Source organism: Rana temporaria, chromosome 6 (genome assembly GCF_905171775.1).
Source record: "Rana temporaria chromosome 6, aRanTem1.1, whole genome shotgun sequence".
Taxonomy (NCBI): Eukaryota; Metazoa; Chordata; class Amphibia; order Anura; family Ranidae; genus Rana; species Rana temporaria.
The window spans coordinates 52941988-53086166 of NC_053494.1; the positions used below are offsets into that span (position 1 = coordinate 52941988).

The 144179-nt window shown below is 43.0% G+C and overlaps 2 protein-coding genes across 2 annotated transcripts in view; both read right to left on the reverse strand.

Moving 5' to 3' along the window:
- Window positions 1-1735: 1735 nt before the first annotated feature.
- On the reverse strand, window positions 1736-68333 carry BHLHA15 (basic helix-loop-helix family member a15). Its single transcript, XM_040356797.1, has 2 exons — window positions 68161-68333; window positions 1736-2769 (listed from the first exon to the last, which is right to left on the reverse strand). The coding sequence occupies exon 2, from the start codon at window positions 2692-2694 to the stop codon at window positions 2158-2160; it is 537 nt and encodes a 178-aa protein (XP_040212731.1). The 5' UTR covers window positions 2695-2769; window positions 68161-68333; the 3' UTR covers window positions 1736-2157.
- A 55586-nt stretch (window positions 68334-123919) lies between these two features.
- LMTK2 (lemur tyrosine kinase 2) overlaps window positions 123920-144179 on the reverse strand; it is a 150071-nt gene continuing 129811 nt past the window's right edge. Inside the window, exons 13-14 of the mRNA XM_040356798.1 lie at window positions 143766-144014; window positions 123920-124408 (exon numbers count right to left, since the gene is read on the reverse strand). Coding sequence (XP_040212732.1) covers window positions 124380-124408; window positions 143766-144014 — 278 coding nt within the window. The 3' untranslated portion in view covers window positions 123920-124379. The remainder of the gene's footprint in view (window positions 124409-143765; window positions 144015-144179) is intronic.

Sequence of the window (144179 nt, forward strand, 5' to 3'; positions counted from 1 at the left end):
TTGTTAGATTTACTAATAGATATAGCATTGTGATGTTTTAAAGTATGATACATTCACTAATAATGCACCAAGTATAGCATAGTGGTGTCTCTGGTAATTGTTACATTCACAATAAACACACTGAAAATAGCAGTGATGGCGAATGTTGGCACCCCAGATGTTTTGGAACTACATTTCATATGATGCTCAACTACACCGAAGAGTGCATGAGCATTATGGGAAATGCAGTTCCAAAACATCTGGGGTGCCAAGGTTCGCCATCACTGGAATATAGCATTGTGATGTTTTGGTGCTTGTCAGATTCACTAATAATGTATTCAGTGACTGCAATATTTCTAATGATTGTCAGATTCACTATTAAAGAGACACTGTCATCTTTCCCATGCAGGACAAAGTGACAGTGTCTCTGCAAAGAGCCCCCATGCCCTTAAACTCACCTTACTAGCACTTCCCGATGCTTATTCCTCCATTGGAACACTAAAGCCTCGTACACACGATCAGTCCATCCGATGAGAGCGGTCTGAAGGACCGTTGTCATCGGTTAACCGATGAAGCTGACTGATGGTCCGTCGTGCCTACACACCATCGGTTAAAAACTGATCGTGTCAGAACGCGGTGACGTAAAACACAACGACGTGCTGAAAAAAAACGAAGTTCAATGCTTCCAAGCATGCGTCGACTTGATTCTGAGCATGCGTGGATTTTTAACCAATGGTTGTGCCTATTAACGATCGGTTTTGACCTATCGGTTAAATTTAAAGCAAGTTGGCTTTTTTTTTAACCAATGGTTAAATAACCTATGGGGCCCACACACGATCGGTTTTGACCGATGAAAACAGTCCATCAGACCGTTGTCCTCTGGTTAACATACCGTGTGTACGAGGCCTTATAGATGCTTCCAAGGATGAGGGAGCTTGTGACCTCCTCCCTACAGCAATACTTGGGCCTAGCAGTCAATTGCATCGCTTGAGCACTTTCACATGGCTAAAGTAGTAGTCTCACCACTCCCTGTGGTCAAACTAGGAATTTCAGTGCTGGCTGGGACGGAGGAAGAAGCAATGAGGGAGTGCAGGCATGATGAGTATAAAAATATTTTGGGAATTCCTTTGCAGAAACACTGTGACATTGCCCTGCCTGGAAAAGGTTACAGGGCCTCTTTAATACGCTCACTAAAGCACTGAGTAAAGCACTGTGACGTCAGACTTACTAAAAATGCACTTAGTCATTGTGATGTCTGTAGTAAATGTCCAATGCACTCATTTCAGCATTGTCTGTGGTGTTTGTGAGATTTCTATTAATGCACTCATTACAAATTTGATGTCTTTGTTTAAATTTACCATAAATGCACTCATTACATCATTGTGATGTTGTGCTTCGCGATCACCATACGTGACATAAATGTTGTTCATAATATCCGAAATTAATTTACATCAACTAAAATAATTTCATAACAACAGTGATGATGATAATAAAAAAAAGTAAAAAAGTGGGAGTATGGCCTCAAATAAGAAGTTATAATAAAAATATTAAGGTACCATCATCCGGGTATTGATGAACAAATAAAGAGGGAGGGCGGGAATGGGGGAATAGTTGCTGAGGCTAAACCCAGAACAAACCTGCCCAACGGTGATGATGACCTTTAATCCAAGGCAACCATATCTTTTGGGGATTCTGCATTTAATAGCTAGACTCTAGTGAGTTAGTTACTAAAATTATTGGTTTACATAAAAGATGGAAAACAAAAATATGAAACTGGTTTCATTTGCAAATCAGATGCTACATCTATTTTGAAAAGATACCTCTACTGCTAATTTATATATTTACTATTGTATATATCAGTTTTTACATTTATATCAAATAAAAATAAAATCACCAACCACCCTATCCTTAAAAGTCTAAAAAATTATATTACATTTTACCTGCCACGATACCAAGATATACATCCATGTAATGTTAATATCCAAAAATCATATTTAAATTCAACTATCTGGAATGAAAATCTGAACTGATTTCTTGAACGGCGGTGTAAAGTGCAGATGAGTGGACAAACAGTAATTCCATATAAATTGTACATTGTAGTAGCAAAATATATTTTTAAATCTATAGTATTTCTGAGAATGTACCTAGTATCAAAGTAGAAAAAGTATACCGGATATATCAACTGCCCTGCCTAAAGCTGTGGATTTGTGTAGAGTATTTTTTTAAGTGTTCATCATTGTCCTCTTCTCCGTGTTGTTGCTGGTAATGCTGGTAAAACTTACTGCCACTGCCATCAGAGCCAGCGTCCTGGCCAGCGGGTAAGCCTCTGCTGGACATGTTTAGTATGGTAGAAGTTAATGTGTTGATATAATTTTTAGCTAAAGTTAGAGTCTCAATTTTGGAGAGTTTCTTTTCTGCTCTGACGTGTGGAATGACCTCTCTGAGTGCCTGAAATGCGTTGTTTAGTTTATGCATCCTTTGTCTTTCCCGTTCATTGCTCTCCAGTCTCCGGGTGCTATGTTCCTTCCCTTGTGACATCTGCCTTCTTTTCCTTGTGCTCTTCCCGGACTCCGGACTCTTCCCTTTACTCCTCTCTTTATACACAAAACACTTATCATTATCATCCTCACTTGACGTCTCCTGTGTCACACTTTCATCGTCATCTTCCAGGTCAATCTCCAGCCTTCTTCTTGTTGCTCTTGCCTTTGTCTTCATATTGCTGTAGAAGCAGGGGCAAAATTGATTGAAGCCTTTCTTAGAATTTTTCTGCCGGCTCTATGCATTAAAATTCTGTGGAAAGTATGAGAGAATTAGAAACAGTCTCTTGAAACTTAGTAGATCTTGTGAAAATCGCTGCACCTGTTTCAAGATGACAGCTCAGTTTCACAATTCAGTACCACAAAATAAAATTCTGGAACTAAAAGTTATACATATGTGTGCTTTACTGGTTCTGTAACCCCTTCATGACCTGAGCTGTTTTATTATTTCATAATCGGGCCAATTTTGCAGTTTGTAGGATAGATTCAACTCCTAATCTGTAATTCCTTTGTGTTTTTACAAAAATGTTTTACGTTTTCTGGAGACTTATTTGGTTTTCTTTTGACAGCATTGTAATGATGTTTACTATTCACAAAAAGAATGATATAAAACTGAAACATTTTCATAAAATCTGCCCCTTTAAAGCAGTGACCGGGCCATTTAATGGCTCACATACTATCTGCCGACTAGATTGCAGGGAGAAATATCAACAACCTGAGATATTCAGATGATACCACACTAATGGCAGAAAGTGAAGAAGAACTAAAGAGTCTCTTAAAGGGGTGGTTCCCCCTAAAACACATTTCTAACAATAGATTCGTAATACCCGTTACACTGCGGGTAGGCTGGCTTTTTTTTTTTTTAGTACATACCTCGATCTCGGCGTTTCGTCCCTTGTCAGTGGGCGTTCCTAGTTGATTGACGTTCCTCGGACGGGCGCATACGTGACGTCACGACTTTCCGAAAGAAGCCGAACGTCGCTGCGCAGGCGCTGTATAGAGCCGACTCTATACGGCGCCTGCGCAATGACGTTCGGCTTCTGTCGGAAAGTCGTGACGTCACGTATGCGCCCGTCCGAGGAACGTCAATCAACTAGGAACGCCCACCGCCAAGGGACGAGACGGCGAGATCTCGGTATGTACGGAAAAAAAAAGCCAGCCTACCCGCAGTGTAACGGGTCTTACGAATCTATTGTTAGAAATGTGTTTTAGGGGGAACCACCGCTTTAATGAAGGTGAAATAGGAGAGTGCAAAACCTGGCCTGAAATTGAACATTAAGAAAACTAAGATCATGGCAACCGGTCCCATCACTCCTTGGCACATAGAAGGAGAAGAAATAGAAACAGTGACAGATTTTATCTTCCTAGGCTCCAAGATCACGGTAGGCGGTGACTGTAAAGCAGGAACAAAGATTGTCTCTGGACAGATTTTAGCCTTTTATTAAAAGAAGGACAGCACTACAAGTCACAGCAAAATAAAACCTGACTGTTGACGTGTTTCGCACTGAAACTAGTGCTTAGTCATAGCTAACATTTATCTATGACTAAGCACTAGTCAGGTTTTATTTTATTTTGCTGCGACTTGTAGTGCTGTCCTTTTAATAAAAGGCTACAATTTGTTCAGAGTGCGGCTGTCCAGAGACAATCGTTGTTCCTGCTTTGTTAAGTGCATTGCCTGCACCTGAGTCGTCAGCAACGAAGTATATTTATCTGGGTTCCCACCTGGAGCGGCTACTCCCTTTCCCCAGGCGGTGACTGTAGCCATGAAATTAGGAGACGCTTGCTTCTTGGGAGGAGAGCAATGGCAAATCTAGACAATATTATAAAAAGTAGACATCACCCTACCGATAAAGTGCCGTATAGTCAAAGCTATGGTATTTCAAGTAGTAACCTATGGCTATAAAAGTTGGACCATAAGAACGGCTGAACGCCAAAGAATTGATGCTTTTGAACTATGGTGTTGGAGAAGGCTCTTGAAAGTCCCTTGGATGGCAAGAAGATCAAACCAGTCAACCCTGAAGGAAATCAACCCTGAAAATTCACTTGAAAGACAGATCCTGAAGCTAAAACCCGAATACTTTGGCCACCTAATGCAAAGAGAGGACTCATTGGAAAAGACCTTGATGCTGGGAAACATGGAAGGAAAAAAACATTAAAGGGTTTGTAAAGGTAAATTTTTTCCCCCTAAATAGCTTCATTTAACTTAGTGCAGTCCTCCTTCACTTACCTCATCTTTCGATTTTGCTTTTAAATGTCCTTATTTTTCCTAAGAAATCCACTTCTTGTTCTTCTGTCTGTAACTCCACACAGCTATGCAAGGCTTTTCTCCCTGGTGTGGAGTGTCATGCTCGCCCTCTCCCTTGAGGGGGAAGGGGGCGAGCAGGAGAGTCAGGACGCCCACTAACACACAGCTCCTTTCTCTATCTGCAACGTAGAAAGCGTCCTGACCATCCTGATCGCCCCCTCAAGGGAGGGGGCGGGCATGAGACTCCACACCAGGGAGAAAGCCTAGCATTACTATGTTGAGTTACAGTCAGAAGGAATGTAAGAAATCGAAGGATGAGGTAAGTGAAGGAGGACTGCACTAAGGTAAAGGAAGCTATTTAGGAAAAAAAATTGTACCTTTACAACCCCTTTAATTTAAGCAAGCTTCAGGACACAGTGGAGGACATTTAAGCCTGGCACGCTATGGTCCATGAGGTCACGAAGAGCTGGACACGACTAAACAACTGAACAACAACTACCTACTGGGAAGGCATATGTACTGATCTGTGCTGCATTGCTCTGAGTGGGGCGTTTCCGGGTATAGAGAAGCATGTGACCTCCTCTATGTGACAGTGTTTGGGTCAGAGTGGTCAATCACCAGGCCTGAACCCTATCATGTGGAGGAAGGAACACCCACCTAAGCTCTAACACCATCCCATACAGGAGATTGACAAAAACAGTGCCAGACACACATGTATTGTGACTAAAAATGCTCCTTTTTTAATACAGAACACTTTTCAGAAGCTTTTATAGTCCTATAGACTCTAGCTTTTCTACAGTATATCTTGACTCTCTTGTAAATTTATTGTGGATTTCTCATTGAAGACCTTCTTTCATTTTTTTTGGGGGGGGGTGTCTTTGTAGTAAAGCTGTCTAGATTTAACGATCTAACTCAACTAATGCCCCCTGATTGATGGACGAATAAGTCCTGCACTTCGATACCACCATTTTTGGACTATCGCACACAGGAGTTTACTTAGGATCAACTCCTGTAGCATGTAGGTTAAGGTGACCAGATTTTTTTAATGAAATCCGTGGACATTTTTTTTTACTAGTAATGGCAGCAATCAGCGACTCAAACTGAAGAAATATTCCCTCCACTCCGACCAGCACATGATCATCAGAAACGGGTACAGATAATGAAAAAAAATACACCCCCTAAGCTAGTAGGAGCGGTGGAGCAGGGTGTGTAATTCAGATTTATTTTTTATTCTGCACTGACTGTCTTTGAAATTGCCCCAGCCAATGTTCAAATCCAATCCGGGGACAAAACCGGGGACAAACTTGGTCCGGAGACAGTGTCCTCAATCTGGGGACTGTCCCCTGAAACCGGGGATGTCTGGTCACCCTAATGTAGGTGGTAAGGAAGTAAGAATCTGTGATTATACCTATCTGAGAGGTGGGCTATCAGGAGGCACTGTCACTTTGCCCTGAATAGGAAGGTAACATTGATGGCATTATCAGGTAGTGGGAGCACCGGAGCTTTTGAGAACAGTGAAGATCAAAGTCACTGCTACTGGGAAAATAACAATTTGAAAGGTGTTTGAGTTTTGGACAGAATAGAGAAGGGATAAATAAAAAATTTCCTTCCGGTTATGAACAAAAATAAATAAATTATAATCATAATAAAATAATCAATTAACCCCCCCCCCCCCCCCCAAAAAAAAATGTAAAAGGGACACATCTGCTGTTGGTATATAACCAGCCCACAACGTGAATATCAAATACACAAAATACAGCACTAAAAACAAGTACCATATTTTTCGCTCCATAAGACGCTCTTACGTTTAGAGGAGGAAAACAAGAAAAAAAATATTCTGAACAAAATGGTGTATTCGCTCCATAAGACACACCGACATTCCCCCCCCCCCTTGTTTTTTTGGGAGAAAAAAAAGTGTGTCTTATGAAGCAAAAAATGCGGTAGTTAATAAATAAATTACTGCTGACATAATCCACTCTTAAAATGAATGTGCATATCAAAATGACAAAAGAATCTACCATGAAAAGATGGATTAAAAAAAAATCAACAAATGTATTTAATATTCACTTTGTAAAATAGAGAAGGGTTAAACCCCTATTGTTTTTTTCACAGTCTTAGTCCTGGTAGTTGGATTTCCCTTCACTCTCTATTCTGAAGGCCCAACGTAAAGTTAAAGGGAATTTCGGGATCAGAGGATCAGACTTTGGATCTTGGCACAGAGCACGGGTGTACAGCATCCACTGATATAGCATTTATGGACTAGATTTAATACTACATTATTCATATATACTGATTTTATGTCTAATTTGTTTTTTGCAACATATTACTTTTGACACATGTTCACTGTTTTTTGTATGTGAGTTTTTTATGGTAACTTATGTTCTCTATTGATATTTATTCATTAATAGTGAGACACTGGACACTTGACATCATAAGCCATTGGTTACATTTTTATACATCACTGATATTGTTTCTTTGGCATTCTTAATTTGGTGATTTATTTTTCAGTTTTCACTTGGTTAAGGGGTAGCGCGATTTTTTATTTTCTTCTAATCTGGAAGCCTATTGGAGCATCTCGCTCTAATCAGGCACTTCCAAAACACACCCACCGCTGTTATTCAGGGGGCCGGACACCTGAATAGTGGGCGGCAGCGGCGACAATATATAGATTCATGCAATGCATGAATCTATGTATTGCTGATTGATGGGTGCAGGAGAGAGGGGGCATCGCTCCTGCGCCCACTATGGATGCACCACCACTGTCACAAAGTGTTCTGTAGCCCCAATTCCATTTCTGTCTTAGGGTGACAATGCTGCTCCTCTGTAGATACAAAATAGCGAGTGAGCGTTGTCACCCTTGAACAGGAAGTGTGATACTGGCAGGATCAGCAGGTGAAAATAAAAGATGAAAAATTTAACTAATGCAGCCACCATTTCTAATGACTGTGAAGCAGCAATACAATTACATTTTTGTTTTTGGGTTTAGATACACTTTAATTTAACACAACGTATTAACATTGCTGCAAACTACACAGCAATTTTATGTGAGGTTATGGTAATACAAAGTAAGCACAGCGCTGTCACATAGTCTATTTGGAACTTTAGATCCTTAATAGGACCAAAAGCTACTCGAGAGCCTTAAGAAAATACACACACAGAACAAACAGTACAATGGATGAAAGGCAACTGCTGTAAAACAAGAAAGGTGAGAAAACGTTATTATAATTATTATTAGGCACAATGGTATCTAAGTAGGATGCATTACAAATGTGATAATTCCCCTCTAGTGAAAAGCTGTAAATATATGTTTAGGTTTTCTGGCTTTTACGGTGTTGTATAATATTGATTCTTAATCTGCAGACTGTATATTCAGCACTGGAGCCTCAGGACTTTAAATAAGAAACAAGAGATCCATTGTGACAAATAAAGTGCAAATATTCATCAGTGAGCGTCACTAAGCTTCCATGATACTTAACAAAGAGAGAGTGTTAAGACTTGATTCACACCTATGCATTTTTAGTGCTTTTTGCATTTTGCACTACAGAACGTGTTCCATATGAAAAGCATTAGTTACATGGGTACACAGGTACAGGCTATAGGTTGACGCGTTTCAGCTAAGAGGCCTTCATCAAAGCAAGCTTCTTAGTCAAAACGCATCAACGTATAGTTTGTACCCATGTAACCAATAAGGCCAGGTTCACACCTATGCGAATTGAGTGCGGCTTAAACCGCATCTAATTCGCAGGACATTTCAAAATACATTGTTTTCAATGAGGCTGGTTCACATATGTGCGATGCATCCGCACTGCGTATTGCCTCCAAACCGCGTGCGGTTTTTATGTCTTGCGGTGCGGTTCAGGTGCGAATTCAGTCCCATTATCTTCTATGGGTACGCAGCTGAATTCGCAGATGTGTTCATTTCACTTCAGTATTTGTCTCATTCAGTTCAATACACTTCCCCCCTCCCCCTCCCCTCTCCCAGGTCTCCAAATTCGCACCTGATCTGCAACTAAAATGCAGTTGATCTGCAGAACACCTTATAGAGAAATTCGCAAAGACAACAGAGCTCCAAAACGCAACGCACTAGTGTGAACCTGGCCTAAAGGACTTTTATTTAAGAGCATCTGAGTTGCCAGCCCTTTCAAGTATTGTATTTATGGGGCCTGAACGTCCTGGCTAGAGCACCGGATCACAGTTCGTGGACTTCTATATTGGCAGTGGAGCTGGGGTAACATTTTGTTTCTCTTACATTTCACATAATGCTCAACTACACTGCAGAGTGCATGAGCATCATGGGAAATGTAGTTCCAAAACACCTGGGGTGCCAAGGGTCACCATCACTGCACTAGAAGAATGTCCTTCAAAAATGTTTGTTTCCTACCCCACCTTCCCTTACTTTTTGGAAACATTTGGTCAATATCAATTTGCCTTTGTATAAAGATACCCATGTTAACAGGGGCTGTCCAAAGAAGTATGATAAAGTTTGGTCTAAATGGTTGGCTGATCCAACAACAGCCTCTATGTTAGATAAATCATAACATTTCTGTTATTTTCTATTTTGGACCCAAGAATAAGTCACGTGACGTGTGACGTATCGCGTAGGGGGAGGAGCCGAGTGACGCTACCAACAGTGTTCTGTGTCTATCAGAAACCGAGTGAGGAGATCGTTCCACTGAGCTGAGTATACGTGCCGCTGTTCCATGGGGTTATGCAAGTGCATTACCGTGTTCTGACCTATTGCATATGGTCTCCCTACACTGCACAATGATCGCTTCTCTATCTGTGTTTTTTTGCATATGAGCACACTATCAAGGCACAATACCGGAGAGTGTCACTTCCCAGTCTGGGGGACGGAGACTTTATTGGCTGGATGGATTGTTTTTGACAGTGCTCAGTAATTAGTAATACAGATCACCCTTTCTCTTCTTAGGACCTAGGAGTGATTTATTGTATTAACAGACTTTTATATTGGTGCACAAAGCCTACATTTATTTATTCATGTATCAAATTATTCACTATTTATTGCATGGATTTGCACATCGGGACTAGGGAGTACTATATATATTTTTATTTGATTGAATCTACTGTATTATTCACAGAGGGTTGGTTTTAGCGCATCATTATATATGTTATTGTTCTATTTTGGATGTATACAATGGAGATATGAGTTGATACTGGAGACTAGACATGTGCACACTGAAATATTTTGTTTCAGAATTTTTTTTCGCCCGAAAAATACATTTATTTAGTTACTCCCGAAATTCGTTTTTATTTATTTTGTTTTGTTAAAAAATGCATTCGTCCAAAATTCCGAATTAATTTAGGTTGAATCTGTCAATTGAAGGCTTATGGTGTCTGTCGAATGTTCTAAGAAGATTAGACGAAGCAGCTAAACTGTACGACACCACGATCGTACATTTCCCGTCGAATGTTCCGCCTACAAGCTATAGTAGAATTCTAATGTTGTATGACTAGAAATAATTATATGCATTCATTATTATTACTAGTCGACCAACATTAGAATTATTCTTTAGCCTATGGGCGGAGCATTTGACCAGAAATGTCCGCTTTGCGGCGATCGTATGTTTATAACCAATTTGTCGAATCTTCATGTCTTTATAATGTCGAATCTTTTCTCTCTATGTCGATTAATATTGGACTAATAGAGTTAAAGTTAGGCACATTCAACCGCAGGTTCGATAGACACAGATCGCTATTGTCAGCATCATGTCGAATTTTCTATCCATATTGAACTGTTGTTGCAACAAAACGAAAATAAAGCATTTTTTTATGCAGATCTTTCGGATTCTGCACGTTCGTTATCGTTTGTTAAATCAACACGAAAATCCCAGAAATTCGGACGAAAATGCATTCAAACGAAAACAAATGCACATGTCTACTGGAGACATTCCCCTCATATTAGCATCACTCGTTTTCACGAGAAGTTACATTTTCAGGAGCCATACATAGACCCTTCATGGTCGCCTAGATCCTGGAGTTCTTCTGCTGTTTTTCACAACCCCTGCGTGGGCCATTGTGTCTTTTATTGAGACCTTTTGTTTTTGTTTTGTTGTTTTGTTGTATTGTGTTGTATGATTGTACACCTGATATATATTAAAAAAAAAAAAACATTTCAGGAACTTATGTTAAATTTTCAAAGCATGACTTTTTTTTTGCCCATAGTGACTGAAAATGTTTCTTGAACTAATATAGGAAATACCTAATTTAAGAAATTCCTTTATTCCAAAATGTAAATTCAAAGCAATCCAAAATTGTAAGTGTTTTCCAAGGACGTTCCTCACATCATCTAATGCACTGATAAGAATTTTTGCACGAACATTCATCCGTAAATCTTCAAGTGTTTGGCCAGCTTTAAAAAAGAACCAGTGCTAATACATGTATACTACAGGTTACATGGCTTGAACACGAGAAGATCAATTCAATCCCCCCCCCCCCTTCTACACTAAACTGCATGGAAGGAGTAATCTGCACTGCTGGCTTTTGTAAGTAGGCAGCTATGACACCCACAGCTGTCTGAATACAGTGGTGCTGCTAAAGAGTGAATGCAACTTGTGGTAAAGTGATGCATGGCTCTGAAGTAAGCCTAAAGCATCTTCCATGGCACAGTTAGGCTTCTTACACACAGACAGCAAAGGAGTTATAAAAACAGGTGATTGATCCACATCTTTACTGCCCTCTGACCACCCACCTACAAGCAATCATGGTGATCAGTTGGTGAAAACACATTGCTGCAGCAAATGTGGGACCCCCCCCCAAGCAATGAACCTTGTTCTAATGTGGACAAGGGCCTCTTCCCCACAACCCTGGCCCAATGGTTGTGGGGGTCTGTGGGTGGGGAGGAGGATGAGGAGGTGGGTGGTTAATGATTCTTACTCTGAATGGTCCAATGTTATCAGTGGTGTACCCCAAGGTTCAGTGCTGGGACCCTTACTTTTCAATATATTTATAAATGATATTGGGTCTGGGATCAAAAGTAACATTTCTGTCTTTGCAGATGACACCAAGCTATGCAGTGGAATAACGTCCTTGCAGGATGTCTCCAATTTACAAGCCGACCTCAATGCTCTGTCTAATTGGGCGACTGAGTGGCAGATGAGGTTTAATGTTGATAAATGTAAAGTTATGCACTTGGGGGCTAAGAATATGCATGCATCATACATACTAGGGGGAGTACAACTGGGGGGATCTGTAGTGGAGAAGGATCTGGGGGTTTTAGTTGATCATAAGCTCAATAATGGCATGCAATGCCAAGCTGCAGTTTCCAAAGCAAGCAAAGCCCTTTCTTGTATTAAGAGAGGTATGGACTCCAGAGACAGAGATATAATTTTGCCCCTTTACAAATCATTAGTAAGACCTCATCTGGAATATGCAGTTCAGTTTTGGGCACCAGTTCTCAAAAAGGATATCGGAGAACTGGACAAAGTGCAGAGAAGAGCAACCAAACTAATAAGAGGCATGGATGAGCTCAGCTATGAGGAAAGATTAGAAGAACTAAATCTATTCACTCTTGAGAAGAGGAGAATTAGGGGGGATATGATCAACATGTACAAATATATAAGAGGTCCATACAGTGTACTTGGTGTTGAGTTATTCACTTTACGGTCAACACTGAGGACAAGGGGGCACTCTTTACGTCTAGAGGAAAAGAGATTTCACCTCCAAATACGGAAAGGTTTTTTCACAGTAAGAGCTGTGAAAATGTGGAACAGACTCCCTCCAGAGGTGGTTCTGGCCAGCTCAGTAGATTGCTTTAAGAAGGGCCTGGATTCTTTCCTAAATGTACATAAAATAACTGAGTACTAAGATTTGTAGGTAAAGTTGATCCAGGGTAAATCCGATTGCCTCTCGGGGGATCAGGAATGAATTTTTTCCCCTGCTGTAGCAAATTGGATCATGCTCTGCTGGGGTTTTTTGCCTTCCTCTGGATCAACTGTGGGTATGGAGTTGGGTGTATGGGATTGTACTGTGTTTTTTATTTTGTTTGTTTATTTTTTTGTGGTTGAACTGGATGGACTTGTGTCTTTTCAACCTGACTAACTATGTAACTATGTAAGTATCAGAATCTGGAAGCCCCAGAGGAGTCTCCAGATACTGCCTCCACCCCAATGTTAATGGTATATAATATTTCCACTCTGTGCTCTGTTCCCAGTAAAGCTGTGTCTAGAGATCCCAGCATCATCCTCCTTTGTGTTACTGTGCATGCGCTTTAATTTAAGAAAGATCTTACTGAGCATTTTGCAAGTGAGCAATTCCTGCATAATAAGGGGCGGGCTGGCCTGAAAAATGGGAGTGATTTTGTTAGGACTGCCCAGAGGGAGGTGTGATATGTGTGACCAAGGGTCATTTTCTTCTGCCTAGAGTGAGGCTTTAAAGTCTCTCTAAAGCTGTTTTTCTTTTTTTAGTTTTGGATAGACCATTAAAGTGCTGGAATGACTGTGAGGTTTTTATTGCCATTTCCACACACTGGAGATTTACCCTTCTTGCTTGTTCTTGTGCCTACTGTTAGGAAGGCAGAAAATGATGAGAAATCCAAAATGTTACAGTTGCCATCCGAACACGAGGTGAAGGGAAATAGTGAGTGAGACAGCTCACTTTAGAGACATTTTCTATTTTTCTTTCCCTTCCTTTGTGTCTCCGTAACAGGAATTAAACATAATTTCTCAATCAGGACACAGACAGCAAAATAGAAAAGCAGACATGGATTTTACACTTCTCAAGGTCTAGTTCACACCTATGCATTTTTCAGTTTGGCACAAAACCAGTACAGTCCAGTCAGGGCTGGTGCAAGGATTTTTGACACCCTAGGCGAAACCTAATTTTTAAGCCCCCATTGGCTTCACCCCTGACACCCCTTTGCCCTGCCCATGTTACAGGAGGCGGCGCTATACAGGAAGCATCGGCTCTCTTACCTCTAGCTCTAGTTCCAAGGCTGCGCTGTTCCTCTAATTACACTACCGGTCAGACAGAGCAGTTGCCTGAGACTTAGTTAGTTACATGCTGCAGCCTGCAGAGCATACAGATGCGGAGGGAAACCAGTGGCCGGGCGCCCTACGTGGCTGCCTAGTGGTAGCACCGGCCCTGAGTCCAGTGACTGCCGGGTGTAATTTTTTTTGGGGGGGCGGCAAACAGTAACACCTGCCCACCCCGGTCAGTCGGGTGGGTCTGGTGCACTTACCCTATCTATGGTGGGCAGCGCTTCACCCAGGCTTCACCAGCAACTTTCCCTATCCCTGCTCTCCATGGGCATTGTGGCGGCTTCCATTTTCTCTCTCCTCGTCAGTTGCCAATTGGGACTCTCTTTATTCCAATCAGAAAACGGGTCTCAGACCTGCTTCTGATTGACGAGCTTGAGGATCAGTGTTTCAGTAGTTTATATTAATTTGCCGTTGCAACACCTGGGTGGGCTCCTCGCGCAAAGCTCTGCGCCATGAGCCTACCCTATTTTGAAGTATATTAGAACCTCTGGCTCTAACCAGGTGTTTCAAAAAAACACCCCACCACTGTAATTCATGTGCCCAGGCATCCTGAAAGGGGCCGGACGCACGAATACAGGGTGGCGGGATTCTGTCAAAATAGCAGTCGTGGATAGCGCATGGGGGTGGCGGCCTTGGATAGAGGGGGTCGTGTTCGGGCACCCCTACCGGACGGGCCGCCACTGCTACAGTCCATTTGACATGGTTTCCTATGGGTCACATTCACATCTCTGCATTTTCCACTGGTGCGTTTTCTGGAATGGGTCAGGGACTTTTTTCCAATAGCAGGTTGCGTTTAGTTTTTGGTTCCATAGACTTCAATTAAAAATGGGTTTCTGCAGCATTTTTGCGGGTTTCTCTGTTTTTTGCTGGTTTCTCCCAACAGACACCTCGGATTAACACAAAATGTAAAACGCATCAAAAACACATGTGAAAAATGCACCAGGAAAATGCATCAACCACAACCTGCACAGGTGTCAACCAGATCTTACTCTGTCCAAAACTAATGAAAAAGGTTTGGCTACATACTTTAAGAAAAAAGATTGTTTTGAATTGGCAAGATGAAGACCTGATCACAATCGCATCCCAATGAGATCTGAAGCAAGTAGTTCAAGCAACATGAATGAATCAATGCTGCTTTATATACCAGAATGCATAGGTGTGCGCAGCCTATTGCATTAGGGTGTGCACCCCAAAGCTCAAACACATTTGCATGTGTATATACAGTATACTGATGGTGTCAGCAGAGCGGTGGACGGTGTCAGTAGGGCAGTGGACAGTGTTGGTAGTTTTTTATTTTTATTATATATTTATTCTATTTTAGGAGCCCCATTAGGGTGCTTTGGTGAAATATCAGGGGTCTATTTCTGTGCGTTACTGCACACTTAATACAGTATATTTCTGTGCATTACTGCATGTTTAACGCAGTATATTCCAGTGTGTTGCTGCACATTTAATGCAGCATATTTCTGTGCATTAGTGCACGTTTAACGTTGTATATTTCGGTGTGTTATGTGCCGTTTAATGCTGTATTTTCCTGTGCATTAGTGCATGTTTAACGCAGTATATTTCAATGCAATCTGCACCACACAGGGTGATAAGGGTGTGCCCAGGCACACCTGGCACACGCCTATGCCAGAATGTCTTCTAAACACTGTAAGTATGATCAGTAGCTACACATAGGGGTCTATTCATAAAACGATAGCCTAAGAACATTCAACTAAAAGAAAAAAAAACAATCCCTAAAACAATTCCCTGGGAATATTTGACCAAAACAAGCCTATAACAATAGCCTAACAACATTCAACCAGAACAAACAATAGCCTAAAACAATTACTCAAGAACATTCAACCCACAACGATAATACCTTAAGAACATTCAATTTTGCCCCATTGACAAAACAGCCACAGCTTTGTACATTGGGAGAAAACACCTAACACTAATGAGCAAATTCTGGTTAATTCACACAGAACTATACATGCAGATTGACTGGACAAATAGCTATGCACCTTTTTTTATAAATAGACCCAAAAGTGTTGAAGGTATTGTCAATAAAAAGGGGTTCTACTAGTTACCAAATAAAAGACAACATACATGCTTTGTCTAAGGGTCTGGTTTGGGTTGGGGGGGGGGGGGGTGTAATGAGCCCACGCTGTTTTTTTGGTGTTCAAAACTGATCAGCTGTGCAATTCAGAAGGCAATGACCTGGATTTTGCATTTGAACTGCACTGCAGTGTTCAGAAAACGCACAGGACTCTTTAAATTTTCAGCAAATTCGCACTGCCGCTGCACTGCATGTATGTTACATAGTAGGCGAGGTTAAAAAAAACTCAAGTCCAACCTATGTGTATGATTATATGTCAGTATTACATTGTATATCCCTTTACGTTGTGGTCATTTAGGTGCTTATCTAATCATTTTTTTTAAACCATTGATGCCCCTTGCTGAGATCACTGCCTGTGGAAGGGAATTCCACATGCTGGCCACTCTTACAGTAAAGAACCCTCTACGTAGTTTAAGGTTAAACCTCTTTTACACTACACTACCGTCTCCATAGAAAGCCGGTCATGCGAATTGGATGTGGTTCAAAAGGCATCCAGTTTGCATAATGTATATATGAATGGAGCCTAAAGGTATCGCAATGTAAAATGTTGTGTGTGTGTACTATTTGCATTTCAAACTTTTTTTATTACTGTATTTATTGGCGTATAACACTCACTTTTTTACCCTGAAAATAGAGGGTAAACTGTGCCTGCGTGTTATACGCAGGGGGCCGGGGAATGTTTTTTTCCTGAAACTTCCCTCTAAAAGTTAGGGTGCGTGTTGTACGACAAAATAATACGGTATGTATTTTATTTTATCTTTTATATGGAGAGTTAGGAGAAATTCGGTGGAGCCATCCCTACAGAAATAAAGGCATTTTAATGGGTCTACTCAAACTTGTGCATTGCAGTAAAACTTGGGAAAATGCTAATTTTAACATGCATTACTGCAACGCACAGGTAGATGAATGTCGTGGTGCGTTTTGAATAGCATTCCAATGCATACTGTATCAGCAAGCAAATGTGCACCTATGCTATAGCATGCCATAACACAAAGCTGTCCCTGTTCTGTGCGTTGTGGTGCAATGCGTTGTCAAAATAGTACAGGTGTATTTTTTATGCGCTCAGGGGCATCGAGAACCCAATTAAATATGAATTACCACAACATACAAGTGTGAGTGGGCTCTATGAGTTTGGAAACTCCTCACAACTGTACATGAAAATAATTGAATTACATTAGTTCCCTTGTTTGATTGAGAAATGTGCATGAGAAATGTCTAAGAACCTTTGAATAAAGCTTCTTTCAGGAAATATGAGTCACTGGGCTGATAACAACAACACAAAGCTTCTCTGATATGGTACGAGATTGATAAGCTTAACTGCTCTTACGGAGACAAGAGACATATACTGTAAAAAAAAAAAAAAAACAGTTCCTGTGAAATATGGCAGTTATTTGTTTTTAGTTTCAAAACTGCATTAGAAATCCAAACTGACTAATTGTTATTGGTGACATCAGTTTATATGATGGTTACTGGCAACAGATTATATTGAAGCTGAACTTTACCCAAAACTTCTTGCAAAATATTTATTTAGACCCCTTTCACACTGGGGCGTTTTTCGGGCGTTTTTTAAGCGCTTTGGCGTTTAAAAAAAGCCTGTAAAGCGCCTGAAAGAAGCCTCATCTGCAATCCCAATGTGAAAGCCCAAGTGCTTTCAGAGGCCTTTCACACTGCCAGCGCCCGAAAAACGCTGGTAAAGCGCTGCTAAGACCCCTTTCACACTGAGGCGCTTTTCAGGCGCTTTGGCGTTAAAAAAAGCTTCCTCAATGGGAAGGGGGCTTTAGGAGCGGTGTATTAACCGCTCCTAAGGGCCCTTTCACACTGGGGCATTTTTCAAGCGCTTTAGCGTTAAAAAAAGCGCCTGTAAAACGCCTGAAAGAAGCTGCATCTGCAATCCCAATGTGAAAGCTCGAGTGCTTTCACACTAAAGCGCCTGAAAAACACCCCAGTGTGAAAGTGGTCTTAGCGTTAAAAAAAAAGCGCCTGAAAGAAGCTGCATCTGCAATCCCAATGTGAAAGCCTGAGTGCTTTGACACTGAGGCGCTGAGCTGGCAGGGCGTCAAAAAAAGTCCTGCATGCAGCTTCTTTGCAGCGCTTTAGGAGCGGTTAAATACACCGCTCCTAAAGCCCCCTTCCCATTGAGGAAGCTTTTTTTAACGCCAAAGCGCCTGAAAAGCGCCTCAGTGTGAAAGGGGTCTTAGCAGTGCTTTACCAGCGTTTTTCGGGCGCTGGCAGTGTGAAAGGCCTCTGAAAGCACTTGGGCTTTCACATTGGAAATGCAGATGAGGCTTCTTTCAGGCGCTTTACAGGCTTTTTTTAAACGCCAAAGCGCCTAAAAAACGCCCGAAAAACGCCCCAGTGTGAAAGGGGTCTAAAGCGCTGCAAAGAAGCTGCATGCAGGACTTTTTTTGACGCCCTGCCAGCTCAGCGCCTCAGTGTGAAAGCACTCAGGCTTTCACATTGGGATTGCAGATGCAGCTTCTTTCAGGCGCTTTTTTTTAACGCTAAGACCATTTTCACACTGGGGTGTTTTTCAGGCGCTTTAGTGTGAAAGCACTCGAGCTTTCACATTGGGATTGCAGATGCAGCTTCTTTCAGGCGTTTTACAGGCGCTTTTTTTAACGCTAAAGCGCTTGAAAAATGCCCCAGTGTGAAAGGGCCCTTACTGATAAAAAATGAGTTTCCAGGGTGGGTTGTCACATACCCAGAGGGTCATCAATGGGCTCAATAAAATGGAAAGACAAGGAGAAACTCCTTGAGGAGATTTACTAAAACTGGTGCACACATAATCTGGTGCAGCTCTGCATAATAACCAATCAGCTTCCATGTTTTATGGTCGAAGCTTAATTGAACAAGATAAAGTTGGAAGCTGATTGGTTACCATGCACAGCTGCACCAGATTCTGATTGTACCAGTTTTAGTAAATCCACCCTATAGTGTAGTAATTCAGGCTATATCAGTTTACAGCAGTTTGCGCATCCATCTTCAGTTCAGTTTATATCAGTTTGCAGTTCTGTTCGGTGTAATTTAAATCAGTTTTTTCCAGTTGTTTAAATTAGTTGTAAACTCTTACATTTACACACTGATGTGACAAGCTTCAGGTGATACACAGAGGTGAAACAAATCTTCTTGCGTAAGTTGTACTTGTGCTGTTTAGCTGCAGCCATGTCCTCGCTACAGCCTTTAAAACACAGATAAAAGGCTTAGGCATGTGCAAAAGGGAAAAATTTGTTTTGTTTCGTTTTAATTCGTTATTTAATTAATTTCGTTAAGTTCGATTCGTTACATGTGTTAAATTCGTTTTCGGAATTTGTTCGTTTTCGACTGAATTTAGAAAAATCCAGTCGAATTTGAAAATATTTCGACCGGATTCGAAAACAAATAGTCTCTTTTCGAATAGAATTTGTTTTCGAATTCGATTCGAATTTTTTTTTTTTTTTCGAATTCCGATCGAATTTAGTCCGCGGGTTTTCGATTTGGAATCGAAAACGTTCGTTCGGATTCAGTAAATTCATTAATATTGCAATTTGGGAATTCGTATGCATCCGAATGTCCGAGTAATGAAAAATTCGTCCAAATTTCGATTCGGAACTAAACAAAATGCACATGCCTAAAAAGGCTATTTCTCAGCTCCAACAGGCAGGAGGCGGGGATCTGACATCACAAACTGCATAGCAGGGAGCCTAATGTAATCTCAGACCTGACTGATGAGAAAGGACACGCCCTCTCTACACAGTCTCTTAGGGAAACATGCACAGCTGAGGCTGCCTATTCCCTTCTCTGTACTGGAGGGAGGCATTTCCCAACATTCTGCAATGTTGGCATAGACTGCCAGAAGTGACTGATACAAACAGAAATCAACCATGGGTGACAAGAATAAACAAAATATATAAACTGAGCGGGTGTAAATGAACAACATCCATTTACATACGCTCAGATCCATGTTAGGGATCATTTAGATGGGCGATTGTGCTTGTCCTTGCAGAGCTGCTGAGAGATGCATGTGCATCCACCTCAGAGCCGCACGCAAGCAGCCCATAGAAGTGAATGCAAATGCAGTGGCTGCATGAACACAACCACATATCAATGTGTGACATGGGGGCAGGAGCGGGTGCACGGTCCCTAATGCAGAGCCTCAGATCCATGCACCCACTCATGCCCGCATGTTAAAGATTGTGTCCAGGCAGCCGCTGTTTATGCACACCTATCTGTCAATGGCTCTGCATAAAGGAAAGGTTTAGTCACCTGTTTAAATGAGCCCTAAAGGGAAAAGGGTCCAGCAGACACAGATATAGGCACATGTAACCAAATGATCATTAATTTACATCCACAAGCTCCTAGGAATGAATTTCTGTCCGTTTTTCATCCGAAGAAACAAAACTGAAATGCCTAAAATTTGACTTGTGCAGATTTCTATGAAAATCAACGAGCCAATCACACAGGCAGGAAATTACATTTTTAGAGGTGTTCGTACAGAACACCTCTGGGCTGCCATATTGCATTGAATTTTGCAGAAATTTAGATCTTCTGCCGATTGAAATGGAAAGCTAATTTTAATAATATTAAATCTGAACTCTACAAATTGATCTACTTCGTAAAATGTACTGGATTAATAGGGGTTAAGTCCAATGAAGTGCACACCACCTTGTGGACATATCTCTTTAATTTTCAGTTTACATTTTTTTCCTGAGTGCCAAAGGTACAACTATTACGATGCTTCTGGCACTCCAACCCTGGACCATCTGGTCTCAGCTCCTAAGGCTGCAGATTCACATACAGCTGCTGTGTCGGCCCATCCCCTCCTCCTGCCAAATCACAAAGCGCTTTTCAATAAGTGAACCCATTCACAGAATACAAAGCCTTCTGTGAATGGACATCAGATGGGAGGGGTGGCCAGAAACACTGTGTGCGTCTCCCCTATCAGAATCCCAGAAGTGTAATGATAGTTGCACTGCCGGAGCTCTGTAAAACTGTCAGATGTAAATTAAAGAGATAAGTGTTAATTAGTTGAGAGGGGGACTTTATGAAAGAGAGCTCAAGAAAATACCATGACACTTTGAAAACTTCTCCAGGCTGATTAGTGGGAGAGTTCTGCTTTAGGAAAAAAAACTGAAATTGTCAGTTTCTCTAGTGCAAGACTTAAATATACACTATATTACCAAAAGTATTGTGATGCCTGCCATTACATGCACGTGAACTTTAATGTCATCCCAGTCTTAGTCCGTAGGGTTTAATATTGAGTTGGCCCACCCTTTGTAGCCATAACAGCTTCAGCTCTTCTGGGAAGGCTGTCCACAAGGTTTAGGAGTGTGTCTATTGGAATGTTTGATCATTCTTCCAGAAGTGCATTTGTGAGGTCAGGCACTAATGTGGACGAGAAGGCCTGGCTCACAGTCTCCACTCTTATTCACCCAAAAGTGTTCTATTGGTTTGAAGTCAGAATAGTGCAGGGAAGTTAAGTTCCTCCACCTCAAACTCGCTCATCCATGTCTTTTTCAGACCTTGCTTTGCGCACTGGTCCAAATCATTTAGTGGGGGGATTATGGTGTGAGGTTCTTTTTCAGGGGTTGGGCTTGGCCGCTTAGTTCCTGTGAAGGGAACTCTTAAGGCGTCAGTATACCAAGACATTTTGGACAATTTCATGCTCCCAACTTTGTAGGAACAGTTTGGGGATGGCCCCTTCCTGTTCCAACATGACTGCACAAAACAATCTCCATAAAGACATGGATGAGTGTGTTTTGGGTAGAGGAACTTGACTGGCCTGCACATGGTCAAACATTCCCATAGACACACTCCTAAACCTTGTGGACAGCCTTCCCCGAAGAGTTGAAGCTGTTATAGTTGCAAGGGGTGGGCCTACTCAATATTGAACCCTACAGACTAAGACTGAGATGCCATTAAAGCTCATGTGCGTGTAAAGACAGGCAGGTGTCCCAATACTTTTGGTAAATAAGTGAATCATCATATGGTTTTTAGCCCGAGCATTTTGTATCTGGCAGTTCTAGGTCCTCGTTCTAGGTACCACCATACTTTTTATGTCCAAGAATATTTCACATTGCTCCTTTGCGAGCCAAAATACTGCAGAATTGGAGCAGTGACAGAGTGACACTATCCTGGGTAAGCCAGCAAATAAGTGATGCCATAGAAGCAAGTGAGTATCACACTGCACTCCTGTTGGCAAGTTGCTGTTAGAGGGAAGATTGCTAACATGACATGGCCCATACACTGCGTCCCAACATCAAGTTTTCCACAGTCTAACCATTTTACATCTTTCATGACAACATACAAATTCAAACAGCACACATAGGCTAGAAGTTGGTTTGACATGAAAAAGATCATACAAGTTAGATTGGTCTAAACCCATTAATCGTAGATGTTAAGAAGTGTTCAGACTGTTGAAAGAGCTATTTTTCCTTGATACACACATAAGCACAGATTGTGCAAGTCAGACTGATCCAAACTCATTAATCTTAGATGTTAACAAATGCTCAGGCTGTGGAAAGAGAATTATTTTCTTGATGTATAAATGAAAGCTTATATCCTTTGGTGTGCACTGTGCATGTATATGTACGGTACTGATAGCCTTGTCACTGTGGTGTTCTCATCTCATCTACAAAGAAACTATAGGCAACCTATTCAAACGTTTGCAACTTTGCCAAGATCTCTTTATCCTGAAGATGGTGACCGTCTTGTTTTTACTGGTATTAGATCAGGTGTAGGCAGCCTTGGCACTCCATCTGTTGTGAAACTACAAGTCCCATGAGACATGGCTGAAGTGTCAAGGTTGCTTACCCGTGTATTAAAAGATGGGTTTATAATGTATATGGACAATTCAAAACATATCTAAACCCAAAAGAAAAAATGTTCTATATCATGGCTTACCATGGCCGTCGGCTGGGAACCCGATGCGCATGCCCAGCGGCCGCGATGTCCGCCGGGCACCCGTGATTGCCCAGTAACCAAAAATAAATAGAAGAATACGTATTGGCCAAAACTGAGGAAAAATATATTTTTTTATATATTTTTGGGGGATATTTATTATAGCAAAAAGTAAAAAATATTGCTTTTTTTTCAAAATTGTCGCTCTTCTTTTGTTTATAGCGTAAAAAAAATAAAAACCGCAAAGGTGATCAAATGCCACCAAAAGAAAGTTCTATTTGTGGGGGAAAATGATTAAAATTTCATTTGGGCACAGTGTTGCATGACCGCGTAATTGTCATTCATGTGGCAGTGCTAAAAGCTGAAAAAGGGCTTGGGCAGGAAGGGGGTGAAAGTGGCCAGTATTGAGGTGGTTAAAGAGAAGTGTTGGGTATAAAAAAAAAAACATTCATATTCACCTAGGTGGATGCAGCATCGATCCGATGCTGCATCGGTTTACCGCCGCTTCTACACAGAGAGTGATCAAAGACCATTTCAGTGAGCAGAGAGCCTATGACTGTCAGCCACCAGCTCTCTGCTCTGCCCTTCCAGGAGCCCTGGACTGTGCAGGGGGTAGGAGAAACTGTCTCAGGCTTTCGAAATTAGACGGTTTAGCAGGAACCGTCCAAGTGTTGGCCCATGTGTACAGCTGTATTATTGACAGAAGCTGGTCTCATGACTGGCTTCTGTTGAACGGGCATGCTGAAAACCACCATCTGATCTACATCCAATCAGCGATGGGAGCCAATGGCCGCGAGCGCTGACCAGTGTCACCCTATCAGAACACAATAGCACAGCAGGGGAGATAACTGTACTAACAAAAGCGATGTAAGTACAGCGATCTGTAGCTTCAGCCAGCTGCCGGTCTAGGCATCTGGGTGGCACCCAGCAATAAAATTAGGATCTCTCCGGAGCCTCCGGAACCTACACTAGCTGAGTGATGCTTGAGCATGCTGTTGGCTGAATATGGCTCACAGAAGCACAGAAAAAATTGGACCTTTTTCTCCCTTATTCTTTTTTCTATAACCAAATTGTCTTATAAATCAAGTATGTTATGGCACAGAACAAAGGCAGACATATTTATAGTCTAGTTGTACACAAATTCATCCAGCACTTGACCTAAATACCACTGTGTTGGGGTATCCAGTTGACGGCGATGCCGTATTATAGCTCATGAAATAGAAAAAGCCATCAAGTCCATTGGAGACCCCCAGAAATGTATGGAAGTCAAAGCAGAATATACAACATGGTGCAAAAAAATATCTTACACCAGGATTTCGGGGCCTCACCAGATTTTTTAGGTGATAGACATGTTTGAAGTCCAGTCTATGTGACAACCAAGGCTCCCAACTTAAAAACTTGGGATGAGCTGAACACCCCCCCCCCCCCCGTTCGTTTCGCACCAGAACCTTTGAACGGACCGAACGTTCGCGCGAACATTTAGAACCCCATTGACGTCTATGGGACTCGAACGTTCGAATTCAAAAGTGCTCATTTTAAAGCCTAATATGCAAGTTATTGTTGTAAAACGTCTTTGAGAATCTGGGTCTTGCCCCAGGGAACATGTATCAATGGAATTTTTTTTTAAAAATGTTCGTTTTTTCAGGAGCAGCGATTTTAATGATGCTTAAATAAGGACTCCTGAAAACCTTTTTTTTCAATTGATACATGTTCCCTCGGGCAAGACCCAGGTTCTCAAAGACGTTTTCACAGGCATACTATAGACACCCAGCAAGTACAATATTTAAAGGATTTATTTTTTATTTTTTATTTAAGCATCATTAAAATCTTTAGGTGCAAATTACAGAGCACACGGCCAGTACACACCAAGTAGCTTTAGGTGCAAACTACAGAGGACACAGGCAATAAACCACGTAAGAATACTGCAGCTAGCACAATCACCTGCCTGCCAGTAAATTAGGAAGAACTGATCTAGCTAAACTATACAGTGTATAAATATATGTACAACACCTAGGATGTATATATATCCTCTACACACTGTAACATTAACTGACTAGCCTGCCTGCCTGCTCTATCTACCTGCAAAAAATGACACTCTCTCTGGCCTCTCTTAATCACCGCAACACTACACAAGGCCGACCTGCAGGCGGCCTTTTATAGTGTGGGGCGTGTACTAAACCCCCTGAGCCATAATTGGCCAAAGCCACCCTGGCTTTGGCCAATTATGGCTCTCCGTTTTTTGCAAACTGTGATTGGCCAAGCATGCGGGTCATAGTGCATGCTTGGCCAATCATCAGCCAGCGATGCCACAGTGAATTATGGTCTGTGAAACGTAACTCGAATTTGGCGCGAACTACCGTTTTGTTTATATTTCGACGAACGGTCGAACATACGATGTCCGAGTCGAACATGGGTTTGACTCGAATATGAAGCTCATCACTACTAAATACTATGCAAAAACGACTTTGGGGGACAGGCAAGCAGACATTTTTTATATCTTTGGATTTAGATATGCCTACATATTTACTTGTAACATTGAAACCCCAAAGCACTATACTGTGGTGATTCCTCCCTTATTGAATGTATATTTGTTATCCAAACCTGTATTGGACAACATAATTGGGAAGCCATATAACATCGGTACCATATTTGTATTTGTTAGTATTTTGCATAGAATAAATACTTATATATGAAAAGTGATATATTCAGTATACAAAGGATGAAACGAGTAAGGATGATGTGAAACCTGCAAGAATCCACAGCAACCATCAGAAATCGTGACCTGACTAGACAAAACTGAACTCTGTGCTTAGAACATGAACCCCTTAACATCATCTTACTGAAAGTGCTTCATAGTACCAACAATATTCATATTCTACAGATGTTTAAAACCAACAAACATCTGCAGCATTACTTGATCTTTAAATGAAATCTGAAAATGATAGAACATTGAAATACGGGTTTCATGTAGTGACAAAGGTTTTTGTTGCACCTGCAGAAAATATAGAAAAAATAAGGTTTATTTAGTGGTACCAAACTCCTTTACAACAAAAGAATCTGCCATCTAGAGCTGGCAATAGAGGGAGCAGCAGAGATTGTCGGAATTTCAGTGTGTGGCCTCCCTGTCCGACAAATGTCAATAATTTGATTGAATTCTGATGAACAGAGAAGTTAGATAACTTGTCTTGATCAGGGGCTGCAGCCAATCAGCTGCAGCCGCTGATCATTGTATTCTAATAGCAGCAGGAGTCACTGTCAGAATGCAATGTTTCGGCGGTGGGGAGGAGGGCAAGGGGTGTGGGGGAGATAGGAATCATCCATCAAACCTCATTTGTGTGGATGGAGGAATGTGTTGATTTATTTCCATTCAGCCTGCTAAAAAAAGTAACTGTCTATGGCCAGCTTTAGTCTCTGTTTGATCTGCAGTTGTCACAGTGCTGCACATTAGAGTTGGGCCAACACCCCCCAGTTCGGTACACGCCAGAACTCTTTGAACCCTATTAAAGCCTAAGGGATTCGAGCTTGAAAAATCAGAAGTTCCCATTTTGAAGGCTTATATGCAAGTTGAGTAGTGATTTTAATTATGCTTAAAGTGAAGCACTAAACATGAAAAATTCCTTTAAATATAATGCCAGGGAGTCCCCTTAGTCTGCCTGTAAAGTGGGCCATCTGTACCGTGTATAGAACCTGCTGCAGCAAAACCGACATATATAAAGAAAACAAAATGACATTAAAAAATGTTTTCCCTGACAGCTTTATTTTGTAAACAATGGCTTGGGGAGCCAGTCTGTATGATGAGGCCACAACTTATTGCACGTAGAACAAGATTAGAGATTTTTTTGGATAAATTCTGGTGTCTCTAAAGCCTCGTACACACGGTCGGACATCAAACAAACTTTCCCTTGGATTTTTGTCCGAAGGGAGTTGTCCGGTCACACCCATAGCATACACGCGCTCAGACTTTTTCGGCAACAAACACGAACGTAGTGATGTTTCAATGTACTGACGAGAGTAAAGAGGAAGTTCAATTCTCCGGCTTCACCCTTTGGGCTCCCTCTGCTAATCAAGAGTTAGTAGAGGTTTCGTCTGTGTGCATTTGCGATTTTCAGTTTTGTGCAATTTTGTTCGTTTCTGAACATCCGTTCGTCAAGCAGACATGTTACGCAATGGGGTTGTGCCAACTTGACCCACAAAAAAATATAGAAATACTTTTGATTCATATAACCAAAATACACGAATTCAAAGTAAAGACATTTGTTTTTACTCCGTCAGTATCACCAACAAAGCAGCTTTTAGTATTATCACATTATAAAGAAGAGAATGTGCGCTGCTTTTCTTGATTTCAGAACTTGCCGCGTCACGAATATGCTCTTTCAAATGCGAACACTAGTTTTACCAGACAGAATGCTTCCGGCTGGTCTTTGCTTCTGAGCATGCGCAGTTTGTACTTTGTCCAAAAGTCCGATTGCTTGCTGTACACACGGTCGGACTAGGCACCATCGGGCTCTTGTTGACGTAAAGTTTGTTCGTTTGCAGACCGAACTTTTTGTCCGATGAAACACGAAAAAGTTTGTCCGATGGAGCGTACACACGTTCGGACGATTTTGAAAACTTGCTCAATTTGAAGTTTGTTGGCAAAAAGTCTGACCGTGTGTACGGGCCTTTAGGCATACTTTAGATGGAGATAACAACCACAGTGAGCAAGCTTTATATAAAGAAGTCAAATTATAGTACACTCAGGCCAAGATTTAATTTTTTTTTTTATCATTATCATTTTATCATTTAAGTCTGGTGTTTCCTTTGCAGACTTTGGTTACTTTAGAAGTAACAGGTGCGGAAAAACTGAGCCTTGGGTGTTGGTGGTGCATTCACCCTGTAACTCTTCACAGTTACTCTTGGAGTGTGCAGGGCTGACACTGTGTTCAAATAATTCAGCTCCTCTGTGACTGTGGACAAGGAACACTTAGGCCGCGTACACATGGTCGGACAAATCTGACGAGAATGGACCGAGGTTCAGTTTGTGTGTATAGCCCATCTGTTGTCCTTCGGTCCAAAATTTTAAAACGTGCTTTAAAATCGACCCGATGGCCTGCTGCCCGATCGGTGCAAACCGATGGTTAGTACAGAAAGCATCGGTTCAAAACCCGCGCATGCTCAGAATCAAGTCAACGCATGCTTGGAAGCATTGAACTTCGTTTTATTCAGCACGTCGTGTGTTTTACGTCACCGCGTTCTGACCCGATCGGTTTTTGAACTGATGGTGTATACGCACATCAGACCACTTCAGCGGTGAACCAATGAAAATGGTCCGTCGGACCATTCTCATCGGTTTGGATCGACCGTGTGTACGCGGCCTCAGAGTCACAATAATACACTAACTCGCTATTAGCAAACTGAGCCCAGCTCTATCTATTTCCACACAGAACACTGAAAATGTTTCCTATGGGAAGGAACCTTAAATACTGTAGGGTGGGACTATGGGCACTGAGCCGTGATTGGACAGTCATCATCACTTTGTCCAATCAGAGCTCTGAGGCCCCGTACACGCGACCGAATATGTCTGCTGAAACTGGTCCGCGGACCAGTTTCAGCAGACATGTTCGGTCGTGTGTACGGCCGACCGGACAAATGTCCAGCGGATCGGACAGGTTTCCAGCGGACAAATGTTTCTTAGCATGCTAAGAAACATGTCCGCTGGAAGCCTGTCCGTCGGACATGTTCGGTCGTCTGTACGACTTACCGGACATGTCCGCTCGGCCGAAAGCCCTCGCATGCGTCGAAGTGATTCGACGCATGCGTGGAAGCATTGACCTTCCAGGGTCACGCACGTCGCCGCGTCATCGTCGCGACACGTCACCGCGTTTGTTTTCCGCTGGGATTTTGGTCTGATGGTGTGTACAGCGATCAGACCAAAATCCGGCAGCGGACATGTCCGATGAAAACGGTCCGCGGACCGCTTTCATCGGACAGATCCGCTGGTGTGTACGAGGCCTGACCGTGCTCTGGGCAAAGCCAGTCAGGTGCAAGGCTTCATCCAATTAGGGCCCTAGAATGCACTATGCAGTGCATTGTGGGGTGCTCAGCGGGCATTGTGGGGTGCTCCGAGCTTTCCGCAAATTCCAATGTTCTACGGGCAAACATGCGATGTTCAGGCAGAACGTTTGCTCTGCCCAAACCATTCGCTACTGCACTTGTGATCAGCTATGAAACCACCATATGATGACTTGACAGTCTGGTTGAGAGCTAACATTACCACACTAGTAACTGTAGAAGTTATTGGGAAACAGTTGAATCGGTGGGTGTAGTTTTGTTTAATAAGAAATGTGCAAGATTTACCAATCCGAAACAACCAATCATCAAACTTATTTTATCGTTCTGAACGTTGAAAAGTGAAAGACAGTTGGGTGCACTGGGCTTCTGTTCATAGTAGATTACAAGTGTTCCCTGCACTATTTTTACTATATAAGCTCAAACAACTCAGTGTAATCTTAGACTAAAAACAGTCATAATCATCATGACAAAAACAAAAAAATTATAATCAATGAAAAACATATGTCAAAATGATTATTAGATCCAGAGGTATAGGCGTCTGAAATTACATACATATCCCAACTTTAAACGGAAGAGCAGAGCTTGGCTTAGCCCTTTAGCCCTGGTTCACACTGGGTACGATTTGGAACGATTTGAGATGCGATTTGACATGTCAAATCGCATCTCAAATTGGCGGCAATTGTCGGCAATGGCACTGTCCTAATCAGTGCGACACCGCATCTGCGATTTCAAAAAGTAGTTCCTGTACTACTTTTTGCGATTTCGGGCCGCGATTTACATTAAATTGCGGCCGAAATCGCGCAAAATCGCGGTAAAATCGCACATTTTACCGCGATTTTGAATTCGCAGCAGTGTGAACCTAGGCTTAAACATTCAAAATCTCCCTATTGGTTGTTTATTGTGAAGGATGGCCTCACAAGGAAGGAACATGAAGCAGGAATGATAGGGCCAAGCATAATTATGGGGGCTGCCTAAAGACACATTTAAAGCGTTTGTTACCCCAACACTTCATATTCCTATATGTGCCTGCTGTATCATGTATGTGTATAAAAAAGTATCCGGTTCTCTTTGTATTGCGTTCTTTATGTGAAATCCCTGGTGTTCCTGCCAGTCCCTCTGCTTTCCTAATAAAAATTGACCACACTAAGAAGGAGAACACATCATGGTCAGTTTTCTAGCTATGCTGGGAACTTAGTGTACTATCCTCCAATGATCAGCCTTGTCCTGACACGCCCCCGCTGCACAGCCATTTACTGGCAAGCTCAGTATGCTACTTCTATCCCCCCCCCCCCCCCCCCCAGCTTTTATGCAGCTGAAAACAGAGGAAATGTGATCACTTATAAAATAAAAAAAAGGGAAGAATGTATAATGCCATTTTTTTTTTAATATATCTATACAAAGCACGGCTGGGCACTTAAAGAGGACGTACCTGTACGTGCTTGTGCCCAGCTGTGCCATTCTGCCGACGTAAATGTGCAGGAGGCGGTCCTTAAGTAGTTAAAGTGTTACTAAACCCAGGACCCTGCATTTTCTATATATTTCTATTTTAAACTGAATGGGTTGTTTTACAAGGTGATCGTTTACAATCACTTTAACCACTTAAGACCCGGACCTTTAGGCAGCTAAAGGACCCGGCCAGTTTTTGTGATTCGGCACTGCGTCGCTTCAACTGACAATTGCGCGGCCATGCGAGGCTCCCAAACAAAATTGGCGTCTTTTTTTTCCCACAAATAGAGCTTTCTTTTGGTGGTATTTGATCACCTCTGCGGTTTTTATTTTTTGCGCTATAAACAAAAATAGAGCGACAATTTTGAAAAGAATTCAATATTTTTTACTTTTTGCTATAATAAATCTCCCCCCAAAAATATATATATTTTTTTCTCAGTTTAGGCCGATACGTATTCTTCTACCTATTTTTGGTAAAAAAATCACAATAAGCGTTTATCGGTTGGTTTGCGCAAAATGTATAGCATTTACAAAATAGGGGATTTTTCTATTGCATTTTTATAAAAAAAAAATGTACTACTAATGGCGGCGATCAGTGATTTTTTTTCGTGACTGACATTATGACGGACACTTCGGACAATTTTGACACATTTTTGGGACCATTGTCATTTTCACAGCAAAAAATGTATCAAAAATGCATTGTTTACTGTGAAAATGACAATTGCAGTTTGGGAGTTAACCACAAGGGGGCGCTGAAGGGGTTATGCGTGACCTCATGTCTGTTTCTAACTGTAGGGGGGTGTGGCTGTAGGTGTGACGTCATCGATTGTGTTTCCCTATAAAAGGGATGACACGATCGATCACGGCGCCACAGTGAAGAACGGGGAAGCTGTGTTTACACACAGCTCTCCCCGTTCTTCAGCTCCGGGGACCAATCGCGGGACTCCAGAGGTGATCGGGTCCGCGGGCCCCGCGGTCACGGAGCTTTGGACCGGGTCGCGGGCGCACGCCCGTGACCCACGGCTGGGCACTTAAAGAGGACATACCTGTACGTGCATGTGCCCAGCCGTGCCATTCTGCTGATGTAAATGTGCAGGAGGCGGTCCTTAAGTGGTTAAAGTGTTACTAAACCCAGGACCCTGCATTTACTATATCTGGTCTCCCACAGTACACAGAAAATGGAAATGCAATTCTTTTAGTAAATATAAACTGCTAAACCCCTTTTCTCATCAGCAGTATATAGCAGTCTTGTGGCTTCTATCAGTTCTTGGTAAAGCTTGTAGGAGGAGTTGCACTGAGCTGTCCTATCAGGATCCAGGACCCCTGACCCTCTGTCTGGACAGTGCCGATTGTCCCTGTGCTGATCACATGCACTCTCCCAACAAATTAACCTCTCTAGCAATACACACCATACTGAGCATGTGCAGCCTGACTCCAAAGGCTCTGTACTATCTGGACAAGTTCTGGAGTCGGTGGAAGGGGAGGATCAGAAGACAGGATCAAAAAGCCTTTTTACACAATGCGGAGGATTAACCCCCTAGGTTCTACAGTGAGTATAACAAGCATGCTATGCTGTATATACGGACTGATTTTACTGTTGTGGGTTTAGTAACACTTTAAGCTTCAAAAAACTCTGGTCACTAAACATGTTTAGAAGGGAAGGTCAGAGATTAAACCAACATTTCTTTTTTCTTATCTGCTAATGTTAATAAAAGTTACTGTACATAAATCAATTTATATGTGTTTGACATCCTGAAATTATATTTTTTCATTGATAAAATAATTTAAAAGATCTGTAGTTATTGGAGGGTTAAGAGACTAGTAAAATTCCAGGTTGCATTTTTCCCCAGAAAGTGTTTTGTATGCCTCACTCATGTCCTGATGAAAGAGGATTACAAATAAAATACAGATCACAATGCCCTCCTGATCGCTGAGCCAACAAGCCTACCTGGAAAGCAAAGTCCAAAGCTAAACTTTGAAAATGTAAAAATGCACCGTGTGTATATCTCCAGGCAAGGATAAACACTACTAGATTCTAACTGCATACCACCAGCAAAGCTAAGTAGCTGGATTCACAAAGAGTTACGCCGGCGTATCAGTAGATACGCCGTCATAACTCGGAATCTAATCCGTCGTATGTTTAAGTGTATGCTCAAACTGAGATACACTTAAACCTAGCTAAGATACGACTGCGCCGTCGTATCAATATTTCCGCTGGCCGCTAGGTGGCACTTCCGTTGAGTTTGGCGTAGAATATGCAAATGACTAGATACGCCGATTCACGAACGTACGCTTGCCCGTCGCAGTAAAGATACGCCGTTTCCGTAAGAGGTACGCCGGTGTAAAGATAAAGCTGCCCCCTAGGTGGCCTAGCCAATGTTAAGTATGGCAGTCGTTCCCGCGTCGAAATTTCTAAATTGTACGTAGTTTGCGTAAGTCGTCCGTGAATGGGGCTGGACGTAATTTACGTTCACGTCGAAACCAATACGTTCTTGCGGCGTACTTTGGAGCAATTCACACTGGGATATGTACACGGACGGCGCATGCGCCATTCGTAAAAACCGTCAATCACGTCGGGTCACTAGTCATTTACATAAAACACGCCCCCCTGTTCCTAATTTGAATTAGTCGCGCTTACGCCGGCCCATTTACGCTACGCTGCCGTAACTTAGGAGGCAAGTGCTTTGTGAATACAGCACTTGCCTCTCTGACTTAAGGCGGCGTAGCGTAAATACGATACGCTACGCCGCCTGAAAGTTACTCTGCCCTACCTGAATCCAGCTAAAGCATTCTAGATCAGCATCAATCAACCACCTAGCATCTAGGGTGGCCATACATTATTTCTATTTTTTCTACTTTTAAAGGAAATATCATATTATATTATTTTAAATGTGTGATTAATAATGCTGCAGTTATGAGCTTCTTTGTGCTGAGACCTGGCTTTGAAGTGACACATTCTTATATTACATATTTAACAAGTTTCAGTCAATATCATGGAGGGTTATTTTAGACACCGCAGAGCAGTTGTGAGCTTGAACTTGTTGCCTTCTCATATGTGCAATTTGACATCTGCTCAAGGACCAAGGACAAACCTGTTAACGTTTGAAAACAACTTCTAGGGCTTTTGTTGTCAAACATGTGAATATGTAACCATTAAAGTGTATCTCTAGCTAAAACCTTTATTTTTTTATTTTTGGATTTAGTGGGGGAGGGTGAGAACCTTTGTCATTGTATTATTAGGCCTCGTACAGACGACCGGATCTATCTGCTGGGATTGATCCACGGATCAGTTCCAGCAGATAGATCCAGTCGTGTGTACGGCCTAGCGGAAAATTCCCCGCGGATTAAAATCCGGCCAATCGATTTCAAGCGGATAAAAATTTCTTAGCATGCTAAGAAATCTATCCGCTTGAATCGTGTCCAGTCGTCTGTACAGACTCACCGGATCAATCCGTCCGCTCCCATCCCTCGCATGCGTCGTAATGATTCGACGCATGCATGGAAGTAGTTGCCTTCCAGCGTCGCGCACGTCGCCGCGGCGACGGCGCGACACGTCACCGCGGATGTATTCTGCGCGGATTTCGATCTGATGGTGTGTACAGCCATCAGATCCAAATCCGCCAGAGGATTTATCCGCTGGAAAAGGTCCGGCGGACCGTTTCCAGCGGATATCCTCTGGTGTGTACAAGGCCTTACAGTCTGTGACCCCACCCTTCTATTTGTACTGTAGACCAATGTCATGTAAAAAAGTGAGGAGAATTACAAAATGTGGGAGTTGTCCCCACAACAAACAGTAAGGGGACACCTTTTGAGAGGGCAACTGTCTAATGCCGCGTACACACGACCGTTTTTCATGTCATGGAAAAAAAACAACGTTTTTCTCGACGTGATTCCTCTCAAGCCTGCCTTGTATACACACGATCGTGATAAAAAATGCTCGAGCAAAGCGAGGTGACGTACAACACGTATGACGGCACTATAAAGGGAAAGTTCCATTCAAAAGGCACCACCCTTTGGGCTTAATATGCAAATTTTTTCCATCTCATAACTTGCTTCTGAGAATGCGTGTTTTTTACTCGTTGTTAAAGCGTACACACGACTGTTTTTCACGATGAGAAAAACAACGATGTGAAAAACGTTGAGAAAAATGCTCTGGAGCCTACACACGATCGTTTTTAACGACCAATTAAAAAAATTGCACTTCTCTCGTCATGAAAAACAATCGTGTGTACGCGGCATAAGAGGGAAAATTCCCTCACTTTTATACATGCCCTGTAGTTTCCTGTTGTGTCTCTGGGACAGGAAAGAAGAGAAATTTCCCCAGTGGTATAGCACAGGAAATAACCATGCAATGGACCCTTAATATGCTTCCACTATCTTCCAAACAGACCTAACCACTGGATAATTCATACTCTAATGTCCTCTAAATCTAAATGGATAATGGATAACATGCCACCAACTCAACCAGCCCTCTGGGCATGACTGGGATAGAACACTACACCGCACAAAGTAATGACCATAGCTCATAATTACATTCTATTCTGATTCTTTTACCCTGTAGAAATATAGAGCACCACTTCCTAAACAAATCAGTAGACATGGCCATCAAACATTTTTTGTCACAGACTCTAAGTGTAACTTTAGTACAATCATTAGCAAGACCTCATCTGGAATATACAGTTCAGATTCGGGCACCAGTTCTCAAAAAGGATATCGGGGAACTAGAGAAAGTGCAGAGAAGGGCAACCAAACTGATGGCATGGAGGAGCTCAGCCATGAGGAAAGATTAGAATAACTGAATTTATTCTCTCTTGAGATGAGGACATTAAGGGGGGATATGATCCACATGTACAAATATATAAGGGGTCCATATAGTGAACTCATGTTGGGTTATTGACTTTAAAGTTCAAAATCTGTAAGGTGAACTTACACTGGAGCCCCCCCCCCCCCAAGTCCCGTTAACCTGGAGTATGACATTCCCCCACACTGACAGATTGTATCGCCGCTGTACCGGTCCAGATATTTGAAATCCCTGCGGCTTTCTCTCCTCTTCGCCTGCACAGTGACAGGACAGGCTACGTGGGTTCTGAATGGTTGCCATCACATTAATGCCTTCACATGCTCCAATTAAAAATGCTCCTAAACGTACCTCCCGACAAAGTTTGTTTTGGAGATTAAGCTGCGGTGGATTTCTACGCCCCGGACCGGTGAGGCGGTGACCTGATGTCTCCTAGCAGGTGATTGCTGCACTTCAGGTCAGCGGGGCTGGGGGGGGGGGGGGGCAGATGAGGAGTGGGTCCTGTATAATTCACCTTAGAGTTTTTTCTGTAAACTGAGGCCTCGTACACATGACCGAGAATCTCGTCGTAAAAGAAACCTCGACGAGTTCCTTGTTAGGCTTGTCGAGAATCTTGACAAGCTTTCTTTTCATACACACTGTCAAGACAAAATCTCGTCGTTCTCAAACGCGGTGACGTACAACACGTACGACGGCACTATAAAGGGGAAGTTTGATTCCACTGGCGCCACCCTTGGGGCTGCTTTTGCTAATCTCATGTTACTGCGTGTTAAGTAAAAGTTTGGTAAGAGAAGATTCGCACTTTTCAGTCTGTTACAGCGTGACGAATGTGTTATCTCCATTACGAACGCTACTTTTACCGAAGGTGCGCTCCCATCTCATACTTTATTGTGAGCATGCGCAGGTTTCTAAGCATACACACGAACGTGTATCTCGTTGTGAACCAGCCCGACAAGAAACACGACGAGGAAATTGAGACTCCCGACGAGAAAAAAGAGAACATGTTCTCTTTTTTTCTCGTTGAGATCCACAACAGTTTTCTCGATGAAAAACATACACACGACCGTTTTCCTTGGCCAAAAAGCTCTGCCACCAATTTTCTTGATGGATTTTGTCAAGGAAAACGGTCGTGTGTACGAGGCCTTACCCTTCAAGGTCATCGGAGGGAAAGGGGGCACTCCAAATACGGAAAGGTTTCTTCACAGTAAGAGCTGTGAAAATGTGGAACAGACTCCCTCCAGAGGTGGTTCTGGCTAACTCAGTAGAGCCTTAAAAAAAAGCCTGGATTTTTCCTAGGTGTACATAATATAACTGGGTACTAACATTTATAGGTAAAGTTAATCAAGGGAATATCCAATTGCCTCTCAGGGGACCAGGAAGTATTTTTTTCCCCCTACAAATTGGTTCATGCTTTGCTGGGGGTTTTCGCCTTCCTCTGGATCAACTGTGGGTATAAGATTGTGTATATGGGATTGTATTTTTTTTTTGGTTGAACTAGATGGACTTTTTTCAACCTAAGTAGTCAGAAAATTCCTGCTAGATCACTTTAGGCTGGACCCTTTTGCAGGTATAGCTATGTAAAAATAAGTGCCTATATTGTTTAAAAACCAGTAATACACTGTCTAGCTCTGTTCTGCACATGCTTAGTTGCTCTCCATTTTTAGGCACTGTGTTGAATTTGTAGAGGCCAATCTGCTGACAACCTAAAAATTAACTGCTGCTTAGGGGCTTCGGGCTTCAGCAAAATGGCAGCCTCCAGCAAGTAGTAACAGTACTGGAGGCAATTTACAGCACACACTAAATTTGGTAGCATAATTATTAATGTGAAATGTATGTTCCTTGCTACAGAACATTATTTTTATTACGCTGCTATGGGTAAAGTTCCACTTTAATGTGGTATTAAACCCAAAAACAAAACATCTAAAATGTAAATGTTTGTTTTCGGGTTTTACGCTGCTTTAAGGTTCAATTTACAAAACTAAAACACCAGGATACAGATTCTTATTTTAAAAAGTGACAGTTGTGGTTAGCTGAGAGATGAGATTTGAAATGCACAGTCACATGGCTAAAAAAGGTAATCATTCTTGTAGATTTGTGAGTTAGGCCTATAAGAAGCTAAGTGACTCCTCATACATGATTTGATTATCACATATAATTAAAATATGTATAGGCTTGACCACACCACTACCTGACCACAGGGCTGCTAATAGAAATCACGGGGCCCCCGTACAGCCTACCTATCAAATAATATTTTTGCTAAAATGCAATGGTCACAATGCTATGCTTTGCAGCCATGGCAGAAATTATACCCACATCAAACAAGACCCATTCCCATAGTGGCACGAAGGCAATTTCTGCACCGATCACTCACTGTGTTCATTCAGGTTGGTGTGTTTATTCAGAATGGTGAGCCCCCCCCAACTCACTATCCTGAATTAACCCGCCTCTGTGCCCTCAGCAGCTGTAGGCGGGAGAGGACAGGAGGGAAAACTGCAGCACTGGGGGGCAAAGGGGCACCCAGGGGTCCCAGACAGCAGGGGGAAGGGGGCACACATACTAGAACTGATCACCCTGCAGTGCAGCTGGAGGAAGAAAATAAAAGTAGAAGCTAGGCGCACTGCACAAGAGTCATACGTGTCAGGAATAAGGCAGTACTGCTGGCCCTCCTGCTAGGCAGGTGCCCAGGCCCGCCTTTTCAACTGATACTGCCCGGGCCAAGTACAGGAGGGCTGGCTGTACTGCCTTATCAGTGGCCCTGTCTGAGCACAATATAGTGCTAGAACGATGTATGCCGATATTTAACATTGCTCCTCTCAACATAAATACCATCATTGGAAACTATAGTACTAACTCGTTCAGGTGTGCCCAACCAGTGGCCCGCGGAGCCCTCAGATGTGGCCCACGACCTCCCACTCTGTGATGGTGGGATGGCAAGCCCAGATATTGGGTTCCCAACCCTTTATCTCAGAGCATCAGTGTTGTGAATGAAACGAGAAGTAGAGGAAGCAAGGGGCTGCGGAGCAGAGACGCATAAGCCAATGCTTCCTGTATAGCACCGGCTCCTGTCACAGGCGGAGTGATACCAAATGTGCTCTGCCTGACTTATTTTCGGTTATTATAGGTCAGTTCATTACTAAAATCACAGGGCTAGATTCAGATAGAATGGTCTATCTATGTGGCGGCGTAACGCATCTCAGATAAATGAGATTAAATTTGGGCGCAAGTTCCGTATTCAGAAAGAACTTGCGCCCTTAGTTACGGCGGCGTAACATATTTGGTCCGGCGTAAGCCCGTCTAATTCAAATGGGGAAGATGTGGGCGTGTTTTATGTAAATATACTGTGACCCCGCGTATTTGACGTATTTTACGAACGGCGCATGCGCCGTCCGTCGAATATCCCAGTGTGCATTGCTCCAAAGTACACCGCAAGGACGTATTGGTTTCGACGTGAACGTAAATGACGTCCAGCCCTATTCGCGAACGACTTATGTAAACGACGTAACATTTTCAAAACTCGGCGCGGGAACGACGTCCATACTTAACATTAGCTACGCCTCATATAGCAGGGGTAACTTGATGCCGGAAAAAGCCTGACGCAAACGACGTAAAAAAATGCGCCGGCGGGACGTACGTTTCTGAATCAGCGTAAATACCTAATTAGCATATTCCTCACGTAACTATACGGAAGCGCCACCTAGCGGCCAGCGTAAATATGCAACCTAAGATACAACGGTGTAAGACACTCACGCCGGTCAGGTCTTAGGGAAATCTATGCATAACTGATTCTCTGAATCAGGCGCATAGATACGAGCTCCCGCACTCAGAGATACGACGGCGTATCTGGAGATACGCCATTGTATCTCGTATCTGAATCCAGCCCACAGTGAATATATGGGCATATCTTCTGCATTGGTTACTGGGCTGCTTTTAAACTCATTCGCAAGTGTAGTGCACTGTGCCTGCAGGTTACCTGCACCGAGCCATAGACTTCTGTAATTACCTGCAGGTTTGGTTCACTTTCTGAAAGTGCACCACACCTGCAGGATATAATAGAAATCTATAGAAATGTTCAGCTAACCCACAGGAAAGCCACAGGTGCACTGCACTGCACCCACAGTGTGGGTACACTGCAGCGCATCAGTGTGAAAGCAGCCTTAGGCCCCTTTCACAGGATCAGTGAGACCCAATTGGACCCTCCATTCACCTCTATGGAGAGGCAGATGAAAACGGACTTGTGTCCATTTTCACCCCTGCCTACCTCCAATTCGATCCGCTAAAAAAAATAGAAGGGGATCTGCCCCCTTCAGTCTGGGGAGATCCGATCGGAAGGCCTATAGAGTAGAGTGGGCTGCGTCCGTGTCCGCTCTGCAGTATGCATGTCATCCGCCTGCTCCACTCATTGTGGCCCGCGGCCAGTTACCAAGTCGCTTAAATGGCCCTCGCTCTTCAAAAGGTTGGGCAACCCTGAACTAGCTGATCAAAACAATTGCCATGGATCACTTGGATTTCAGTCTATGAACATCATCCATTAGGTATTGGTCTCTACGTTTACTAAGATTCTTTTATTTTGTCTAGATAGATTAACGGCTAGATTCACCAGTTGCTACAGATTTCAATACGTGAATGATTACAGAGGCTCAGAATGACAGCCAGGTAACTAAACTTTTTCAGAAGAAAAAGGTTAGCAATTTTAGCTTCTATGTTTATTTCACAACCTGTTTCTCGGCATACAATGTTAAGGAAATAAATCGTTGGCAGTGATGAACAATAAAAGGAGCCACACAGGTGACTGAAAATTACTTTGCCAAGTAGAAGAGTTATATAGCTTGCTTAAAACCATACCGGATTAGTGGGTTTTCTGGATGTAGTGTACTGGATTAGAGTTCCAACCAAGGTCAACACACACAAGTGAAGATGAAAACTGTTTTAAACTAAACACAACATTTTCTTCTACTGCCAGCGCCCTCATTTCACGTCAGGCAGGTACACACTCTGGGGCAGATTCAGGTAGGGAGAGCGTAACTCTATGCGGGCGTAGCGTATCCTATTAACGTTACGTCTCCGCAACTTTGACAGGCAAGTGCATTATTCACAAAGCACTTGCTCCGTAAGTTGCGGCGGCGTAGCGTAAATTGGCTGGCGTAAGCCCGCCTAATTCAAATGTGTAAGATGTGGGCGTGTTTTATGTAAAATCATCGTGACCCCACGTAAATGACGCTTTTTACGAACGGCGCATGAGCCGTCTGTGAAAGTATCCCAGTGTGAATGCTCCAAATTAACCTGCAAAAAGCCAATGCTTTCGACGTGAACGTAAATTACGTCCAGCCCTATTCGCGCACGACTTACGCAAACGACGTAATCGACGGAAAATACGACGCTGGCCCGACGTCCATACTTAACATTGGCTGCGCCTCATATAGCAGGGGTAACTTTATGCCGGAAAAAGCCTTACGTAAATGGCGTATCTGTACTGTGACGGCCGGGCGTACGTTCGTGAATAGGCGTATGTAGCTGATTTACATATTCTAGGCGTAAATAAGCGTACACGCCCCTAGCGGCCAGCGTAAATATGCAGTTAAGATACGACGGCGTAGGAGACTTACGCCGGTCGTATCTTAGCAACATTTAAGCGTATCTCAGTTTGAGCATACGCTTAAAGTTGCGACGGCGTGGATTCGGACTTACGACGGCGTATCTACTGATACGCCCGTCGTAAGTCCTTCTGAATCCGGCCCTTTATTTTTACCCCAAACTTATTTTTTTATTTTGGATTTAATAGATTTCCCTTTGCATCGGGGGTTCCCAACCTTTTGAAGAGCGAGGGCCACTTAAGTGACTTGGTAACCGATCGCGGGCCACAATGAGCAGAGTGGGTGGATGGCATGTCCGTGTCCGCTCTGCATATGCAGAGCAGACACGGACACAGCCCACAATACTTTTTAGTGGATCGTATTGGAGGTAGAACACAAGTCTGTTTATGTCTGCCACTACTCAGAGGTGAATGGAGGGTCCAATTGGTCGGACTTTCGGACTGACCGTGTGTAAGGGGTCCAAGGCTGCTTTCACACTGATGCGCTGCAGTTTACCCGCTCCACGGGTGCAACGCAGTGTATTTTTGAAATGGTATAAAATGAATCCGCGCAATGGAACCAAATATTGCCCGTGAATGATTATGGTTATTTTTACACCCTGCCCCTACTTGATTTATTTCACCTGAGTGAGATAACAGTTTGAATAAGATTGAAAGTAGGATTGGCACTACATTAAATAATACATATATGGAAAAGTGCAGTGTCCGTAAATGTGGGTAATGTTTTTACCCTATGTGATAAAGTGCACCTGTGCTAGTTTGTGAAAAATCATAAATACAGTGAAAATTCAGATAAATACAATAGTGCACGTTAATAAAAGACCTTTGTGCTAAATAAAAATCTTAAATGCTGCGTATGGATTATAATTCCTCAATCCAAACGTACACAAATAATCAATGGCAGAAAGAAGAATATAAATAAATAAAAATAAATTAAAAATAGGAGTAAAAATAAATAAAGTGAAAGTGCTTTGTGTTTGGTGAACTTCTAATTTCTTATTTCATACAGTGACCACTTCAAACTGTGCTCCAATGTGGCCCGCACTCTCCGGATTTGCACCCCCTCTTGGGGTCTACAGCATTCACAGTGTATGCCACTGTGCAGCACTCTGGCAGTGGTTTGTCTTGCTGTAATCCTGGTGGTTGCTCCCAATGATTATCTCACGTAAAGGAGAAAAAAGGGGTCCCAGATAGTGTAGTACCGCTTTAAAATGTTTAACTTTTATTTTAGTCAAATGAGTACTCACAATTCAGCAGTTTTTGCAGAGCATATAATTTACATATAGAACCAGGAAGTGTTGTGGCGTTCTGTCGGATCGCTCGACCGGTTTCGTCGACCTGACGTCATCAAGGAGCGAGGGTGTATTTTTGGCTTTCCTACACTTTGCAATAGACCTCTATTATATTCTGCAGGTTTGGTGCACTTTAAGAAAGCTCACTAAACTCGCAGGTAATAACAGAAGTATATGGCTCAGTGCAGGTAACCCGCAGGTAAAATGCTCTGCACCTGCGGATCAGTTTGAAAGCAGCCCAGTAACCACTGTGGAAAAGATATGCCCATATATACACTGTAGTAATAAACGGACCTTTAATACCAGTATTTTATTCTATTCCATCCCAGAGCAGGAAGTCACGGGCCACATCAGAGGGCTCCACGGGCCACATCAGAGGGCTCCACGGGCCACATCAGAGGGCTCCACGGGCCACATGTGGCCCCCAGGCCACTGGTTGTGCACCCCTGCTTTACATCCTTTGATAACATCCATCACCAGGACGGAGTGTGTTGGAAATTTGCACGTATGGGGATACAAAAAAACAAAAACTCTACTGGAAATGTTCCCATCACCTCCTCTTCTAACGCCCATCACATAGACAGGAAATGTTTGGAAATCTGTTCAGTGGGGATATAAGAATACAACCCTGAAAGAGGGTCGGTCTTATACTTTCCCAATTAAAGAAAAAAATAAAGTTTCCACTGCCGTTAAAACATTTTTTTAGAACTATTTGTAGTAAACAGTAGACAAGACTTTGCAGATGTTTATTTTCCAACAACATAGCGATAGAGAATTTGGAAACTCTGTCAAGGTTGCTGCCAAAGACTGTGCATCAACCTGACCTCCTAATATTGCTAACGGTGTGCCCTGTTAAACCGCAGTGACCCACTTAGTATTGACCTTTATTCTCTGCATGTTCTGTTCTTCACAATACTCCGCCCACCCACCCACTGTGTCGCTTGTATCATGACCTACAATTCACATTCCCTAATCCATGACTCAACATTAAACGAATGAACCCTGAATGAAGTCCTAACACTATATTAAAGTGGTTGTATAGTCATTTTTTTTACTTTTACCTACAGGTAAGCCTATAATAAGGCTTACCTGTAGGTAAAACAAATATCTTCTAAACCTGTATAGGAGTTATTCTCCTTGCAATAAGCTGCTGACTGCAGTGGCAAATGCGCACAGGCGATTCTTGGCTGAAAGCCCGGCAGACGCCGGACCTTGCCGGAAAGAAATCTCCCGTGTGCATACACGGAATGACGTCATCGCGACTACAGCCACTCAGAGGGCTGGAGCCGCGATACCTGGAAGACACACTGAGGCAACATGTCAGCTACCTCGGCGTGGAACAGGCGTGCCTACTAGCTCATTATGCCTTTTTCCGCACAGGGGTAAAAGAAAAAAAAATCCGAGGGTATACAACAGCTTGAACCCATTTTTCTTTACACTTACTTCACCCTCACTAGAAGCAACCACTCTGAATCCACATACATGTGCTGAAAGTTCTGCATATAATAATTTATTTTGCAGAACGTTCCCCCCCCCCCCCCTGTTTTTCTCTCCTGCCTTGGAACCAAATACAATTAATGTTTCTGACTTGCCAAAGATGTTGACATTCACATTCCTATGCCTACAGTGAAATACGGTAATGATCTTGACTGTTGCGCTATGTGCTTTTCACATGTCACCATCTAGCCCCCTCTGGCGAAATGGTTATGTACACTAACTATGATACAGTATAGTTATATTGTAACCAGAACATGCAGATTTTAACAATTTCCACTGTAATTATATGTTATCGTACTATTGTGTACCTCATTGTTTGCTTAAAAAATTTATTTATTTTCAATAAAAATCCTTGGAACAGAAAAAATACCAGCATTGGCAGTCAGCACTAAGAACTCAAAGACCACCTGTATGTCTCAAGAGATCACCTGTATGCCACAAGTTACAGTATAATAGTGATTGATTATAACAAAACCAGCAAAAATAAACCATTTACTCGCAATTGTTCACTATTTAGGCTATTTAGGCTAATGACCATTCTCTTAAATAATTTAAAAAGAAGAAATTAACTTTCCCAACGACAGTTTTTTACTTCTGATAGTACCTTTATTCTTTTATGGGTAGTACGTATGTTATGTTCAGGACCTGGTATTGGGATAATAGACTCACTCGTACACACGATCAGACTTCAAACAAACTTTTCCTTGGATTTTTGTCCAAAGGGAGTTGGCCGGGCACACCCATAGCATACACACGCTCGGACTTTTCTGCAAACTTTCCTAAAACTTTCCCAACATCACGTGGTTTTTCTGCTCTTTTCTGCTACCCTTTGGTCAACTTCTGCTATTGATGGTTGATTTTAACATTGGTTCTGGGCATGCGTATTTGTACTTCGGACAAAAGTCCGATAGATTCCTGTACACGCGGTCAAACTTTGCACCATCAGACTTTTGTTGCCAAAAAGTTTGTCCGTTTGCAGAGCGAACTTTCGTCCGATGAAAACAGAAAAAGTTTGTCCGATGGAGTGTAAACACGGTCGGATTTTTTGGAAAACATGCTCATTTTGAAGTTTGTTGGCAAAAAGTCCGACCGTGTGTATGGAGCTTAAGACTAATCAGCAAGTACAGGTGATCTTTAGACTAGTTCTGCTGCTATGGACCACTGTGATCACTGTGCAGAGGTCAACATGCTAATTGTCTGCTGTGCCTCTCAGTGGGTATAGGATTTTTTTAATGGTATTGAACCAACAAACAAATTGAAAACCTCCAAAGAATCCTATATCCACAGTTGATCAAAAAAAAAACCCCTATGAAGAAAGGCCCAGTTTACTCCAGCGGGGGAAAACAAATTCCTTCCACATCCAGACCTTTTTTTTTAAAACATTAACCATGTGACAATTTCATATATATGGCAGTGCATACATATTTAATATAATATATAACTGCCAAAATTTCAAGATCATCTGGACAATTGTTTCTTATAAAGGTAAACTATTCAGAAAAGTGAGCACCGACTGGCCATTCTATTGTTGGGTGAACTGGGATGTTGTGCCTAATCTGCAGAAGGGTTAGTATACTCCAAGGGGCCTAAAATTTTACTTGGGCAGGAGACCAGTATGTGACCCTACCCTGATGGCCCTGTGATTACAAGATGGCAAGGCGTTCTCCAGCGGGTAAGGAGGATTGGTAACCCAACATCCTTGTGTTTTATATTTCTACAGGACGGCCATGATAAGAGACGTGACTGAGCGTCCCCCATCACTAAGGGAGCTTTAGTTATACTTTAGTTATCCAATAATGGTCAAGAAAATTTTTTTTTAGTTTTTATTACCTTGCACATGATTGAGTTTTTGAAGTGAACACAGCTTCACTTTTTTTTTTACTAAACTAAGGGAACATACACTTTCAAAGTGAACAGCCTCCATTAACTGAAAATCAACCCAACTGCATATGTAAAACATAACACACGCCCATGAAGAGCCTGTTTGTTCTCTAACAACTCTTGGATCCTTAGCGTAAATAGCTGATCGCTGATCAAAGTGCAATTATTAGGACATCATTTGACCATCCTTTCTCTATTGCAAATAAGACATTGCCCACTGTCCCCAATGGAAGTAGAACGTTTTCCAGAAACATTTACATAACACACCACCACAAGAAATATTCTGATATCCACAGATTAAAAGTTTTCTTATCCAGGTAATTAAAGCATCATCCTCCCTTCAAACATTAACGCATATTGAAAACATATGACTGCACAATCCCACATCTGAAGGCACCAATATGGCCGTGTATGCCTCAATTTTGGAAGGGCAGACCTCACATCCACACACATACATAACATAATGGGAAGGAGACCTGGCGAGTGTCCTAGAACTTTACCCATTTTTCCGTGTGTCACGCATAGGGCTGGTTTATATTTGCCACCTCAAAAAAGCTCCTGCTCCTTTTTGGGCGACAAGCTTAGCGCCAATTTTAAACGCGTGTTCTGCCATGCGACAATCATGAAAGATTTGCACTGCATTTTAGGTGCCATTAACAATAAATGAACCCAACCGCATGTCGCACCTTTTGCTGCAATTTGGAAACGTAGGCAGATGTGTTTGGAAAGCATTACTAGCCGAGATGATAACACCGCTAAACATTTTTTTAACATGTCACAAATGCATCAAAAAAGGTCCATTAATGGACGCTCGAATGAGCCCTAAAGTAAATCTCTTACCAAACACATACTTATAGATTTTGACTGCATATGGAATAGTTGGAACCCCAGTCAAGTGATTTTGCTATCCATTACCCCATTAGAGAGCCTTCCTTTAATTCACTTTCTGTCCCAGTGACAATGTTGTATCATCAACAGGAAGGGAAGTAACATTTTTCAATTGTATTCTGACAGCTACACCTGCCACTGCAGTCACTGATCGAGAAACATTTTCCATCACCCCCGCGGCATACGTTTCTAAAACAATTGACTTTTGAGTTCTGACATAGTGACTGTCACACATTGATTGACATTTGGGCAGTCCCTGCTTTAAGCTAGCCATACAGTAATGCAGGTCATAGACAGTGAAAATGTCTTTCCTGCAGCCGCTAGCCATAATCGCAAGTAAATTTGACAGGCTGGTTGTACCCAAGTTGATCAATTGATAAATTTGGTACATTCAGCTCGAATTTCCGCCGGTTCAGCAGATTCAAACCGTTTATGGTCAGCCTTATACATTTTCTAGTTCAGCCGGCAGATTAAACAAAACAATCAAACCAATTCCTCGATCCATGCTATCCAGTGCAGATGGACTAATGATCTGCTACAGCTATTTTACTTTGACAGCCATCTCTGCTGGTTATCAAAATACTCATCCAAATGGATGCAGCCACTCTTCAGCTGACAATTATCTGCCTGGCTGCTTTGATTTTTCGATTAATCAATGTCGGAATAGGAGGGTGTGACAGGACCACCGATTGATCGAATTTTTGGCTGGCTCATCGGGAAGCAGCCAATGTGTATACAGTGTATGGCCAGCTTTGGTGGAGAACAGTGGAGGCTGGTGCTCAAAATTTTGGGGGGGCGCAAACGGAAAAAAAAATTGCATCCTCACTGTGCCCATCAAATGCAGCCACTGTGCCATCAATTGTCACCACTGTGCCATGCCATCAAACGCAGCCACTGTACCATCAATTGTCACCACTGTGCCATGCCATCAAACGCAGCCACTGTGCCATGCCATTAAACGCAGCCACTGTGCCATGCCATCAAACGCAGCCACTGTGCCATGCCATTAAACGCAGCCACTGTGCCATGCCATCAAACGCAGCCACTGTGCCATCAATTGTCACCACTGTGCCCTTTAATTGTCACCGATGTGCCCTTTAATTGTCGGCGCTGTGCCCTTTAATTGTCCCCGCTGTGCCTATTGTCGCCACTGTGCCCATTGATGTCGCCGCTGTGCCCTGTAAAGTGCCCCTCCCCCCGCCCGGCACTTACCTTTACTGGAGTCAGCCATCCACGTCCCTTGTATATAAGCACTTGTAATCAAAGCATTTTTTTACAGAGTATAAAAGAGAAGAGAGGCACCTCTAAGTGTAGCAATATGTTGCTAAATGTTATACCTTCATTAAATGTAACCATATTGCTACACAAATGCCCTGTACACACGATCGGTTCGTCTGATGAAAACAAACCGATGGATTTTTTCATCAGACATCTGATGAAGCTGACTTTCATCAGTCTTGCCTACACACCATCGGTCAAAAATACGATCGTGTCCAACGCGGTGACGTAAAACACAACGACGTGCAGAGAAAAATGAAGTTCAATGCTTCCGAGCATGCGTCGACTTGATTCTGAGCATGCGTGAATTTTGACCGATGGATTTCCCCACAGACGATCGTTTTTTTCTATCGATTTTTTAACCATACGAAAATTTTAGAACAGGTTCTATTTTTTTTCACCGATGGGAAAAAAACTGATGGGGCCCACACACGATCGGTTCGTCCGATGAAAACGGTCTATCGAACCGATCGTGTGTACAGGGCATTAGAGGCTCCTCTCTTCTCTTTTATACTCAGTTGTGACATGACGCTACTCGTATATCAAGGCAAAATGTATTAAAACCTTTTGCTTGTCTTGCAAGACGCACTCAAAACAAGTTACTCTCAAACCAAGGTTTCACTGTACTTCCTAGAATAGTAAATACAATGAAACTAGGACAAGAAATGAAATCTTCCCAACAAGACACAGATTGAAAAAAAAAATACAGAACGTGAGTTTTTAAGCTGGCATTACATGGTTCTGGCTTTTTACGTTCAGCCAATCGGCTGAAGGAAAAAACTGAACAGATTACCCCAATCCAGACATTTAATGGAGATGCAGGAATCCTCCTGACTGCATCATTAGATTCTGACAGTGGAACTCCCCCGCTGTCAGAATACACTGATCAGTGCTGCAGACGATTGGCTGAATGCGCCGATTGAGAAAAAATGTACCAACAAGCCAGTTAATGAGACGTTCTTTATGAATGGAAACGGCCATATTTGGATCGAAATTCGGCCGGTTCAGCAGTCACTGGAGAAGTTGTTGACCAACTAAACTGTTTCTTACTTAATTTTTTTTTTTTTAAATGGCTAGTGATACACTTGAAGATAATTGAAGAGAACTTGTGTGGTTAGCTGTGCTGAGTGATCAGCCAACTTTGCTCATCATGTGAGGCCCCGCATCTCTCAACATCCTAATGCCTGTCACTCAGCAAGTATATCTAGATTGCCTCAATTATATGACTCCAACTGACAAAAGGCACAACACAGATTATTAGTTATGGCCAGATGATAGAAACGTACATCGTCTTTTCTTTTCATAACATATATACAGTGGGTATAGAAAACAATCAACCACAAAAATTATCGCATTTTGTTGCTTTGAAGCCTGAAAGGAAGACAGACAGGGGTAGATTCAGGTAGGGGCGCGCACTGCTACGGCGACGCAGCGTACCGTTTTTATGCTACGCCTCCGTAAATTACTTGAGCTACGCTTCATTCACGAAGCATTTGCTCCGTAATTTGCGGCAGCGTTTCGTAAAAGGGGCCGGCGTAAGCGCGCTTAATTTAAATGATCCCGTAGGGGGCGTAGATCATTTAAATTAGGCGCGTTCCCGACGTGGATTGCGGTAAATGACGTCCCAAGGACGTCATTTGCTTCGACGTGAACGTAAATGACGTCCAGCGCCATTCACGATCCACTTACGCAAACAACGTAAATTTCGACAATCGCGACGCGGGAACGACGTCTATACTTACCATTGGCTGCGCCTCCTAATAGCAGGAGCAGCCTTACGACGAAAGCGACGAACGCAAACGACGTAAAACACGACCGCCGGGCGCGCGTACGTTTGTGAATCGGCGTGAGTATGCAATTTGCATACTCTACGCTGACAACTACGGGAACGCCACCTAGCGGCCAGCGTCAGAATGCAGCCTAAGATACGACGGCATAAGAGCCTTCATGCTTTACTGTAGGAATGGTGTTATTTGAATGGTGAGCTGTATTGGTATTCCGCCAGACATATCGTTTGGTGTTCAGGCCAATTATTACATTTTAGTCTAAAGCCTCGTATACACGATCAGAATTTCCGATGGAAAAAGTCAGACTGACTTTTTCCTTCGGAAATTCCGACCGTGTGTATGCCCCATCGGAATTCCGATGTGATTTTGGTCGGACAAAGGTCTGATCGTGTGTACAGGGCTTAATCTGACCATACCACCCTTTTCTATGTGGCCTCAGAATCCTCCAGGTACGTTTTGGCAAAGCTTCTTTTGTAAATGCATGTGGCCTTTTCCAAAGAGAGTGGCTTTCTTCTTGCAACCCTCCCATACAAGACACATTTGTGGAGAATTTGTAATATTGTTGTCACATGCACACAATGACCACTCTTTCTCATAAATTCCTGCAACTGCTTAAGAGTTGCTGTAGGCCACTTGGTAGCCTCTCTGACCAGTTTCTACCTGGCTCTTTCACCCAGTTTGGAGATAAGTCCTGATCCAGGGAGAGTCTGTATTGTACCATATATCTTCCACGTCTTAAAGCGGAGGTTCGCCGGTAAAATGCTGTTTTTACCCTTAGATGGATGCTCATTTAGTCTAGGGGAATCGGCTAGTTGTTTTAAAATCCGAGCATTACTTACCGATGTAGAGGGCGATCTTCTCCGCCGCTTCCGGGTATGGGTCTTCGGGACTGGGCGTTCCTTCTTGATTGACAGTCTTCCGACAGGCTTCAGAAAGGCGTCCGACGGTCGCATCCATCGCGTCACGATTATCCGAAAGTAGCCGAACGTCGGTGCGCAGGCGCAGTATAAAGCCGCACCGACGTTCGGCTTCTTTCGGCTACTCGTGACGCGATGGATGCGACCGTCGGAAGGCTTTCGGAAGCCTGTCGGAAGACTGTCAATCAAGAAGGAACGCCCAGTCCCGAAGACCCATAACAGGAAGTGGCGGAGAAGATCGCCCTCTACAACGGTAAGTACTGCTCGGATTTTAAAACAACTAGCCGATTCCCCTAGACTAAATGAGCATCCATCTAAGGGTAAAAGAGCAAAAACTGCATTTATGGGTGAACTCCCGCTTTAATAATACATTTCACTGTGCTTCTAGGCATTGATAAAGCCTTTGAATTTTTTTTTGTATCCATCTCCTGACTTCTGCCTGTCCACAACTTTATCCCGGAGATATTTTGACAGTGCCTTGCCACCTATAGTCGATTGTTTGCTTCAGGGACTGAAATGCTCCAGGAAAGCTTTTCTATGCTGAGTTAATCAAAACCCACGGCTGAACACAGTTGAAAGTCAAATGGCTTTGTGTGCCATTGAGAAGGTGATTAGCTATACCTGATTGGGTTTACAAGTAATTTTTAGGAGGGGGGGTAATTCCTTTTCCAACTCTGTAAAGTAAATACAGCTGGATAAAACAAAAACTGGGTCTGTCTTCATTTCAGGCTGCAAAGCGACTGATTCTTTTCTATACCAATTGTACTTTTTATGTCTTTTTAGACAATTAAAATGTTAGCGTACAGCAGTGTTTCTCAATTCCAGTCCTCAGGCCCCCCCAACAGGTCAGGTTTTCAGGATTTCCATTATTTTGCACAGGTGATTTGATCAGTTTCACTGCCTTAGTAATCACCACAGCCGTTTCATCTGAGGGAAATCCTGAAAACATGACCTGTTGGGGGGGCCTGAGGACTGGAATTGAGAAACACTGGCGTACAGACACCCCGCAAATATTTATGGCAGCTTATCATTCCTTAGTTGAAATAGCTACATACATTTTATTTCTTTATTTGCACCTAGTGATTTTGCGAATAACACATTTCCTGTTCCTGTATGACTACACTTATGCCGCGTACACATGAACGGATTTTCCATTGGAAAAAAATCAGATGTTTTTTCCGACGGAATTACGCTCAAGCTTGGGTTGCATACACACGGTCACACAAAATTCCAACCGTCAAGAATACGGTGACGTACAGCACTACGACAAGCGTCTACTTGATTCTGAGCATGCATGGTTTTTAGTGCGTCGGAATTGCATACAAGCGGATTTTCCCGAAAAATAGAGAACCTGCTCTCTATCTAAGTTCGTCGGAAATTCCGATAGAAAAAGTCCAATGGGGCATACACACGGTCGGAATATCCGACGAAAAGCTCCATCTGACATTTTCCATCGGAAATTCCGACCGTGTGTCCGCTTTAATAGTGAATTCACACTTGTGAATGCACCTGCAGTCCAATTACAATGAAAGCAATAGGGGGCTGCCGGCTCCCGCAGCTAATAGTGCCCACTCACATGTAATCGTCCATGCAGCAATCACATGCAAGTGATCGGCCCTGGACGTAGATTGCAACCATCCTCACCAGCCTTTAAATGATACTGTCAGTGAAAAACTGGAAGGATCACCAGTAAAATATAGGCATCCTGTCAAAAACCCAGTGCTGCCAGGTAAAGGTGCAGACTGGTCCATAATTTGATCCATTTTCAGTTTAAAGGGGAGTTCCACCCACAATTTCACTTTTTAAATATAAATACCCCTGTAATACACAAGCTTAATGTATTCTAGTAAAGTTAGTCTGTAAACTAAGGTCCGTTTTGTTAGGTTGTTACAGCATTTAAATAGTTTATAATCTAGAAATAGACCGTGGCCATCTTAAGTGTGGGCATCATGAAGCCAGACTGTATGACTTCCTGGATTTCAGCTTTGCTTATCTCGCACATGCTCAGTGCACAAGCAATGTAATAGGTTTCAGTCAGGTTTGCAAGGACTACTGGGAAACATGATGCCTATCCCAGAAACCCTTGCAAATAGCCTAGGCAAATAAGGAGGAGGAAGTAATGAAGGACTACAAAATAAAGGTATTTACAAGCAACAAATTAAATAAAAATTGTCCATTCTGAACACTGAGATTAGAGCATGCAGCACAGACAAACATAAAAAAATGGGTGGAACTCCACTTTAAAGAGATAGTGTTGCATTAGAAATATCTTGTATGTTCATTGGCCATGGAGGGTAAATGACAATTTTCCTCTCTAGCCACCAAGAATACAATTGCCATAAAAATGTAAATACAATACACAAATACAAACTCAGAGAGGATTACGATTTTAATTTAGGATAACTTTAATAATAATGACGGATACAGCTTTGTAAATTGAGACAAAAAAGAGCTCAATTGGGTAGAAAATAAGCGGATGAAGTGATTTTAGCCCCCCCTAAACATCTTAGTCATAAGAGAACCGATGTACACCTACACAACTGTTCCCTGTGACCCAACCATGCAGGTTGCCCCTGCTAACCGCTCCTCAGGAAAATGCTAGTAGCTTGGCTGTCACACTGACCCGCTAACTTTGAGGGGCCGGACTGTGGCCAGTGGGAGTAAAAAAGGTCCTGACGTCAGTGGGAATAAACATTGGTTTCATTGAGAGGAACTGTGCTCCATCATTGGTGTCACTGGGGGGAAAATTACGCCCCATAGTTGGTATTAGTGGATGAAATATTGCCGAAAACGGGCAAAGGGCCACATCTGGCCCCCCAAGCCTGCAGTTTGGAGACCACTGAAGTCTGAGGATCAGTATAAGAGACAGATTACTTGCATTTTCAGAAGGTCACCAATAGCACCAAAGTAGATCTGTCATGTCAGGTTTAGGAAGATGAATTAATGGTATGATGGCTAATCAAGTCCATTCATTATCTTCCTGAAAAAACGGATACAAGTCCCCTAGTTATGGAAATGATGCCATACTTATATTAAAGTGGTTGTTAACTCTTACAGACCACTTTAATCTACAGGTAAGCCTAGATTAAGGCTCCAAGAAATATCTCCTTAACCACTTAACCCCCGGACCATATTGCTGATCAAAGACCAGAGCACTTTTTGCGATTCGGCACTGCGTCAGTATAACTGCGGCGGCTAGTCGGCAAGGAGTTAAAGTCTGCTTTGTAAAATAAAATAAATCACACACAAACAGGCTGAAAGTGGTTGTTAAAGGCACTAGATTTTTTTTATCTTAATGCATTCCATGCATTAAGATAAAAAGCCTCCTGTGTGCAGCAGTTCCCCTCAGCCCCCCTAACACTTACCTGAGGTTCTTCTAGATCCAGCAATGTTGCAGGAGTTGTTTCGGCTGCCTGTGACTCCCCTGCTCATTGGCTGAGACAACAGCACGGCGCCTTTGGCTCCTGCTGCTGTCAATCAATGTCAGTCAGCCAATGAGGAGATAAAGATGGCAGGGCCGGGATTGCAGCTCTGTGTCTGAATGGACACAGGGAACTGAGGCTGAACTGAAGCTTCTTGCTGTGGAGGCACTCAACAGGAGGGAGGGGCCAGGAGAGCCAGTGGGGGACCCAAGAAGAGGAGGATCTGGGCTGCTCTGTGCAAATCACAGCCCAAAATCAAGGTAATCCCATGGGCATAGTTCACATCATTGCAGTTAAAAAGTAGAGCATACTGCGTTTTTCTGCACTGCAAATGCAAGGAACACGTTACGAAAGCGCTTCAAACGCGCTGCACTGCGCCCTTTAAGCCAAGCCCAAAAACACATTAAAAAAATGCACTGCAAATGCAGTGCTAAGTACAGCACAAAACGCATTCAAGCACGCGTCAAATGCATGTATACATGCAGTTCTGTGCGGTTTCTGGTGTGAGGGCCCTTAGGGTACAATTGACATGGCAGTTTATCAGTGGTCAGGGGAGGTCAGTAGATTCTTGCCGGCAGTTGTGAACACTTCCTACACACACTGGCCCAGATTCAAGAAGCAATTGCGCCTGTGTAACCATAGGTTACACGGCGCAATTGCTTACTTGCTCCGGCGTAGCGAATGCTCCTGATTCAGGAACATCGCTACGCCGACTGCAGCCTAAAATCTGCGTGGCATAAGGCTCTTATGCCACGCAGATTTTAGGCTGCATTCTAGCGATGACTGCTAGGGGGCGCTCCCATTGTGATCTGTTCATAGTATGCAAATTGCATACTAACACCGATTCACAACGTTGCGCGAGCCCTGCGTACGCAAATTACGTAGTTTGCGTACGTTGGGTTTCGCGTAACGTTACACATCCTAATAGCAGGCGCAGCCAATGCTATAGGCTACCCACGTTCCCGCGTCGCGAGATTTAAAATCTACGTTGTTTGCGTAAGTGATTCGTGAATGGCGCTGGACGCCATTCACGTTCACTCTGAAGCAAATGACGTCATTGCGACGTCATTTGCCGCAATGCACATCGGGAAAGTTTCCCGGCGGAGCATGCGCTCTACGCTCGGCGCGGGAGCGCGCCTAATTTAAATGATTCCCGCCCCCGGCGGGATCATTTACATTGCGCGCGCTTACGCCGGGCAATTTTGCCGGCGCGCCCTCGCAATTTACGGAGCTACTGCTCCGTGAATCGAGGGCAGCGCAAAATATTTGTGTGGGCGCAGGGCAAAATCGTTGCCCTGTGCCTCCGCAAATAAAGCGCAAATGTACCTGAATCTGGCCCACTGTGTGTGAACAGCTGCAGCTGTCAGTAGCGGCTGTCAGATTTGCACTCTACCAATCACACTGTTTGCATGTAACTGTTCATCTGAGTGGTGACATGTGAATAGAGCATCCGGCCGACTCTGGAAGCAGACAGCGTGCATACAGGATTAGCGTTTCTGCACAATTTTGGCACAAAAACTGTCTGCAGCTAATTGACCACTTTGTATGTGGCCATAGCACAGAATGTTACTGCATCTAGAGGTGACAAACTATACACGGCTAAACTGCCATGTGAGTGTAGCCTTAAAGGGGTTGTAAAGGTTTGTTTTTTATTTTCTAAATAGATTCCTTTAAGCTAGTGCATTGTTGGTTCACTTACCTTTTCCTTCCATTTCCCTTCTAAATGTTGTTTTCTTTGTCTGAATTTCTCACTTCCTGTTCCTCCTTAGTAAGCTGTTCTGGCTGACTAACCACCAGCCAGATGATGGTGGAAAGCTTACTGAGGAGAAACAGGAAGTAAGAAATTCAGACAAAAAAAAATAAAAAAATGTAAGGAAAAGGTAAGTGAACCAACAATGCACTAGCTTAAAGGAACCTATTTAGAAAATAAAAAACAAACCTTTACAACCCCCTTTAAGTCAAGACAATGCCCAAATTTAAAGCGTCACTAAACCCACATCATAAAAACTATCAACAAATGGTGTATTACATGCTGTTCATACTCAGTCACTATGAGATTCATTTTCTGTATTCTGCCTGGGTGATTCTGCGGTTATCTATCTCCCCCTTCTGTTCATGTCCCCAATTCAGCTAGGGATTTTGCAGCTGTGGTGGCAACTCTGCACATGCTCTGCTTTCAGTGAGCTTCTATGTTGAGCATTTCCTTCCTATCACATCTGAGCAGCCCATTTGACTATAGAGTCACACATGTGGGCATTTACACAGTGATAAATAACAGCTCACTCCTTCCCTCCTCCTCCATGCCCACTAATCAGCTAAACACAATGGGGGCGGGATATTACATGTACAACCACTTTAATGGAGGCTCCACCTCCCTCTTATTCTAAGGCCCCGTTCACACCTAGGCGTATATACGCCTGTAGTGTGAACGCCGCTGCCGCCCCGACACGCCAGAGGGATGCTTTAGCATTGCCCTCTATGGAGATGGTTCACATCTCCACGCCGGACGCCTGCCGCCTGAAAAAAGGTCCCGGACCTTTTTTTCAGGCGTCTTTCGGCGTTCGGCTAGGAGATGTGAACCGTCTCCATAGAGGGGGTCACAGGCTGCATTCACAATCGCGGCGTTTTGTCGCCGCGAATCGCGGTACAAAGCGCCGCTATTTGCCGCCGCAATTCGCGGGACAAAACGCCGCGATTCAGTACGCTATAGTGTGAATGCAGCCTTCGACACAGGCTGGAGGGGTGTGACTGGCAAATCCACCCACACCATGTTATTGCAAAAAATAAAGAATTTCGAATACTATGGTTTATCGGCGTATACCGCACACTTGTTTTGGCAAAATCGTGGGTGCGCGATATACGCCGATACCCGCACCGAGTTTGAACCACTGTGCCGGCATATACCGAGCGCAGTACACTCGGGTATAGTCGGGCAGGCTCGGCTCCTCTCGCGGTCACGTCCTGGATGTACAGGACGTGACCACGAGAGGAGCCGAGCCTGCCCGACTATACCCGAGTGTACTGCGCTCGGTATATGCCGGCGCAGTGGTTCAAACTCAGCACGGGAAGCGGGGATCGAGCGGGGAAGACACCGCAGAAGGACGCCGGACCCGACGAGGAGGACACCACCGAAGCCGCAGACGGACGCCGGACCCGACGAGGCCGCCGATGGACGCCGCACAAGACACCAAAACTGTAAGTACTAAAATGTTTTTTTACAGGAATGCAGGTCCACTTTAGGGGTGCGCGCTATACGCCGGAGAGCGCAATACCCCGATAAATACGGTATATATTTGTATCAACAATTTAAAAATGTATTCATATTAATTACCTTCGCTCTGTTTTCCAAAGGGTGTTTTTTTTATTTTGAACATGTGACCAGCAGCAGAGGGCTAGAAGTGCCCCCTGCTTATAGTTCCCTGCAAACAGGCTGGGACAGAGCTACTTTAATAAAAAAATAAAAAACATCTACATGCCATCATCAACGTACAGAAATAGAAGCGAAAATTAATATTTAAAAAGTGTGTGTTTAGTATCACTTAACTCCAAACCACCTTATCACCCTCATTTCTATACCCTGCATGAAACAGCTTGTAATACTCCCTGCGATGACATCACCAGGCTTGGGAAAAGTCTTGTAGGGGCAGCTGCTGGAAGTTCAGAAAATGTAGACAAGCCCAGGAAGTACATCTCTCAAGAGCCCTTTCCATGCACACAGTGTGTTGGGATGCACTTGAGAGTCAATTCAGCAGCATTGATTAACCACTTAAGCCCCGGACCATATTGCTGGTCAAAGACCAGAGCACTTTTTGCGATTCGGCACTGCGTCGCTTTAACTGACAATTGCGCGGTCGTGCGACGTGGCTCCCAAACAAAATTGGCGTCCTTTTTTCCCCACAAATAGAGCTTTCTTTCGGTGGTATTTGATCACCCCTGCAGTTTTTAGTTTTTGCGCTATAAACAAAAATAGAGTGTCAATTTTGAAAAAAATATATATTTTTTACTTTTTACCAAAATAAATATCCCCCAAATATATATATATATATATATAAAAAAAATTCCTCAGTTTAGGCCGATACATATTCTTCTACATATTTTTTGTAAAAAAAAATCGCAATAAACGTTTATTGATTGGTTTGCGCAAAAGTTATAGTGTTTACAAAATAGGGGATAGTTTTATGGCATTTTTAGTAATATTTTTTTTTACTAGTAATAGCGGCAATCAGCGATTTTTTTTCAGTACTGCGACATTATGGCGGACACTTCGGACACTTTTGACACATTTTTGGCACCATTGGCATTTTTATAGCGATCAGTGCTATAAAAATGCATTGATTACTATAAAAATGCCACTGGCAGGGAAGGGGTTATCACTAGGGGGTGGGGAAGGGGTTAAGTATGTTCCCTGGGTGTGTTCTAACTGTAGGGGGGGTGGACTCACTAGGGGAAATGACTGATCGCTGTTCATACATTGTATGAACAGACAGTCAGGCATTTCTCCCCTGACAGGACCGGGAGCTGTGTGTTTACACACACAGCTCCTGGTTTTCGCTCTGTAACGAGTGATCGCGGGTGCCCGGCGGTGATCACGCCCGCCGGGCACGCGTGCGGGAGTCAGGAGCGAGCGGGGGCCCTATTGGCTGCTGAGAGAGATGACGTAGATCTACGTGATCTCACCCAGCAGAGCCGACCTGCCGCTGTAAAACTGCGGCGGCTGGTCGGCAAGCAGTTAAAAGAAAAGTTAGAGATTATTTTTGGAATCATACTTACCTAGGTGGATGCAGCATTGGTCCGATGCTGCATCTGTCCCCCGCCGGGTCTAAGAGTGAGAACCGAGTGATCAAACAACGCTGATCACCAAGTTCTCACTAGCTGCTGAAAGTCAGTCACCGCTGTCTGCTCCGCTCCCTCACTGGAGCACTAGGCTGTGGAAAAGGCTGTTCGCTGAGAGGCTAAGCCGGGAGCCAGTTCAGGGTCCTGGGTGGATCCTGACTATATGGTTGAAATCTTTCCCCAGCCTGGACCGTCTTTGTGGGTCAGTCAAGAGTGGCCCTCAAGAAAAAAAAGAGTATCGGCACATAATGAGGACAAAGATGTCCGGTGATGTAAGGACTTCACGGGTGCGCGCTGAAGGCCTTCTCCGCCGCTGGTGGGGCTGTCCTGGCCGCCTTGTATGGTGGTGGAGAGCTGGAAGCGAGGGCTGGAACACAAGCTTCTACTCCTCCATACTAGGCTGGCCCTGAATCAGCGGACTTTTTCCTGTCCCCACTAATTGAGTTTGTTGCTCTAAGGCCCCTGTCACACTGGGGCGGCGTCGGCAGTAAAGTGCCGCTATTCTTAGCGGCGCTTTACCGTAAATTTTGCGGCTCTATTCGCCCGATAGCGGGGCGGTTTTACACCCCCGCTAGCGGCTGAGAAAGGGTTAAAAGCCAACGCAAAGCATCTCTGCAGACACACCGCTCAAAAAAATGCTGCTAGCAGGACTTTTTTTCCCCAGTCCTACTAGCGCACCGCTCCGGTGTGAAAGCTCTCTGGGTTTTCACACTGGAGAGACAGCAGTGGCTGTTTCAGGTCGGTTTTCAGATGCTATTTTTAACATTATAGTGCCTGCAAACTGACCCAGTGTGAAAGGGGTCTTAAGACTTTCGTAATGGACATTGCATTATAGTAGAATTACTTTTGCTTGCACCAACAGCGGCCTTTAGCCCAAACTGCAGAACAAACTGCGTTCCTGTAAAACCGCAGGAGAAGTACAGCCAAACCAGCTTTGACTCTACTCCTCCTTTAACCACTTAAGGACCGCCTCACGCCGATATACATCGGCAGAATGGCACAGCTGGGCACAAGCACGTACAGGTATGTTGCCCTTTAACTGCACTTTTCGCTGTGAAAATGACAATGGTCCCAAAAATCTGTCAAAAGTGTCCGATGTGTCCGCCAGAATGTCGCAGTACCGGAAAAAAAAATAGCTGATCACCGCCATTACTAGTAAAAAATTTTTTTTATAAAAATGCTTTGTAGGGAGAAGAAAAAACAAGATCACTGTTTTCTGTAAACACAGTTCTGTGTTTTTGTGTGTGATTGGACCGATCAGCTAACTTCAGCCAAAATCATTGGCTGAAATCCACTGACAAACTTGTGTTTTTGCCCAATCAGGGATGGCAGGGGGCGCACACAAGTATGCCGCCAAGCCTAGAAGAAAGAGCCAACGTACAGGTATGTGATTGTGCATACATGGAGCATAGTAAACAGTTAACTATGCCCCAGCTATGAATGAATGAATAAAATAAAAAAAAGCAGTCAGTGATCAGTACCGATCACTGACTCTATTCATTAAGACAATGAAGGGACAGGTAAATTACACATTTACCAGCTCCTTCCCTGCTTTTCAATCCTGAAAAAAAATTATTAATAAAAATGCCATAAAACTATCCCCTATTTTGTAAACGCTATAACTTTTGCGCAAACCATTTCGGAGGTTTGTATGGTTGGTTTCCAACACAGACATTACTGCACCAGTCCTTAATGGTTACAAATGGTTGCAAATTACCATTTATTATTTAGGTGTGGGACTACCCCTTTTCCATACTAGATCTGGCATTACGGCGCCTTCTTACTGGTCACATTGCTCTATGTTCAATACTATGGCCCAATATGAATTCAAGCGGTGTTAAATCACAAGAGTAGGTATGCTATATAATCTTCTATATTTTCTAAATATTATTTAAATTGTTTAAGGGATCTTTCTATATACTGCAGTACTGGTGGGGAAATTATATCCCATCAGTAACACCGCAGTCCTATACATTCATGTGACTGTGGCAACATGTATTTCATGTATATATACATGTCTATATATATGACCTATACTAGTTACTTTATTATCTTCATAGATCCAACTACCCAATTTCATAAATATCTGCAATCTACCCAAGGGTACTGCATCACCCAGAACCCTGCGGATCTGACTCCCGCAGGGGGTGAAGGTGCTGCTTAGACGCGCCCCTGCCCGGTGGGCACTTTTCCAAATTCCCTCAGTCCTGCTTCTTGTGTCTCAGCTGGCGTTGCTCGACATCCCACAGTTGTTGGTGAGCATGTACATATATCATTTACGCGTGTTTTATATGAGCTTACTATTGAATTACATGAATGTATATTGTATACCCTGTAAAAAAAATATATATGTAACTAATTTATGTTTGTCTACATATTATCAGATAAGAGTGTGTCATAGATGACTGCTGCGCCCAGAAGACGCTTTGTGCGAAACATGTCGGCGACCAGCTGTTCCATTCATCTAATTCTTGTCGCATCTTATCTGTCACAGGGCAATCAATGATTTCAATCATTGTATTTTTTATATATTCTGTTTTCATGTATTTATAATAAATTTTGATATTTTTCTATATATTCTTCTGTACCTTGTATCATTGCTCACCTATTCATGACACGACACACCATGAAAAGTCCTAGATTACTGATACGGTTTTATTACCTATTCAGTTTGTTCTCTGCTCTTATATTTTGCGCAAACCAATCAATATTGCGATTTTTTTTTTACCAAAAATATGAAGAATACGTATCAGCCTAAACTGAGAAAAAAAATGTTTTTTTATATATTTTTTGGGGATATTTATTATAGCAAAAAGTAAAAAATATTGATTTTTTTTTTAAATTGTCCCCCTTTTTTTGTTTATATTGCAAAAAAAAAACAAAAAAAAAACGCAGAGGTGATCAAATGCCACCAAAAGAAAGCTCTATTTGTGGGAAAAAAATAACGCCAATTTTGTTTGAGAGCCTCGTCGCGCGACCGCTCAATTGTCAGTTAAAGCGGCGCAGTGCCGAATCGCAAAAAGGGGCCTGGTCTTTAAGCTGCATAATGGTCCGGGTCTTAGGTGGTTAATGTTCATTCAACTCAATGCATGAATATGAATTGGACAGAGGAGTGCAGGATATGTAGAGTTCTGTAGTCCAGCAGGCAGGGTTGACAACGCTGGTTGGGATTTCAATACGGAACACTCAAATGGGAAGTTAGGAGCACACTAGATTTCTGGCAGGTCAACAGGTATGTTCCTGTACTTGCAGCATCTTTAAAGGGATAACACATAGCTGAATGAACATGTATTGCAGAGAACAATTTTGTCCCGACATGCATTTGTACCCCAAATTTGCCCACTGAAGTCCATCCATTATGTAAACAGCGAAGTATTGCGGAGATGGTTTACACTTGCTGTTTGTATAACTAATTCTCAGTACACTTGTACTATACACACAGATGAATCATAAAAAAAATTCATGCTGAGAAATTGCATAAGCTTATTTAATAACACAATATCCAATTCATGAATGTGTTTCCCACAGTCACAAGACCGACCTTCCCAAATTGGGAGCTGAAAGCTTGAATGTGATTGTGGTTACAGGCAACATAGCCCTTGCTTAAGGGATAATAAAGCTGAACACAGGGCTGTATAATAGATTATAGCCTGGAAGAAGAGGGGGCAGAGGGAGAAGCGTGCTACATGCACATGTGCTGAAAAGGAAGGATACAGCAGAGAGATAGCGCATCAGTATTCTACAGCTCTTTCGCTTACCACAGCAGAGAGGTCCCTGAGAAGTTTTGGTTTACAGAAGTAGAGAATAGTCAGGTCACCATCCTGGTTTTGCTCTTTGCCTGAACAAAATTTCAAAACCTTTGGCAGGTAAAACAGAAACCAGATATGCATTGTAACTGTGTATTTAGCTGTTGGCCTAGAGTTCAGCTTAAAAGTGACACAAAAAAATAAATTCTGTTTAAATATGTATTCTTAACTCTCAGCATCCTCCAAATATCGTATTATTTGTTGTGCTGCTGTGATCTGACTTTCCTGTTATAAGGTGTCTACCATAGGCGTGCTCAGGGGGTGTGCCGGATGTGCCTGGGCACACCCTAATTAACCCGTGTGGCGCGGATTCCCCTGCTAATATTTCACCAAAGTCCCCCAATGCAGCTCCTAAAAAAAATTATAAAAAAATTACTGACACCAACATCTGACACCAACAACGTCTGACTTACGGACACCAACGACGTATGACCTACGGACACCAACGACATCTAACCTACGGACACCAACGAGGTCTGACCTACTGGACACCAACGTCGTCTGACCTACGGACACCAACGACGTCTGACCTACTGGACACCAACGACGTCTGACCTACGGACACCAACGACGTCTGACCTACTGGACACCAACGACGTCTGACCTACTGGACACCAACGACGTCTGACCTACTGGACACCAACGACGTCTGACCTACTGGACACCAACGTCTGCCCTACAGTCACCAACGACATTTGACCTAGCGACACCACCAACGTCTGACCTAGCGACACCAACGATTTCTGCCCTATTGACACCAACGTCTGCCCTACCGTCACCAACGACATTTGACCTACCGTCACCAACGACGTTTGACCTAGCGACACCACCGACGTCTGATCTAGCGACACCACCGACGTCTGATCTAGCGACACCACCGACGTCTGATCTAGCGACACCACCGACGTCTGATCTAGCGACACCACCGACGTCTGATCTAGCGACACCACCGACGTCTGATCTAGCGACACCACCGACGTCTGATCTAGCGACACCACCGACGTCTGATCTAGCGACACCACCGACGTCTGATCTAGCGACACCAACGACGTCTGACTTACCGACACCAACGACGTCTGACTTACCGACACCAACGACGTCTGACCTACCGACACCAACGTCTGACCTACTAACAAGTCCAATGCTCTACTGACGCCATCCCCTGCCCTACTAACACCATCCATGTTTTAATACATTTGGGGTGCACACCCTAATGCTATAGGCTGCACACACCTATGGTGTCTACCTTGGTTCTCCGTGGTCCCCACTGTATGTAGCCACCCTCTCTAGCTTGCTCCGAAGATGGACAAGAGCCTATGGACGATGGATTTTTGCAGTGTGCATAAAGCAGTAGTGCGCATGACCGCAACTAACGTGCGCTGCTCATTCCAAACAAATGGACGTGAGGATGAAAAAGAGTGGTTTGGGAGCTCACAGAGGACATTACAAGGAAGCATAAAACCACAGTAAAGCCCCATACACACCATTAGATTTTCTGCAGATTTTTGTCTTCATATTTACCAAAACCATGTAGTGCAAGGGCCTGCCTGATTGCATACAAATTGAAACTCTTATGCCGCGTACACGCGACCGTTTTTCATGACGTGAAAAATGCCATTTTTTTAATTCTCGATTGAAATTTCTCGATGTGAAAAATGGGCATTAAAAATCGTCGATTTTCACGTCGTGAAAAACGGTTGTGTGTAGGCTTTAACAATGGGAAAAAAGTGCGCATGCTCAGAAGCAAGTTATGAGACAGGAGCGCTCGTTCTGGTAAAACTAGCGTTTTGTAATGGAGATAGCACATTCATCACGCTGTAACAGACTGAAAAGCACGAAGACTGAAAAGCGCAAATTGTTTCTCACCAAACTTTTACTAACACGAAATCAGCAAATACAGCCCAAGGGGTGGCGCCATCTGAATGGAACTTCCCCTTTACGTGTTGTACGTCACCGCGCTTTGCTCGAGCATTTTTTTTTATCACGATCGGGTGTAGGCAAGGCAGGCTTGAGAGGAATCACGTCGAGAAAAACTTTGTTTTTTTCCACGACATTAAAAACGACCGTGTGTACGCGGCATTAGGATTTGACCTCATATTATATGGTGTTGGTAAATCTGAAGACAAAAATCTGCAGAAAATCTAATAGTGTGTATGGGGCTCAAGAAACAAATTTAACGGAAAATAGACTACAGGGCAATTAAGTAGTGCATGTGTATGGAATATTTTTGAAGAAGGATATCGTTCAGGTCCCATTATAATAAAAAAGATATGGTGCTGCGCTCCAAGTAATAGAAAACAAATAAAGTGCTCAGTAAATTCATGAATCACTGAGCACTTTATTTGTTTTCTATTACTTGGAGCACAGCACCATATCTTGATTTTTTTTATTATATTTCCTGCTGGGTAGTGTTTGACCCAATCAGTGTTTGCCGCAACCAAGCACTATGGCCCAGATTCTCAAAGGAGATACAACGGCGGATCTCTGAGTCTGGGCGGTCGTATCTATGCGCCTGATTCTTAGAATCACGCCCCCCTGTTCCACATTTGAATTAGGCGGGCTTACGCCGGCCTATTCACGCTACGCCGCCGCAACTTACGGAGCAAGTGCTTTGAGAATACAGCACTTGCCCGTCTAAGTTGCGGAGGCGTAGCGTAAATAGGATACGCTACGCTGGAACAAAGATACGCCGATCTACGAGAATCTGGCCCTATATTTATTATAGTTTAGGCAGCCCGGGAATATTAATTTCATCTGTTCAGGGCCCATTCACATCAGATGCACTGGGATGCATTTTCGATTGAACGCATAGGTGTGCGCAGCCTTTGGCATTAGGGTGCGCACCCCAAAGCTCAAACACACTCTACCAATCACGATGTTCATTCAGAAAGGGAAGGGGCTGGTAAATGGCATACTTACTGGCCGCTTCCCCCACTCACCCTAAAACATCCACAGCAACAACTGGTGGGAGAGGGGGTAAGCCAGCAGTGCTTTGGGGGGGAAGGAGGGGGAGCCAGGTCAGTAGGGGGAATCTGTTCTGCACAGGGTGATTGGGGTGTGCCTGGGCACACCTGGCACACCCTGTGCGCACGCCTATGCATAGACAGTCCAAAATCCAGCTTATCCTATGGGCATTAGTCACACTATTGCAGTGCAGTCCAAAAAAAGTACAGCAAGCTTCATTTTTCTGCTGTGCAATTGCACAGAAACGCATGTAAATGCATGAAACGGAATTGAAGCTCAGCGCAGTGCAAATAAAAGCCCAAAGAAGAAAAGATGCAAGTGACCTCAAAAGAAAACGGAAGCCTGGGAAAAATGCATGCTATTGCATGCACATGTGCGTAAAAAACGTGTGTCAAATGTACGTCACTGCGCATGCACGTAAAAGCGCGCGTCAATTGCACGTCACTGCGCATGCACGTAAAAATGCGTGTCAAATGCACGTCACTGTGCATGCACGTAAAAACGCATGTCAAATGCACGTTACTGCACATGCATGTAAAAACTTGCGTCAATTGCACGCCACTGCGCATGCACGTAAAAATGCGTGTCAAATGCACGCCACTGTGTATGCACGTAAAACGCATGTCAAATGCACGTTACTGCACATGCATGTAAAAACTTGCGTCAATTGCACGTCACTGCGCATGCACGTAAAAACGCATTTGACAAATGCACGTCACTGCGCATGCACGTAAAAACGCACAGTTTATGTCGTGATTGGGCTCCTAGGGCCACTTTACTAAAAGAGACTCATATTGCTATGGGTAATGACATACAGAAAATTGTAACACTCAAATAGAAACTTGCTTATAGTGTGATAACATCTCTGGTTGCTGTGATCTATGGTGCGATTGTGTTTTGTACTTTGCATTTTAGTTAAGAAAAAGAACAAAAAAGTCCTATTCACTTGTTTCTGTTTTGATGGAGTAAAAATCTTCCAAATGCATGTGAAGTGAAAATCCCATTTAATTCTAAGTGCCTGGTTCATCTCCATGCACTGCAGTATATAGGGGTTCTCTCCGGCCACATTCACCCCTATGTGTGCGTTACCATGCATGATGCATTGCACACAGAACAGTGTAAATCCAGCCTAAATACTACATTATATACTAACAGACTAAATGCTACATTATATACTAACAGACTAAATGCTACATTATATACTAACAGACTAAATGCTACATTATATACTAAAGCTGGCCATACACCATACAATTTTCTTATTCAATTTCCTTTAGATTTACCTTTAACTGTGTAGTAGAAGAGCCTGCCTGATTGCATATACCGTATTTATCTGGCTAGAACGCGCCCCGGCGTATAGCACGCACCCCCGAACTTGAAGGAAAATTCATGGAAAAAAAAAAATACTTACAGTTTGGATGCCCCTCGTCGGTGTCTTGCCCGTCGTCCATCGCGTCCTGCCCGTTTTCCATCGCGTCCATCGGCGGCTCGTCCGGTCCGGCGTCCTTCTGCGGCCATCGTGGTGTCCTCCCCGCTCGATCCCCGCGCTGTGTTTGAACCACTGCGCCTATATATACTGAGCGCAGTACACTCAGGTATAGTCGGGCAGGCTCGGCTCCTCTCGCGTAAAGGACGTACAGGACACACAGGACGTGACCGCGAGAGGAGCCGTGCCTGCCCGACTATACCCGAGTGTACTGCGCTCGGTATATGCCGGCGCAGTGGTTCAAATACAGCGCAGGAAGCGGGTATCGGCGTATATATCGCGCACCCACGATTTTGCCCTGATTTTCAGGGCAAAAAAGTGCGCGGTATACGCCGATAAATACGGAAAATTAAAAGTGTTTAGATTTGACCTTCTATTATATGGTTTTGGTAAATCTAAAGGAAATCTTTAGAAGAAAATTGTACAGCCTCGTACACACGATCGAATATCTGATGGAATCGAATCCGATGGATTTTTTCGTCGGATACCCGATGAAGCTGACTTTCATCAGTCTTGCCTACACACCATCGGTCAAAAATCCGACCGTGCCAAAACGCAGTGACGTAAAACACTACGACGTGCTGAGCAAAATGAAGTTCAATGCTTCCGAGCATGCGTCGACTTGATTCTGAGCATGCGTGGATTTTTGACCGATGGACTTCCACACAGACGATCGTTTTTTTATCCATAGGAAAAATTTTAAAACATGTTCTAGTTTTTTTTCGCCGATGGAAAACAAACCGATGGGGCCCACACACGATCGGTTTGTCCGATGAAAACAGTCCATCGGTCTTTACAGGTGTACGTGTGTACAGGGCTTTAAATGTATGGCCAGCCTAACAGACCGAATGCCTGTGATTGAATAGTACAGTTGTAGATTAAATGTCCCCGGAAATATCTCTGCTCGTATCAGATAAACGCACATCTAACCTCATCATTTTCTGCCTTTTATTTCCACATCACTTTTATTCAATCATTTTTGATATATCAACCTATTCTTTTTTTTCTTCTGCAGAACACCCAATAAAAATGCTAAAAAAATATTTACGTTTGAGTGTCATAAACGTAAAGCGCCAGTTCACATATGCGCAATGCGTTTTTATTTCTCATCATTGAACTCTATTAGAACGTGAGTTTCAATGGAAACGCATCAGAGAGGCAGCATTCAGGACTTTGATTCGCTTTCTAATGGAGTTGAATGGTAGCGTGGCTAAAAAAATGTGCATAAAGATATGACGCAAACAAAATGCGAACCGGCCCCGATGTATAGCGCTATTTGGTTCTTCGCTCTCTGCACTACTGTGATGTCTTGGAAACATCGCAGCGCAGTGTTCCTTAAAATGATATTCAAATATTGCTGACTACGTAGTTGAAGCAGTCATGGCAATTCCTTTCTTTATGGTCAAGTATGAATCACCTGTGCATAGTGTAAAGAGTAGCTGTATGTGTGCAGGTGAAGGAGGTGCAGTAAAGGCACACGCACACGTTACCTGCTCTCTCTGTCTTTCTGCTGTTTCCGGATGGAATTATCGGCTGTCAGGGTCCAGTAGGTCAGGTGCAGCTCAGGGAGATGCAGGGAGGTTGCAGGCGTCTATTGCTGTGAGCCTGGGGATAGTACACGTAGCTTTAGTGCACGGTTGGGGAAGGGGTGGGGTCTGGCAGCATCTCACATGCAAAAAACTAAACAAGCCCTAGAAGCTCTTCCAGCTGTGGCACATGCTCAGCTCTGCCAGTTGTCACATTGGAGCTCTGTAAGTAAATGTTCCCATTCTTATTTAGAAAGAACACCTAGGTAAATATGCAGCGTTCCTGAAACAATGTGCTTTAATGCGATAAGTCGGGGAGACATTGTGTTTTCCAACCCTTGCAGACAAGTGGCCGTTCCTAAGGTCATTGCTTTTCTACATGAGTAGAATTTCTAACAAAACTTTCTACGAAAACTCGCTGAACATTCGATTAATTCATGAATCTTGTTCAAAAGTACTTCAGATTGGCTTTTAACATTTGATTTTAGAACGAATATACTTTCCAAAAACAAAAACCACATTCGCTGTTAGAAATTTGTTTGTTTGAGCAGTGGGGCTGATGCTCAATTTTCTCGATCGATCAATCGATGCTTTCCCCCCCGTCGCTCGCTCGCCCGTTAGGCCCCCCACCAGTCCCACTTTTACGCAATCCAGATCGTGGCTTCCCCTCCTGCGTCTCCTTCTCGGCCAATCAGGACTTGCGGATATACGGGTCTTAGGACTCCCGCCCATTCGGGTCTCAGGACCCGCTTTCAGATTCGACGGGAGGAGAAACAGAAAGACATTAGCGAATGTTAATTTGCTAATGTCAGACAACTGGGTGGGCTCAGGGCGCAGTGCTCTGTGCCCCGAGACCACCCTTTTGGCTGCATTCACACTATAACGCGGCGTATTTTGCCGCGACAAATTGCGGCGTATTGTACTGCGATTTGCCGCGACAAAACGAGTCGTTTTAACCTTTTTTTTTTTTATTTACAAAACATTGTTAACATTGTTGTCTATGCCGAACGCCGAAAGCCGCCTGAAAAAAAGGGTCCGGGACTTGTTTTGAGCTTCAGGCGTACGGCGTTTCGGCGTGGAGATGTGAACCATCTCCATAGACATCAATGTTAAATCACCCCTCCAGCGGCACGAGCGTCAGGCGTAAATACGCCAAGGTGTGAATGCAGCCTTAAAGACCCCTTTCACACTGAGGAGTTTTTCAGGGGGTACAGCGCTGCTATACCGCCTGAAAAACTTCTGCACTGCATACTCAATGTGAAAGCCCAAGGGCTTTCACACTGAGGCAATGAGCTGGCGGGAGAGAAAAAAATCTCCTGCCAACAGCATCTTTGGAGCGGCATGTATACCGCTCCTTCCCATTTAAAACAATGGGAAACCGCGGCAATACCGCCCGCAATGCGCCTCTGCAGAGGCGCATTGCGGGCGGTAATAACCCTTTATTGGCTGCTAGCGGGGGTTAATACCGCACCGCTAGCGGCCGAACGCGACGGTATAGCGCCGCTATTTTTAGCAGTGCTATACCGCCACCGCAGCTCCCACTTCAGTGTGAAAGGGGCCTTAAGCACTAACCGACCAGTCACTGTCATTATACTGTGGCAGGTTGGCTCTCTCCCGCAAATCGCTGTAGCTGTACGGGGGTCCTTAAAACAGCTATAGCAGGCGTACGCGGGGGATCCGATGCGTGTGGCCGGGGGTCGCGATGACTGCCGGCCACGCGAGATCACGGGGATGTGTGTGTAAACACACACACATCCCTGTTCTGACGGGAGAGTAGAGACAGATCGTCTGTTCCCAAGTAGGAACAGTGATGCGTCTCCTCCCCCAGTCTGTCACACCCCCCCCCCCAGTTAGAAACACACACAAGGTAACACATTTAACCCCTTGATTGCCCCCTAGTGTTGACTCCTTCCCTACCAGTGACATTTAAACAGTAATCAGTGCATTTTTATAGCACTGATCGCTGTGTAGATGTCAATGGTCCCAAAAATTAGTCTGATCTGTCCGCCGCAATGTCGCAGTCCTGCTAAAAATCGCAACTTGCCGCCATTACTAGTAAAAAAAAAAAAAAGAAAAAAGACATAAATCTATTCCCTATTTTGTAGACTTTCTAACTTTTGCACAAAGCAATCAATATACTTACTGTGATTTTCTTTACCAGAAGTATGTAGAATAATATATATTGGCCTAAACTGATGACATTTTTTTTTACATTTTTTGGGGGGATATTTATTATAGCAAAATGTATAACATGTTTGTTTTTTTCCCCAAATTATAGCTCTTTTTTTGTTTATAACGCAAACATAAAAACCATAAAGGTGATCAAATGCAACAAAAAAAAAAGCTCTATTTGTGGGGGAAAAAGGAAGTCAATTTTGTTTGGGTACAGCATTGCACGACCGCGCAATTGTCAGTTAAAGCGACGCAGTGCCGTATCGCAAAAAGTGTCCTAGTCATTAAGGGGGAAAATCCTTCCAGGGCTGAAGTGGTTAAAGCCAATTAGAGGCTCAGGCTCTGACCAGGTGCTTCAGAAAAATAAATAAAACACCATTGGAATCCATGCGCATGGATTGGGGGGGGGGGGGGGGGGGGGCTAAGTCTCCTACGCCGTCGTATCTTAAAGTGTAATTTTTAGGCTAGCAGCTAGGTGGCGCTTCCGTTGAGTTTGGCGTAGAATATATAAATGACTAGATACGCCGATTCACGAATGTACGCTTGCCCGTCGCAGTAAAGATACGCCGTTTACGTAAGGTGATTCCTGGCGTAAAGATAAAGATGCCCCCTAGATGGCGTAGCCAATGTTAAGTATGGCTGTCGTTCCCACGTCGAAATTTTACGTTGTTTACGTAAGTTGTCCGTGAATGGGGCTGGACATAGATTACGTTCACGTCGAAACCAATACGTCCTTGCGGCGTACATTGGAGCAATGCACACTGGGATATGTACACGGATGGTGCATGCGCCATTCATAAAAAACATCAATCACGTCGGGTCACCCCCCATTAACATAAAACACGCCCCCTCATCCTCATTTGAATTAGGCGCACTTACGCCGGCTCCATTTAGGCTACGCCGCCATAACTTAGGAGGCAAGTGCTTTGTGAATACAGCACTTGCCTCTCTGACTTACGGCGGCGTAGCTTAAATACGATACGCTACGCCGCCTGAAAGATGCGCCGCCGTACCTGAATCTGGATATATACCTACGAAAGATTTTACCCCCTTCACGACCAGAGCAATTTTTGCTATTCGGCACTGCACTATTTTAACTTGACAAGTCGTGCAACACTGTATGCAAATTTAATTTATGTCTTTTTTTTTTTTTTTACACAAATACTTTCTTTTGATGGTACTTGGTTACCACTGTTTTTTTCTTTTTTGCGATATAAAAAAAAAAAAAAGAAGAATTTAGAAAAATGTAATATATATTTTCTGCTATACAAGATATCCAGTAAAAAATAAATGAAACTTCTTCATGAATTTAGACCAAAATGTATTCTGCTACATGTTTTTGGTAAAAAAAAAATCCCAGTAAGTGATTATTTGGTTTGCGTGAGAGTTTTAGCATCTGGTAGAGACACTGGAATTGTGTTTATTATTTTTTTATACTAGTAACGGTGGTTATCAGTGACTTATAGTGGGACTGTAGTAGTATGCTGGGAAATCTGACACTGACATCAATAGTGACACTAATACAGTGATCAGTGCTAAGACTATACACGGTACTAATGACACTGGCTGGGAAGAGGTTAACATCTAGAGACGATCAAGGGGTTAAATGTGTGCCTAACAATGTTTAGTGTGTGTGTGTGTGTGTTAAGTTCTGCTTTTACTAAGCGATCTTGCTGTTTTTTCCCCTGTTTTGCAGGGATTATAAAACAGCACGATTGCCTGTCAGAATTCAGAGCGGCTGTGTTGTTCATAACTCTGAAGTGACGGAGCCGATCAGTGGTTGCCGGCGGTCAATCATTGGCTGGCACCCGCTGATCGGCTTGTTCTGTAATTAATCATAGCACAGCTGGGGCGGCGGGCGCGCGTCCCCTACCTGAAATTGGACCATATATCAGATACACAATCCAGCGCACAGAGGCTGCTTTGCTGCTGTACATGTAAGGCTGCATTTACACCTTAGCGCTGCATTTTGTACCGCGATTTGCCGTGACAAATTGCGGCGTTTTTTACCGCGATTTGCCATGACAAAACACAGTGTTTTTTACTGCGGTTTTCGCTGGAGGGGTGATTTACACATTGTCGGCTATGCCGAACGCCGAAGCCGAAAAAAAAGGGTCAGGGACTTGTTTTGAGCTTCAGGCGTACGGCGTTTCGGCGTTTGGCGTGGAGATGTGAACCATCTCCATAGAGAACAATGTTAAATCACCCCTCCAGCGTATTTCAGGCTGCAATAGCGTTGGGCTTCAGGCGTTAAAACGCCTAGGTGTGAATGGAGCCTAAGTGAGGTCAGCAAGCAGTTAAAGTGTAACTAAAGACAAAACGTTTTTTGTTTTGTTTTGGTTTTTATTGCTGTCCCCATTACGGAGCGTCACCCTCTCTATTTGTCCTATTTACCATTATCATCAAAAGTAATAGTAAATGTAAATCACAAACTTTGGGTTGTCTAGAATAGTAATAGAGGTGAAACCTTCCAATGGGGACACCAGTCCTGGTGACAACCAGGGATTCCCTCACTTTGGAGATTTCCTCTCACTTCCTGTTTTGGCTTTGGGAAAGGAAGTGAAGAAAAATCTCACCAATGGGACACAGATTGCAGAAAAAAAAAACTGAAAGGAGTTATAACCAATCCTTACTTTATTCAAAATGAAAAAAAAAAAAAAGTACTTTAAAAAAGGCTTCATTGATCGACACAATGATTGCTACTGTATCCTATGGTGCCTGTTCACACCTAAGCATTGAAGCGTGATGCTCAAAGCTTCAAAAGGTACATGAGCTTATTTGGGGCAGTGTCAAGTGTTTTTATTGTCTATAGACTTCAGTGGGAGCCCCTGAAAAATATTCACAACGTGTGTTATTTACACAATTTTTGGTTTCTCCTTTTAATTAGCTAAAGTAAAAAAAAAATAAAGGATGAAAACCACATATACAGTACTTTAAGAATGCTTGAAGATATTGAAGCTCAAACGTGAACCCAGTCTTACTGATCAGCAGTACGTTATCAGAAAGTGGGCTCTTCAATTGTGATGCGTTGCAGCTGCTCATGGTCCCCATGCCATTTGGTTTGAAAAAGACTATATTCCGACCATGTGTGGGCCCCATCTGACTTTTTTCCGTCGGAGTTTAGAAATAAAACATGTTTTTCCGGTGGAAAAAAATCCTATCGGAAATTCTGATCGTCTGTGTGGAACTCCAACGGAGAAAAAAACACGCATGCTCAGAATCAAGTTGACGCATGTTTGGAAGCATTGAACTTAATTTTTCTCGGCTCGTCGTAGTGTTCTACATCACCGCGTTTTGGACGGTCGGAATTTGGTTTGACAGTGTGTATGCAAGACAGCTTGAACGGAATTCCGACAGAAAATTCCATCGGATTTTATCCCATCAGAAGTTCCGATCGTGTGTACAGGGCATAAGGTTAAAGCTCCCACAATCTTCAATTTGACTCAGGAAACAGGTGACTGTGGTTTATATTACGAAACATGTTCTCTTTGGAAATTGAAAATAAGCCTGAGAATGAAAACCCTTATGCATCATACTAAGCAGTATGTCGGTGTAGAACAATACTTCAACTACCCTTTCCTTATGTTTATTTTGTATATTTTTATTTTCTATTTCTGATTACATCATCCTACTTAAAGTTAGTACAGGCTGTGTCATTGTATATCGTGATGTCCTACCAGTCCTGCAGTTTGAACCCAATTGGGGTAGGCTGGTCTAGGTCATCAAGGCCCGAACTAAGGCCCAGATTCTCAAAGGACTTACGACGGCGTAGCGCCATGTACGCCGTCGTAAGTCCGAATGAGTGCCATCGTATCTATGCGGCTGATTCTTATGCCGCATACACACCATCACTTTATGTGATGAAAAAAAACGACACTTTCTGTGAAGTAAAAAATGACGTTTTTGAAACTTCAATTTTCAAAGACGAAGTTGCCTACACACCATCGTTTTTCTCACAATGTTCTTGCAAAGTGAGGTTACGTTCCACCACGTTTTACCATTGAAGCTCGCTTCATAAGTAGCTTCTGGGCATGCGTGGATGAAAAAACGTCTTAGAAAACGACGTTTTTTGCTACACACGGTCAATTTCTGTGAAGTAAAAAGTGCACTTTTGAAAAACGACACATAAAATTGAAGCATGCTTCAATTTTTTTTGGTCGTTTTTTACAAGACATAAAACGATGTTTTTCCCCACACACAGTCAATTAAAGTGACGGTGTGTACGCGGCATTAGAATCAGTTATGCATAAATTCGGCTAAGAAACGAGCAGTGTAAGTCTCTTACACCGTCGTATCTTAGGGTGCATATTTACGCTGGCCGCTAGGTGGCGCTTCCGTAGATTTCCGCGTCGAATATGCTAACGAGCTAGATACGCCAATTCACGAACGTACGTGCGCCGGCGTAGCAAGATACGTCGTTTACGTAAGACATACGCCGGCGTAAAGTTACCCCTCATAAAGCAGGGGTAAGTCATGTTAGGTATGAACGTCGGAACAGCGCCATGTTTTACGTCGTTTGCGTAAGTCATCCGTGAATGGGGCTGGACGTAAGTTACGTTCACGTCGACTAGGCATTGAGCGGGAGTAATTTAATTTGAAAATTCACCGTGATACTGAGCATGCGCGCGTTAAAAAAAAAGCATAATTTACATGGGGTCATGATTAGTTTACATAAAACACTCCCCCCTGTTCCTCATTTGATTTAGGCGCGCTTACGCCGGCACATTTACGATACGCCGCCGTAACTTTAGACGCAAGTGCTTTGTGAATACAGCACTTGCCTCTCTAAGTTGCGGCGGCGTAGCGTAACTACGATACGCTACGCCCGCCTACATTTATGCCGCTGACTGTGAATCTGGCCCTAAGTCTATAAGCTAGGCCTTTACAGTTTTATGTATCACAATGATATATTATATGAACAGCAACTTTGTCCTTTATGCTTTTGATGTATGGTTGTACAACCTTAATTGATAAAATACAAATTTAAAGTTGGAAAAAAAGAAAATAAGCCTGAGAAAATTGAACAATTGATGTTAACAAGCCAGGGCAGTTCTGCAAGGTCCACCTGACCATTGCCAAAGCATTATTTTCAAGGAGAAGGTCACACATGACATTCTAAAGCTGACCATACAACATGGCTATAAGATTTTTCTGTCGCGGTTTTGGCTAGACCTTTATATCAAAACTGAAATAGAATCAAATTACCAATCCACTATTTTTGAAGGACCAGTGGATTGAAGAAAGCCCAGTAAAATGTGTTGGAAAATCTGACTGCTTTTTACTGGATTGCTTGACAAGGTTTCGTTTTTTCGATTGATTTATTTTCAATTATTCTTTCAAAGTAAAAATTCTATTTCAGACCAATTGAATGAAGTTTGCTGGTTGTTCAGATTGGTAATGGCAAATTCCCATTTTCTGTAATTTATTCTTGATTGCAATACTGATCAAAGGCTGGTTGAAAGTTGTTGACATTTCCTGAAATTTTCTACATGTATTGCCAGCTTAACCACTTAGACCCGGTTCACACACTTGAGTCGCTCCTATTAGAACGGTTCCATTGAACAGAGCGGAGCGCAACTTGTCAGGCGGCTCAGTCGCCTGACGAGTTGCCCCTGTGTGAACCGGCTCTTAAGGACCTAGCCTCTTTCTGAGATTTGTTGTTTACAAGTTAAAAACATTTATTTTTGCAAGAAAATGACTTGGAACCCCCAAACATTATAATATTTTTTTCCTAACACCCTAGAGAATAAAATGGCGGTCACTGCAATACTTTATGTCACACCGTATTTGCGCAGTGGTCTTACAAGCACACTTTTTTTGGAAAAAATACACTTTTTTAAATTAAAAAAATAAGACAACAGTAAAAAAAATTTATATTATGAAAGATAATGTTATGCCGAGTTAATTGAAATCCAACATGTCACACTTTAAAATTGCGCCCACTTGTGTAATGGCGACAAACTTTTACCCTTAAAAATCTCCATAGGCGATGTTTTAAAAAACTCTACAGGTTGGATGTTTAGAGTTACAGAGGAGGTCTAAGGCTAACATTATTGCTCTCGCTCTACCGATCGGGGTGATACCTCACGTGTGGGGTTTGAGCACCGTTTTCATATGCAGGCGCTGCTCATGTATGCATTCGCTTCTGCACGCGAGCTCGGCTGGACGGGGCACGTTTAATTTTTTTTTAATTATTATTATTATTTATTTTACCTTTTATTTTTTTACACTGTTCTTTAAAAAAAAAAAAGTGTCACTTTTATTCCTATTACAAGGAATGTAAACATCCCTTGTAATAGAAAAAAGCATGACAGGTCCTCTTAAATATGAGATCTGGGGTCAAAAAGACCTCACTAAAATGCAATAAAAAAATTAATAAAAAATGTTGTCATTTGAAGAAATAAAAAAAATGGCCCTTTAAGAGCTATGGGCGGAAGTGACGTTTTGACGTTGCTTCCACCCTGCTATGGTATGGAGACAGGTGGGGGCCATCTTGCCCTCACTCGTCTCCATACCCAGTCACAGGAAGGACCCGATCGCCTCCGTCGCTGCAAACGGCTCCGGTAAGCGGCGAGGGCACTGAAGAGCGGCAGAAGGGGGGCCTCTCCCACGGCCAACGGTGATCTCGTGGCAAATCCGCGAAGAGACCATCATTATTGGAAACCGGACTGCTGGCTGAAGACAAGGATACCTGGGTTATGGCAGCTAGTTGCTGCCATAACAGAGATATCCTTCTTCAAACAGCCGATCTATATTGGCGTGCGGCAGTGGTTAAAATGTGGCCATTTTTTATTTATTTTTGTTTTAGATAGGGAAGGGTTAGACACTCTTAAGATTTTATTGCTGTGTCCAGACTGGGGAAATTTACCCCTCAGTATGAACTGGTTTCCATTGTGACAGAGCATAAGTGGAATCCATAATTTTGAATTGTCAAGAGAGAAAATAGGGACACATGTTTCGATGACAACTGTCTAAGTGGGGAAATTCACCTCACTTTGCATACATTTCCTCTCATTTCCGGTTGTGTTCCCAGTACATGAAATGAAATCTCCTCAGCAGGACACAGACAGCAAAAAATATCCAATAGGATATTTAACTTATACCAAAGTTGAACTATACAGTACATACTATAAACAAAAACTGTGGCCAGGCTATTGGCATTCAAATATTTAGATATTTTAAGTAAGCTGTATATAAACGTTAAAATAATCTCTCACTGACCTTTGTAGTTGCAGGCACTGAGGAGCAATTCATCCCCAATTTTGCAAGCGGTAACATAGATCAAATTGGGTCTCAGCAGCACTTCCCTTTTCCTTCTTCGTGCGCCTTCACTCTTTGTTTACATTACAGATAAAAAGATGGACAGTGGGAAGCTGAGCTACAAAGAGAAAGTAAAGACTGTGAGCTTCATCTGTAAAGGATGCTAAAAATATGTAAATAATTGATTGTCCATGGCCTGGTTACAGCTCTACTTTCAGGATTAGGGATGTCAGCTGGAAAGCAGGCGTTTCAGCAAGAACTAATCAGGTTTTTAGATTTCAGAGTTATGTTGCACCTCAAAGCAGTTCAGAGGTAAGGTAAAGCATTCCTCCCAACTATTTAAGATGGGAATGAGGGACACCTATCAGCAAACGTATCCAGGCATAGGGGACACACCTTCCCACGCCCCCTTAAAGAAGCATTGTCCAAAAAAACAAGATTTGTTAAACCCACAAGTGCTTTTTTTTTACCACTACTATTCCTTTATATTGGCTTGTGGAATTTACAAATGCAGCAATTTAGTGCTGGAAAACACTTTTTGATAGATAAAAAGTGCATTTTATATACAACCATATAGATCGGACCAAAATGGGGGACAAATGAGGAGGAATGAGGGACAGAGGGACATTGCTCAAAATCAGGGACAGTCCCTCGAAATCAGGGACAGTTGGGAGCTATGTTTAGAGTGCAACCTACAGTATAGGAAGGAACAGTCAGGAATATGTAACATACAGCACAGTTTACAGAGAGCAGTGGTCGTCCGTGCTACCTTTCCTAGAGCATAGCTTACATTTGCAATGGTAGCCAGTGAAAATAAATACTGTAATAATGGTAGCAAGAGAGAAGATGCCAGAGCAGTGGTGATCAGTGGCAGGAAGATTGTCTTGGCATTGGTGATCAGTGGCAGGAAGATTGCCCTGGCATTGGTAATCAGTGGCAGGAAGATTGCCCTGGCATTGGTGGTCAGTGGAAAAAAATGCCCCTTGCATTGGTGGTCAGTGAAGAAAAATATTATCTCCTTACATTGGTGGTCGGTGGGAGGAAGGCTGCTTTTCATCTTGGAGGCAATGGGAGGTACACTGCCTGTAACATGCACTAGGAAGGAAACCTGAGGACCATGCTCCAGGTTCCCTGGCTTGGTGATGCCATTGATCAAAAGATAGTGGAGGCTAAAACATAGCAGTGTAGTTAAAATTAACAGTAACAAAGTTGTGTAGAAATAATGGAGATAATTTCAGACTGCAGACATGCAATGGGAGATGTTTATAGACTGCAAACATGCTATATAGAACTTGTTGGTGACTGTGAATATGCTATAATAGTTGGAAACTGGGGACGTGTTTTGGAAAGTTGTCATAGACTGGTGCAGGGGCAAACTGACAACTCATGGGGCCCCCGGGCAATAGGAGATAATGGGGGCCCCCAGGAAATAGATTATGGGGCCACACAGTATATACATATACTATACACACTCCGACCCACAATATACACACAGTATACACACACAGGCCCGGATTCACGTAGAACCACGTATCTTTGTGCGGGCGTAACGTATCCTATTTACGTTACGCCTCTGCAACTTTGTCAGGCAAGTGCCGTATTCTCAAACCAAAGTTGCGGCGGCGTAGCGTAAATAGGCCGGCGTAAGCCCGCCTAATTCAAATGTGGTAGATGTGGGCGTAAGTCGTACGAGAATCCGGGCCACAGTGTACATACACACAGAATACACATACACACACTGAAAAGTTACTGGAGAGGCGGGGCAGCTATAATCTTGGGATTTTTTTAAAAAAACACAGATTTTTACATACTGTCCCTGGTTTTACTGAGGCTGGCAACCCTGATGGGGACCCCTAGTGGAATGGGACCCTTGGGCAGTGCCCGAATGGTCAGTCCCCCCCTGGACTGGAGACATATTAGATGAGATTGCTAGAGATCACTTCTATAACAAGGCAAAAGGAAACACAGATTCATGTAGCCCCCGAGGGCTGCACAAAAATTGTCAAAGGACCATAGGTTGGACACCAGAAGTTTAGACATTTAGGGATTGATTTATTAAAACTGGAGAGTGCAAAATCTGGTGCATCTGTGCATTGTAGCCAATCAGCTTCTAACTTCAGCTTGTTTAATTAAAGTGGTTGTAAAGTCAGAAGTTTTTTTTATCTTAATGCATTAAGATAAAAAGCATTCTGTGTGCAGTAGCCCCCCTCCCAAACTCACCTGAGTCCCATCTCTATCCAGCGATGTTCACTAGTGAATCAGCCGTCAGGGACTCTTTCTCCCGATTGTCTGAGAAACAGCAGCTCCCACTGTTGTCAAATTCAGAAAGTCAATCAAGAGAGAAGGGGGGGCAGGGCCAATCCTCAGCTCATTGTCCGAATGGATAGACAGAGCTGCAGCTCGGCTAGGGTGCCCCCATAACAAGCTGCTTGCTGTGGGGGCACTCGGCCGGAGGGAGGGGCCAGAAGCTCCAGGCAGGGACCCGAGAAGAGGAGGATCCAGGCTGCCCTGTGCAAAACCCCTGCACAGTTCAGGTAAGTATGCCATATTGGTTATTCTATTATGTAAAAAAAAAACAACTAGACTGTACAGTCACTTTAACCACTTCAGCCCCGAAAGATTTAGCGGACCAATGACCAAGCCATATTTTTCGATTCGGCACTGCGTCGATTTAACAATTGCACGGTTGTGTGATGCTGCACCCAAACAAAATTGATGTCCTTTTTTTCCCCACAAATAGAGCTTTCTTTTGGTGGTTTTTGATCATCTCTGCAGTTTTAATTGTTTGCACTATAAACATACTAGTAATGGCGGCGATCTGTGATTTTTTTAGGGGCTGCAACATTATGGCGGACACATCAGACACATTTTTGAGACCATTGGCATTTATACAGCAATCAGTGCTATAAAAATGCAATGATTACTGTAAAAATGTCACTGGCTCCCTGCCAGGGGTTAACACTAGGGGGCGACCAAGGGGTTAATTATGTTCCCTAGTGTGTGTGTTCTAACTCTGGGGGATGGGACTGACCTAGAGGAAATGACAGATTGTGGTTCCTAGCTATTAGGAACTCACGATCTATCTTTCCTCACAAAAGAGAACTGGGATTTGTGTGTTTACACACACACACACACGTCCCTGTTCTGCCTCTTGTACCCGCAATCGCTCGCAACCGGCGGTCATTGCGACCAATCAGCTTCCAGGTGTTTTTTTTCCACGTGCATCGTCACCCCCGCGATGCAGTGCTTGCTCTACCACTTAAAGGGGCCGACGTACACCTACGGCGGTTCGCGCCGACCCGCCACCGTATAACGACTGCTGCTGGTCGGCAAGTGGTTAAGCTTTGAAAAAAATAAACAAACACTGGAAGCTGATTTTACTCTCTCTAGTTTTTGTAAATGACCCCTTAGAGTCCTCATATGTAAACCAGTCTGGCCCAGATAGAGGTATATATAAAAAAAAAAAAGGATCTGTACCCAGTCCTCATAGAAGAGCAGCTATAAATTAGTGAAAAAACACGATCCTTCTATAATGCAAAACAGTCCTCCCCTATTCTGTTATATGTAAGTTATGCCAGTGATGTAGTGGAGTGGTTGGGCAGAGAGACAAAACTTTTCAGGTAGCAGTGTCAAGTACTGGACTTTATTCCCATGTCAACAAAAGGCCATGACAACTTGTTGTATTTAGTGATTTTGAAAGCAGGGTATGCCAGAAAAAAGAATCAAGCTTTTCTACAAGGCTCATGTCACACTGGCAATCCTGTTGCTGGAGAAAATTCCCCGGCGGCGGGATAAATTTGAACGGCACCCATTTGTTTTCATGTTTCCCTCCCTTCGCATTTTCTCACCAGTGACTCAGCGGTGAGGGGGACACCTACAAAGTAGGTATGTGCCCTCACTGCATTTTCTAGCGATCTTGTGGCAGCAAATTCTCGCTAGCGAAAGAATTCCTAGTGTGCTATGGGCCTTAGAACGCCGTAAAAACCTGGCAGATCACGTGTAGTAGCACTATAAAGGAATCAACATATAAAGCCTCGTACACACGACCGAGGAACTCGACGGGCGGAACACATCGTTTTCCTCGTCGAGTTCCTTGTTAGGCTGTCGAGGAACTCGACAAGGCAAGTTTCTCCATTCCCGTCGAGGAAATAGAGAATTGCTCTCTTTTTGGCTCGTCGAGTTTCTCGACAGTTTCCTCGACGAAAATGTACACAGGACCGGTTTCCTCGGCAAAAAAATATCTCCCAGCTAGTTTCTTGCTGTTTTTTGCCGAGAAACTCGGTCGTGTGTACGAGGCCTAACAGGTGCCCAAGGGACTAGTGAGTCCCCTCTCTAGGTTCTGTTTTATACATCATGGGCCAGATTCAGTTACATTTACGTTGCTCCACGGCAGCGTAACGTATCCCATTTACGTTACACCGCCGCAGGTTTACAGCGTAAGTGCCTGATTCACAAAGCTCTTACCTGTAAACTTGCGGCGGTGTAACGAAAATCCGCTTGGCGCAAGCCCGCCTAATTCAAATGGGGCGGGTACCATTTAAATTAGGCGTGTTCGCGCGCCGAACGTACTGCGCATTCTCCGTCGGGAAAATTACCCGACGTGCATTGCGCTAAATGACGTCGCACGGACGTCATTTGTTTAGAAGTTAACGTAAATGGCGTCCAGCGCCATTCACGGACGACTTACGCAAACGACGTGATTTTTTAAATTTCAACGCGGGAACGACGGCCATACTTAACATTTCTTAGAACACCTAGGGCTCAGCCCTAATTTTACGACGCGTATCTCGACGGAAACGACGTAAGGTTAGAGCGACAGGTAACGCGGACGTTCGTGGATCGCCGTAACTAGTCATTTGCATATTCTACGCCGACCGCAATGGCCTCGCCACCTAGCGGCCGGCATAGAATTGCATCCTAAGATCCGACAGTGTAAGGCCCCATACAGACGACCAAACATGTCTGCTGAAACTGGTCTGCGGGCCAGTTTCAGCAGACATGTTCGGTCGTGTGTAGGCGCGAGCAGGCAGAATTCCAGCAAACATTTGCCCGCCGGGCCTTTTCCCAGCGGACAAATATTCCTGGACTTGTTTTAAAACCGTCCGCTGGAATCCTGCCCGCTCGGACATGTTCGGTCGTCTGTACAGACCTACCGTACATGTCCGAGCGCCCGCCTTCCCTCGCATGCGTCGAATGACTTTGACGCATGCGTGGAAGCATTTAAAAGGCAGGCCCGCCCACGTCGCCGCGTCATCGTCGCGGCGACGGCGCGGACACGCCCCGTGTATTGTTTACACACGGACTTCTGTACGATGGTTAGTACAGCCATCGTACAGAAGTCCCCGGGCAGACATGTACGGTGAAAACGGTCCGACGGACCGGTTTCATCGTACATGTTTGCCCTTGTGTACCCGGCCTAAGTCAATTACACCTGTCGGATCTTAGGGCTATCTATGCGGAACTGATTGTATGAATCAGCCGCATAGTTAGGACGGGCGGATCACAGAGATACGACGGCGTATCAGGAGATACGCCGTCGTATCTCTTTTGTGAATCTGGCCCCATATACTTACTTTTGGGATAAACCTGATCCCATTATACACCGTATGTATAATATCTGCTTATCTGGGTTCATCTCGCTGACAGGTGTCACTGACCTCCTTGAAATCTATTTACACACTTTGGTTTGTAATGGAGGTGTGGAGAAAAACACTTACCCTTTCATTGCATTGCCAAATCCTAATGCCTTGTGCAATTCAGTAAAAGAGCCTTGCACATTCGGGAGAATAAGCGGCATTATATACACGAGTTTAAGCATGAAATTTAATCATGCACATCTGTTGTGATGACCTTATCGAGCACACACAGTGATAAACGTCTTATATAAATTACAGCATCAGTGAAAGGCCATCTCCCAGTCCAGGGCTCTTACCTGATAAACAGGATTTATATTATTCCAAGGGGAAGAACACTAATGGGCACTTGGCCCATGTTCATACATTGTTATTTTAAGGGAACAGGGAAGAACAAACATACTTTGTGACAAAGTAAGGTCTGAATGTGTTTCTTACTGCGCAAGATAAAATGGCTAATTATCTTAATAATACTGTAGAATGCTGCTCCAGGAAGATGTTTGATTGCCTTTAGGGATCAGGAAAAACTATTTTTCTATATTAGAGCGAATTCAACTTTGCATTCCTGGTTGAAATTAAAAGGGGTTGTAAAGGTAAATTTTTTACCTAAATAGCTTCCTTTACCTTGGTGCAGTACTCCTTCACTTACCGTATCGGCGTATACCGCGTACTTTTTTGCCCTGAAAATTTGCAGGGCAAAATCGTCGGTGCGCGATATACGCCGATACCCGCGCCGAGTTTGAATACTGCGCTGGCATATACCGAGCGCAGTACACTCGGGTATAGTCGGGCAGTCTCGGCTCCTCTCGTGCTCACGTCCTGGACGTACAGGACGTGAGCGCGAGAGTAGCCTGCCCGACTATACACGAGTGTACTGCGCTCGGTATATGCCGGCGCAGTATTCAAACTCAGCGCGGGAAAGCGGGAAACGAGCGGGGAGAACGCCGGACCTGACGAAGAGGACACCCGAAGCCGCAGACAGACGCCGGACCCGACGAGGCCGCCGTGCAAGACACCAAAACTGTAATTACAAAAATCTTTTTTCCACAGGAATGCGGGTCCACTTTAGGGGTGCGCGCTATGCGCCGGAGCGCACAAATACCCCGATAAATACAGTACCTCATCCTTCCATTTTGCTTTTAAATGTCCTTATTTCTTCTGAGAAATCCTCACTTCCTGTTCTGTCTGTAACTACACACAGTAATGCGAGGCTTTCTCCCTGGTGTGGAGTGTCGTGCTCGCCCCCTCCCTTGGACTACAGGAGAGTCAGGATGCCCACTAACACACAGCTCCTTTCTCTATCTGCAACATAGAGAGCGTCCAGACTCTCATGTAGTCCAAGGGAGGGGGCGAGCACGACACTCCACACCAGGGAGAAAGCCTCACATTACTGTGTGTAGTTACAGATAGAAGCACAGGAAGTGAGGATTTCTCAGAAGAAATAAGGACATTTAAAAGCAAAATGGAAGGATGAGGTAAGTGGAGGAGGACTGCACTAAGGTAAAGGAAGCTATTTAGGGAAAAAAAATTGTACCTTTACAACCCCTTTAATAGGCAATGCCCTTTTGTAATGCAACTGTGTCCAACTATGATCTCAGGGGCAGAAAGAATGAACTAATCCTATTGCCCAGTTTCACATATTAACCAAGATGTAAATTCCCTTTCCAAGATATCTGTGACGGTATTGGTATGATATCCCCGTCAAAGATTCCCTTCTTCCATAAGAACGTCACCCAATATTCCACTAGGAGGAATATTCCTGAGATCGCCCATTAAGCCACACATTAGTCCAGGCTTACTGCTAGAACAAGACAGACTTTAATGTTATATCACACAGCTTATATGTCATTTCCAAAACTGTTACAATGACAAATCTCCGCCCCCCTCACACTGGGGCTTCCATACAGATGAGTAGGCAGACACGACGGAGCCGAGTCTGAAAACACATTTTCTTTAGATAATGACATCAGTGGAGTTGAGTACTAGTTGTACTAAATACATTAACTAGACAACTCGACCCCGCATATAGAGAGATAATTACCACAATGAAGCAATCAGAATAATTAACACAAGCCACATAAACACAGATCTCCTTCACACAACACAATAGATCAATTAACCTTTAGAAATAGTGAGGGGACATTAGCACTTCAATAACCGGATGGTAATCACAATGGCAAGCAGGGAGAATTAGACTGAGACATATAGGCAATTGCATCACAATGGCCCCCCTTTTTCTCCCTGCTCCGGAAAACCCGGTTGGACCTTCCCTGGTCCAGTAGGGTTGACGGGTTTAGAGCTTTTAGTCCGAGGTTAACTCCGTTTGGCATGACTGACCTCCCTTGGCAACTGCTTCAGACTCAGGTATGCCACCGGGTCGTCAGATCACACGCCGGTCAGTCCCCAAGTCTTTGTGCGATCTGCAAAGTCACCAGAAGTCAGTGTGAAGACGGCAAATGGGTCTGTGCGCCACCATCTAGGTGTCCCGCTATGGGAGGGGCAGGTTATGGCTCTGAAGTGACAATCACAGGAGATTCATAAAAATAAAAAGTTATATTTGTTGAAATGCTGTAGCACCGGTGCTCAGAGTCCGGGGGGGGGAGGGAGGGGACTCAGAGCCCCATAAGGTCAGCCACCCCCTGCTCCCTCCGCAGCCGCCGGTTCTCCTCTTTGAGCTTCTCCAGCTCCATCTCCAGTTCATGGAGCCTGGGGGGGTCAGCCCGCTGTGACCTCAGGTGGTTGTTCTCCTCCTCCATGCGGCTTATGCACTCCTCCAGCTCTATGTACTCACGGATCAGATCCTGCTTGCTCATGTCCTGCAGGCTTTCCACGTGGTCCTTCATCATCAGGAACTGGGTGGTGGTGTAAGGGGCCACCGGTGGGCCCTTGGCGAACATCTCGGCCCGCATCTGGGGCGCCCGCTGCGATTCCATCTCCTCCAGTCGCTTCTTCTCCTCCCAGGTCCGCTGGTTATATGACTTCCAGGACCTCTTCTTCTTGGAGGGTAGCTGGCGGTGCCTCTTTCTGCCCAGCTCCCTCCAAGGCCCCTCCGGCTCATGGCTGTCGCCCATGACCAGCTGACAATGGTGTTCCCTGTTGTCCGTAATAACAGATTGTACCATGAGGGCTTTGTAAGGGGTGCCCAATGGTTCTTCCTGACCCAGCTCCTGGGGATCCCAAGCCGAGTCTACACAATGGGCTGCTGCTGGTGGGCGGTACCCAGGTTGAGACCAATTTGACCTGGTGTTGTCATTCATGGGGCAATTCTGCTTGAAGTGACCCAACTGTTTGCACTGGAAGCAGCGTTGTTCGTTGTCCTCCTGGCGTGGATAGCGAGGGCTCGATGTCATCGGTCTGTTAGGCGGTTGGTATCTAGCGGCTGGTGGGTGTGAGGGCGCCGTTGGTCGTGGAGGTTGTTCCCGTGGTGTGACCTGGTTTGTCTTGCGAGTATCCGCATATTCATCCGCCAACTTCGCGGCCTCTGGTAGAGTCATGGGCCTGCGATCTCTCACCCAGTCTTTGACATCCGTCTGGATGTGATTGTAAAATTGCTCCAGGAGCATTAGTTGCAAAATGTCCTCTGCGGTGGTGGCCTGGCTGCTGTTAACCCAGTTAGAGGCCGACAGGGACAACTGGCATGCCCATTCCGCGTAAGAGTCTTTTGTGGTTTTGCGTGAGTCCCTGAACTTCTGTCGGTGGGACTCTGGGGTTACTGCATAACGAGCCAGGAGCGCTTCTTTAACCCTGGCGTAGCTATGGATATCCTGATCTGGCACGGTCCGGAAAGCATCAGAAGCTTTGCCTGACAGTTTGCCTGACAATATTGCAACCCACTCTCTTCTAGCTATTCGGTGCAGGTTACATTGTCGCTCAAAATCCGCCAGGTAGTTATCAATCTCACAGTCCTTTTCATCAAAAGCTTTAAAAGCGCTAAACGGAATCTTCCTTGCGTCTGCTGTGCTGTACTCACTGTTCGGAGAAGGTGCGGCTGCTTGTTGGACTCCTGCCAGTTTTAACTGTAGTTCTGCGTCCCTTATTTCTTTAGCCTCCTGTAGCTCCATCACTCTCAGCACCACATCTGCCGTTGGGTTCGGGCCGAACCATGCTAGCTTCTCTCTCATTAGCTTGTTGGCTGGCGATTCCTCCTCCTGAATCACTGGTGTCTCCATCTCTTGTACCGCTGGCGTTGCTGCAATCCCGTTCTCCTGGTCTATCTCCATTGATTCTGCTATGATGACCCGTTCGGTTTTGTTGCTAGCAATCCTTCCACGAACTTCCAGTAGTTCTTCCAGTGTCTGCTTGGAATCCCGGGTGTAAAGGAGAGTAGAAGGGAAAATCCCGCTGCTGCCAACCAATTTGTGACGGTATTGGTATGATATCCCCGTCAAAGATTCCCTTCTTCCATAAGAACGTCACCCAATATTCCACTAGGAGGAATATTCCTGAGATCGCCCATTAAGCCACACATTAGTCCAGGCTTACTGCTAGAACAAGACAGACTTTAATGTTATATCACACAGCTTATATGTCATTTCCAAAACTGTTACAATGACAAATCTCCGCCCCCCTCACACTGGGGCTTCCATACAGATGAGTAGGCAGACACGACGGAGCCGAGTCTGAAAACACATTTTCTTTAGATAATGACATCAGTGGAGTTGAGTACTAGTTGTACTAAATACATTAACTAGACAACTCGACCCCGCATATAGAGAGATAATTACCACAATGAAGCAATCAGAATAATTAACACAAGCCACATAAACACAGATCTCCTTCACACAACACAATAGATCAATTAACCTTTAGAAATAGTGAGGGGACATTAGCACTTCAATAACCGGATGGTAATCACAATGGCAAGCAGGGAGAATTAGACTGAGACATATAGGCAATTGCATCACAATATCATCTGCCAAATTGGCACAGATACTACCGAAAAGTGGTGGTGGTGTTGGAGCACCTTTACCCGTGGGGGCCTATCTTGTGCTGTGGCTTTTTTGACCCCCAACACAGAGCAGACCTCCAACAGGATGAATTGGATATGACTGAAAAAGGTCTTTGTTTAACCACTTCCTTATCCGCCCATAGTAATATGACGTCCACAGATGGGATCTCCCATTCTGGGTGGACGTCATATGACATCCTGGGCTTCCCGGCCGTCTAGGGGGCGCGCACGCTGCCAGCGACAATGCTCCGGACCCGGTGCGCGTGCCTGGCAGCCACGTTGTCGGCCAGGCACCCGCCATTGCCCGCAATCATGGCAGGACTGTGGATTTGTGTGTGTAAACACACAGATCCATGTCCTGTCAGAGGTGGAGAACACTGACGTGTGTTCCCAGTACAGAGGAACACAGATCAGTCTCCTCGCCTTGTGAATCCCCTCCCCCTACAGTTAGTATCACTCACTAGGGAACATATTTAACCCCTTCAGCGCACCCTAGTGTTAACCCGTTCCCTGCCAGTCACATTTATACAGTAATGAGTACAGTTTTATAGCACTAATCATAGTATAAGTATAAATGTGTATGGTCCCAAAAAAGTGTCAAAAGTATCCGATATGTCCATCGCAATGTCACGGTCACAATAAAAATCGCAGATCGCCGCCATTACTAGTTAAAAAAATACAAATGCAATAAATCTATCCACTATTTTGAAGACGCTATAGCTTTTGCGCAAACCAATCAATGTACACTTAGTGACTTTTTTTACCAAACATATGTAGAAGAATACATATCGGCCTAAATGGAGGATGGGGGATATTATAGCAAAAAGTAAAAAGTATTACATTTTTTTCGAAATTGTCACTCTATTTTTGTTTATAGCGCAAAAAATAAAAACCACAGAGGTGATCAAATACCACCAAAAGAAAGCTCTATTTGTGGGAAAAAAAGGACATCATTTTTGTTTGGAAGCCATGTCGAACGACCGCGCAATTGTCAGTTAAAGCGACGAAGTGCCAAATCGCAAAAAGTGCTCTGGTAAGGAAGGGGGTAAATTCTTCCGGGGGTGAAGCGGTTAAGCTACTAGGGTTATTTTCTCAATTTATTGATACCCTGTACTTATCCTCTACTGCCAGACTATCTGGAGGGCACGTTACTCTCTTCTATTGCTCTTTAAAAAGGTACCCAACAGAGGTGCCGCCCATTGTACATGTTACTATTTAATATCGTTCTTAAACCTCTTGCTAGATCCCTAACTATGCCTTTGTTTGAAGAGATCCCTTAGGACAAACCACAGTTAAAACGGGATCAATGGCACTTGTTTCTAAACAAATATCACTTCGAAGGACGTAATCACACACCTCTGTTGTCACCACATTCACTTGGCAGGAGGTGAAGAAAACTTTTCACAATACGGACCATATACCCCTCTTTTGCTTGTACCATCTACGCCAGGATGTTCTCAAGGACCGTAATTTAACCCTTTGTATATTGGGATTTAAGGCATAAGAAAAAAAATGAGCAGACCTCTTGGATTCTGATGGCCAACTACAGGACATTTCGCTCATACAAGTTATGTACTCAATACTGAACTCTCACTCTGTTATGCACAAATTCCCAATCATTTAAAACAGGCACAGGGCCCAATCTTTTCCTTATACCAACTCCGTGACGTTATCACGCTGGGCGGGATGAGGACGCCATTTTGCTGGAGTTTGGGGTGTGGAATACCCCGTGTTGCTATGTTTTTTTTTTTTTACCAAAGCTGGAGAGTGCAAAATCAGGCTCACTTCTGACTTCTGTATAGAAACCAATCAGCTTCCAGGTTTTATTGCCAAAGCTTAATTAAACAAGCTAAGGTTAGAAGCGGATTGGTTTCTATGCAGAGGTTAACCTGATTTGCACTCTCTCCAGCTTTAGTAAATGAAGCCCTATATGTGTTTTTTTACTGATGCAAATGTGAGTGAATTTATTTGCTTTAAATAAACAAAAATTATCAGTCTACACTATTGGTTCCTTCTCCTTTGTGATTTTAGTGATTTATACCTGCTGGAGGAGTGGAGACAGTTTGGAGAATTGGAATGCTGGCGTATAATCTGTATAAAGCCTTTCTGACCTTCATGTAGTAATTGAGGTCCATGAGCTAAGGGAAAAAGACACCCCTAGGGGCTCCTTGTGGTGGGCACACTGATGGTGAAGTGTGTAACATTTTAAGAAAGATTTTTGACTGTTTTATGGCACATAATTTACAGTATCTCACAAAAGTGAGTACATTCCTCATTTTTGTAAATATCTTATTATATCTTTTCATGTGACAACACTGAATAAATTACACTTTGCTACAATGTAAAGTAGTGAGTATACAGCTTGTATAACAGTGTAAATTTGCTGTCCCCTCAAAATAACTCAACACACAGCCATTAATGTCTAAACCACTGGCAACAAAAGTGAGTACACCCCTAAGTGAAAAGGTGCAAATTGCGCCTAATTAGCCGCTTTCCCTCCCCGGTGTCATGTGACTCGTTAGTGTTACAAGGTCTCAGGTGTGAATGGGGAGCAGGTGTCCTAAATTTGGTGTTATGGCTCTCACTCTCTCATACTGGTCACTGGAAGTTCAACATGGCACCTCATGGCAAAGAACTCTCTGAGGATATTTGGACATTTTCACTTAGGGGTGTACTCACTTTTGTTGCCAGAGGTTTAGACATTAACCACTTAATCCCCGGACCATATTGCTGGTCAAAGACCAGATCACTTTTTGCGATTCGGCACTGCGTTGCTTTAACTGACAATTGCGCGGTCGTGCGACGTGGCTCCCAAACAAAATTGGAGTCCTTTTTTTCCCACAAATAGAGCTTTCTTTTGGTGGAATTTGATCAACTCTGCGGTTTTTAGTTTTTGCGCTATAAACAAAAATAGAGCGACAATTTTGAAATAAATGAATAATTTTTACTTTTTCCCATAATAAATATCCCCCAAAAATATATAAAAAAAACGATTTCTTTCCTCAGTTTAGGCCGATACGTATTCTTCTACATATTTTTCATAAAAAAAAAATCGCAATAAGCGTTTATTGATTGGTTTGCGCAAAAGTTATAGCGTTTACAAAATAGGGGGTAGTTTTATTTTAACTAATATTTTTTTTACTAGTAATGGCGGCGATCAGCGATTTTTTTTCGGTACTGCGACATTATGGCGGACACTTCTGACACATTTTTGGGACCATTGGCATTTTTATAGCGATTAGTGCTATAAAAATGCATTGATTACTATAAAAATGCCACTGGCAGGGAAGGGGTAACACTAGGGGGCGGGTGAAGGGGTTAAGTATGTTCCCTGTGTTCTAACTGTAGGGGGTGGACTCACTAGGGGAAATGACTGATCCCTGTTCATACATTGTATGAACAGACGGTCAGGCATTTCTCCCTTGACAGGACACACACACAGCTCCCCTGACAGGACACACACACAGCTCCCGGTTCTCGCTCTGTAACGAGCGATCGCGGGTGCCCGGCGGTGATCGCGTCCGCGCGCACGGGAGTCAGAAGCGAGCGGGGTGCACGCGCCCCTAATGGCCGCTTCGAGAGCCGACGTAGAGCTACGGGCTCTCGTGCAGGAGAGCCTACCTGCCGCCATAGAACTGCGGCGGCTGGTCGGCATGTAGTTAATGGCTCTGTGTTGAGTTATTTTGAGGGGACAGCAAATTTATACTGTTCTACAAGCTGTACACTCACTACTTTACATTGTAGCAAAGTGTCATTTTTTCAGTGTTGTCACATGAAAAGATATAACAAGATATTTACAAAAATGTGAGGGGTGTACTCACTTTTGTAGCAGTCTATGTTTTCTCATGAAAAAGTTGACATTTATACCTGCGTCACTATTTCTGCACTTTAATAAATGCCATTTGGACTGGTTGTATCGCATAGTTGTTGGTGAAGAGGATTCATGACCACAAATATTTGTTGTTTCGCGCTGCCGTTTTATTTTGCTATATTAGCACTCATTGGGGGTTATGTACGAAAGGCAAATCCACTTTGCACTACAAGTGCAAATTGCACTGAAAGTGTACTTGGAAGTGCAGTCGCTGTAAATCTGAGATGAAGATCTGAAATGAGAGGAAGCTCTGCTGATTTTATCATCCAATCACGTGCAAGCTAAAATGCTGTTTATGTTCCTTTCATGTCCCCCTCGGATCAACAGCGACTGCACTTCTAAGTGCGCACTCAGTGCAATTTGCACTTGTAGTGCAAAGTCGATTTGCCTTTAGTAAATAACGCCCATTGTCTGTATATTGATACACTGTAGTTCACTTGGTTTATTCATTGGAGCACTTCACATTATTAAAATTTGTTACCCATTTATAGTGTGGTGTATGCACCGTTTAGTGGTAGCAGCTCTGTCTTTGATGTATTTGTTTCTTTTGTGTAGTTTTACATAAAAAGCGCAGGGAATTGTTTTATATTTTTACTTCAATCTCTGTCACAGTTATCGAAACCCAGAATGTCAAAATGTTTGATATCCTGAATGTATGCTGTGCCATAAAGTCTATCAATCACACAAACGTTTAGGCATGGGCAATATTTTTACGACAATGGATCTATTGAAAGATAGCTGCTTGAATGTTAGAAAAGTAAAGCGAGAAGGTGAGAAATACAATTTCAAATTATTCAAAGAGCATATTATGCTTTTGACATCTCCTTGAAAATAGGACAATTCTCACAACATATCTTGAAGAATGTCCCAAATGTGAATATTCACACGTTAACCTAAATCATCTTTTATGGCCATGACCCTTTATCAAAGCATTTTGGCAGAGCATTTGGTACTATGAATGATTTTGCACCATGATGGAAAACATTATACCATCATTAAGGGATGGAGATGCGTTTCAGGAGTGGAATAAAGTGCCTCCACAGATTGACAGTTAATCATGCATTGTCATTCTTTGACTAGCTGACCCAGGTTGATGTGGTCCGCTCTTGGTTTGGTAGGCATGATTGGTTCCACTCTTGTATTTCTTTTGTTTTTTTTCCAGTGCTCCTATAGGTAGGGGCATGGTCAGGTGATCACCTGCCCCATATCTATTGATTAGCACTCCTGTGCTCCTACTGAGGAGACTTTAACCACTTCGTTACCGGGCCTATTTTGGCACTTTTCTCCTTTATGTAAAAATCACAATTTTTTTGCTAGAAAATTAATCAGAACCCCCAAACATTATATATTTTTTTTAGCAGACACCCTAGGGAATAAAATGGCGGCCATTGCAACTTTTTTTCTCGCATGGTATTTGCGCAATAATTTTTCAAACGCCTTTTTTTAGGGAAAAAAACAGTTTCATGAATTAAAAAATAACAAAACAGTAAAGTTAGCCCAATTTTTTTGTATAATGTGAAAGACGATGTTACGCCGAGTAAATAGATACCTAACATGTCACGCTTTAAAATTGCGCACACTCATGGAATGGCGCCAAACTTCGGTACTTAAAAATCTCCATAGGCAACGCTTTAAATTTTTTTACAGGTTACTATTTTTGTGTTACAGAGTAGGTCTAGTGCTAGAATTGTTGCACACGCTCTAACGCACGCGATGATACCTCACATGTGGGGTTTGAACGGTGTTTACATATGTGGGCGGGACTTGCATGCGCGTTCGCTTCTGCACGCGAGCGACTGGGACAGGGGCGTTTTAAATTTTTTTTTTATTATTTTATTTTATTTTTTTACTTCATTTTTTTATTTTTACACTTTTTTTGACATTTTTTTTTTTTTGATCACTTTTATTCCTATTACAAGGAATGTAAACATTCCTTGTAATAGGAATCAGTGTGACAGGTCCTCTTTATGGAGAGATGTGGGGTCAATAAGACCCCACATCTCTCCTCCAGGGCTTACAAGCATGAAATCGGTGAAAAAAATTTCACCGATTACATGCCGACAGCCGCAATATCGGCTTTGTTTACTTCTGGGTACCGGGCGTGACGTCATAACGTCACGCCTGGCCCTGCGACGGTCATAGAGATGACTGTGACCGTCTGGTCACCAGTCATCTCTATGGTTCACCAACGAGCGCCGGTCGATTCGCTCTCCGGGCCCCCGATGGCACGGGAGAGCCCGGAGAAGCACCGGATGGCGGCAGGAGGGGGGGGACGTCCCCTCCTGCTGCCTAGAAGAACGATCGAGCGGCGGAACCGCCGCTTTGATCGTTCTTCTGGTGCACAGAATCGCCAGCTGAAGACGGCGATATCTGAATGATGCCTGCAGCTGCAGGCATCATTCAGATATCACCGCTCAAAGTGGAGGACGTCCCAGGACGTCCTACGGATCTGAAGTGGTTAAAATTCATAGTTAGGGACTGCAGTACACAGAGTGCCTTGACGGGGCCTGCAGCTCACACAGGTATTTGCAAATGCGTGCAACTAAACCTCTGTTTTAATGCTCACAGCTAGACAGGTTAATTTGGTTTGTTGCTTTTTTGGTTGGTAATTTTGAGCCTGGGTATTATGGAAATATTTTTATATTCCATATATATATATTTAATTGCATTTTGCTAAAAACGCATTTCATTTAAAGTCCCAACCTCCCCCTCCTCTTTTTTAAACATCATACCATCAAAGCTATTTTTCAGACAGTTGGTAACAACACTACAGGCACAAATGCAGGACAGAAATTTACAAATTTAAACAGATTTGCATTTTAGCAGCTAAGAATTGCATCCTGACAAACTGAATTTACTCAAATCCATCTTTGGAATCTTAGGTTTACTCAACCTATTATTCTATAATAAGTTAGATGCTGTTCACTCCAAGCAGCTTAAGACTCTAGGGCCCGGATTCAGATAGAATTGTCTATCGGCGGGCGAAACGTATCCTATTTACGTTACGCCTCCGCAACTTTTACAGGCAAGTGCCGTATTCTCAAAGAAAGTTGCGGCGGCGTAGCGTAAATAGGCCGGCGTAAGCCCACCTAATTCAAATTGTGAAGAGGTGGGCGTGTGTTATGTAAATTAACCATGACCCATAGTGATTGACGTTTTTAACGAATGGCGCATGCGCCGTCCGTGGACATATCCCAGTGTGCATTGCTCCAAATACGCCGCAAGGACGTATTGGTTTCGACGTGAACGTAAATTACATCCAGCCCCATTCACGGACGACTTATGCAAATGACGTAAAAATATTTAAATTCGACGCGGGAACGACGTCCATACTTAACATTGGTACGCCGCATGTACGCCTCATATAGCAGGGGTAACTTACACCGGGAAAAGCCTAACGTAAACTGCGTATCTGTACTGCGTCGGCCGGGCGTACGTTTGTGAATTTGCGTATCTAGCCGATTTACATATTCTAGGCGTAAATCAGCGTACACGCCCCTAGCGGCCAGAGTAAATATGCAGTTTATTTCCGACGGCGTAAGAGACTTACGCCGGTCGGATCTAATAGAAATCTATGCGTAACTGATTCTAAGAATCAGGCGCATAGATACGACCGCTCAGACTCAGAGATACGACGGCGTATCTCTCTTGCAACAATGATGTTCCTGTTTTACAGTACATGGCATTCTCCTGAAAATAAAAAGGATATGCAAAAACACAACATTCTGTTGGTTGAATGAAGATTCTATAAATTCCCCAGAAACTTGTGACATTGCTGTGGATTGAGACACAGATCATCACTAGTGGACAGAAGATCAGAGTGTTCAAAAATAGGTTCAGATCACCAAATTATTAACTCATTTGTGTATGTTTGACTGGTACACTTTGAAAGCGAACCTTTCCAATCTTCAAGCATGTAGACATAATACCTTTATAATTCACTCCATCAGCTGTTTCACATGGGTTACTTCCTTCCTCAAAATGTGCAGTTATTTATCTATAAATTTAAACTTTTTGTCAAAAGTCAGCAATCTAGGTCCTCATTCTAAGATCTAACCACTCTGCTGATGTATGCAGAGAGCAGAGACATAGGACTGTCATAATTGTAATTGATAACCTAACCTGGCTTGACCTTCTCTATGTTTTGAGAGAGGCAAGATGGCAGTGCCCTATGGAGGAATATCTGGGTCTCTATTGGGAAAAGCTGTTCCACCAAGGTCATAATTAAAAGAGGTTCCTATCAAAGTTGGAAAAATAAATGGTTGCTTTAAACTATGACATGCAAATTTTATTTTTTTTGCAAATACTAAATTAAAATGATCCTATACCTACCCATATAGACAAAGTAATAGGTTTGCTGCCTAGAACGTACGATAGAACACTCAGTTAAGATTTTTTTGTATATTAAGTGAATGCTTCTAATTTAATGATGGTTTGGATAAAGGGATGAGCTCACCAATAAGCTCTACTTACCTGCTCACCTGATCCATCCAGCAATAGGGCACATATGATGCTCCCTCTGCCTTCCTACAATTCAGGGCTTAGTGTCTGAGCAGCCAATTATCAGAAACAAGTGCTGTCACATGGGGAAGGAGTTTGTTGGCACTGTGCAGGTTTTAACTGTCAAGAGTGGGCAAAGTACAGTTTCCCTTTAGACCCCTTTCACACTGAAGTGTTTTTACAGCATTTTAGCATTAAAAATAGCGCTATTAAAACGCTCATAAAACGCTCTCCATGCATCTCAATGGACCCTTTCACACTGAGGCGTCTGCACCTTGGCGGGTGTGTTTAGAAAAGTCCTGCAAGCAGCATCTTAGGAGCAGCTTTTGGGCGCTGAAAAATATGCTCCAAAAACGCCCCTCTCCATTGAAATGAATTAAAAGCGCTGCAAAAACGCCTTACCCTTTCACGCTGAGGCACTGCAAAAACGCCCTAAAATGTTAGGGTCTTAGCAGTGCTTTACCAGTACATTGGGATTGCAGATGATGCTTCACTCGAATAACGCTCAAAAAAAGCTTGAAAAATGCCCCAGTGTAAAAGGGGCCTTAAAGTGGAGGTCCACCCTAAAAAAAAAATACACCAAAATCCTGTAAAAAAAATTACCAGAAATGGCGGTTGCTATGCAGATCTTTCTAATCTGCCTCTTCCCATACCGCAGCAGATCTTCGTCCTCCCTGTGTTGTCTTCTGGGGAATGGGGCGCGCTGCTTTCTGGGACCTGTGTGTATCCCAGAAAGCAGCCGCCCATTCACAAAGCAGCGCAAGACTCGCGCATGCGCAGTAGGAAACGGGCAGTGAAGCCGCAAGGCTCAACTGCCTGTTTCCCTCAGTGAGGATGGCGGCCCTGAGAGCTGCCAGGATTGAGCGATCGGCCTCGGGGGGCTGACATCGTGGGTGCCTAGGACAGGTAAGTGTCCTTATTAAAAGTCAGCAGCTACAGTGTTTGTGTGGAACCCCGCTTTAACTAGGAGAAGACAAGGAACTCGAGTAGGAAAGATACCTCTTCAGGTATCAACCCTCAACTTTCCCTACTATCACTACTCCCTGAGGAAATAGTAGGTAATTACAGGGATAAAAACACTGAGGACTCAGCACAATGGCAGCCAACTGTAATGCAGCATATCTATTGGTTTACCCCAAATTACAAATGACATTTTTATTTATTTTTTTACCATTTAGACTTCAGTCATTCAGTTATACGGTAACTCAATTTTCAACCACATCTGCGGCGTGGATGCGGTAATTTTCAAAAATGGTATGAAAAAAGGAAGAGAAAGAAGGGGGCAAATTAAGGTAAAGCAGATGGAAGATAAGGGAATTAAAAAGAAAAGGGAGCAGGGGGAGAGAGAAAGGGGGGTGGCATAGTGCCAAAAACCAAGAAGGAACTGGTTTAAAGGTTAGAAAGGGAAAATTAACTCATCTATTGTCCCTCACCTCGGAATCCATTACCAAATGTTGTTATATGTCAGTGTGCACATTGAAACTGAATAGGAGTGAGTTTTTCATTATCTTATGCATTAACAGATGCGTTTGCAGTGTTGGAATGAGAAAAGTTGAATGTTCAGCATCTCTTTAGAATTAACCATTTAGCCGTCTATTAATCTAACCAAAAATGAAATTGTTGCAGAGGATGCCTAAAACCTGACTTGTATCTTAGTGCAGACTTTGAAAGTGAGCAAGATTAGTATTGCGACAACACATCATCAGTAGGGTAAAACGAACCTGTCTCACGAGGGACTAACCACAGCTCACGTTCCCCAATAGTGGGTGAACAATCCAACGCTTGGTGAATTCTGCTTCACAATGATAGGAAAAGCCGACATCGAAGGATCAAGAATCAGTAAGCCAATCACACAAGTGAGAAATTAAATTTCTGTAAACCAAATGTGCACAGAAGGCAAACACCATGGGCCAGATTCACAGCTGAGATACGACGGAGTATCTCAGATACTCCGTCGTATCTCTCAGAGTATCTATGCGACTGATTCATAGAATCAGTTACGCATAGATATCCCTAAAATCCGACAGGTGTAATTGTTTTACACTGTTGGATCTTAGGATGCAATACCGCGGCTGCCGCTGGGGGGAGTTTGCGTCGTAAACCAGCATCGGGTATGCAAATTAGGAGTTACGGCGATTCCCGACGGATTTTCGCGTTCGCTACGTCGCCGCTAGTCTAGTTTCCCGTCGCAAAGTTAGTCGTTTTTTTTGGTGCCCTAACTTTAGTCAGCAATCGTATTGCTGTCTAAAGTATGGCCGTCGTTCCCGCGTCGAAATTTAAAATTTAACGTCGTTTGCGTAACACGTCCGGGAATACGGAAGTACGCTACGCGCGTCGCCGTTCAAAAAAATGACATCACGGTGCGCAAAGCACGATGGGAATTGCGAAACTGAGCATGCGCAGTAGGTCCGGCGCGGGAGCGCGCCTAATTTAAATGGCACACGCCCATTTGAATTGGCCCGCCTTGCGCCGGAGTAGTTTTCATCGCAAGTGCTTTGTGAATCAGGCACTTGCGATGAAAACTTGCGGCGGTGTAACATATCTACAATTAGTTACGCCGCCGCACTTCTACCTGAATCTGGCCCCATATTCCTTGCCATACCTTGTCATATTCATGGCATTTTACAGAAAATTACAGCACTGCAGATTGACAATATGGTTTATGTAGTAATTGCATTTGCTATATTTTTTTATATTTACTATGTTTTTTTTCCCACAATAGGAGTTACCTTTTAAGTTTTGAAAAATGAAAGAGAAACCAATTGGTTGCCATGCAGAACTGCTCCAGATTCTGTCTGTTCCAGTTTTGATCCATTTCCTTCGATGTTTTGTCAGGTCAAATAAAGCAGAAGGAGCATTCTATATTTCTGGCACAACAACAATTTTTCTGTACTTGCAGCATGTTTTATTTTCAGTTTACATGCTGTACCAACAAAGCACACAATTATACATTTGTAACAGATAGGTGAACATTAAAGAAGGATACAGACTGACCCTTGTCAGTGAGGCTAAGAGCAAACAAACCAGTACATAGAGACATCCCTGGGGGCTAGAAATTTCTTAATGTTTTTTCGCCCACCATCTCTACTCAAAGTTCATTGTACAGTGATCCCCAATATGTGCAAATCTGACATAAAGGAGGCAGCTCAGTTTAGTAGAAAATAAAGAGAGATTTGGGAAAAAAAAAAGGAGGAGGGGGGTTTGGGGTTGCAGAATGAGTTGCCCATTGGTAATTCAGGAATGAACATAAAATCCAACCAACAGAACAAGGTGTTTTGGAGTCGTTCCTCATTTTGTTTGAGGATGCAATGACATCTTCCATGGTTTTAACCCCATTTACTTTATAACTAAAGAATGGTGGTGAGGGAATAGGAGTGGTCTATTTTCAACAGGGAGGAATGCAGGCACTTACTGTGTTCAATAGATACATCAAGAATGACTTCTAAAGCCTCGTACACACGACCGGGAATCTCATCAGGAAAAAAACGTTGTTTTTCCTCGACGGGATTCATGTCAAGCTTTCCTTGCATACACACTGTCAATCCAAAATATCGTTGGTCTAAAGCGCGGTGACATACAACGCGTACAACGGCAGTATAAAGGGGAAGTCTGATTCCAATGGCGCCACCCCTTGGGCTCCTTTTGCTAATCTCATGTTCGTTAAAAGTTTGGTGAGAGATGATTCACGCTTTTCAGTCTTCGTGCTTTCAGATCGTTTTCTGCTGTTCAGAATGCTGACGAATGTGCCATCTACATTACAAACGCTAGTTTTACCAAAAGGAGCGCTCCCGTCTCCCGTCTCTGAGCATGCATGTTTTTTTAAGACTCGGAAAAGCATACACACGACCGGTTTTCTAGTCGGAAAACAGTCCGACAAGAATCCCAACGAGAAAATTGAGAATCCCGACGAGAAAATAGAGAGCAGGTTCTCTATTTTTCTCATCGAGATTCCCGGCAGTTTTCTCGACTAAAAACCATACACACGAACAGTTTTCTCAGCAAAAAGCTCTGCCAGCAGTTTTCTTGCCAAAAAAAACGCCCGTGTGTACGAGGCTTTATAGAATTCCATTGAAAGGGGCATGAGATGGAAGAGGAAAACCAAGTTTTTTTTCACCAGTTTTAGAGGAATATCTTTCAGTTGATTTCTAAAAACCCTGCAACACTTCAAGAGCAGAAAATATACTTTGGACCAGGGGTGTCAAACTCAATTTCATTGTGGGCTGCATTAGCATTAAGATTGCCCTCAAAAGGGCCGGTTGTATCTGTAAGATAAGATGTCCAGCGCATCGCCTCCCCTTACATTAGATGTCAAGAGTTGAGTCCACCACTCTCCCTTATATCACAGTGTACCCCACTTTCCTTATGCTGCTGCTGGAAATAAGCTGGATGCGTTGCTTGAAAGCAGAAGGTAAGGGTCTGGAGGAGGACCAGAGGAGGGCTGAAGCTCTCCTGCAGCTGCAGGAGAGGTGCGAGGGTCACATGAAATGGCCTGGAGGGCTGGATTCGGCCCGCGGGCCTTGTGTCCGACACCTGTGCTTTAGATCAACAGTCCCTTGTGTTCTTGACACCTTCAGCACGCGGGGAGCACTGAAAATAATATTGTATGAAGTAGTGTAGGTACGCTTTACCAGTATGATGAAATCGTAAAAGCTCAGTGGATCATGCTAGAGATGAATGAGCAAGGTTCAAGATCCATTGTATTTGCCGTTTCAAAAAGGAGATGCCCAGGTCGCTCTGCCAATTGGGGATATAAAGAGGGACACAGTGGCCGAGGGGGTTCTGCAGCAGCGAGTATGAGATAGATAGGTTTGCATTGGATGGGAGAGGTGTATATGATTTTTGAACTCAGTCAGAGGGGGTAGAGGTTGCTGGGCAAACGATTGTTCGAATTGAAACCACTGTTTGCAAGTTGAGTGTTTACACCATTCTACAATCCTGGACATATGTATGGCTCTATGATAATGAAGAGTCGAAGAATCCCAGGCCCCTTCTCCTTTTGGCTTGGGCCTTAAGCATATGACAATCTGAGATTTTTGAGCCCATAAAGAATTGGCAAACTCATCGTAAACTGCACTGAGAAAGACCTTCAGGATCGTCACAAGAAGAGTACAAAAAGATAAAGTAGTCTAGGGAGAATATTCATCTTTAGGTTGCTGTTTCACCCAAACCATGAAAAGGAATTTGAATATCATCTTTTGAAGACTCGATTTATTTAGGTTAGAAAGTAAAGTATTTAAAGAGGTAAACTTTTTTTTTTTTTACTCTTGTGGAAACTAGAGGAAAACATATTTGATCTCCAAATACGGAAAGGTTTCTTCAGAGTAAGAGCTGTGGAAATGTGGAATAGACTCCCTCCAGAGGTGGTTCTGGCCAGCTCAATAGATTGCTTTAATAGGTTTAGATATGTCTCTCCTTCTCCGCCCCCCCCCCCCCGCTATAGCAAATTGGAGCATGCTTTGCTGTCTGGGAGCAAAATAAAGAACTTGTGTTTCAGCAAAGCTGAAACATGGATCTCTCTTTTCCTCCAGTGTATCTGTCCCCAACACAGTTAGTAAGCACCTTCCAGAGACCGACAACCATTTGATCGCCCCCTAGTGTTAACCTCTGCCCTGCCAGTGTCATTTATACAGTGTCAGTGCATTTGTTTAGCACAGATCACTGTATTGATGTCACTTGTCCCCAAAAAGCGTCACTTGGTGTCCAATTTGTCTGCCGCAGTCCTACTATAAAATCGCTGATCGCCACCATTACTAGTAAAAAACAATTTAAAAATAAAAAGTCCCTAAATCAATCCCTATAACTTTTGCACAAACCAATCAATATACACTTATTGGGATTTTTTTATTTGAAATTAGATTTAATTTTTTTTATTGGGAATGTTTTATAGCAGAAAGTAAAATATTGTTTTTTTATTCAAAATTGTTGGTCTTTTCTTGCTTATAGTGCAAAAAATTTAAACCGCAGAGGTGATCAAATGCCACCAAAAGAAAGCTCTATTTGTGGGAAAAAAAAGGACATCGATTTTATTTGGGTACAGAGTGGCACGATCTAAAGCAACATAGTGCCGTATCACAAAAAATGGCCTGGTCAGGAAGTGGGTAAAACTTTCTGGAGCTGAAGTGGTTAAAGGGATAAAACACGGAGAAATGTGCATAACGCAACTATATACAGTTTTTTTTTTCCTTGACATACTCTGACTACTTCCCATCCGGGCCAATTCTGGCACTTCGCTCCTACATATTTTTTTTGCTGGAAAATTACATAGAACCCCCCTAGAGAATACAGTGTCGGTCATTGCAACTTTTTATCTCGCACGGTATTTGCGCAGCAATTTTTCAAATGCTTTAAAAAAAACAAAAAAAACACACATTAAAGATAGCCCAATTGTTTTCCATAATGTGAAAGATGTTACGCCAAGTAAATAGATACCTAACATACATGTCACCCTTCAAAACTGCACACGCTCTTGGAGTGGTGCCAAACTTTGGTACTTAAAAATCCTCATGGGTGACCCTTTAAAAAATGTTACTGGTTACATGTTACAGAGAAGGTCTAGGGCTAGAATTATTGCTCTTGCTCCAGCGTTCGCGTCGATACCCCACATGTGAGGTCTGAACACCATTTTCATATGTGGGTGGGACTTACGTATGCATTCGCTTCTGCATGCAAGCTATCGGGGACAGGGGCACTTTAAAAAAAAAAAAAAAAACATTTAATTCTATTTTCAACTTGTTACTTTAATACTTAAAAAAAAAAAAAAAAAAAATGGATTACTTTTATTGTTATTACAAGGAATGTAAACATCCCTTGTAATATGAATAAGCATGACAGGTCCTCTTTACAGTGAGATGTGGGGTCAATAAGACCCCACATCTCACCCCTAGGCTGGAAAGCCTGAAATAAAAATTAAATAAAAAAACGTTCACGGCTTCCCAGCAGAGGCGGCGCAGTTATTTGAAAGCAGAGGCGGGGCGTGACGTCATAACATTGCGCCCGGCTTCTGAACGATCATAGACTCCGGCAACCATCTGGTCCACCGGAAATCTCTATGGTAGCAACCCGCTGCCGGTGGATCTGTTCTCAGACTCAAAGATCACAGCTGTAAATCGGTAGAAGCACTGGAGGGCGGCGGGAGGGGGGGACATCCCCTCTCGCCGCATTTAAGAACGATCAAGCGGCGGAACAGATGCTTTGATCGTTCTTACAGTGCACAGAATCGCCTGCTCTAAAAGACGATATCTGAATATAGCTGCAGGCATCATTCAGATATCCCCGCTCAAAGTCATGGACCTTGGGCGGGAAAAGGTTAATACTGCAGTTGCTAACTGGCAGAATGGGGGTAATAGGGACAACAAATGTTTAGAATGGTTTTCTTCTGAACCAAGGAGGCAACATATTTTCAGCAATTGAATGACTGTAAATTTGGTTTTATGCCATAAGTATTGAAAATGTGCAGGAAGGATTAGGAAGTAGCTCACATAATAACAGGATACATTTGCATACAAAGAGGTAAAGAAATGAATTCGCAAGCAGTCAAACCAGTATTTGTATGTACTGCCAAGTGTCATAAGAATCTAGCCATGTACCTTGCTTTCCCTCACTCTTTGTATGTCAGTTAAATTTTAAAGATTAATAACTATTACAAATCTGTGAAAGACATTAATCAAACTAGTGCAGGTAGAAAACTGTGCTGCTTCCTTCCGCAGAGTGCATATATTTTTTATCAAAGTGTAAAACGCAGTTACACAGTTTGTGAGGTTGTCTGCAAAACTGGGTAATTTAACCACTTCAATACCAGGCACTTTCCCTCCACCTGCCCAGGACAATTTTATAGCTTTCAGTGCTGTCACATTTTGAATGACAATTGCGCAGTCATGCAACACTGTATCCACAAACTAATTTTTTTTATTTTGCTCCCACAAATAGAGCTTTCTTTTGGTGGTATTTGATCAGCACTGGGGTTTAGATTTTTTGCTAAACAAAAAAGGCCAACATTTTTTTGTTTGTTATAAAAAAAAATTATCTCTTATTATATCTTATTACATCAAGGTCTCCCTTAACATTAACATTGTGCCCAGATTTCATTTTAGTGATCCTAATGCATTTTTTTTCCTCGGATCACTAATGTACTATACCCTAAAAAAGGTTTTATCTCCTTAAAGCAGAGCCTTTTTTGTTTATTAAAAGTCAGCAGCTACAAAAAGTTTAGCTGCCGACCTGTAAGGCCGGATTCACACTTGTGCGGTGCGAATTTCAGCTCTTATCTCTGCAGAGAGATAAGAGAACTGTTCAGCAGATCAGCTCCGTTTTAGATGCGAATTTGGAGAGATGGGAGGGGGAGGGGGGAAGTGTATTAAGCTGAATGAGGGAAATCCTGAAGAGAAATGAACACATCTGCGAATCAGATTGCGTACCCAGGCATAGAAGATAATGGGCCTGAATTCGCACCTGAGCCGCACCGCAATGCCTAGAAAACGCACACGTTTTTTCGGCAATGCGCAGTGCGAATGCATCGCACATATGTTAACCAGCCTCATTAAAAACAATGTATTTTATAATGTTATGCGAATTGGATGCAGTTTAAGCTGCAACCAATTCGCATAGGTGTGAACCCGGCCTAATAAACACTCACCTGTCCCACGGTCTAGTGATGTGGTCGCACGGAGCCTCACTCCTCTCCCTCTCCTCCTCCTCGGCGCCTCCATTGACACTGTGGGCACCCAGCCATGACAGCTTGTGGCTTCACTCTCTCCCAGTGGACATGCAATCTTCTGGGACCGGTCACATGTTCCAGAAGATTGCAGAGAGGGAGGGGCCGCCTAGGGGGAGAGGAGTCACCGCCTAGGTGGAAGTGGAACAGGAAGTTCCACTCAAAACCAAGTACCCACGCCCCCCCAAAAAATTCCATGCCAAATGTGGCATGTAAGAAGTGCTTAAAGCAGAAGTTCCACTTTTGGGTGGAACTCCGCTTTAATAGATTTAGCAATTTTCTTCTCTTTTTATACCCTTCTGTCAGCTACACCTCCTGTTTCCTTGAATCTTTTACATTATTTTTTTTCCCCTTTACTATCCAACTTACTGCTTTAGTGAACCATATTTTTTTTTTTCAACTCCATTTATTCTTACTAACTTGACTGATATATAATCTAGTTGCCTCCAGCATGGTAGACCAACATTGCCCACTGATAACTTACACTTGACATTTTACTCCTACCTTTTAATTCATTTTTTTTAACCACTTCCCTACCGTAGGATGTCATACGATGTCCTGTACTTTGGGGGGGGGGGGGGGGTATCTGAGTGATGCCTAATTCAGATATCCTTTTTAGGCGGCGATTATGTGCACCATAAGAACAATCATAGCAGCAGTTCTGCTGCTTGATCGTTCTTATAGGCTGCGGGAAGGGACACCCCCCCCTCCTGCCACCATCCGGTGCTTCTCCGGGCTCTCCTGTGCCATCGGATGCACGGAGAACGAATCGGCCACCACTGGATGAGGGGGCTAGAGATTTCCGGTGACCAGATCGTCACCGGTCATCTCTATGACTGTCAGAGGCCCGGGCGTGACGTCACGCCCGGGTACCCGGAAGTAAACCAAGCCGCAATCGCAGCGGAAAGCATGAGATCGGTGAATTTCTTTTCACGATCTCATGCTTTCCAGCCTGGAGGAGAAATGTGGTCTCTCCATAAAGAGGACCTGCCACATACTATTCCTATTACAAGGGATGTTTACATTCCTTGTAATAGGAATAAAAGTGATCAATTTTTTTTTTAAAGCTGACAAGTTAGGTATCTATTTACTCTGCGTAACGTCATCTTTCACATAGTATTGTTATTTTTTAATTCATGAAACCGCTTTTTTCCCCCCCAAAAAGGGCATTTGAAAAATTATTGCGCAAATACCGTGCAAGATAAAATGTTGCAATGACCACCACTTTATTCCCTAGGGTGTCTGCTAAAAAAAAAAAAATATATATATATTTATTTATATATATATATATTTTTTTTTTCTTGTTTAAATATCAAATCAAAGACATTGGTGATCACTAGAACCCAATTTTTCTCCCACCTCAACAACAGGCATTAGTCAATACTAGGTCTAGAATATGGGTCGGGTTTTTTATTGTTTTAGAACCACATTCAGTGCTTCCATTACATCCCTGCTCTAGCTTGTAATAGCAGTTTGAGAATTAAAGGCATTTTGTTAAGGTAACGGAGCCCGTCAGTAAACATGGTTCTCAGTACAACCCCCACCCCCCTCATTTACCCACATATCGACCTAATCCTGCTACTTATTTACCAACACCAGCCATGTTGCGGTCTAAACACCTCCCCCAATAATCTGTTTTAACCAAGCAGATGACTGTTAGGATTATGTTTTCTCAGGGTACATTCCTGACTACGATATTCATGATTAAGCCCAGGTTCACATTGAGGGCAGGTATGAAATTGTGCAAGTTCAGCTCAAACCGGCAATTCAGTCCGACTTCAGGGGCGATTTGACAGACATCTGTGCAGGTTCATGCCCTTGAGGATTTTTTCCATGTCCTTGGAGTGCCTTAGGTCCTGGGCCCAGGCCATACATAAGATCTGTACTTCTGCCCAAGCTGAGATTAAATACTACATTCTCCTCGTCAGAGGTGTAGCTTGAATCTTGGGAACCCCCATACCATTTGCCACTTGCACCACCTGCTGAGATTCTCCTGGCTAAAGAGTTATTGCAAATCTAGTTACATATTGAGAGGGCAATTCAAAAGATTTTGGAGAAACCTGTCCACATTTTGACATCTCTCCAAGTCTTTTGAATACCCTGGAGCTGAGGTAGTTTACAGTGCTTTGGTTATGAACACGGTGACTGATCAGTATCAATCATTCCTTGCGTTCATTCGGAAAAGGAAAGGCTAGAAAATTACATTTATTGGGCCCCTTCCCCGTGGCAGGGCTGCAGGGGAAGGTGGAGGGGTGCATTGGAGCACACAGGGCAGGAGACATACAATTTACTGGACCGGAGGGGCAGCATATAAAGGTATCAATTCCATCGCCTCCATTTTCTAAATGCCAGCGGGATGGAGAGGAGGGGCAAGCAGGCTTTTAGTGGCTGCCGGAGGAAAATGGAGGGGGATTTGTTCCCCCTGTCCAAATTTAAAACCAAATGTGGCAGAGTCCACACGGGCCCCCTGGAGCATGGGCAGAATTGCTACTGCAACCCCTGCAGCTATGACTGTGCTCCCTGTGACAAGCCCTACTCCTGTTATATGCCAAAGCCTTGAATGTCCTCTGAAGTTCTAACATTTGACAGCTGAATGTTAAAAGGTGAATCTTCGCTTTGGGATGGGGGCTTTGATTAAAGGAGCCACAGGTGTGTAGGAGGCTTTAAACTATGCGGAACAGCCAAACGCTGCTACTAGAGTGAAGTTGTGGAAGACGGTTTCATGTCACAAGTCATACATCATGGCAAGACTGGGCACAGCAACAAGACAAAGTAATTTCACTGCATCAGCATGATCTCTCCCAGGCAAAGATTTCAATGCAGACTGGGGTTTCAAGATGTGCTGTTCAAGCTCTTTTGAATTAGCACAAAGTAGTAGGCAATATTGAGGACTGTAGACGCAGCGGTCGGCCAAGGAAACAATGCAGCAGATGAAAAACACATGCTTACTTTACATAGGAAGATGTCCAGCAAGCGCTATTAGCACAGAACTGGCAGAAACCAGTGAGACCCAGGGACACCTATTTTTGCCCAAAGAAGTCTGGTCAGAAGTGATCTTCATGGAACATTTGCGGTCAAAAAGCCATACCTCCGATATGGAAACGAGGCTAAGCGACAACTATGCAAGAAAACATAGAAACTGGGGTACAGAAAAATTACAGCCTGGAACCAGGAGACAGAAATTTTAATATTTGGTAGTAGCAGAGGGCAGTTTGTTTGCCAAAGGTCTGGAGAGTGGTACAATAATGTGTCCGCACTCAGTGAAGCAGGGTGACGGTTCCTCGCAAGTTTGGGGCTGCATTTCTGTAAATTGATTTGGAGATAGTCAGGATCAATGATGTCCTCAATGCTGAGAAACACAGGCAGATACTTCTGCATTGTGCCATAAAACCAGAGAGCCGTGTAACTGGTGCCAAATGTATTCTGCTGCAGGACAATGACCCCAAACATACAGCCAATGTCATTAAGAATTATCTTCAGTGTAAAGAAGAACAAGGAGTCCTGGAAGCGACGATTTGCCCCTCACAGAGCCCTGATCTAAAGCTTCATCAAGTCTGTCTGAAATTACATGGAGACAGAAGGATTTGAGACAGACACTCGAAGGATCACTGGAGTTAGCTTTTTCAGAATCAGAGGTCAGCAATGGCACCCTACATTTTTATAACAAGTTTACATTAAAACCAGAGAAGTACCAGAGTAAGCTTCTATAATCTGAAAGAATCTTTAAGTTTGTGTCCAGCTGGGCAAAAATGTAATAATTACATCCCCCAGAGCAGCCGTTAAATTAAGGCTCTGCCTCTCATCCCGGATGCATTTCATTACAAGGTACAACTTTCTGCAGCATTTAGGATCTGTCCACCTCTGGAGAAAGTCAGAGGCAAAGAGGACCTGTGATGTCATTTGTCCCAACTGAAGAAATCTAGAAAAAAAGGGTACGTTTAGAGTTTATTTTCCCCCATGTTAAGGGGGTGCTTTGCTGGAAGGGGGAAACTGGAGTTGAGCTTTAAAATGGAACTTTAGGTAGAAATAAAAATGTACAAGCATGAAGGATTGTTTTGTATATTGCAAAAAGGACATGGTATGCACTTTCTTCCTCCTCACAAATTTTACACTGTACACTAAACTCAAAGTACACTCCTGACATCACCTGGGTGCCAGAATGAATTGACTCTCGTGCACATGTATTGGAGTTACATCATCACAGCTTAAGTCAAATTAGAATAGCCAAAGATCCTAAATATTAAAGAAGCCCGCGGCGCATGAGCTCAAGGATATCACGTTGCTGGAGTGGAGACGAGTAGTTTCGCTTAAAGCATCTAGATTGCTAGATTTGCAAATCGCAGTTTCCTGCTCTTAATATGGGGATCTAATAACCCCCTCAAGATGCTTCCAGAGCAATGTGTTGTCCGTCCTAACCAATGGAGAGGCATGCATGAAAAGTGAGCATTACAAAGCCCCATATTTATACACCAGGTTTGGGCGTTTCCTGGGAAATCAGCTAGATAAAATACCTCCTAGTACTTGCTTTTAACTTCTAATGTCAAATTTATTACATGTCCGATTGGAAAGGTTTGAGTCTCTTATTAAAGTCCAGGTCAACTGGCATCTGGAAAGTCATAACAAAACAGAATTAATCAGTGTTTGTTATCTGATTATCTCAGAACTTAATAACCAAAAGGTATATTTATATGCCCTAGAGCAGAAAATCAAGGACACCACTCGTTGCCTATATGGCACACAGTATCAAATTTGGCACCTTGTCAGCACAGTCCAATATTTGTCACTCTGAAAGGAATTCATTTTTGCTGCCAAACTCAAACTGTCTCATACAAATACGGTAAGGTTCAAATACAATTAAGCACAATAACATTTTCTGGACTTATGAATTATAGCGACACCAACTATTCAGATTAAAAATATAAACGGTCTCATGTACATAGGGGACTTGAAACTCAGGGCCAGATGGGAAGACTTTCCTACTATGGACACAGAGGACTGGGAGGAGGTATGAACATGACCCTTTTCACAATTGGTCCCCGCGAGGGACCGACTGATGCAATTTAAAATCAGTATTTACACCCACACGAATACATAAAATATATCCAAATATTCCAGATTCTTGCTGATGCAGCTCACTTCATGCACGTTTTCTGGACCTGTCCACAAATAAATTTGTTTTGGAATGAGGTCATCACATTTATTCAGTTACCACTATTCAAGTCTCGCCGACGGTGGACGTGTGTCTGTTAGGACTTGTAGAACCTCTGGCCAATCGCCGGGTGGTCCGAACACTTTAAGGCTAATTATATTATGCACGCAAGGCCATTGTACTCAAGTGGAAATCCTGTTACACCATCCAATAATTTCTGGAAACGATTAGTTAATGCAGCCCTACCAATCGCTCAGAGGCGATTCAGTTTGCATGTGCTGCGCTATATAAGTTTTTCACTCACTCACTCAATGTATAAGTCCACGTATCTGTCTATAGGGTGCGCCAAGTTCCATAAAACGTGGAATATCTGGATGGTGTCTGCAGATACAAATGTAGATTCTCTGGGCGACTAACAAGCTTTAGGATATACGACCTGTTCTTCCTTAGGTGGAGGAACTTTGTGTTTCTGTCACACAGGGTGGATGATCTCCTGGGTGAGTGGGTTCTAGGAGAGGGCATCTCGTTAATGTGTTTGCCACTGGAGATGGGCAGGAAAAACTCCTGTACCCCAATTTGTATAGATGGATTGAGCGTACAACTCGAGGTTGTTTTAGTCTTGCTTCCATTTTATTGTTTGTTTCTTTTATGTCTCCTAGCCAAAAATGTATAATATTTATTTATATATATATATATATATATATATATATATATATATATATATATATATATATATATATATATATATATATATATACACATACACATACACATACACATACACACACACACATATATATATACATATATACATATATATATATATATTATACACACACACACACACACACACACACACACACACACATATACACACACACTATAATTTATATATCTGTATTTCGGTTTACAAAACATGTGTCATGTCTGCTGCAGATCAGATTAAAGGCATTCTGGAGTTCCCTTAAAGTATATGTAAACCCAAAACCAAAAATTGAATAAGTTGCAGCTTACCAGTCCATAGATGAGGCAGCAGCATTTTATTTTTCAGGCCTTTTTAATTTTCACCTGAAATTTCTGTGAACACCACTTTTTTTTTTGTTCCGCCTCAGAGAACTATCAGGAGACTTAATCAATTTGCGTTCATTCGCAGTCTCCTTAGTTCACATCATGGTTGGAAAAAAATGTTGTTATTGCAAAAGTGCGTTTAAATATAATATGTCAATAAATATACAAAAGAGAAAAAATACTTAAAGCGGGAGTTCACCCATTTCTAAAAAAAATTTTTTTCTTCCCCTAGATTCCTGCTCGTTCGGTCTAGGGGAATCGGCTATTTGTATTAAAATAGGTGCAGTACTTACCCGTTTTCGAGCTGCATCTTCTTCCGTCGCTTCCGGGTATGGTCTTCGGGAGCGGGCGTTCCTTCTTGATTGACAGTCTTCCGAGAGGCTTCCGACGGTCGCATCCATCGCGTCACTCGTAGCCGAAAGAAGCCGAACGTCGGTGCGGCTCTATACTGCGCCTGCGCACCGACGTTCGGCTTCTTTCGGAAAATCGTGACGCGATGGATGCGACCGTCGGAAGCCTCTCGGAAACCTGTCAATCAAGAAGGAACGCCCATTCCCGAAGCCCATACCCGGAAGCGACGGAGAGGATGCGTCTCGTAAACGGGTAAGTACTGCACATATTTTTAAATAAATAGCCGATTCCCCTAGTAATAACGAGCAGGAATCTAAGGGGGAAAAGTGCCCTCTAAGGGTGAACCCCCGCTTTAAATACGTGAATAAATACATTAATTTCCCCTAGCCGAACAAGCCCTCACAAAAACCCCCATCCCTTAACCCTACCCTCCCTCCCCTATCTCCGAATCTCAGAAATTCCGTCTAATATTGCATCTCCCTTTGCCCATTATCCTTCCTACACTATATCATCCTATCTATATAACTCGGTGAACATTTATAATTAACCCAGTCCTGCCATTTTAATTTAAATCCTCCTCCTTCCTCTCCAATGAACCTGAGCTGTTCAGCATAATATATATCGTTGATTTTGCAAAGCCAGCTCCTCTCTGTTGGGCTCATAGGGTCCTTCCACTGTTTGGGGATCAAACTCTTTGCTGCATCTAGTGCGTGGGGAAGTAAAGTTCTCATGTACGGTTTAGTTGACATTTCTGTCCCGTGGAACAGACAGACCCATGGATCAGGAGGTATTTTAATTCCGGTAATTTCCTCAATTACTAATACGTTATTCCAGTAGGTTTTGATTTTAGGACAGGTCCACCATAGATGTGACATATTACCCACTTCAAGACAGCCCCTCCAACAATATTTGGAGGTTTCATCTTGATAACGGTGTGCTATGGCCGGGGTTATATACCACTGTGCTAAACATTTGAAGTTCATTTCGATCAATGCACAGTTAGTTGAAGTAGTATGCGTCTTTAATATTTTCCTGACATCTATCTCGGTTTTGCCCGTTTCCAATTCCTCTTCCCATTTATAAATAGAAGGAGGAAAACCGAGATTTTTCAATCCCATCAATATTTTGTAAATTGAGGAGATCCCGCCCCTTCCGTTTGGTGCTGAACACAAACGCTCCAGAGGGATCAAATTTCTATCTGACCTCGGCGGGGAGGGGAAGGAATCTACAAAATGCGTCAGCTGTATACATCGGCACCTGTTCAGCTCAAACAATTCTTTTTTTTTTACTTAATTCCTGGTAAGAATTTTGCCGTCTTTTAATATGTCTTTTAATTGTGCATCTGTTTTTTTTATCCAGTTACCAAACAGGCCTATTTTCCCTGGTGCAAAGAAATTTGTGTCGAATAAAGGGATTAGTGGGGAATTATAGCCCCATCTATGCTTTTTGTGTACCCTATCCCATATGGACATGGATGCCAATGTGATCGTGTGCATGTGCGTATTTTGTTGTCTGAAATGTGGCGGTATCCAAATCTCTTTTCCTAACAGTGACTTGTTTGAGAAACTTTCTAATTTAACCCACCTTTTCTCTTTGTTATCTCTAACCCAATCGACCACCCGTGCCATGTGAATAGCCATAAAATGTGTGTAAATATCAGGTACCCCCAGACCACCATGTTCCTTATCTCTAATTAATATTTCCATACTTATACGCGTTTTTTTATTCCGCCATATAAACCTATTTAATAACCGTTTTAGTATTTTAAAGTAAGCTCCCGGTAGTACGATCGGTAATATTTGAATTTTATATAATATCTTAGGGAGAATAAACATTTTAAAACCATTTATTCTCCCTAATAGAGATCTTTGTCTAGATGCAATTTTCTTTAAATCTATTTTAATATCATTTAAGAACGGAATAAAATTCTGTAAGTAAATTAGCTCAGGGGATGATGTGATATTAACTACTAAATATTTTATCTTGGTATCTTTCCAAATAAATGGAAACTCTTGCTCATATCTCCGTACGTCCTGTGCATTCACGCTAATATTGAGGATTTCTGATTTTAGGGGATTAATTTTAAAATTTGATACATCACCATACGATTTAAGGGTTTTTAATAGATTCGGGAGAGTTCTAGTTGGATACGTTATATATAATAAGATATCGTCGGCGTATGCTGCGAGTTTATGTTCCCCATCATTTGTTTGAATCCTCCTGATGTCTGGGTTATTTCTAATCCCGGCCAGCAATGGTTCCAAAGATAAGATAAATAGAGGGGACAGGGGACACCCCTGTCTGGTCCCATTGAACATCTCAAATGTCCCTGATAACATCCCATTTACCTTGACTCTTGCCGTTGGGTGTTTATACAGAGCATTTATCCACCCCATCATTTTTGGACCGATCCCAATGAACTCCAATGTGTTCAGCAGAAATCCCAAGTCTACCCTGTTGAACGCCTTTTCGGTGTCTATAGACAGGAGTAGACCTGGGGACTTACCATCTTTTATTTTCTGTCAACAGGAGTGTTCTGATGCGGTTGTCCCTACCTTCCCTCCCGGGGACAAAGCCTACTTGATCAGTATGTACTAAATCTTTCATGATTATCTTCATTCTTCCGGCTAAGATTTTGGCAAACAATTTTACGTCTGCGTTTAACGAGATGGGTCTAAAACGAGAACATAAGGATGGATCTTTACCCATCTTTGGAATTATTGTGATCGCGGCCTCTAATGCCTCACGGCGAATATCCCAATTAGAACCAATACCATTTATATAAGAACACATCCTGGGGACCAGAATGTCGCTGAAATTTAGGTAATATGCAATCGTTAACCCATCGGGGCCTGGGCTTTTCCCCTTTGGTGACTCCTTTAAATTGTTACGAATTTCCATTTCCGTTATAGGTTCTTCTACAAAGCTAATTTTATCCTCGGATATTTTATTTAAACATGTGTTGCTTAGGAATTTTTTTGTATTATCACTTCTCCTTTTGATTTTTTCGGGGGGGGGGGGGGGGGGGGTGTCCCCTTACGTTATCGAAAACAACTTCCCATAGTATTCTTGAAATACTCTTGCAATCTCAGATGTTGTATGTACCTTACCCCCTTTGCCCGTTTAAATGCTTTCTATGAAATTACCCTTAAGTTTGTTTTTGAGCCCTTTTGCTAGATATTTACCCGACAGGCGACAGGTCACCCCATTGATACTTCTCTTTCTTACGTCTGTAAAATGCCGCTCTGTTTTCATATTCAATAAGATCTCTTAATTCCTCTCTTTTTAGGATAACAGTACGCTCCGCTTTATGCTCTCCTGTTAGTTTTATATAAAACTCGTCGTATTTCTTCTTACTTTCTTTTTTTTTTCGCTGATCCTATTGCGATCAGTATGCCCCTAATATAGGCCTTGTGCGCCTCCCAAACTAATGATTCCGACATGTGTTCTGAGCAATTTGTCCTAAAATACCATTCTAATTCCTGTTTTATCCTTTCTGCGACTTCTTCATCCTGTATTAAATCCTTGTTAAGTCTCCATGTGATGTTACCTTTAGGAGCTCCCTCGATTTTTAAATTAATTGAAACAGGCGCATGATCCGACCACTTCACAACACACACTGCATCAATAGAGCAGGGGGAATGGTTCTCCGTCTCTGAATGTGTCTCTATAACCACATCTCAATAAGGGTAGGCAGGAAAGGAAGGTTAAAACCCAACCATGATGAAGTGGAGAAGTTGGACACACTAGTTGTGCAAAGTTACCTTTAGGGCAAGCTCTAAGAGGAACGCTGCTAAAAAATATATCCTGCCCAAATGTGAATTGAAGATTTACAGGGATTTAAATGCGGCAGGCATGGTTTATGCATGATTGATGAGGAATGTACATCATGGAACATAATTTTTTCTGAAGACTGTTTGTCTGTTTAGTTTACTATTTTTGTGTGAACAAGTAGCTTTTAGGGCTCTTCCCACTGGTGGCAATGCTTACTGCTCTCTGAAAAGCAATCCACAGTGAACATCTTTTTACAGGGCAGTATAGCAGGCAGGTACTCATAGGGTGCTGCCTCCTCCTGATGAGGGTTTTTATTTTTACTTTTAATTTTTTTAATTGCCAAACAGAAATGTACATTGCAAAACCACTCTGCAACAGTGTGCAATGTGTTTGGCTCTCAGTGCCGCCTGTCAAACCCTGCAGTTAAAATTGCTCTGGCATGTGTAATAGTATTAACTTCCTGCCAACGTGGCGCATGTTTGTGAGCTCTTGGCAGATGACCAATGTAGCCTTAAACAGTTTTCTGTGTCGAGAGCACATGTCCTGCTTGCTCCCAGCATGGTCATCGATCGGAAAGCTCCCGATGCATACTTGCGATTGGAAGCTTTCTGGTCATGTGACAGTTGTGACGGCCAATTACAGCAGACCCATGAGCCGAATGCCCAGCATTTAGAAGCTCTTAGAGGATCAGTAGGAGGTGGCAGAAAGGGGTTAGGATAGCTCAGCTTTTACCACGTCACAGGCACCCCTGTGAAAAAGCCCCTACACATTCACATGGGGGTGATGAATTGCAGTATCTAAAGTCCCCTTTTAGTTAATGGGGCCTTCCATATTCTAATAAGCCCCTGCTAATGCCCACAATCACAAGGCTACTTCGGCAGAACTTTCTTTTGCACGTGATGTTACACTTTAAATGAACCATCTTTTGTTTGTTTTTTACAGTATATCAACACAACCCAACAAAGACTGAAATAAAAACTTGAAACACTTGTTTTTATAAATATATAACTTTTATTCTGAATATTAAATAGTATTTTAAATTACAAGCAGTTTGAATCACACTATGCATGATCATCAAATGTACAGTAAAAATTTTACAAATTAAAAAAAAATGTACACCATTTAAAGACCATTAAGAACTGGACATTCATCCAGGAAAATATTGCCATACACCTTATATACTGGTTTTATTTTACAATGAAAACAAAATCCCCAGCCTACAAGCTCCTAGTTCATAACAGACTGTATATACATCATTCATGTGTGTATACAGTCAATGTGCAAGGCAACTTAATCAGCAGTCATTGCAGTTCAAGTTTACATTTCTTGTAGATCATCTATACTAACAATTTTAAACCAGTTTTGACACCATCTTAAATCAAAAAAAGCTATATAGTGTTTTTGGACAAGTTAATGCTGTATACACTTTTGATTTAAGGCAAAAAAATAAAAATTATCTCCATCTATCCCCAAATGATAGGGTTTTTTTGAACACTCAGTATTTGCACAAATGCCAAATATTCAATACAAAGGTAGTGCTTACAGCTATGGGGGACCCAAACGGAATATTTAAGCGATAGATGAACCTTACTGGCCTGAATTTCTTATGATCTTTGCCTTGCCCTCTCTCTCACAATCAGGGGCGGACTGATAACTCATGGGGCCCCCGGGCAATAGGAGATTATGGGGCCACACAGTATACACGCACACTACATACACAGTATATACACACACACACACACACACACACACACACACACACACAACACATTGAAAAAGGTACTGGAGAGGCGGGGCAGCTATAATTTCAGGATTTTTAAATAAACACAGATTCTTACATACTGTCCCTGGTTTTACTGAGGCTTGCAACCCTGATGGGGCCCCCTAGATGCATGGGGCCCTCGGGCAGTGCCCGAATGGTCAGTCCGCCCCTGCTCACAAATAAAACAAAATTAATCAGAGAGGTCACTTGTGATGGTTGTGCAGGCTAGACAAGCAGGGCAGAGGTTTCACCAACATCTGAAAAATGTTGCGTAGAAGGTGTTTAAACCAGACAGCATCCACCTGAAAAACTGTCTCGGGTGGTCTAACTGTTAAGTAATGGATTGCAACTTCATCCAAGTCTTTTCTTTACTACTGCATTAAAAACATACATTGCTAGTTTAGTTTACCGTCTGTCATGAGAGTTACTGACCCCAAGACAAGAATTCAAATCAGGAAAGCCTGCAAAGTCTGAAAAAAGTCAAAAATCCTGATCTGTATACTTCTTCCAGGTCTTTGACTCAAGGGGAATGCGGGGAAAGCAAGCCAGCATGACAATTAGGGAATTGGCAATTTAGAATGAGTGTCCAATACTGGCAGCCTCCACGTTTCTTTCATGACAAGTGTCTCTGAAGTCATTTTAAAGAGAAATTCAGGATACATAGAACAAACACGGACATACTGCATATACATGACCATCTAGAGAACACATAGATCAAAAGAGAATTAAGTATCAGTGCAATGGTGAGAATCTAAGACATCAATGCAGTTAATGGGACATTTAAGAAAACTAGCACACAATTTACTGTAAACAAAAAGAAAAAGTGGAAGTATCTAGCTCATTAAGGTCAGTCAGTATGCAAAGCCAATATTTGTTTGAAAATTGTAACGTCACTTTTTAATCTCATTCACAGGGGTGTACCCATCTGCACACCCATGCGAAAGGCCACCTTTGCCCACAAGGGATGCACAGGTGTTCCATTCTTGTCTACTTGCAATTTGACAGCAATGTAAGGTGCATGTCCCCAAATATACACTGTGCATTTGGGGACACACAGCTGCCAAACAGACCAGTGACTGTTTCGTGCAGCTGCTGCATCCCTATAAAAATGAAAAGGATTGTCTGCATAGAACATCTATGCATCCCATGTGGGCACAGATGGCCCTCGCACAGGTGTACACATAGGGACGCCCATGTGAATGAGGCCTTTAAGATAAACAAACCAATTAGTCCACTCAACAGCACAGTTTTTTTTATCTCACTTGGTTAAAGTAAACCTGTCTTGCGATAAATACAGGGAAACAGTCCAGAACAGTTGGGAATCATCTGCATGCTTGCTGTGTCAGTGACCCAAAATATTAAAGAAAGAGGACCAGCAAGGCTAAAATAAAGGCGGTAAGGGTTAAACTGTCAGGTTTTATTGCTGGCTGCGTCTCCCAATGGGGAACGGACCCAAGGGCAGGAGGATTAGGGGAAATCTCCCAATAGGAGCACAGAAATAAAAACCTGACAGACATTCTAATCCCTCCCCTCAAATCCTGTCCCAGTGACCACTTCTCTCCAGGGCAAGCGAGGGGAAACCTCATATGTACAAGGGTTGATGCACAATTGCACCCAATAAAAAAAACGTCCATTCCCCGTCACATTATTATGCAAAAGTAGCTAATTTGCCTCGGTTGAATCATAGCAGCGCTAATGTCAAATAAAGGTTTGATCCTAGACGGGGCCATGTGTATTCATCAGTCACTGTCTGGTTTTGCCATGGGTCCCTAAGCATATGAAGATTTAGAGGCTTACAATTTAACCGTTTCATTCAGTTGCATCCAGGCAATAGATACAAAATATAACTTGGGGTTAATTTTTACTTACACATTTGAAAACACACAGAAATCTAAGCATTGCTGTGTTTAAGATAGTACACTGAAGGTATCACAGGTCAAAAGCTTGCAGCCAGGGAATTTTTCATTCATTTAATCTAAAAACACACGAAAATGTGTTAATATAATGTTAGATCATTTCTACACGAATAGCTGCATTGAAACTGGCATGCAGTGTTCAAAACTGCACATATTTTAAGCTGACAGTTGGACAACAATTATAAATCTACGAATTACAGTAGTTTGTACACAAGAAACAGATTGTGCGAATGTGACATCCATCCACCTTCCTACCACAGCCAATCAGAAGAAGCCTTGACATGTATTCATTCAAAAAATACAATGCTTCCAACTCAAATGTGTTCTGGGAGCGGGGTGAAAGCTGTATGAATGCTACATTCATTTTATACAGCGCTCCCAGCGGGTGCATGCGTTAATCAAGGAAATAATGTTTTAGGCCAGTTTGGCCATTTAAAGTCACAGCAAACCTGCCGTTTATTAAAACGGTTGTATACCCCACTTAGACATTTTTACCTACAGGTAATCCTATAATAAAGGCTTACCTGTAAGTAAAAAGAATATCTCGTAAACATGCATGGTTTAGGAGATATTGAACCTGCATACAGCCGCTGACGTGTGCATTCGCTCTACAGGTCCTGCCGGATTAGGAGGGCTCCCAGGCACATGGGCGGAAATTACATTGTGGCTCCAGCCACTCAGTGCTGGAGCCAGCGATCCCAGAAGAAACGCAGAGGGAACATGTCCACTCCCTCAGCGGTGACCGGGTGCCACTGCAGGGCTTCAATCTAAGGTATTTCATAATGTGCTACTATGGCATGCATACTAGCACATTATGCTATTGTCTTGCAAGTGTTATCCCCCCTCTGCAGTTTACTGACACTGTGTTTTTAAAGACTATTATAAAGCATTCCGTTATGGAACATGTAAGAATGTGCATCTTACCTTTCTAATTACCACTGTAATGTGGTTACAGCTCACAGAAATCCTCCCTTCATGTAGACATTTATGATATTCATTACACATACTGAATTTTACTTGTAATGTGAAAAATACCTGTCATTCCCTCTGCATTTAAGATCGAAGGATGCACAGAATAGCAATGTGTTTTGGAGCTGCCAAACTGTCGCTTGACTGACCCAACAGAGTGAGGGGAGCACACTGCAGATACCAATCCCACAACCAAGAGCTTGTTTGTTTGTTTTTTTCCTTTTTAGAAATTGGACAGCTCCCTTGAAAAAAAAACCAAAAAACATCTAAATCTAATACGCAGTGTTATACAAATAATTTTCTATGACCATAAGGGGCATAGAAAAAATATTTTTAAATCATAAATATAGAAATTTTTTATTTTGCTTCCATTTTATCAGTCCTTTCCATCCTAACAAATAAGACTGGGCTTCAGTTCAATCCATTTTAGCAGAGTGATTTACTCTGGCATGTTCCAAAAAACATCTATATACAACCATGGTTACCCACAGATACGCCAAGATCGAAGCAGACATTTCATTTAAACCTCTGTCAGACAAGACATGCCATGCAGGCAAGCTTAATGACAAGCCAGTGCAGCAAGCAATACTGCTGCCCAATTCACTGCCTGTTGTGACCTCACTGCCATTGCTACTGCATTTGTTTTATAATCAGGATATCTCAGAATCCATCCCTCCCTCAACTGATGGGCTTCACTGCCTTTCACAGAAGTCTCCGGAGTTTAAAACCAAATTATTGGTAGCCTGTTGAATTCGCTACAGCATCCCAGGTAAAATCATATATAATTTTATATCTTTGGTAGAACATTTGCAATGAGAACTGTACTTAAAGCTGAACTAAACGATTTAAATAAATAGTTAAGTCTAGAGGTAGAGGGATACCCTGTAATACTTACCTTATTCCTTCCTTCCTCCTGCCATCCTCATGTAAAACGCAGGACCAGATGACATCATCGAAGTGTGAGCACAGGCCAGAGCGTTAAAGAGAAACGTCTTCAGGGGACTGGTCACACAGCACAGTGGAAGCCTGATGTAGCAAAGAATAAGGTATTACAGCTCATTCCTCTACCCCAAGACTTAACCAGCGATTGGGGAGGCCCCATTGCAAATGTTTTTTTTCTGCCGTCTAGATTGGGGCTATAAGGGATGCCCAGAGTGATAAAATGCTGGTTATAAAACTGAAAAAATGAAGTTGTCATAGTTAGGATGGATTTAGTGAGATGTCAACATATGCCCTAGTGTGGTCCAACACCTACAAAACAGAGCCAGGAGGAGATTTGAAATAAAGCAAGGTATGCCGTTCACTTGGAAGAACTTTTTTTCTTCCCCAACTAAACTTGGATAATATACACACACACAATTCTCTTGTAACAATTGGCTTATAGAATAATTTTTTCCCATTTCCAAGGCTGGGGAAGAGACCAAGACAAGAACCAGAATAAATGTTACATGGCCACCAGTTTAAGAAGAGACTGACCAGCACTGTATCACACCAGCAAGTTATGGATCAAACCATTTGCCATTGGCACACTCTGGCAAATGCTCAAAAAAAAAAAGTCATAGTAAAGTTGAGCAATTTTAATGACTAAGAATAATTTGGAGGAAACGTGTGTGTTAATCAGAGACACAGTTTAGTGTCTTGCACACAGTGCGGAGATGATGTATGCACCCTAGCATTAGAACCCTTGTAATAATGCATCTAAACTATTTTCGTTTCAATAAAATTTGGAGCAGAGCCATGGGTTCCTCAGATGAACGGAATATTTGCATTAAAGTGCACCGGCCACTTAAAAGGTACACGTAATACTGCAAAAGGAGACAGGCAGAGGAAGGTAGACATTGACAGTGTAACTGTAGTGGGCATTTCATGTGAGAAATGTAAAGTTTCTTCAAATCCTGTTTAAGCCAATATTTTAATGTTTACTTGCAACAGTGGTAGTGCTAGGATGTTTGGCAGAGAGTGATTTTTCTTGTGATAAGCAATATATTCTCAAAGGCAAGCAGAGATATGATGGGGACAATGACGAGAAGGATAGTGTGTCTACATGCATTATTAGGTTGGTTACAGCATCCAGGGACTGCTCTATATAGCATGGCATTCCCATTCGAGAAGTAATAAATCAATGCCCAGTATGAGAACTATGTTTGCTAATTGGACTGGTGAGCTTACAAATGCCCAGACATGAGCATAACCTCTTTAAATGTCAGAAAGTCTTTTAAAATCTCAGGCCAGCCTTAGTTTCTAGTTTGTTTCTCTCTAATTCTATTAGTGTCTTTAATGTAACCCTACCAGCACAGGTTGATTTACATGTAAATATACCTGCAAAAAGACTGTATATACCTACCTTTCCGGCAGCTTGCTTCATGAAAAACTGCTCACTGCAAGTATTCAAACACATCCACTCACTATATTTTCTCTCATCAGCTTGTATGCCGGTATGTAGGTGTAGAATGGGAGGAACGACAGCGAGCAGCAGGGGAAGCAGATGATATTTGACCCATTGCTGAATACTGGTAGAAGGTGGCGAGCAGAGAGGAGGTCAGCACAAAGTTAGTATATGCAGTCTTTTTGCAGATATGTTTTTTTTATACCGCTATGATAACATACATACATACATACATACATACATACATACATAAACTATTTCTTTAAGCAGAAATCTAGACAAAAATGTGGGGGTTTGAATTGGAAAGGGTTCGAAGATCTGTCATGTTATTTCAGACTTCCTATGAGAAAGGCTCTCTGCAATTTCCCTATTTCAAAAATACAACAAGAAATTAGAGTAAATGTTCCCAAAATAAAGAAAAGTTCCACAGGTGTCATCAGACCAGGTGTCCCTACTGGAAGACCTCCCCTCATGTGCATTTCCAGTGACACCCATAAAATTTTGAATTTGTCACTTTCTGACCAAGCAACAATAACCATAAAAAATAATGAAGCCACTCCCCCATCAAGGGGTGGAGACAACAGTACTGACCCAACAGAAGGGTTTAACTGTTCTTCAATCCATCCAAAACTAGACAAGCAAGTTTTGGCTGAAGTCCCAATTCATAATAAACATGCACTAGTGAAGTTGAGAGAGGTGTATCTTCCATTCTCTATAGAATATGGTCTGCTAAAAAAAAAAAAAAAAAAAAAAAAAAAAAAGAAGACGTCTACATAGGAAAAAGCAAATTATATATATATATATATATATATATATATATATATATATATATATATATATATATATATATATATATATATATATATATATATATATATATATATATATATATATATATATATATATATATATATCCTATAGACCTGTAACACATAGCAGGAGTTACAGCCAGGTACAGCTACAAAAGTGGATATGCGAACCCACATCGCAAACAACCACGCTCATTTTAGGTATAAATATTGGGACTGTTCTATATACTGAGGAGTGAACGCATACAATATATTGTCATACTGGATGTGCAAAAAAGATACAAAATCTTGGGGGAAAAAAAAACACAAAAACAAACATACATGTTGCCGTTTTCCGAGAAAAACAACAATATGAAAAAGATACAGCATGTAAGATGCTGAGATCAAGAATCTCAGGAGCAGCTTCATTCACAATCTAGAATGCAAAAAACAAATATCAACACAATCAAATAGATAAAATTTATAGCAAGCAGTGGTTCCCCCCCTTAAAAAACTTCTGTACAGATATGCAAGAAATATAACAGTGCAATAATAATCAATACATAGTGTTTTAAACGTTGATGGATACACAGCAAGATTTCTTTTCATTACATTAGCACAGACACAATATAGGATATATATACCGCAATGTACAAGGTCCATCGTACTAGATACTACTTTACAGCTCTAACCTGCATAATGTGCACTGAATGCAGTAATAGCTTTACATAGGCAAAGAGCAGGAGTGCTGGGATCACTGAGCATGACAGCAGACTGTGGAGATGAGGAAGTAGATTGTACAATACATTTACACTGTGGATACACTCCTGCCGCCAACGCTCCCAATGTTTACACAATCTGAGATTGCTTCTTTTAGAGAATATAATGGTATACAAGTGCCATCCACAAAGGGAACGGTAGTCTTTTCAGTCCTTTTCACCATCCTCACTACTACCTGGAAATAGAGAACAGAAATGTTTAAAAAAACGGTCACCTTCAAAGGCAATGTACATGAACTAGGATAGCATTTCACTAACAATTTTTTTAAAAAGGTCAGGGATATAACCAACAATATAGTGCAACAACAATTTAGAGGCAGCAAGTGCATGAGAGGCACGTGGAGGGGGTATGACAGGTGCAATAAGTGTAGAAGGAGTACAGAGGATATGACAGCAGACCATAGGTGAAAAGTAGTACAGAGGCTATGACAGCAGACCATAGGTGAAGAGTAGTACAGAGGCTATGACAGCAGACCATAGGTGAAAAGTAGTACAGAGGATATGACAGCAGATGTTTAGATTGGTCCAGCAGTGTACCAACACCTTTGCAGCCATTGTCCTACATGCTGGGTGTTTGGTGTGGTCCTGTACCTTTAAGGAGGGGTGGCACCCCTTCAGTTCGCCTGCCCCTTTCTATCCATTTAAATGCATGTGCCTCCACTGTGGGGACACTCATTGTTTAGTGTTAGGACCACAGATTACAGGGTGCCTTGGCGCGGCTCTGCGGCTCACGCATGCGTTTGCAAATGCGTGCGGACAAAACCCCTGTTTTTAACGCATACTGGTAGACAGGTTAATTGGTTGTTCTGCAAGCTGGTCGGTAAGTAGGCTTGGTTTTTCCCTGGACATTCCCCAGGTTTATCTTGTGATATGACAGCAGACCATAGGTGAAGAGTATTACAGAGGCTATGACAGCAGACCATATGTGAATAGTGGTAGAGAGGCTATGACAGCAGACCATAGGTGAAGAGTAGTACAGAGAATATGACAGCAGACCATAGGTAAAGAGTTGTACAGAGGATATGAGAGCAGACCATAGGTGAAGAGTATTATATGAGAGCAGACCATAGGTGAAGAGTATTATATGAGAGCAGACCATAGGTGAAGAGTATTATATGAGAGCAGACCATAGGTGAAGAGTATTATATGAGAGCAGACCATAGGTGAAGAGTTGTACAGAGGGTAGGACAGGTGAAATAAGTGTAGAAGGAGTACACAGGATATGACCGCAGACCATAGGTGAAGAGTAGTATAGAAGGTATGACAGCAGACCATAGGTGAAGGGCTGTACAGAGGGTATGACAGTGGAATCTGTGTACAAAAGAAAATTGCAGATTGTATAATACAAAGCAAGGTGTGGCAGAGAGAAGTTCATGGGGTATGCCAGGGGCAATACAAGCAGGAAGAGTGCTTCATGTATGACAGCAAGAAGGGAGTGCAGAGTATTTTAGGGTGAATGATGTGCAGCAGAGGGTGGAAGGTATTACAGTGGAAAACATGTGCAGGAGATACGTACACGGAAGGTATGACTCTGGGCAGTATGTACAGGAGAGGATTGCAGAGTGTATTACAAGGTGATCAATTATGGCTGTGGGCAATATGTGAAGGAGAGTATTACAGGGGGAAATATGTGCAGGAGAGAAGTATAGAGGGTATTGCCTATGGGAAATATGTGCAGGAGGGGTGTGGACTGTATCACAATGGTTAGTCTGTGCAGTAGAGGAGTCTGATGGCATGGCAGAGGGTAGTGTGTGTGCAGGAGGGTCCAGGGGTATGACAGCGGGTAGAACAGGTAATCTTTGGATCTTTACAATTGGCAACAAAAATTACTACAAAATATGGCTACAGCCACACAGATAAAGGACGGGTGAAGAAATTGCCCCATAATGAGTTTATCGCTCATTTACAAAGTTATAGTAACTTTGTAATACAGGAATTGTAGAGGAGCAGCGTGGGAGCCCAGCTCTCCACAGAGGGTTTTAACAGAAGAGTTATAGAAGTTTAAATTGGTGTCCAGGAAAGGAGCCCCCCAAAATTGAGGCAGGGTATTCTTAGACAGTGGAGGTAGCAGTGATACATGACAATATAGTCTGTAACGGTTTTGGGACAATAGACGTTGAAAAAGAAAACTAAAAATGTAATCAGGTTATTAGCAAGGACAGTTTTTTGAGTCCAGGAACAGTGGAGGTAGTGCTGGAGACAGAGGATGGGGCAAGGTTTTGTTTCTAGGTATGAAACAGGAAGTGGGACAGTGGAGCGGAGGTCCCCACTGGACCAGTCAGAGATGAGACTGGTATTTGGTGTGGTGGTAAAGTACATATACTGGGTAATGAATGCTGAGGGCTTAACCTACATGAGCTGGGTACTTGATACTGACAGGTTAACACACATGACTTAGGACTGAGCATTATGGATATAATGCACATGGACAGAGGATAGGATGTTGAGGGGTGATCACTTATACATAGAGGATTGGGCGCTGAGGATGTTAAAGAATCTGAGTGGGGGTTGAAAGGGTTGATGTTGGGGCAGGTCAATAAGGGGGTTTACAGCGGGGTTTTATTTTTAAAAGTCAGCAGCTACAAACCCTGTAGCTGCTGACTTTTAATAAGGACACTTACCTGTACTAGGCGCCTGCGATGTCAGCCCCCCTGAAGCCGATCGCTCGATCCTGGCAGCTCCCGACACCGCCATCCTTACGGAGGGAAACAGGCAGTGGAGCCTGTTCACTGCCCGTTTCCTACTGCACATGTCTCGTGACGCTTTTGTGAATGGGTGGCTACGATTAAGTGGCGTAGTTCAGCCACGCAACGCGTCAAGTGTTTGGAGAAGTGCCGTCGGTGGCATTATTTCCGCTCGCGGCCGAGAGCGGAGATTAGCTGTCTGTCATTTCGTTTGTCTGTGAACCGTTTGCTGTTGCTGCTGGTGTTAAAAGATTTTAACTGTAAGTGATACTATGTGTTATTAAATGTTATTCCTACCTACTACACTATGGAGTTTTGCCTTATGCTTTATTGAGAGCGGCTGGGACCTTATGTGATGAAAATTACCTGGGACCTTATGTGATGAAAATTACCTGGGCTGCCTTGGATCCAGAGCTATCCCCTGCTGACCTTCATATTACCTAAAGGCTCCAATTAGCCTTTCATGAGGTGAGAGGCTAGTATTTACCTTCTGATTCTGCACTACTACACGGAATGGATCGTGCATTGGATTGCAGCATCATCCTCTAACCTAGCACTATTGCACTTTTTGGGAATTTTTGCATCAAGCACTTTATTATTTATTCCACGTTCACTGTGATACAATTATCCTGTTTTTTGCATGGGAATTTTTTTGGGACACCGATTACTGGAACATTATTTATTTATTTGGCACATTTAATTAGTGCACCTAACTGGAACATGATTTATTATATATTTATATTTTTTAGGCACAGACTTTATAGTGCACGTACTGTCATTTGGGTTCACCATTTTACTACGTTTATTTGTGGTTGCATGGATTCACTCTTACAAATGCAATTATCCACATTTTGCTTCATCATATATGATTGTGTAACTCAAGACTTTGAGTCATAAATATTGTTTGGATCTCATCTTCACACAATCCCTCCTTCACATCATAGTCATTGATGTGAGAGGAGTTTATAGAGGAATTTGGAGTGGAACACATTTTTTTTGGACATTATCACACGTTGCTGTGCGTTTTTTTTTTTTTTGCTTATTATTATAGTATTCTAGTGCACGTACTGTCATTTGGGTTCACCCTTTTACTACGTTTATTTGTGGTTACATGGATTCACTTTTACAGATGCAATTATCCACATTTTGCTTCATCATATATGATTGTGTATGAACTCTAGACATTGAGTCATAAATATTGTTTGGATCTCATTATCTTCACACATCCCCTCCTTCACATCATAAGTCATTGATGTGAGAGGATTATAAAGAGGAATTTGGAGTGAACACATTTTTTTTGGACATTATCACACGTTGCTGTGCGTTTGTCTATTTTATTTATTTACTGCAAGCGCCACTACACCCCCTCTTTCTTATATGCTTTCTGGGATACACACAGTTCCCAGAAGGCAGCATGCCCCATTTCCCAGAAGACAACGCAGGGAGGACGAGGAAGACGACCTGCTGCGGTATGGAAAGAGGCAGATTAGGAACATCTGCATTGCAACCGTCAAATTCATTTTTTTTTTTTTACAGGGATTTTGGTGTATTTTTTTTAGGGTGGACCTCCACTTTAAAAGGACACACACCAACTATTCATCACATCACTAAGGGGTTGCTAGACATGCCCTTGGAGCAGAATGCATACACTGAAGATTGGTCAATCAGGGGCCATTACTTTTGGGGTACTTAAAGCAGACCTTCAGTAATTTTTTTCAACTTTCCATCCATTAAATCTTCTTCCCTTATTTTAACTTTTACTATCCAAACATATTTTTTTTCTGTCAGTAAACACCTTATACAGCCCACTTCCTGTTTGGTAAAAAGGCCTAGGCTTATGACATCATACACAGCTATCTATCTCTCCTGAGTTTGCCAGGCGGGGGGGGGGGGGGGGTGGGTCATAGGCGGGCCAATGAAAGCTGCAGAGCTGGCAGTGTGCCTCTGTGTAAATCCAGGAAGTGAACAGGCAGCAGTTTCAGCTGCCCACAATTAAAATGCTTGCAGCCAGGCTCAGCGGAGGGAGATTTCTGAAGCACATTTGGCAAGTACAGAATCACAGTATATATAAAATATGTAAAATGGTTGGAGGGAAGCTTCAAAATGGCAAAGATGTTTTTATTACAAATTATGTGAGCAGACTGCAGTTCCTCTTTTAGCTGGGGGATTGAAGGGTGAACTGTGGCAGCTAAATACAGAGAGGTTGAAGGAAAGAGTAATTTTTTTACTTTGGCCCACTGGTCCGGGTACAGTTCCCAAGATGCAGGATAGGGTATCCTATCCTGAAACTGTCAGTGAGCCATAAGCAGCCCCACATCCAGAGAGAAGAAGTCGGTCAAGGAAAAAGGTTGGGGGGGGGGGGGGGGGGGGGGAATGAAAAAATTCTACAACAGAAGGGGTCGAAACTAGCAGAAAATCGACATGTTGAGTAGGCAGTGTTATATAGGTACACTGGGGGGCTGTTCCCAGCAAGGCTTTTGCCATGCATACAACCCATGGTCCAAGATCAACTCCCATGTACTGTATGATTAATACAAATAAATATTTTAGCATTTAATTAGTTGAAGCCCGGTGTGTGTAAAGAAGTTCATTGTATATAGAAGTTCCACACATGTGGTGGAGAAAAAAAAAATTTAAAAAAATTTTTAAAAAAAAATTAAAAAAGAGGGGGGGTGGGGGGCTGTGTGTGTGGATGCCTATCAGTATATCATGGCTAAGAAGGTCTGGATCAAGAAAACAAAATGTTTCCACAATGCAATAGCACTTCCACCAGGTTTCGGAACAGTCAACCACTATACTGCAGAGGTGATGTTAGGAAAGAGAAAATAGTTGGAAAACACCAAGTTTCTCTACTTTTTCAAAGAGCATCTACATGTATTTTTAAAGCGTAATAAAAGTTCCTTTAAGATCAATTACATTTTTTAATATAATTTTTTTTTTTTTTTTTGGAGATTCAAGCTAATAGAGAGAAGTGCCTAATCCACAGCTTGAAATTGATCTATTTAAGCAGTGTACAGGGCATCTGGGCTCTTTAGGTTTTACAGCAGTTAAATATTAACTATTAAATATTAACAGGTTCCACCTGCTCTTCTCTCATACCTGTACACATCTGTTTCAATCACACATTAGTTCAATGTCACTTTATACCTAATCTGGAAATTATAATGTAAGGCCGACCAGAAAAGTTATGCTACTGAAAATGTTATCTTATCGCTTGTCAACTGGCATAATGCAAGTGCAAACAACCTTTTTTTAATCCAAAAAAAAAACAAAATCTCCTTAGCTGTACTAGACTACATACGGTACATGCAACTCTGGCCATTTAGATTGCAGGAGTACAAGCTAAATATAACTTGTACACATGCAATATGCTTTTGTGTTTATTCAAAAAGGTTTAACTTTGAGTAAAAAACGTTTTTTTCTGTGCTTCTAGCTTTCTGTAGTGGTAAAGTTTGATATTTTATAATACTTGGAACACTAGCACAATAGGCCTCACTGATTTTGCCACTTCATTCGGGGCCAGTTCACACCAGGCGCAGTTCCGCGAGCATTTTTTCTGCACAAAATGCATTCAGTGTTCTCCATGTATTCCAATGGCTCTAGTTCACACCATGCAGTCAGTTTCTGCACCGGAAACAGACGGCATTGTGTGAACTAGAGCCATTGGAATACATGGAAAGCACTGTTCATGCATTTTTAATGCAGAAAAAATGCACACGAAACTGTGTCTGGTGTGAGCTGGGCTTCAGTCCCAAAGTCCTTGCACTCTTTACACATTTAAAGCCAGTGTATAAAACACACAATTGAAGAAAGGATGAGTATGGTCTCTTTTATACTAAGAATATAAGAAGTGGGCATGTGCCTTCGTCCCAATTGATATATGAAATAGATAGACCTGATTAATTGAGACACCATTGGCTGCTTGAAACCAAAAGTTTGTCACCAACTAGGTCAAGGGAAAGGGAAAAAAGGGATTTTTGGGGGGGACTATTCACGGCACTGGTTAAACACAATTACGTAAAAAATAACAAGTATTTATTGAACATAAAACAGGTATCATAAAACAACATTTAAAGACAATCCCCACATTGCACAACAGTAAGTTAAACACAAACTATATCTGCGTGTAAGGAGTTGATCGCCTCGACCGGTTTCGCGGTAGTGTACCGCTTCTTCAGGAGGGGGTTTGTCTACAAGATATGCATAAAACATATAAATATACAAGCAAGTTTATACAATGGTTGTAAATATTTTATAATATAATCCAAGTAGCATGCCTTATAATGGAGTGAAAAACTCACCCAGACTGGTCAATTGAACAAGCCGGAGACCCAGTTGAATACCTTCTTTGGCGCAAGGAGGGGGATATATTTGTTTAGAACGGGCTCTATTAAGGAATAAGGTTGATAATTTTATATGTAGCGAAGTGATCAGTAGTTTTAATGAGGTGAGGGACACCGTGAAATGTGTGAAAGTGGTATATCGCAGTGACAAGGGTTGTAAAGTGAAATAAGAAAATGGGAACATGTTCCCATTTTCTTATTTCACTTTACAACCCTTGTCACTGCGATATACCACTTTCACACATTTCACGGTGTCCCTCACCTCATTAAAACTACTGATCACTTCGCTACATATAAAATTATCAACCTTATTCCTTAATAGAGCCCGTTCTAAACAAATATATCCCCCTCCTTGCGCCAAAGAAGGTATTCAACTGGGTCTCCGGCTTGTTCAATTGACCAGTCTGGGTGAGTTTTTCACTCCATTATAAGGCATGCTACTTGGATTATATTATAAAATATTTACAACCATTGTATAAACTTGCTTGTATATTTATATGTTTTATGCATATCTTGTAGACAAACCCCCTCCTGAAGAAGCGGTACACTACCGCGAAACCGGTCGAGGCGATCAACTCCTTACACGCAGATATAGTTTGTGTTTAACTTACTGTTGTGCAATGTGGGGATTGTCTTTAAATGTTGTTTTATGATACCTGTTTTATGTTCAATAAATACTTGTTATTTTTTACGTAATTGTGTTTAACCAGTGCCGTGAATAGTCCCCCCCAAAAATCCCTTTTTTCCCTTTCCCTTGACCTAGTTGGTGACAAACTTTTGGTTTCAAGCAGCCAATGGTGTCTCAATTAATCAGGTCTATCTATTTCATATATAAAACACACAACTTATAACTTTTCTCTTATAGTTTACACCAACATATTATACCTTTGTTTTTTGGGCAGATAAGGCTTTTATTTGGTAAATTCGAATAAAATAGTCTTAATTTTTTTTTACATACTGTGTACAGCTCTGATATTTACTAGAAAATATAATCGACTACCCCAAGCAAAGACAAAAAAAAAAAAAAAAAAGTTTGTCCTTGCAGTGGGGCTGTGCAAGGTTTAGTGCTTATTTTGTCCATAGGAGTGGAGAAGTCCAAGGGCCAGTTCACACCAGAAGCAGTTCCATTTACTTCTGTGTGCTTTTATTCTGCACAAAATGCATGCACAGTGTTTTCCATGTATTCCAATGACTTTAGTTCACACCGTGCAGTCAGTTTCGGGTCAGTTTCTGCACCGGAAACTGACTGTATGGTGTGAACTAGAGCCATTGGAATACATGGAAAACACTGCATGCATTTTTAGTGCAGAAAACATGCACACAAAACTGTATGGAACTACGTCTGGTGTGAATTGGCCGGTATATGGAGTCTGCTCTGGAATTAAAGATACCAGGACTCAAGACCGCTAGAACATGGGGGGGGGGGGGGGGGAGTATATCTTTCATCTCTCTCAAACAAAAAATAAAAAATAAACAGGGCCATCAAGAAGTGCAAGTGTATGGAATATTTCTGGAGAATAAGGATATCGTTTAGTGTCACTTTAAAAAATGCCTCATTCACACGTCCATAACAACCGTAAACATTTTACTATTCATTAATGTATGGAACAAACGTTCTTGTGTAATGGATAAAGTTTTTTCCAATGGGAAAGGGAAGGGGATAATTTGCGGTGCGTACTTTAGCAAATTGATAGTGATGAGAAAGCACAATTCTTGTTAGAACATTACAAAAATGCTTTATTTATGAATACAAAACATACAATACACTACAATACAATAGTTTAAAAGAAAAGTGGACAACCAGTTTGTTGATTTGATTCAGTGGATAACCATAGAAAAAGATTAAAAAAAAAAAAAATTTTATAATCTTTTTCTATGGTTGCCCCGTTTGGAGGCAGGGACACCTTTGTAATTTGTAGCCAATTGTTATCGTTTAAACAGATATTTTGGGAAATCTACATGATTCCTTCCTTGAATTAACACTGCAGCTGGATTGCTCATTGATGTCCCTGGTCTTTAACCCCATAAACCGTTATATATGTAAGTCATTTATGCTTTATGGTCTCAGTCATTACTGCTAAACTAAGTTAACCAATATTTTGGTCATTATGTCTTAAATACATATATATCTCACATATAATAATATGTTAACCCCTAGCCATCCCTATTGCTTTGGCTATGGTGTGTTTTTTTTATTTTTCCCCTCTGTCTCACTTACATGTTAACCCTCATATGACTGTCCTTTTGTGACCATTTTCAAACTTTTCCTGCTCATTTGCAGGATCATGCACATGACCATTTTCACCTCGGCGGTTTTCTGTGTTTGTCGCAAGTTGTGGGCAACTCGTGGGTAAGATAGTGTGGTCTTTAAACTTTGGAACCATTTTTTACCATTATATGTTGTACCTGATTTAAGCAATTGGAATGTGTATCATATTTTACTGGTTAATGCTTGTATATATACCTTTCAGTTGCATATTTTGACTGGATATCGCTCCCTCCCCTGAAGAAGCGGAAGTCCGCGAAACATGTAGGGTCCATGCGATTTCCTTTTCCAGTTGCATCCATATTTACAACTGACTGATGCTGTGTTATCCACTGAATCAAATCAACAAACTGGTTGTCCACTTTTCTTTTAAACTATTGTAGTGTATTGTATGTTTTGTATTCATAAATAAAGCATTTTTGTAATTTTTCTAACAAGAATTGTGCTTTCTCATCACTATCAATTTGCTAAAGTACGCACCGCAAATTATCCCCTTCCCTTCCCTTTCCCATTGGAAAAAACTTTATCTATCTAATTGGGATTAGGTGCCTTATTTTTGGGTGAATCTACACATCTTGGACCATATTTCCAAAGTTCTTGTGTAATGATCTGAAAATTCCCTTTTTAATGTGTAAAACTTGTCCTGTTTTTTTCAAAGGTATACATGTACAAGCATTTGTGGATTTTGTTTCTTCTTTACAATTTAGTTTTTCTCCTCTCTCGGTTCTGCATCATGTTAAATGCATAAAAAAATTTGAGATCAAGTCTGGTTTGTAGAGAGAGAAATTAGCATGTCATTAACAATTTTTAGGTTAGTAAATCTCCCAAAATTACGACATTAACCTCGGTAATGCGAGTATGATGCTTACAATAAAAAAAGTTATCCCACCAGCATGTATTTGTTGGTACCTGGATGTTAAATGGAGTCTTTTCCCCCTTGTCACTGGTTTGCTTATTTAACCATTCAAAGCTTGTTCTAGGTCAGTGACAAAGTACTGAACCTAAACATCTGGCATAACCTGCATTTAACAATGCATAACCAGCACTTTCAGAAGGAAGCCTGTAATGACAGTCGGTCACTGTATTTCAATACAGATTCCTCCCCCCACCCTGAGAGGAGCAGCTGCACAGGGACAGTCAGTGTAGTCTCTAGTAGCAGGTGTCTGTTACAAGAAACCCTCAATGTATGCAATGTATTCTAGAGGCTTTAGAAAATAGGAGTCAAACTGGATCCTATATTTTATTTATTCATTTATTTATTTTTCCATTTGATGTTAGGATTTCTCTCTTTTTTTTTTTTTGTGCGTGTACTCGAGAGAGGAGCCGGACTGCAGGAGTTGGCAATCTGCCACCTTTCTCCATGCCCCGGGTGGCAATGGTGGGTGTGTGAGGAGGGTCTTCCCACACAGCCCGCCCTACCTGCTCCACTTTGAAGCCCAACGGGGCAGAGGGACACCCTATAAGGGAGTGAGAGGATTAGCCCGCTCAACCAGCCCCGTTAGTCCTTCGCCTCTATCTTTAGAGACCATGTGGTCAAAGTGCGTGCATGTTAACCCAATTTCGAGTGCGTGTAAGTGTGGTGGTTTTTGTGGGAGGGGGGGGTGGGCGTACTAAGCGCAGGCTTACCTCGCATAGCACACCCACTCACATGTAGCCGTGACCGGGATCCAAACCCCTAGCTGCAGAGGTGAATGGCTTGTCAGCGCAGTGCCAATCGCGTTGAGCCACCACAGCTCCCCGATGTTAGGATTTCGAATCTTATTTGCTAATGCTACTAGGAAAATATTCTACCATTATTATACGATGATTGCTGTTTTTATTCTACTTAACTAGCACTTATTTATGTATTAGATGATAAATACTGTTTCATCTCTTATATACTGTATTACAAAGTGTACTATCTACTATTGTAATGCTTTATCCTTGTTTAAATGAAAAATGATAAAAATATATTGACATAAAAAATAAAATGAGTCATTTACGAAACAAGTATGCTTGAACAGAATAGCCTGTGTCCCAAAGATTGCAACGGTGCTCAAAGTTCAATCTAATACCTGGTACACAAGAGGTTATTTCTCATTCAACCCAGCAGGCTAAATAAAAAAACAAACAAAAGTGCGGAACAGCTTGTGGTACTAACTATGCTAGTGCAACAATCTTCCCGCTGTGCTATCGTGTTCTGACCGGGGGACCGTCGCCCTGTCAGAACACACCAGTCAGCGCACGCAGCCATTGGCTGAGAGCGCTGATCAGATGCCGATCAGCTGCTGGTTTCCAACATGCTTGTTTGACATAAGTTGATCTCTTTGCTTCTGTCAGACAACGACCTGTACACACGTGCTGAATGTCAGCCGATTTCTACTGTACCAGCCTATTTTCGGCCCGTGTGTATACGGGGCTTAAAGCTTTGATGTTCTAATCAAAAAGAAAATTTGAAGGCGCAGGATGGAAAAAAAAATCTGAAATTAATGAATTTATAACAGTGTAAGTGGTTTTCATGCATTGAGTCCATTTGTTCCAAGAGACTGTTATAAGCAAATTACATTTTGAAGTACTTTGGAACGACATTTGACAAGCCATCAATTGTACTGAGAAATTTCCTTCAAATTTTTGTTTGAATGTTCATTAAAAAAATCTACTAGCGTATAGTCAGTTTAGGTCTTGCACCCACTCTGCCGACAAACGTAAGCTGGCAACAAATGTATTTCACAGAGTGATTATGATGAAACACATCAGAGATGATTGAAAAAACTAAACTATCAGAATCGCATTGATAGGTGGCACTGCTTAGCAGCAGTAGTTCTTCGTGTGCGGGACCGATGTCCTGTTCACTTCAGATGGCAATCTGCTTTTTTTTTGCCTCACGTGGATATAAAAAAAAAAAAAAAAAACACAACACACACACACACACACACACACACACACACACACACACACACACTACTCGACTTTCATGGACTTGCTGATCACAGAGCTAGCCGCACACTCTTGCAGGGGGCATGCAGGCATCACATGCACGGGACATACATGGACGCCCTCCCAGCAATTTAGCCGTATTTCAGCTATAGCGTGGGCAGCAAGAGGTTAAAAGCCAAGTAAAATTATTTCAACATAATGAATGTATTGTGGGCAGGACTAAATTAGTTAGGTATATTGCTTATTATTTTGCCTTCTGCTTTTGAGCCAGCAGGTGTAGTTTTCCCACTTTCTGGCTTGATGACACACAGCATAACCCAAGCATTTCCTATTGGCCCTGCCAAACAACTCCCGTAGTCCTACATACTAAAGGCAGTGTGTCATTACTCTTCATGGGTTTCTTTGCGCCAATGTCCGTACTGCATGCAGTACAAGTGTGCCTAGATGGCAACTCTGAAACATGGAAAGATGAAGAGGTGGTGACATGAGCAAAGCTTTCAGAAGTTATTTGGCCATTTTTAGGTCATCAGAACCCACCGAGTGTAAATGCAACCATGTATCCAGGCCTAGGGCAGCACAGAAAGAGTCCCCACCAGCTTGCGCTACACTGTTAGGACAGTCAAAATTGGAAGCAGCTTGCCTTACACTATCATCCTGGGCCAAAAACCTTTCTCACTGTGCTATACGTTTACCTCTGCACCACTGGCATGGTTATATCTTCTTAGTCCTTCTCCATTAAATTATCCGAAATTTGTGCTTAAAGTAGAACTATAGGCAACACTTTTTTTTCCCCCCATTTTGGAGTAATGGAGGGTTATAGCCCCTGTCAATTTATTTTCTACCATCCCTGTCCTATTGCAGAGATTTCCCTTCACTTCCTGCCCCATAGCCAAACAGGAAGGAAATCTATGAAAATTAAGCAAATCCAATGCCCCCCCCAGGCCCTAAGAACTAGTGCCCCCACTCAAATTTTTTGGTGAGGGTCTTAAAACAGAAAGGGGTGTGGCCTTGACAGGAAGGGTGGGTCATTTTTAAATTGGGGGTGCACAAGTTTAGTCAGGCCTAGGGCAGCACAAAAAAGGGATTTTTAATACAGCTTACCTGTAAAATCCTTTTCTTGGAGTACATCACGGGACACAGAGCGGCATATTCATTACTATATGGGTTATATGGAGTACCTTCAGGTGTTGACACTGGCAATCTCAAACAGGAAATGCCCCTCCCTATATAACCCCCTCCCATAGGAGGAGTACCTCAGTTTTGTAGCAAGCAGTATGCCTCCCAAAATGGTCCCCAAAAAGAGGGGTGGGAGCTCTGTGTCCCGTGATGTACTCCAAGAAAAGGATTTTACAGGTAAGCTGTATTAAAAATCCCTTTTTCTTTATCGTACATCACGGGACACAGAGCGGCATATTCATTACTATATGGGATGTCCCAAAGCAATGCTCACAATGAGGGGAGGGAGAACATCTCCAAGACAAAAGGATTTAATTTAGAGAATACTCAAATCATAATAAATCCAACTTAGTTGAGAAAAATAATCTTAAATTTTAAATTTAACTCAAAAAAGAGGAGCCCCCGGATTCCGAGGGTCTCAAACTGCAGCCTGCAGCACTGCCTGCCCAAAGGCTGTATCAGAATTCCTTCTTACGTCCAACTGGTAGAACTTTGTAAACGTGTGGACAGAAGACCAGGTTGCCGCCTTGCAAACTTGAGCCATAGAGATCTGGTGGTGTGCTGCCCAGGAGGCGCCCATGGCCCTAGTAGAATGAGCCTTTAATGATACTGGAGGAGGCAACCCTTTCAAGCCGTAGGCCTGAGTGATTAATTGCTTAATCCACCTAGAAATGGTGGACTTTGCAGCTGCCTGCCCCTTCTTGGGCCCATCCGGTAATACGAACAGCACATCTGTTTTCCGGATCTTCTTTGTAGCTTTAAGATAGGCCTTCATGGCCCTGACGATATCCAAGGTATGCAGCAACCCTTCCTTTCTGGAAGTAGGTTTAGGGAAGAAGGATGGTAATACCAAATCCTGGTTCAAATGAAAACTGGATACAACCTTCGGTAGGAAGGAAGGATGAGGGCGGAGAACGACCCTGTCCTTATGAAAAATAAGATATGGTTCCTTACAGGATAAGGCCGCCAGTTCCGATACTCTTCTTGCGGAAACTATGGCGACCAAAAATACTAACTTTTTTGTCAGTAAAACCAAAGGAATTTCAGCCAACGGCTCAAACGGTTGTTTCTGTAAACTTGACAGAACAAGGTTTAAATCCCACGGGCAAAGCGGGGATTTAACTGGAGGTTTAATACGTAAGACCCCTTGAAGGAAGGTCTTAACCAGCGAGTGGGTGGCCAGCGGCCGCTGAAACCACACTGACAGAGCAGAAATCTGTCCTTTGATTATGCTTAATGCCAATCCTTTATCCACTCTTAGCTGGAGAAAACTTAATACTCTATCGATGGTAAATTTGCGAGAAAGCCATCGCTTGGACTCACACCAGCCTACATAGGCCTTCCAGACCCTGTAATAAATCACCCTAGAGACCGGTTTCCTGGCTCTGATTAGGGTAGAGATTACTTTCTGAGACAGACCTCTACCCCTGAGAATCAGGGATTCAGTTTCCAGGCCGTCAAATTTAGATGCCGTAAGGCAGGGTGGAGGATCGGACCTTGCGATAGCAGGTCTGGCCGTAGAGGAAGAGTCCAAGGGTCTCCCACTACCATCTTTAAGATTAGTGAGTACCATGCCCTTCTGGGCCATGCTGGAGCTACCAGGATGACTGGTATGTGCTCCACCCGGATCCTGCGCCGCAGGCGGGGAAGTAACTGGAGCGGGGGAAACGCATAAAGAAGTTTGAACTGATGCCAAGGGCAAACCAACGCATCGGTTCCGCAGGCCATCGGATCCCTTGAGCGGGACATGAACCTGTCTAGCTTCTTGTTGAGTCTCGATGCCATGATATCCACGTCCGGCACTCCCCATCTTTGGCAGAGTGCATGAAAGATTTGTGGATGCAGAGACCATTCCCCCGGCAAAAGAGTCTGGCGGCTTAAGAAGTCCGCCTGAAAGTTGTCCACTCCTGGAATGAATATTGCCGATATGCAGGGCACATGAGCCTCTGCCCATAGGAGAATCAAGCTCACCTCTCTCTGAGCGGCTTGACTCCTGGTTCCCCCTTGGTTATTTATGTATGCCACGGCCGTGGCATTGTCTGATTGAATTCTCACCGGGAACCCCTGCAATTTTGACGTCCAAGCCCTGAGGGCTAGTCGAGCAGCTCTGAGCTCCAAGATGTTGATGGGCAACTGCTTCTCTGGCGTTGCCCAAGTACCTTGGCGAGTGCAACCATCCAAAATTGCTCCCCAGCCCGTCAGGCTGGCGTCTGTGGTCACTATCTTCCAAGCCACTGGGCTGAAAGACTTCCCCTTCAGTAGATTCTGAGGGTCTAACCACCAGTACAGACTTTGTCGGACTCTTGATGAGAGCGGCAACGGGATATCCAAGGCCTGCGGCCTTCTGCTCCATGCTGACAGGATGGCTGCCTGCAGGATGCGAGTGTGGCTCTGGGCGTATGGTACCGCCTCGAATGTGGCCACCATCTTGCCTAGTAATCTCATACATAGGCGAATAGTCGGTTCCTTCTTGCTTAGAACCAGTAGGATTAATTCCTTGATGGCTTTGACCTTCCTCAGAGGTAGAAACACTCTTTGTTATTCTGTGTCTAATCTCATGCCGAGATATTCCAACTGCCTTGTGGGCAGGAAAGCTGACTTTTCTCGATTTAGGACCCAGCCGAACTTCTCGAGGTATTGGACCGTGAGGGCCACTGCTCGCTCCAAGCCGGGAGACGAGTGATCTATGACTAGGAGGTCGTCCAGGTATGCTAGGATCGTGACCCCTTGGATCCTTAGTTTGGCTAGGATTGGAGCTAGGACCTTCGTGAACACCCGGGGGGCCGTAGCCAACCCGAAGGGAAGCGCCACGAATTGGAAGTGACGCGAAGCCACCATGAAGCGTAGATATCTTTGATGTGGCTGATAAATTGGAAGATGAAGGTAGGCATCCTTTATGTCTATGGACGCCATGAAGTCGTCCTTTTGGAGTGTGGTAGCTGCTGACCGCACGGTTTCCATCCGAAATGAGCGGATCTCTAGGTATGTATTTACCATCTTTAGGTCCAAAATTGGCCTGACATCTCCATTGGACTTCGGGATGATGAATAGGTTGGAGTAGAAACCTAGCCCCTGTTCCAGGACTGGTACCTCTACTATTACTTCCTGGGAAAGTAGATGATTTAATGCCGACATTAATGCGGCTCCTTTCTCCGGATCGTTTGGAATCCTCGACTCCTGGAAATGAAGAGGAGGAAACCTTAGGAAATCTAATTTGTAGCCCGTGGCCACGGAAGACCGTACCCACTCGTCGGGAATGCTGGCTTCCCAAACCTCTGAAAAGAGTCGCAGCCTTCCCCCCACCTTCGTGGGTGGGGGCGCCCCTTCATAAGGTCGGCTTGGGGGCTGGGTTTGCTGGTTTGCGAACCCACTGCTTTCTGCCTTTAGCAGCCTGTCCTTGTGATTTGCTGTTGAAGCCGAAGTTTGCTTTCGCAGGAGGCCGTCGATACCGTTTGGCATTAGAGGGCCCCTGCCCAGGGGAGTACTGTCGTTTAAACGCAGGCCCCTGAAACTTCCTCTTAGTTGGCAAGAGAGTACTTTTGCCATTTGAAATGGTTTGAATGTATTTATCTAGGTCTTCTCCGAAGAGTCGTCCTCCATGGAAGGGGAACCCTACCAGGAGCTTCTTACATGGGGGCTCGGCCTCCCAGCCTTTTAACCATAAGAGTCTTCTCATATGGATAAGGGATAACGATAAACGTGACGCTTGCTGGATAGAATCCTTAATTGCGTCTACTGTAAAACATATGGCCTTAGGGACATCCGAAAATTCTTCTGCCTGCTGGGCAGGAATAAGTTTAAGCATCTGCTTAACCTGATCCGATAATGCTTGAGCAACCCCAATCGCAGCCACGGCTGGCTGTACTACTGCCCCTGCAGTAGTGAAGGAGTTCTTAAGTAGTGCTTCCAAGCGTTTATCAACTGGATCCTTGAATACCTGTATGTTTTCTACAGGGCATGTTAATGATTTGTTAATACATGAGATGGCTGCGTCCACTGCAGGAGTAGCCCATTTCTTGGAAAATTTATCTTCCATAGGATATAGGGCAGAGAATCTTTTAGGTGGTAAGAAGATTTTTCTGGCTTGTTCCAATCTTGGAACAAAACTCCCTCTAGTAGAGGGTGGATCGGAAATACTGCATTGCTTTGAGGCGCCCTCAGTGAGCCCAAAGCTGAAACCGTAGATACCTGGAGATCTGGTACTGGCAAGTTGAATGCATTTATGGACCAAGTCCGTTAAGGCTTGAGTCCACCAGCTCTCCCCTTGGGAGACTGCTCCAGACTCCTCTGTATCCGGATCTTCGATCCCTGAACCTACTTGGTCCTTGTCCAAGAGGTCGTCCAATTTCCCTGAGGAAGGACCTCCTCTTCTGAGGGTCTGCGCTCGGGCGACGGAGATCTAATCCGTTTACTGCCCCGCATAGCTGTGGCTATCATTTTTCCCATTCTTTTCTCCATCTCTCTTAAAGAGGTGAGTAATACCTCGTCCGTGACCATCTTAGGGTTGGACTGACCCGCGCCAGCTCCAGCCCCAGATCCCGATGGCCCCAAGGCTCCCTGTGGGGAAAGCAGCGGCATAACTTTGTCCGAGACCTTAGACTCTCCGGATGCCTATGGTACAATACCAAGGTACACCTGCTACCTATTGGTATTTGGAACTATAAAAGTTAATTGCCCAAACACCTGTTTGGGGGATAAAAAATGCTTCCTCTCCCCTAGATGACTTTTTTTTTTTTTTTTTTTTCGTTTTTGTTTCAAATCCAGGAAAGAAAAAAACATTCTGTCCCCCTGAGTAGTATTGCAAAGAAAAACTATGAGATGGAAAAGAAAACAGCCTATTTCTAGGCTTGAAAAACAGTCTTCTGAAGACTGCAATATCCTTTCTGGCCACTGTGAGTCCTCGGCGCCCCGTGCTGCCGTTCTGGTCTTTCCTCCCCCGTTCCAAAGTATTGAATGGAACAAACAAGGAAGGGCCGCCCCTTCCTTAAGCCACTGACCCGCCCTTCCCCCCCCAGCAATCTCAAACAGGAAATGCCCCTCCCGACAGGGGGGGGGGGGGGGTTTGGGAGGAAGGGACCTCTCTGTTCCAGCAAACTGCAGCCTGCAGCCTGCAACCATGAGGAGGTCAGCGTTTTGCGTTTTGCAGGCTCTGAGGAGGAAGACTGAATGGAGCATCGCCTGGAGGCTTGCAGGTAAGCACAGCTCTCTGACACACACATATATTTTTATATCACACAGGCCCCACTCAATGCTTTTCCAACACTACAAGGGAGGTCACATCTTATGGGGAATACATATAGAGCCATCCTATCTTTATGATATGTGACTAGTTTGCCAGATGCAGTGCATAACTTTAGGCATGTCCCCTGTGACCCCCCCAGAAAAAAACCTGCTAAGAACCAAGTTCCGCAAGTTTTCCCCTCACTTACCTGCTCCATGCCGCAGGACTTTGCCAAGCAAGAGGCCCAATCTTCCCCCATCTCCGTGGGGATGTCTAGACCTTCAGGCCCTGGGTTCCTATGAAGGATCCACTGTCCTGGGCCCATATAGCACCCTGGCAACAGAAAACATTAGGCACCCAAAGGTTTCTAAGTTCTGGGCCCAGGGTCCAGCTCTCTAAAAAGAAAAGCATTATGGGCTATACCCCAAGGGTTTGGGGTCCGGTTACTGACCACTTTAGCGCTGAGGCTTTTTTGGACAGAACCGGTAGCTCACCTAATCCCAAGGATGCGGAGGCAAGCTAAACCATGACTAACACCTAAGACACTGGCGTAAAAACTGAGGTACTCCTCCTATGGGAGGGGGTTATATAGGGAGGGGCATTTCCTGTTTGAGATTGCCAGTGTCAACACCTGAAGGTACTCCATATAACCCATATAGTAATGAATATGCCGCTCTGTGTCCCGTGATGTACGATAAAGAAACCTATATTCACTACTGTGTGTATGTACAAGTGTATACTTGAAATGAAATAGATTTAGGTTTTCTTTTGATTTGGAGGGAAAAAAAACGTACACGCTAGATTTCGTTTTTGGCTCTATGCACGCGTTTTGCTTTTTATATTTTTAGGTTTTATTTGCATTAAATACCCCATCAAAAGCAGAAAACTAGGTAGCCGTCAAATTTCTTACAAGATTAAAGCACTTACCTCCTTGTTCAATATCTGAGTCTGTTAGGTGTGTGATAGAAAAACTTGCAATATTTGCTGGTGAAATAGAAAATCTGGAGTAAGAGGACGCATGTGTCCAGTTTTCATCAGAACCTCTAGATGGAGGTGGAGGTGAAAAGTATTTAGAAGGGTTAACTGATAGCTTGGAACCGATCAGGTTTGCTGCTGGTTTGTTTAAGTATGACGGATCGGGAGATGGGAAATCATCCTCCCATTCAAACGCACCACCTAGAAGTTTGAAAAGACATTTATTTGGGTATAGAATATGAACAGAACTTCTCAGATATATTTTTCATGTCACATAAATGCAAGCCAAGTAATGTGTAAGCAACACTTACAGGTATTTTATACATTTCCAAAATGTCAGTACTGTTCATACCACCCTTTATATCC

Coding starts and splice junctions, on each gene's coding strand:
- BHLHA15 (XM_040356797.1), bottom strand. CDS start 2,694: ATGAAGACAAAGGCAAGAGCAACAAGAAGAAGGCTGGAGATTGACCTG.